Genomic DNA, 144,179 nt, shown 5'->3' on the forward strand with positions numbered 1-144,179 from the left:
AGAGGAAACAAATTATAGCCAAGATTTATTAAGCAAACTTGGACTTCTTTGTAACCCAAAAAGATCTCTCTGATTTTCTCTGTGGCTATCTTGGCCACACACCAAAAACAAGTTTGAGTGATGGAGCTCAGAGTCAAGATGCTGGGAAGATTTTAGCAGATGGGAAGGGTTTTCCAGTCTCTAGTAGCTCAGGATAACTTCATTCTTCAATCTTTGAATAAAATTTCCTACAATCCTACGAAGCCCAGTTTTGGATTGAAGGCTGAATGCCTTGATTTACTTTTACTATGCAGGAGCATATCATAATGAAATTCCCTATAAGCAACTGGATACTTGCCCCTAGCGTTTAGCAGACACCAACCATGAATGAAACAAATCCAGTAACTACATGAACGGGTGTCAAAGAAATATGTTTTAATTGTTATTGTTATTTGAGAGAGGAAAAGTGCTAAGTGAAAGGCATCAGAGAAGCTGTGGGGACATGAAAATTGTGGAGGAAACAAGAAGGGGTTTAGGAAATATTAAAGTGAGCTTTGAATTAGGGTGCATTTCATGTTCCTAAAGAGATACAAATGAAGATTGAATTCTTTACTAATGCTTTGGCTTGGACTAAATGTGGGACACATAATTTTGGAATTTGTGTCTAGGTTATAGAAGAGTTGTTGAGTCCCATCTACGTTGGGCGGGCGCTGGGTCAGGTACATACTTCACATAAATTACTCCATTTCCTTTTCAGAACAATTTTATGAAGCAGAGAGAGGTAACTTCCTCTAGTAAGTGGCATAATTAAAATTTCAAACTAGGCTGGACTGACTCTATAGCACATGTTATTTCCACTACACCAGGAAATCATGAATCATTCTCTGCTGATGTATGTTTTTTATTATGTCTAACTAGGAGCAGACTTTCAGAAGCAGCTGACAGTAGTTATTCACTGTCAGAAGCAGCAGCTTAGTAAAAATGATTACCATGTATATTCGGTAAACATTATTATTCAGGTAAACAATACTAAAAACCTCATTCAGCAGGTCAATTCATTCACATACTTTGGCTGCATTTTGCAGCCCACTCATCATGATTGGCCATCATGATAAACTACTTTTCAAATGAATTAAATATTTCATAGGGCACACAGGAACATTTCTGGTCAACTCGTTTCCATTATTAAAATGTGTCTTTAAATTTTTTTCTACCTTTTCCATGTTGTATAATGAAGCAATGGAACATTTTATATCAAGTACAGTTTTGTCAAGAGCTGGGTCAATTTCAAGGCTCCTTTTAAGGAAAAATTTAGTCCTTCCAAAAGGTACTCCCTTGGCCCACTTCCATGTGCAAGTGGGCTGGCTTACTGAAAGAAGATATATTTTGAGTTCTTAAACTTCTACACCATAATATTAATTCTGCATCACCTACATCTAGTTGGTAAAGCCTATGGATCTTTTTTCAGTTAATAATACAAAGAAATGACTCATGGTGGCTTTCATTCTATCTCACTTGAGATTAACTATTCGCCTCTCAAGATTCTCTAAGCTTCATCCTCTAATAAGCAGCATTACCAGAAATCCACATGCCTGGACTCTATTCTCACAGCTCTCTGAAGCATTGTTGAATGATACACGATGTCTGCACACACGTGGGTTCCTCTTCTAGATTCTCCACGTATTAAATATGTGACCTTCAGAAAATTACTTCATTTCCTTAAGTCCAGTTTCCTCACTGGTAAGATAATTTTGGAAATTCAATTCAATTCAGCAAATATATTTAGACTATCTGTTAGGCCCTATGCTTTGTGCTGGAGTCAGGTATAAAAAAATTCCTTCATTATTGACCCAGTATTTATTCTGAGCACATACTCTATGTCAGTCATTGTCCTAAGGGCTAAGGATAAATCTTTGAACCAGGCTGACAAATTTCCTGTCCTCATAGCTTATATTTTAGTAAAATATTCAGAAAATAAGCAAGGAAATCAAGAACTAATTCAATATGAATTCAAGTAAGTGATAGGAACTACGAAGAAAATAAAGCAGAAGGATCAGGTGACTTTGTGGGAATATGGCTGCTTTAGAAACAGTAGCCAGAAGATTCCATCTAGGAGGCGGACATTTGACAGAGATATGAATGGTAAGAAAAGTTGATCAAGAAATCAGAGAGGAACAAAAGTATAATTTCAGTAAGTGCTAGGATTGAAGTATACAGTAGAAATTTCTTGGGAGGATGTGTTTAAGCAATGTAAAATTGCCTCAGATGAAGTTGTGCCCAAACAGATACTCACCAAATGTTAGCCATCTTTTCTCCCTTTAAGACCTAACATGGCGTCCTTCTCCTTTAATCAGTGCAAGAGAAAACTACTCGAATCTTCATGATGACTCAGGATCAGAAAACACTTGCTCTAATTAGATGTCTAGGAGTGTATGCCTTCTTTTTTGAGACAATAAAATTATATAATGTCACAGACTTCCCTTTTCGCTTCTACTAGCTATGGTGCTTGGCTTCTGCCCCAAACCTCTATTTCCTGTTGTGTCTTTATTTGCAATTATCTGTATTGTTTTAATGTCCTAAGCTATCTTGGCCTTTTTTATATCTAGACAGGGAATACATTTTTTTTAAACACAAAAAACATGTTCACATACTCCAGTTATTTTTGTGTCAGTATTTAGAAGAAGTGCTTGTTGTTTGAAGCAGAAAAGCAGTCCTAGTATTGTCTTTTTCCACATAGGCCTCATTTCCAATATCTTGGATGTGATAGAGGAAAGAAGTTATTAGATAGATTTTCTTTTACCCACTCTGTTACTTTACCAAAAGATACTTGGCAGTTTTTTCTTGGCACATAATCTATAGTAAAACTTTATTAATGCAATCTTATTGGAGTAGAAGGCAATGTATGCCATTAATAAACTGAAATACAGTCTATCTTTAAACACATGTTAACTTAGTGGTTAAGAACATGCACTTTGTACCTAGACACACTGAAGATTGAATACTGTTTCCTACACTTACCGACTGTGACCCTGGTGTGTGTTTCAATCTCTCTGGGTCTCATCTGTACAATATGAGATATAATACCTACCTCATGGGATTCTATGGAGGCTGAGGATATTATATATGTCAAACAATGTGTATAAGAGTGCTTAGCAAAATATCCGGTAATAGCAAATATCCAAAATAGAAATTATTATCCAGATTTCATATCAGTTTCATCACGTGTTCTATGGAGAAAAATGAAGTCTTCCAAGATTAATAATTTTTGCCATGAATTATATCAACAACCAGAGTTCTCAGAATTCCTCTACCTCATCATAATTCAAGCGCAAGCAATAGGACGGGTGCGAACAGAGTCTAACCATAAAAAATCCAATTATATCCACATAGCTAGATAGAGGCTGGGGGGCTAGTCATGGGAGAGAGACCAAGGGTTAGTGTTCAATGTGACGAAATGGGAAAATTCAACTAACGGTAAGCCTAGAAACACAAGAGACAGGCAGGATGTGAGTATGTTAGTTAAAGTGATGGAACTAAGCCTAAGACTCAGATCATCTTAAATCTGCATGGGCACATGGGCACTCAGGGAAGTGGCAGCATTTGCTGGAGAGTGGGGCAGGTGGGTGGACTGGGATTGGCATGATCCAATGGGCACAGGGAAGCTCTAGTAGAGAAAAATGGACCCAGGGAAAATAATACCAGTCACTGCAGGGATTCAGGCATGAAAGTAAGATTCCAGGCTGCAAATCAGAGGACCTAAACAAGCCTTGATTCAGGGCTCATCCTGTAACCGCTTATCTTTTCCCTCCAGAGAAAAAGACATGTTCCAGAATCCAGCATGAGGTTAAATGGCCTCAGCAGTAAAATTTCTCAGTAAAGGGGTAGAAGCCCTGTAGCTTAACAAGTCAAACAAGATATAGAGACAAGTTTGAAAGCACTGAGAATGGCTGTTGTATAAGGTTTTCATCCATTCAGGATTTTACACAGGTGGTATACACAGCAAGGTGAGGTTGATTAATTTTCTGATGCCTGTTATTTTCTTCTTGTAATTTCCTACTCACAGATTCAATTTCTATTTCTCTAATTTTTAAAACTTGACGTATAAAGTCCTAAGGAACCAGATTAGCACCAAAAAGCAAAGGTAACACCTTGGATGGCTGGAATAGCAAGACATCTCAATCTTCTTTCTATTTATATATGTGCAAAATAAATAAATAAAACTCTTAACCACCTGAAAGATTATCTTCTGCCTGAGGAATTTTCTGTCTATAATATGACACTGATAAAATTTCCAAGAGAAATATGCTTACCGTACGTAGTGACTGGGCTAGAAAAGAATAGAAACCCTAGTCCTTTGGCGAAGATACAGCCATAGAGATGATGGATGTCTGGAACAGGAAGAAGCCTCCATTAAACCAGTCACAGTTGACACCCCGTTCCAGCACATAATGTTTGACACTTACTCACAGGTTACTAAAATGATTATGTGCTCAAGAGTAAACCCATGCCAGCAAACCAAACTTTCACTGATGAAAAGAGAGCCCGTTATTTTAAACGTTGATTCAAAGAGATTCAGCTTTAAAGTTAGTATAGTTTATATTAATAAAAGCAAGGGAACTTTTAGCACTGACACACAATAAATAAATTGATAGCCAACTTGTTTTGTTCTCTATGCTGTCGGCAGTGAAATCAAATTAGATTTAATAAAAGCTTATATAGTATTGATGCAGTGTGATTCAGACTAATCAAATTATGATTCACTAATTAAAAAAAAAAGTTGTAATCCTCTTTCACATAAGGTAAACAGGGATGCCAGGAAGGTTTGACATGTCAATCAAGCAATGAAAAATAAAAAATATTGTCATATTTCCTAAAGAAAAAATAATAATCAATTTTGCTTACATATTCTCTTGTAGTTGTATAAATTGGATGACAACTTTGACTGTAACTCAACTTTTAATCACTAGCGGAAACAACTGGAGATAGCATATGAGACCCTGTCCCTCCTCCTGGGCAGAGGGAGGTTAAGTTTCCCATGGGCAGAGTTGGGAGTGGCAGCACTAGAGCTTCTTGAATTTTTCTAGACAAGGATGGATTCTGAGTTTAGGAGCCAAGAGTCCAAGAAGATAGCAAGAAGCTCTGACAACAGGTCCGAGCACAGAGGGATGACAGGGAAGACGGTGTCTGCCATTTGCATGCTTTGTGTAGGGGCCACTCTTCAACACTGCCCTCCTGGGCTCTTCTAACACATAGAAAACGAAGGAGACTTGAGGATGGGTTAGTATCCTATAAGAATGTCCAAATCTCCTGTATCTTTGACTCACACTTTCTCAATCAACACAAATCAATAAACACTTACTGCACTCCCAAGGACCTTGGAGTACAAAGGAGGTCAAAATGTGGTTTATGCTATGGAAGAATTTTTGGCTGGTAGAAAAGGGAGAAATATAAATGCAAAACAATACAGTGACACACATGCTATGTGCTTTGTTGGAGTCTACGTTTAGGACCAGAACCCTTGGGTGAGGTATATGGCTGTTCTGTGCCATTTCCACCAGTGAGAAACTTTAGAGCAATTTGGAAAGTGGTAAATTGTTCTCACACTTTTTTTTTTAAGCATTTCTGTACCCTTTCTAGGGTTCCCAAGCCTGAAAAATCCTCATGGCCCCCAACCGCACTTTCTTTTAAAACTCTACCATAGTTTCCTTCACACTTACAAGAGAACTTAAGTTCCTTTCTCTGGTTGATAAAGTCTATAAGACCTAGCCCCAACTTCCTCTCCAAGCTCATCTCACTGATTCATTAGATTTCAGACACTCTGGTCCTCTAGCGCAGTCCCTCTCAAACTTTAATGAGCATACAAATCACCTGAGGTCTTGCTAAAACTGTAGACTTTTGCTCGTGAAGATTTTTATTCAGTCAGTCTGGAGAAGGGGACGAAATTCTTGCATCTGTAATAAGCTCCAAGGTGATGCAGATGGTGCTGGTCCCGGGACCACACTGTAAGTAGCAAGGTGCCAGTCATTCCTGACACTGACAGGCTACAGTATACCACTATGAGCAACGGTGCAATTCACCAAGCTCGTTCTCCCCTTGGAAACACGGTGCTTGTTGTTCCTTCTGCCAGGAACTTGCTTCCCCCATATCTTTGTCTAGCACCTTTTGTCACGTGGGTATCTGCTCAAATGTCAGCTCCAGAGAAAGATCTTTTTTAATAACCCTATCTAAAGTGGCCCATCCAATCACTGATCTGTAACAATCAATGCTTTTTCCTATTTTATTTTCTTAATTACACTGGTACCCTCTGAATTTTCTTTACTCATCTGTTCATTTCCTTGTAAGTTCCATGAAACAGTGGCATGGCCTGTGCTGTTCAGCACAGTATCTCAGCACATAAAACAATACCTGATCCACAGGGTTGGCTTTATGGGTACATAACCTGTGCAGTTGCACTTGGCCTTCTACTTAGTTTAATGCTCTGTCACCATCTAGACAATAATAATTTTATCTTTCAACTTGTGCTTTTCAAGTAAAGGGTAATGGGACAATGAGGCATGTTTGTGAGCAGAGGAAATGCACTCAACATATATGTCTTCTTTTCTTTGCTGCCCTATTCTCACATCATGTTTGTGATGCCTCACGAGCACAAAATTCTGATGGAACCACGTACATGGGCATTCAACAAGACTCAAAGTGATTACAAGGTGAGTTTCTTACCTACTTACTTACAAGGTAAATGGGGTGTTGACAGCCCCACGTGGCCATGCTTTCTATCTAAGCCAGAACTTGCTTCAAAAATACGAAGAGCAATGGTGTTCTAAGACACATGAATGGTCAAGGAAATTTATTAAACTTATTACTCTATTTGGTTCTTCCTCACTCAGTACAAAAGGCGACAGTGCTAGTAGAATGTGCACATATTAAAAAGTGAAATAAAAACAGTTGAGTTAGTTTTGTGTAGTATCTCTACTGTTCTATTACAAACTACATATATGCATGTATGTAGTAAATCTGGATATGGATTAAATGCTCTTACAATTTCATTTAAAACTGGCATTGCACAACATAAAGATGAATCATAAAATTCATGCTAATAATTTAAAATTTTAATTTTTTCTTAATTAGAATAAATTGCAAAAAAAAAAAAGCCATGACACATCAAAAGAGAGAACAGTGAAGAAAGAAAAGGCTTCATATTTTCATACTTTTAATGGCACTTTTCCTGCTTTTTGAACAAGGAACCAACATTTTCATTCCCTGCTGGATGCCAAAAATTGTGCAGCTTATCCTATTGATGCATAGAAGTACTTGGTGAATGAGTAGAAGTGTGCATTTACTGTGTGGCTGGCGCTATGCTGCATAGATGATCTTATTTTATCTGGACAATAACCTTTTAAAATAGATGTTACTGTTTTAACAGATGAGAAAACAAAGGCTTGGAAAGATTAAGTAATTTAGCTAATATCTGAAACGCTATTAGTAAAGAAGCTAGGGTTCAAACTAGGAGTCAGGTCTGTAGGATCCCAAAGCCCATCTCTTGGTGACTCTGCTGTAATTTCTCCCAGAAGCCAGTCTCATTCCAGTCTTCCCTTGGGCTACTGGAGTGCTCCAGAATGGGTCCAAGGTTCTATTCCAAACCAAAATGAAACAAGAACGCTGACCTCCTTTCTCCCTTGATCCTAAGGACTCTCAGAGTCTTTATTTCTGTGTCTATACCTAGATTGTCATATGGATCCATGCAAATAATTCACAGTTGAGTAGGTTCCAGACGCCAATTAAAGCGAATTTCCCGGAGTGTTTCGGTATTTGTGTCTCAGAGACTGGGGAAACTTGCAACCTTATTTTGACATTTTATTTAGCCCTCCAAGATGGAGACCATTTCATTAGGGTCTTTTAAGTATTTCTAGCTATATTCTAGAGCACCAAGAAACAATGTCTTTCAGCAGTTTTAATCTTTTTGCCCAAATCTCACTGGTAAATATATTTTACTGGTGTTGAATAAAAGTCTCTGCCTGGATAGCCATGCTGTTTAAAATATTTTAAATAGGGCTTCCCTGGTGGCGCAGTGGTTGAGAGTCCACCTGCCGATGCAGGGGACACGGGTTCGTGCCCTGGTCTGGGAGGATCCCACGTGCCGTGGAGCTGCTAGGCCCGTGAGCCATGGCCACTGAGCCTGCGTGTCCGGAGCCTGTGCTCCGCAGCGGGAGAGGCCACAGCAGGGAGAGGCCCGCGTGCCGCAAAAAAAAAAAAAAAAAAAAAAAAAAACATATATATATATATATATTTTAAATAATGTTCGCTATGGTAACAATATATTTGAACTTTTTGTCATTTGAACATTAAAATGTTCAATTAGACGGTGAAATACAGCACCAAACTCTCGAGCATTTAGTATTAATGAAAGGGAAAAAAAATCAGCATATGATCATATATCAAACATCTCATGTATTTTAGTATTTGTTAGAAGAATCTACTTATTTAACATGTTTGTGATTAAATGTATTTTACCATTATAGTTTTTAAATCAAATATTTACTTTTAGTATACATTTTTTGATAAGAGTATTTATTACTATAAACTAATTTTGAGATGAGACGTGTAGTAATAGGTTCAGTATGTATAATGGGGCCTAATCACAGGCACTTAGCTTCTCTCTATTTCAAGGTGCAGAGCTCCAGATAATTACATGGTAACACATTCACACATCATGGGTTGCAAGAGATTTTCAAATACTTCTAATTTTGTTGATATTAACATCTTCAAATACCTATATTCACTTTTTCCTTATTCGGTATAAAATCCATCATAGGTACAAAATTAAGTGACAGAGCCATTTGGATATCCTTTAATTTGGACTCACTCATAATAAAATAAATCACTTAATTGTAAACTTCTCTAACTTTTAAACTCTACTTTGGTCTGTTAGAGAAGCCAGTTGCTCTTGCTCTTAATATAAGCAAAGAAATGATAAGAGAAAAACTGGTAATTCTCAGCCTCCATTTCCTTATTTCTAAAATGAAGGCAAATGGACTTGACTTTCAAGGGACTTTCCTTCTCTATGAATCTAGAAGGTTCATTTTTCTCCTCCAATATGGACTACACATTATCTTACCCTTCATTTTGATTTTACTATTAGTATTACTTTTGGCCATTTAATTTGCTCAAAAATATATTAAATTACCCAAGTAATTCAAGTATAAAAAAGGTACTTATGTTCATTATAATCAGTAGGACTATTTAGGTGAATTTTTAAAATATTTATCACAATTCCTTGTTTCACTCTAGGTAGGTATATCAATATTATGTATGGTACCATTTTTTTTTTAACATCTTTATTGGAGTATAATTGCTTTACAATGTTGTGTTAGTTTCTGTATAACAAAGTGAATCAGCTATATGTATACATATATCTCCATATCCCCTCCCTCTTGTTTCTCCCTCCCACCCTCCCCATGCCATCCCTCTAGGTGGTCACAAAGCACCGAGCTGATCTCCCTGTGCTATGCAGCTGCTTCCCACTAGCTATCTGTTTTACATTTGGTAGTGTATATATGTCCATGCCACTCTCTCACTTTGTCCCAGCTTACCCTTCCCCCTCCCTGTGTCCTCAAGTCCATTTTCTACATCTGCCTCTTTATTCCTGTCCTGCCCCTAGGCTCTTCAGAAACTTTTTTTTTTTTTTAGATTCCATATATATGTGTTAGCATACGGTATTTGTTTTTCTCTTTCTGACTCACTCCACTCAGATGACAGTCTCTATGTCCCTCCATGTTTCTACAAATGACCCAATTTCATTTTTTTATGGCTGAGTAATATTCCATTGTACATATGTACCACATCTTCTTTATCCATTCATCTGTTGATGGACACTTAGGTTGCTTCCATGTGCTGGCTATTGTAAATAGAGCTGCAGTGAACATTGTGGTACATGACTCTTTTTGAATTATGGTTTTCTCAGGGTACCATTTTTTTAAGTGTCAATTATCATCTACTTTTGTCATGGGTTGGGAAATTTTTTTCCCCATCTCTTGATTAACTACATTATGCTTTACAAATATTTGCTTGGTGAAGGAAGGATGGCAGAAATAAGAGAAAGAATAAATATTTTTGGTTATCCTGAATGATGTATATATTATATACTCCCAATTAAGATTATATATTCCCAATTAAAAAACAAACAATTATAACACCAGAAGTGTTTGTGTGTGCCTGTTTGTGTGTGTGGGGATGTTGGGGGGTGTGTGTGTTGGAGGGACAGGAAAAAGAAAATAAAACACTGGCAAAGGGAGAGAATAAGAACAAAAAATACGAACAAGTCACTCTCTCAAAACTTCCTTAACTAAGATTCAGGATGTTGCAATATAATATATCAGTGAACGCCCTTCCTAGGTATCATAAACTAAAATGTGAAATATACTTACACAAATGATCAGAATAATTTCCATACTTATTGTAAGTATTTAGAGCTGTTGTTCTCAACCCTCGGCTGCACATTAGAATCATTGAGAAAGCTTTTAAAAAATGTCTGAGCCTCATGTCAGATCAATTAAAATCAGATACTGGGCGGGACTGGACATTCCTACTGTTTTAAAAGCTCCCTTAGGGATTCTAATGTGCGGCCAGGGTTGAGAGCATTGATTTAGAGTAAACCCTATTACACGGTGCAGTAAGAAATATGCATTTAAATTTTAAGCGAGAGAGCCATTGTTTTTAACAGTTTGAAGTCACCTTACCAAACTGACGATATATTCTATCTGTTCTTCAATTATGACACAAACCAGAAATCAAAAGTACCTGAGACCATGCTGAGCTGCTGGGATTATGAGTCAGTGATCACACAGCAGCCTTGAAAAGAGTGCCTTCCTTGATGTGCGCTGGCCCTCTTTCCACACTGGCCATCTCTCCAGGTAAGCTCCGGAGAACCAAACCACCCTGCCTGGCGTGGGTCTTCAAGCTCTTTTTTTTTTTTTTTTTTTTTTTCTGTTTGAAACGGTTAAATTGAGGTAAAAATGTAATATTCATAGGATACACTGAAGCTCCCTAGACTGGAAATTTTTATTCCTTTGCCAAGGGAAGGTAGAACAGTTTGCAGGCAAAAACGTTAAAATAAAAACTGCCTACATTAAAAAAAAATCTCTCTTTTATTTGGTTTCTTACCAGACCAAAGTGAAATGTGACCTGCAGCTTGGAGGTCGCTCCCAGGATTAATAATCTCCAGGTGTATTCAAAACCATTAATTGCCTCTGAAGGGAGCAAAAGGAGGCTTCCAGAATCCTGCTATTTGAAGGAGAGATATCGAGCTCAGTGTTTGCTTCTTCAGGGAGTTCCTATGGCCAAGGTATTCATGTTGTGCTTAAACTAGGAAGCTTGAAAGGAATAACTTTGGCAGAGAACTTTGTTGTACTAGCATGAACGCACTGAAGGCCTTGTAAAGAAGTTGTTTGAATTACATGTATGTTAAACAGTTGCAGAAGAACTGTTTCCACTTTAGGTTTTTGCACAATAAACCCCAAATTGCACTTTTGACTACTGAGCTGCGTCTTTTAACTTGCTTTATTTCCATAACAATAAATCCCCTTAATGATGACTGTGCAGCACTGTCACACAGTCTATCTCTTCAACCCCTATGTCATTAAAAGATGCAACTTACTTATTTATGATGATTAATAATAATGAAATATGTGTGAAGAAATAAATTATACAAATGCTGAACTGTACATAATAGGGAAAGATACAAATGGCCAGGCCCTGGCTACCTGTACCCCAATACACACATTGGACTGCAGAACAGTTCTCTCCAGCTGATTTTCCTCTGGGATGATAACTCAGGAAGCAGGATGTGAGAAAGTTTGAAAAGTGTTTTGACAGGTTCAAATTCTTTTTTAATGGTAGATTTGTAAAACTCGACTTCTCTCCCCCACCTAGCTTTTACTGTTGCCATCACATCACATTACTGAAGGCAGCCTAGAACACCTGAGTCAATGCCAGCTGACGGCCTGTGTCAAATCTTTTGTCTTAGCTGACACAGAAATACCACGTACCCTCCCAGGGCTCTTCCTGAATATCCATAAGTTCACACTTAGGATGCGTGTGCTGAGCAGAGTAAGCGAAGGAGCACATCTCATGGTATCAGCAGTGTCTGTGGACGTGCAACAGGGTCAGGACAGTCAGGAGGTGATTGGTTCAGAGATGGCTCATCACCCTAGCACGCTCATGAATTCTTAATCCCTCCTGGTGCAGCTGCTTCCTCTAGTTAGTACGTTTATTATGAGTCAATGATATTAAGACATAGGCAAGCCCAAGCCTCAAAATTTTCACATTTGATAAACAAGTGGAAGCAATTTTTAAAAATATAAATCATTGCTTCTACAAAATTTAAACGAGCTAACACCTCTGCTAAAGTTGAAATTCCATAAACTCGTGGCTGAAGTTCACAGGCACAAACAACAGCCTTTTCACCCCAAAAGAGGATCCTGTCATCTTGTTTTCAGAAGACCTAGTTTAAATTGACTGGTGAAATTCCCCATTTGGAAAAGTTCATTGAATCTTGGAATATCTGGAAAAAAATAAAACTACTGCTTTACTCTCCAACAGAATAACATTCTCAACCCATGAGACCCTTGAGGAATACTGATGACCCTTTCTAACCACATCACTGGGTGATCATGCCCTACAGGCTCATTGCTATTATTAGCTATTTACAAAGCCTTTTGTCAAATTAATCATTTCATAGATGTCTCACACACACACACACAACAGATGTTCTTATAGATAAATTATGTGACAGAGAGAGAAACATGACACTTTTAGGAGATAAATATTAAACTAAGTCAAAACAAAATACGGAGCTGACAATCCCTGTAGTAATTTTTGTTGTCATGGAAGGGCCTGATTATTCTGGATTCATTTCTGTCAGATGGAGTTCATAGAAAATTTAGACAATTCACTGTAGGAAAAAGTCAATTTATAACTGTAGGTTTATTTGTGATTTTATTGATGATGCTGTGTCCCTCCATTAGAATGTAAACTCTTTGAGAGTAGTCATGAGTCTGGCTTTATTCATCGGGGTTTACCCAGTACTTTGAACTAAGAAAACTGAATTTAGCAAAAAAATAAAATATCTCACCATAAAGACAAAAGACATTTGAATCCTCTGTTTTACATTATCGATGGCTTGTTTGAGAATTAGATCTACCATTAGGTACTTCGAACATTTACTCTTTCATCTCAAAATGAAACTTGAATATGTTACGAAAATATTCCATAATAGAATTAATAAGTATCTTACATTCATCAGAAGGCAGTAACATATAATTCCGTATTTTTATGACTGGGGGCCTCTCTGTCTAATTTATAGCTTTTAAAGCTATAGTAAGAAAGCTGAATGGCCCATTATTTTATAATTCATTTCAGTTTAAACTTCTGAATTTTTTTCTTTATTTACCTTAATCATTTCATTACTTAAATTTTATCTAGCCCATGTAAAATCTAAATCATAGAAAATAAATTTGAAAAATAGATACATTAAAATAAGAAAAGTCACCATTTGATAGTGTTTATTAAACTTACATTTGCATGTTTCATTTTGGATGACCATCAAAAATATAGATTCCTAGGTTCCATTCCCAGAGCCATTAGGTCTGGACTGGGACTAGAAATCTGTATTTTTAATTGATTCCGAGGTGTGAGGAAAATACTTTGGAAAATACTTCCCTTGTGGTTCAGGCTTGAATTCACCTTTTATTTCATGTAACTTTTGACTATACAAATGTTTTCTATTCTGTCATGGAGACGATTGTCTCTGTCAGTTAATGAATTTCTCTACATAAATGCTGGTCAGTCTGGTGGGCAGACTTTCTGCAAATTGTTTCCTCCTATGCAAATGGTTGGTTTATTTCCCTTTGTGTAGCTCTAAGAAGAATGGGAGCTTGGATTATGGAAAGGAAGACTTGTTGACTTGTTGACTTGAAGACTTGTTGGAGGTAAGTAAACTGTCCCTTCTAACAGCAGCAAATAAGACCTGAGGAGAAAGACACCTAGAGAGAGCTGACCTCTTCAGGTCAGTGAGGGAACCTGACCTAAAGACTCTGAGAGGGCTTTGTTTTCTTCTGGTGCTTTGTAAAAGTTTTCTGTTGCCTCTCTACATAAAGTTAATTCCCTTCTCTAGGCAAATCACCATAATACCCATCACAATACTGCTTTGATTTTCTCCAAAGCACTAATTATCATTTGAAATGTTCACAATATGTTTACTTGATTTTTGTCTGCTTCTCCAAATAAAATGCAAATGCTGTGAAAGCAGGATACTTACCTGTCTTTTATAGGCAAATACAAAGTAAGAGGAGATGGACATAAAGCAGTAACAAAAATTACAAATCCTAAAAATAAAATTACAATAATTGAAATAATAGTATTTTTTAAATCCCTTAATAGTCAAGATAAACTTTAGATGTGACCTTGTTAAAGAGAGAATTAGTGAATTAGACAGCAGTACTGGGGTATTTTATTTCTAGAATACGTAATTGCTTTTGTTGTTGTTGTCATTATTATTGTCTTTATGTCCATCTGTTTTTTTTTGTGTGTGTGTGTGGTATGAGGACCTCTCACTGTTGTGGCCTCTCTTGTTGTGGAGCACAGGCTCCGGACGCGCAGGCTCAGCGGCCAAGGCTCACGGGCCTAGCCGCTCCGTGGCATGTGGGATCTTCCTGGACCGGGGCACGAACCCGTGTCCCCTGCATCGGCAGGTGGACTCTCAACCACTGCGCCACCAGGGAAGCCCTGTCCATCTGTTCTTGATTCATATGTGCCTGAAGAAGATGGCATGTTTACTGATTTCATGGTATTTACATATTAACTGGGGACACACAAAATAATCAGGTTAATAAATGTATAAAAGTGAGGATTTCTAATGTTGGTTAGTGCTCTGAAGAAAATCAAACTGTATAGTGTGATAATTTGCCTGGAAAAGGGGATGCACTTTATACACAGTGGCAACAGAAGAGTTTTACGAAGTAGGAGAAAAGAGTCCTTAGTCCAGGTCCCTCCCCAGAACGCTCTCCCCCTTCTAATCCTTAGGCCAGGCCCCTCCCCAGAACCCTCTCCCACTTCTTCCAGACTTGAGACAATACTACAAAGCTATAGTAATCAAAACAGCCTGGTACTGGCAAAAAAAACCCAGATATAGGGATCAATGGAACAGAACAGAGAGCCCAGAAATAAAGTCACACCCCTACAGTCAATTAACCTTCAACAAAGAATACACAATGGAGAAAAGACAGCCTCTTCAGTAAGTTGTGTTGGGAAAGCTGGACAGATGCATGTAAATCAATGAAGTTAGAACACACCCTCATACCATACACAAAAATAAACTCAAAATAGCTTAAAGACTTCAGTATAAGACATGACACCATAAAACTCCTAGAAGAGAACATAGGCAAAACATTCTCTGACAAAAATTGTAGCAATATTTTCTTAGGTCAGTCTCCCAATGCAAAAGAAATAAAAGCAAAAATAAACAAATGGGACCTAATCAAACTTCTAAAATTTTGCACAGCAAAGGAAACCATAAACAAAACAAAAAGACAACCTATGGACAGGGAGAAAATATTTGCAAACAATGTGGCCAACAAGGGCTTAATTTTCCAGAATATACAAACAGCTCATACAGCTCAATATCAAAAAAACAAACAAGCCAATCAAAAAATGAGCAAAAGGCCTAAATAGACATTTCTCCAAAGAAGATATACAGATGGCCAACAGGCACATGAAAAGATGCTCCACATTGCTAACAGAGAAATACAAATCAAAACTACAATGAGGTCCCACCTCACACCAGTCAGAATGGCCATCACCAAAAAGTCTACAAATAATAAATGCAGTCATATCATTTTTAGTATGTTAAGATTTCTAATTTTTCTCATTTTTAGTCACGTTTCAGTGGACTACTTGGACAATTTAATGATTACCAAATCAACAATTTCAGTCTACTTTTCAAATCATATTTATTACACTTTATCAAGGTACTGTGAATCCGATCCAATTGTAATTAAGTAATCGAATGATATTCTAAAGAGCAGTAGATAGAGAAACTTACTCTGAGAACAATCTAGAATGTTTTGAAAATATTCTGAAAACATTATTAACTATCAATTTTGGGAAAAAATTGGAATGAAATCTTGTAATTTTTTGACTTACTGCCTTCCTAATAATTCAACATTACTGGCAAATTAAATTGATCTTATAATAGCCCCTATAATAATTAATGACCTTTAGGTCTGACATGTGTTATATATCCATTCTCTGAGAAAATATAATAACAAAAGGATTATGGATAGTATTCTACCTAGAAATTTTATTTTTAGCACACAAACTAGATACTCATAGATTTGATTGTGCATGGAAGCAAGCTGATCATCATATTTTAAGACCATGTATTCTGATTGTGATTTGTTAAAAACTATAGTAAATACATATATATATCTCAAAAGAAAATAAAGTATTATTTGCACCTGTACAAAACACAAAGTAATACTGGTTTCTAATATCCTCTGTCAGACATACAGTTCTACTTTCCTTGTTTAGGTGTGCCAATTAAAATTTCTGGAAGAACTGAGGTGATCTTGTGAGTGTAGGAAGAATTCTGCTAGCCTTGGAATGAAGCTCAAGAAAAATTAGAAATTTCACAATCACATAGAATATGGTAGATTATCACTTGATAAAGCAAACTTTAACTGTTCTAACCCTTAGCTATGTAGTTTACATCAGCTATAAGTAATACTGTTAAAATGCGATCATGTTGTTGGGTTCTGGTTCTCACAGTTTTTATAAAATTAATTCTAACTTTTATGCATTTGAATATCCAACCAGCCTAGTCAATATGCACCAATCAGGAAAACTGCTTTTGTATGATGCTTCCCCCAAATACATTTTTTTTTAATGGCTGAGATCTCTATCAGTCAGGTGAGATGCTGTTTTCATCATGCCATCTGTAAAAATGGCTATTTATTAATCACTTCACCAAAATTTTGACATCAATATTTCCAGCGTGAAAAAAATAAACACATCTTCTAAGCATGTAAAAATACATTTGGGTATTGAAGTTCACATAAATTGCTAACAGTAATACTAATTGTGGCCAGAGATGCAACCACTGACATCACTTTCCTTCCAATAACTCTGAGTTCTTCAGTATATCCTTACATACTTTCTATCTCTCAAATCTGGTTTTAAAGGCACATGGTATGAACTTTCTTCATTTTACACCATATATGTGATATACAAATTAAGTTTTTGGAAATCACAATTTCCCATTGACTTACATTATAACTTTACACATGATTGAACTCCAATTAGCAGTGACATCTAACATGTAAGGTTTAGATTTCTTGGCCCACTAAACTTTGTTGAGAAGATTGGTCTGCAACTAATGCTGACATGTAATAGTAGGACTACTATTTAAAGAAACCCTTTTGAAAATGAAAAATCACTTGGAACACAAGATGTCATCCTTTGGTTCATCTCTTTGGCAAATTTGAACTTTGATACATTAGGTTTTCTTACAAAAAGAGACAACTCTAGTTAGTTTTAAATATGAAACAAATGCTTAACTTTCTTTAATAACTGCTCTAATTGAACCAAAATAATTTTCTACTATGCAAATGTTTAGTGTTAGTTAAAAGTAATAAAGGGCTGTTCTACAAGAAAAGCATTATTATTGATCTTTCCTTTAATAAAAGTTAAATTAATAACCATAATTAATACACATCACATTTTGTCTGCTTTATTATAAAAAATAGACACCCACATCGTCTTACTGTTTTTGATGAGATAAACTAAGGAGTTCCCCAGAGGATTAGTTTGCCCAGTGTGCTTTTACATGATAAAAAAAAAAATTGAAAACTTCACAGTAGAAAGCACTTTTAAAATATGTATTAGCAGTATTCTCAAAATATTCTGAAAATCACTATGGGAGCATTTTCTTCAAGTTGCTGTGCATAAATCACTTTGAATGCTCTCCAAATATCAGAGGAAGATTTGTCAGCAAATAGCTTCTTAAATACAAGATATTTTTGTAGTTAAATATTTCATTTCTGCATGAGTGGCCATGAACATCTATGGATTTACTGGGCATTTGTAGTCTATGTGGCATGATAATAGGTATGTAAAATTGAACATTATCTCATTCAGATAAAATATATGAGAATTATATGAGAATTATCAACAAGTTTAAGACATTTATGTTCATTTTTATTACATTCAGAAGAACTATAGAGTAAATGTCTCTAATATAAGTTTTCTTTCTTTTCGTGAACTCAAAGGCGGCAGGGCTGTGGTTCACTACATGCATCAATAAATGTTGATATATTAATGTTTCTTTTTTCTTCAATCTGATTTTAGAACTATACTCCTTTGGGACTTTAGTTCACATTCAAAACTTTCTTCTCTTTTCCCATGGTTGTTATTTTTTCAATTATTATTATTTAACAACATTTATATTGTGTTCATTCCGTACTAAGTACTTTATATATGCTAACTCATTTGATCCTCATGGCAATTCTGCAAGGTAAGTACTCTCACTTTCAATTTATAGTGGATGAAACTGGGGCACAGAGAGGTTGGGTGACTTGCCAAGGTCACACAGCTAACAAATGGCATACCTAAGATCTGAATCTCAGCAGTCAGGCTCCAGAGCCTGTGGCTTAACCATTTATACTGTGCTTCACCTCCAATAATGACCTCAATTAAGTTGCATACCTGAGAATTGATCATTTCATTTTGTATTTGTTGTTAATCTTTGCCAATAATTGCATCCCCATATCTATTAAATCTCGAGACACATGACAGAACAGGTTGTCTGTGAAGTTATCAAAAGCTGAATTCTTAATTTCAAGATTTCAAGAGTAAGCATTCCCACTGCTGGGCAGCCAGAGAGCCTGCCTGGCAGGAATACACCTTCCTGCAAAGAAATAGAAAGTATCAAGCCTGCCTAGTATACAGGTATGATAGGCCATTGTAGCACAAACTAAAAGCAAAGGTCTATTTCCTTTTTTTTTTTTTTATCATAAGGAATGCTAGTTTCCCCTAGGAGAGAACCAAGGCTAAAAAATTATACTTTACTTCTACTCAAAGCTATTTTAACTTGGATTATCTTATAAATAGGAGCAGGGAATACTATTTTTATTTTATAGAAGGAAAAATTGGGACAAGGTGAGATTATATTATGATTAGAAGTTAAAAGCAGAGGTTACATGGTGTGTTTTCTGGGTACCAGGAATATTCCTCCAATCCCTGAAAGCTCCTCTGAAATTTGTTTGTTTCAGGTACGCGGGCCTCTCACTGTTGTTGCCTCTCCTGTTGCGGAGCACAGGCTCCAGACGCGCAGGCTCAGCGGCCATGGCTCACAGGCCCAGCCGCTCCGCGGCATGTGGGATCTTCCCGGACCGGGGCACGAACCCGAGTGCCCTGCATCGGCAGGCGGACTCTCAACCACTGCGCCACCAGGGAAGCCCTGAAATTTATAATTAGAGTTTCTATAACTAAAAAGTCATGCTTATGGCTAGGGTTGGAGCAGTGTGTGAAGGGAGATGTTATATGATAATACTAAGCACTATTAACAATTTACACTTGTGTAAACTCTTCTGAAAGTTGATTTCTGAAGGGAGAGAACTGAGTAAGCAGGGGTGTGGAGGTCACTAGGAGCCCAAAGGGAGGTTTGCTCAGAGAGGTAAAACTGAGAAAGAGCCCAGAAGGCGGCATTTAAGGCCCCAAAGAGAAACTGCTTCGCTTTTGTTCTATGTAAAAGAGAGTAAAGCAAGCCAAATCTAATTAATCTTTACCAATTGAGAAAAATACGGTCACAGTCATTTTAACTACATAAAACAACTTGTACAGTATTAGGATATTAAGTGCAAAACTGCAAGATCAGTTATTCAAAACTATAAATAAACTTAAGTAGTTGAACTCAGGTACAAATCAAACCCCAGGTCCGTTGCTTCTAAAATTGACTGAACAGATTATGCTGAGTACTATTAACAGACAAAGCAAGGCAGGTACTGCTGAAACAGAAAGTGGGCCCCAAAGTGCTTCCGTTGCTAAAATTTAAAGTACTACCTAGAGCCAGGCAGGAGTCCTGCTAAGGCTCTGCTTGGAGAGTCTAGATGCAGGGTGAAATTGTCAGCAAGGATTTTTCTTTTGCCTAATTCTTCAAGCCAAATAAAGAAATGATAGAATAAGTATGGTACAGACTTAAGAAAAAGAGCCTTGGGTTGGAATTCATTCTGCAAGAGTAGAGAGTGACTTTTCTGATGTAGCAGTCTCCTGGAAATGCTAGCAGTCTGGTAAAATCAGCAAATATGATAATTTCGTGGCTATCACATAGAAGTCTTAGTAGAGGGTATAAGGTTTACTTATCTATTGCAAGAAATCTTAAAGGTGGAATATTTGTCTGTTTCACATATTAACCGTATTTGACTGTTAAGAACTCTGAAGAGTCTGCAATTTGCCCTACTTGCAGGCTAACAAGTTACCTTGCCCCAGGTTCACAGATGCTGGTAGAAGACAGGAAACTCCCGGGTCAGAGACAGAGAACCATTTATTACTGACAGCAATGGAAGTAGCCAGAGTATCAGCATTTGCACCAGTTCCCCAAGCTCCAACTCCACAGAGCAATGAAAGCAGGCCAGGTGATGCCTAAACATGTAGTGGGCTTTTACAAGAGAGGGACCCCAAGCTCAGGGAACCTGAATCTTTTATAAAGGGCAGTAAGCATGCCTGACCATTGTGATCGAGGGAGATACTATCTCCATTTTTCAAGGATGTTTGCCATATAAACCTCCTTGAAAAGGTGACCTAGAACAAAGTCAGTCAATGCCTCTGTTCATGAGATATGCAGAAACACAAGAGATCCAAAGAGGATTGTCCCTAACAATTGGAGATAGCTTGCCATTTTTCCTATTTAGACTTCCTAATCTTTCAGAAATACTTATATTTTTCTTTGATCCAAAAATATGAGGCAGTAGACAAGAAAATTCCTCAGTAATAAACGTCCAATACTAAAAATGCAGATGTACTGGACATTATGGTTCTAGCCCCATTATCAAGTCTACTCCACATTCACTGTGGAATAGAATGCTTTGGGGGTAAAAGTGATGCTACTCCCAGCTCCTGAGGTGATCTAAAACTGGGATAAACCGATTAGCAAAATACATTTCCCTTGCATTGTGACTGGTCTTGTTAACCTACATTTAATCAGTACATGGCATTCTCCTGGGAATAGGGATCTAGCTGAGGAGAAAAAGGGGAGGATGACCCAATAATTATATTATGGTTTAAGCAAGTTTAAATTTAAGATGTAACTGAAAGCATCCTATTGGTACAGTGCAGTTCAAGAAACCATGCCCTCTGGCCATTTTACCCTACCTCTGGACAATCCCTCGCATCCAAAGCAATGGACACTCCATGTTGGAATTTAATATATGAATATTTTTTGTTTTTATATTCTAAAGGAATATCTTTACATAATTTATTCTTTTACATGTTGGAATTTCCAAGTTAAATTCTTGCTATTGAGAAGATCTTCAGACAGCTCAGAAGCAGTTTCCATGTTTTAAGAAGGATTAGGCAAATCACAGATACCGGGAGAGTATGTTCAGTTTAAATTCATGGGATATATGTGTCCTATAATTCGTTATGGGGAAGAAGATGCAGTCCAGGACCACAGAATCAAAGAGTCAGTAAAACTAGCATAAACAACATTCATCCTAGGGTGGATACTGCCACATTACTCTACAAGCCATGGAATTACTGAATTACAAGGATGTTCATTATTTACTTACAGGTGCTTAACCAGTTGAAATAGTCACATAAAAAATTGCTTCATCTCCAGAATAACAATGTTTTCAAGAGTTTCAGAGATAAATGTAAGCAACTAAAGATTTGCACCAGGATTCCTTTTCCTCAGCTTCAGTCTCTAAAGAAATTTATTAAGAAGAATGAGAGACCCAGGAGTTTCACAAACTGACCTTTTGCCCCTTGAACTCTAGCAATCAGGTTCCAATCTCAGAAACCATTAGAAAAACATACGCCACATTATTTTAAAGCCTCCCAGATCCAGTATCTTAGGATAATAACTATTTAATTTGCCATTTTGAAATAATACCTATAAAGTATATGACACAGTACCACATACATATTAACTAGTCAATAATATTAGCTATCATTATTATCATTACTGGAACAGTAACATATTGGAATAGATGCATGATTTTTAAGTTAATCATACTTTTAAAATAATCTTTAAATAAAATTAAACTCAAATGACACTATTTTAGTTCCATATTCATCTTGAACTTTCATTACTTTATATATTCTTTGTAGGTTCTTACCTTAAATGTGCATGAAATTTTAAAAGGTATTTTAAAATTGCTATCAAGTTTACAAATACGTTGCTAAATAAATGCTCAAAATGTTAGTTTGTTTATGGGTTATAAGGCAAGATGAGATTTTCTTTCTTCTCCCCATTTTCTTTCTTTGACCCTCCCACCTTTGATAAATCAGTAGAGATAGCCTAATGTACTAACCCAGACATTATGCTCTGAGAGATGGTCAAAATTAGAAGGAAAACTCTCTAAATGTTTTAGAGTTATTTCTCTTTCATCATTGAAATGACAAACTTTCTCTTGCAAGGAATCATTAGAATACACTGAAGCACTTTTATTAGGGCGCTATGAATAATGTCCACAACCTTCAGTTGGATAGAGTTAAAACTTACAAGTAAGGGCAGAGGACCAGAGACCAAGTGCAATGTTGGGGAAAGCAAGGAGAAGGAGACCAGAAAGCCAATGGGCTTCAAGATGCCTATCCAAGGTTCACACTATAAGAACCACGAAGTGACTTGATAGGGCAAAAACTGAAATGTTTTGTGATATTCCTTGGACTGTGTGTTCATACAAAGATTATTTTCTTTTCATTGAACTGTACTTACACAGTACAGTTATTACTAGACATTATGCACATAACTGAGGCTTAACAACTATAGACATTTGCTGTTTCAAAAGCTGAAATTAATTTTTTGTCAGTCATTTCTCTGATCCTAGAAATGAGAAAGCAGTAGCTTTCTCACGACAAGAGTTGTGTATTTTTCTTCATGACGGATACATTTTGTAAATGTTGTCTGTTAAGTATCATTTATTATATGTATCAAACAATTATTTGCAAAATAACAATATATGTCTGTTCTTGCAAATGATGCTCACAGTTCTTTCAGAACAGAATGATTTCCTTCTGCTTTTCATTGAGTAAAACAACTAACAGATTATCCTTAGACAGCTATTTCATGTACCGTATTTATTCCACAAAAGCAAAATTGTGAAGGATACAATTTACTAGAATCAAACACGGCTCTCTTCATCTTTCTTTTCTGGCTGTAGCATTCACAATGTAATGGTTACATTGTCAAGATTCCACTAGATTGCAATTCATTTTCCCCCTGTTACCCAAGAGCCTAAAAGCAAATTCCCAACAATACATTAAGAGGCATAAAACAATTCTTGAAGAAAGAATTAGATTAGATATGAAGCAATACAGGAAAAGCTGGAGATAGGGAATTATACTTATCAAGTTGCACGTAAAGAAATGTCATTTGTGAGATCTCTAAGGAACCTGTTGCGGCTGTTTGATACACTGTGCCTAGGATTTGGCAGGTTGCAGCATAGTTCTTGGATTCAAAGAAGCAAGTGTTCACTTATCTTGTAAAACTGGTCCCATGATGGACCAATTTGTCTGCCAGTGTTTATCCTTCTTTCAAGGTAGCTTCACTAAGTGGATTTTTCCCGAATAACAGCTGATGCCAAGCTGCTATTTTTTCTCTTTTTTGTGTATTCAGCCGCGTTCTTGGCTCATGAATATGCCTTGTCTTTTTCCTGGGCTTTTCCACAAACTGATGGTAAGCCATAATTAAATTTGCATTGCCTGGATAAGGGGCATCCAGATAATTCAGATAATTGAAACCTACTGATCATCCAAAACCCTCGTTCTCTACCTTTCTCTGATCCTGTTCCTACAGAGCGCTAAAAAAGTAGTAAAGTCAGTTTCATCTCATTGTTGTAAGCCTGTCTGATTTGTAATAAAACCTCCAACAAGCAGTGAAATTATCTAAGAGGCAAGAAGCAGAAGATGGGGGAAGAAATGCCAGAAGTGTCTAAGAAAGCAACCTTTAAAAAATTAAAAGTTTTCTGTAATTAACGTTTTTTCTACCAAGCAAGACGCTCATTTTTCCATTTGTGTATGTGCTTATTTTCTTTATAACGTTCATGTAGGATTTGGGGGAAAGGAACTATTCAAGTATTATTTTTCTACAAACACGTTGTCTTTCTATGTACTTTTTAAATACTTTTTGTTTACACACCTGTCACCTAAAGAAATACTAACCATCAAATACCATCAAAAGCAAAGCCCTCCTTTTAAATTTTTGCTTTTTCCTTTTGATATTCCTTTTTCTCTTTTTGACCTCATTGTACTTTAGTCTTTAAAGAAAAGGGGTGGGGCAATCAATCAGTAATCTCAGAATGATACACTGCTTGGAAACTAAAACATTTCCCAATACTTTCCACTCTAATAATGGAATCAGACAATTACAGTTTTAAGAGTTCTATAACTCTCATTGCTCTAGTGGTTTTCCAAATATTTTCATTATGTGATAGAAAATGGCTTTCTGCTCAGTATACCAGATAAATCTGACCATGAAGTTACTTACAGGGTAACTGAAAGGTGTTGGTCTGTGCTTTTATTGCTCTATTTATAGAATGAGAGCTAAACCTAACATTACCTTATAACTCATGAATAAATTACACAGTCAGTCTTATATTTTTTGAAAAATCTGAGTTCTTGACTGAGTGAGAAATGAAACTATCCAACAGTTTAGCGATTCGGTTTTACAATGACCTCACTTTAAAAAAAGAAAATGCTTTTGTGCAGTGACCCTCCTTCCCCCGACCATGGACAATTATCTCTTTGGCGAAAATCTGAGTGACAACCTTATAATTTAGAAAAGTCTGAGCTAGGGGTCCTCAGCTCTATACCTTTTCAAAATCAGTGTGAGACTTTGCCCACCTTCATGATGAAATTGCCCAGGGAGTGGTCCATGGCCACAGGTAGATGGTGGATACAAGACATCTTCTCTCTTCAAACCCCCCCCCCGCCAGAGTCCACTAATTACAGACACACTTAGGTTGAGCTCTTTGCTCTCCCTGTGAATTAAAAAGAAGACAAAGAATGGTTTGAAAAAAGTTTGAAAAAAAGTCAAACGAGAATTATTTGAATTGAATCACATTGCTTCTAGTTGACATGAGCCTAATACAGAATTAAGGAAAAAGGAGGAGATAGAATGAGTTCAAGTTTTCACTCAGCCATTTAAAATTTCTGTGATCTAGACAAATTACTCTCTCTCTCTGTACACTAAACATAACCCTCCCTTGCCAGGTTGTTCCGACAATGACACAAAATCACGTGTGCCAAATCCTTAGCAGACGGCAGTCATGCACTAAGTGGCTACTTTTTCTGGGGTCCACTAGTGGGGTTGGGCTGAAGTCTTGAGAGTCACCCCCCCTCACTTATTAATCTAGTGCTTATTAATCTAGTCTTCAAACCCCCGGGAGTACACAGAGAGCCTCTAAGGAGTGAGATGCATGAATCATTTTAAAAGAGTCAATTTCCAGGTCCATAATTGCTATATGTGTCCTTTTCCAAACCTGCCCTGTTTTAGAACGCTCCTATACGTGGCGAAGGCAGCACCCCAGCCAGGTTCCCTTCCCTACAACTCCTTTCAAATTAGCTCCTCCCAATTGATCAAAAGAAAAAAAAAAAAAAGGGTTCCTTTCACATGTCACTATTTGATGTGTTGCGTTATTTGATAGTTAAAATGCTCTGGAGTGTCAGAGAGACAAGTTGAAAAACTGTATGCACATATTCTCCTTTAATCAAGGTACCAAAAGAGCCCCATCCGTTCTACTAAAAAGGTATGTTTCTAATACAAATTTACTTGTTAAAGTTAATGGTAATTTTTCAAAATCTGTAATCTGTTTTTGTTGATTTTATCAGCTGACTGCTACCAATAAATATAATAACTCAATCAGAAGGAATCCTTAATACTCAGAGCTTTATAAGAAATTATTTAAAAGTCAATTTTAATTTATATTCATATTTTTGATAAAGTCTGAGAGGGTGATCAATAAAAGACTTTCAAGCATGAAAATTATATTATGATAACATTCTGGGGAAGTAATATAATAAAAGTACAATTTCAAGCAAAATAAAAAGAGAATTGTTCATGAACTTTTTAAATCAGTGGTTCTGGATACCGTATCACCATGGCATTTAGAGTCCCTTGGAAACATTTAAAAGACTGATCTAACAGTTACATTTTTAAATGATAATATTTACAATATGTGGGAAGTTACATCCTTTTCAGTCACTTAAACTTATTATTAAAAATGTATAAGATGGTACATAGCTAAAAATCATTTCCCTGTATATGTTAGCAACATAAGCTAGACTGCAGACTTCTGATGCAGAGGTTAAGAGCACGGACTTTCAAATCAGGGAGAACTGGCTTAGAAATCAGTCTCTGCCTCTTGTTTTTTTGTGTGTTTTTTTTTTGCGGTATGCGGGCCTTTCACTGTTGTGGCCTCTCCGTTGTGGAGCACAGGCTCTGGACGCACAGGCTCAGCGGCCATGGCTCACGGGCTTAGCCGCTCCGCAGCATGTGGGATTTTCCCGGACCGGCGCACGAACCCGTATCCCCTGCATCGGCAGGCGGACTCTCAACCACTGCGCCACCAGGGAAGCCCTGCCTGTTGGTTTTTAATGAACCATGTTCAACTTAACCTTCTCCGGGGCTCAGTTTTCTTATCTTTAAAATGGAGATAAAATCTGATAGAATTAAAGGGCATAATGTACTTAAAGTGCTTAGCACTGTGCCCGGCATTGGGCAGCTACTATAATTATCACCATTATTCCTGCATATGAGGAAGACAGGGAAAGAGAGGCCTAGGTGGAAAAAGAGACGAGGAGGATTGAAAAGTTAAATGTAGGATTTTAATCAACATTTCTCCAAAGGAGTTAAGATATACAAATGGCCAACAAGCACGTGAAAACATGCTCAACGTCGTTAGCTATTAGGTAAATGCAAATCAAAGCCACAAGATGCCACTTCATATCTACTAGACTGACTAGAATTTTTTTTTCTAACTTAAAAAGAAAGAACAAGTATTGGTGAAGACATAGAGAAAGTGTACCTCTCACACACTGCTGGTGGGAAAATAAAATGGAGGAGCCACTGTGGAGAACAATTTGGTGGTTCCTCAAAAAGTTAAACATAGAATTACCATATGATCCAGCAATTCTGCTCTTAGATTTATGCTCAAAAGAATTTTAAAAAGTGCTTAAACATATTCAGAGACATCAGGTTCATCTGTTTACCAAGCTAGAAACATAGTATGTAGTTTCACTTTTTTAAATGCAACAGCTGTGCTGAAATTTTTTTATCATTAACACTTGAAGTAATAAAATAGTCTTCATTTATTAAAAAAAAAAAAGAGTGCTCAAACAAATACTTGTACACAAATGTTTACAGCAGCACTATTCACAGCAGCCAAAGGTGGAAACAACCCAAATGTCCATCAACTGATGAATGGATAAACAAATTGTGGTAATATCCACACAATGAAATATTATTCACCCACAAGAAGGAATAAAGTATTGATACATGCTACAATGTGGATAAAACTAGAAAACTTTACGCTAAGTAAAAGAAATCAGACAGAAAAGTTCACATATTATATGACTCCCTTTATATGAAATATCCAGTACAGACAAAACCATAGAGGCAGAAAACAGATTTGTCGCTTCCAGGAACTTGGGGGAGGGTGAATGGAGTATGACTGCTTAATGGGTACAGGGTCTCCTTTCGGGGTGATGAATATGTTTTAGAACTAGATGGAGGTAATGATTGTACAATACTGTGAATGTACTGAACACTATACAGATTTGAAACACTGTATTTCCCATCTTGTATGTTTATGGCAACAATTCTTCAATTATGATAACAAAGAAGATCTCTTGCCCCAGTGTTTCTCTCACGTCTCCAGGTTTTACAGTAAAACTTCTGGGATGCCAGTGACAATGTGCGGCCTACGCCACAGGCATATCCTGCACCAAAGCCATCTTGAGGATTTCAAAGGGGCTCTGCTACCTTTTAAGAGGCAGCTGTTATTCTCCCCTCCAAAACCAGCTTTTGGGTCACAAAGTGAACTGAGGGAAAGGGAGGGGAAAAGACCAGAGGAGGGGGGGCGGGCAGGACTCTTCTCCAGGAAACTCGGCTTGGAAGTTTAAGAAAGGGAGACTGGGAAAGAGGATTTGAATCATTGGTTGGTTTCCTCACTGGACGCAGCCTATATGCTGGGAGTTGGCGTCTCAGCTGAGATTCCTGCACATGGATCCCTACCTCTCCACTCACTACCTAGGTGACTTGAGGCAGGTTGCTTAATCTATGTAAAGTTCAGTTCAGTTCCCTCACCTGTAAAATGGGGATGATGATAAAATATGCACCCCAGAGACTTTTTGTGAGGATAAAATGAGACAATGCAGTTTTATATATAACAACTGTTTCTATATAGTAAGTTCCTGGGCCCCATAACTGACATGAACTATAAGGGCCAGGGGAGGGGCCTTGGAACTGCATTTTGAATGCCTTCTTCCATGATTCTTACACTCTAGTTACAATGGGAATTAGCACAGCTTCTGGCTTGTAAGTACTCAAAAATGTTAGTTATTACGAATATTTTAGATGATTATTTTAGTGGTTAAGGATAACATTTAAATTATGTCTTCCTGAAGTCAAAATAATTAACCAAAAATATGATGAAGTCCATTCAAATGCTCTGTTTTCCATTTTATACCAAACAATTGACTATTTTTTCCCCATTCAATAGACTAAAGTTTAGTGGTAAAAATTAATAAAAATTTAAGCTTCTGAAAAGATGATTGTACTGTCAGCAATTAGGACAGTCATTTGAGGGACATTTCTATCTGAAAATAGGGGAGGAGGTAGAAATTACAACAGATGAAAAAATCTCGACCAGCTTCCTAATTAGATTTCACATGAGTCAGTGGTTATTTAACTGTCTTAACATAACTGTCTTAATATTACTTAAGAATAGTAATCCACTGGTCTGAGGGTGTGCCTATGACTTTACACCTCATTGAAAGAGAGCCAAATGTTCCAATCAGATCCAGTTAATTCTAACACATTGGCTTTTCTTTTTCTTTTTTTAAAATTTATTTATTTTTGGCTGCTTTGGGTCTTCGTTGCTGCGCACGGGCTTTCTCTAGATGCAGCAAGCGGGGGCTACTCTTTGTTGCAGTGTGCAGGCTGCTCATTGCGGTGGTTTCTCTTGCTGCGGAGCACGGGCTCTAGGTGCGTGGGCTTCAGTAGTTGTGGCATGCGGGCTCAGCAGTTGTGGCGCATGGGCTTAGTTGCTCCGCGGCATATGGGATCTTCCCAGACCAGGGCTCAAACCCATGGCCCATGCATTGGAAGGTGGATTCCCAACCACTGCGCCACCAGGGAAGTCCTACATTGGCTTTTCTGACTTTTTTTTTTTTTTTCTTCGGTACGCGGGCCTCTCACTGCCGCAGCCTCTCCCGTTGCAAAGCACAGGCTCCGGACGCGCAGGCTCAGCGGCCATGGCTCACGGGCCCAGCCGCTCCGCGGCACGTGGGATCTTCCCGGACCGGGGCACGAACCTGCGTCACCTGCATCGGCAGGCGGACTCTCAGCCACTGTGCCACCAGGGAAGTCCGGCTTTTCTGACTTTTGATCATGGTATACAGCAAGGAAAACATCTTACACTGAATTTCAGACATATATATATCTGAAATAATACTTGCATTTATGTACCCTTATGACATGTCAGGTACTATGATATTTATTCTATTCTATTTTCCTTTTATTTACTTTTTTAATGCTGGTCGCAATCCACTAATTGCTTTGACAACTACTAGTTTGTCCCAAACCACTAATGGGTAGCAACCTCAACTTTGAGAGGTACATACCTAACATAAGCATCAGAAGTTAGTATTTTCACTGTCTCCCAAATTGTGAATGAAAGAACAACTGATTCGGACTAAACCAGAGATTGATAATCCCACTTTCCAAGTCACCAAAGGGAAGAGATGAATGGGCCATTTGGACTCTAACAGAACTTGATGGTCTCATCTAGGTCTTCCTGACTTATTCCAGAAGCCCTGAAGCAGATACAACCCAGAACTCTATGTAGGAAGGTACGTTATGAATACTTGTAGTTTTGAAGTTTATTATTAATTACAAATTTAAAAACCACAAAAGCTTGTCCATGTATGTACGTATTCTTGAGTGTGAACTTAAGTACCAGAGACAGCTTATGAAAATATGATCTGTGCAACATATTTTTTGAGAGGAAATGGCAAAGGTGTGGCCAAGGTTGTTCCTTTACTATTGCCTTGATAAAGAGCTGTATTATTTGATCTCTTTTACTTTTTTCCCTTTCCTTTCATAAACTGTTTTTCCTAGGATTTGGCACTAAAAATTTCCAACATTATGTGATAAGTGGTAATGCTATATTTCGCTATAGCAGAGAATTTTACTGTTGCTAATGCAGTAATACTGGGAGAAAGCATTGTGGAGAGCATTGTGGACTTTCAAATCAGCCATACCAGGGCTTGAAATCCACCTCTCCAGTTCCCCATTATATAAGCACAGGCAATTTTTAAAACCTGTCTGATCTTCAGTTTTCTCATCTGCAAAATGATAATGCACAACTCAGAGGGTTTTCCAAATTCTTTAAGATAATGTGTTACTACAGCACTTATCACAGGAATACTAATAAATTACATGCCACATCAAAATTATTGGATAAAGATTTGTGACAAATCAGTTTTTCCATAAACTTAATGATGAAAGATTTATTTGGAGGGAAGCAAATTAACCACCATCTCCTACCTGATCAAGTGGTTCTCTTTGACTCAGGTACGTGTCTCACCTCCCACTGGGTCACCTGGATTTTATAGCCAGAATTTTTCCACTGTTAAATTTAAAAGCAGACAGTTATGTGTTAGTTTGATCAGGGTAGTTGCTATAGACAGAAGCACCCACTGTGGGAATATATTCTGTACAGAAGAGGAACACCAATGAAGATATCACTAATCAGCGGCAAATCATGTAGTAAGAATATTCACCAAACAGATTTGATTATTGGATCAAGGCTTTAATGGACAGGCATAGTAATTTTCATAGAGCAGAGGGTAGATCTCAGTTTTCAATTAAAATATCTTTGATGGATAGCATAAATACTGAAAAACATTAGGCAATCATTCATATATTCCTGGCACGAAAATATTATATAATGACTTGCCCTTTTATTCACTCACAGAAGCCAGCTTCTGAATTCCAAATTCAAAATATAGTAGAATACTTTCTAACACAGGTGCTAGGGCCAGAATTGTTACCCACTCTAGAGGTAAAGTGTGTAATATCACAGTGAAACAGGCGTTTACCATACATGCTTGTTTGGGTCTTACATTGGGCTTAGATACAAGGCAGAGACCTAATTTGGGAATGAAGGGGAGGAAACTACAAACCTTAAAGATTCACCAATATGGGCTAATCATTAAATCTGAAAAAAAATTAGAAATAATCTTTTTCTTAAATTATGAAATATATGGAGAATAAGATAATAAACATTCTTTTTACTACACCCACCTTTAACAAAGCTTAACATTTAGTCATATTTCTTCAGACATTTAAAAAAACATTACAGCTGCACTTGAAAAGGAAAGAAAGAGAGAAAGAAAAGGAGAAGGGAAGGCAGGCAGGCAGGGAGGGAGGGAGCTAGCTCAATTTTGTGTTCACAATTCCAGAAACATTTTAATACATTTCCTTCAAGGATATGTATCCATGAGCAGACCACAGAATTGCATGTTTCTAAACGTCATTAATGGTACCCTACCATACACGTGGTTCTACAGTGTTTTTATATTTGAACATTTTCAATATTTTACCATGTTCATGTATATAGCTCTAATTTACTTATTTAACCACTATATATTATTTCACACAAGAGTTACCACAATGTATTAACACCACTAAAGATATTTGTGCTGTTTCCAAATTTTTACTTTTAAGACAAATGTTATGATAGACAATCTAGTACAAAGATATGGAAATGCAGGGTCTGAGGATAAGTAAATCTTCCCATTTACTGCATATCACCAAATTCCTCTCCAAAATGGTTTGGGAGTTCTAATTTCTCCACATCTTGCACAATGTTCAGTATTGCCAGATTTTGTATTTATTGCCTACCTGTTGGGGGTGAAATTATATTTCACTGTATTTTCATAATGACATTTAGATTTCTACTAAGTTTTGCTTATTTTTATTGGGTAGTCTTTTGTTACATGTTTTTTAACTATTTTAAATGTTGTAGATACTTCATCTTTTTCATATGTATACATATATATGTATATTGTATATAAAATCAGTGGCGGCACTGATTGTAACCAAAATTAGTGGCAGAAGCATCAAGACTGCAGAATCCAAAATGTTCTAGAGCATCCAGGCTCGGAACAATCTGTTTACATACAACACAAGTTCATCCCTTCACGTTCATCTCACTCGTGTGGTGAAGAAAATAATGTGATCATCCTCCTTAACTTACCTGTTTCATCACCATGACTTGGTAACCTGTACATCATGCTGTGAAGTCACTGGCTTACTGCTATCCAGTTCTACTAACTAACCTCCATGCATTTTCCTCTTCTCATGTGGTACATCCCTCTCGTGATTGAGAAATCCTATCATTCTATGCAAGTTCTTGTAGATAAGAAAACTTGCAACAAATGTTTCCTAGTATTTCTGTAGGCATATATTCCTTAAAAAACTTGTGTGGATTTTTTTCAGACAAAAAGTTTTTGAAAAACTAATAGAAAATATAAATGGGGATAAACATGACATTTTTAACAAATGTACTATTGGATATATTTCATTTTTATTCCACCCGGGATATCAACACATTCACTTTATTTTCTATCATCTTTTTCAATAAGGTCAATAATTTATCTTTTTTTTTTAAAAAAGATTTGGTTTCCTGTTAAAATTAATAAACAACAGTTCAGGTAACTGATTTTTCTGAACAGGTCACTGTTCCCACTTATGGTAACTTAGTCTCCCAACTTACTGGCTACTGGAATCTTCTTTATAAAATGGATATAAATATCACTGTGCAACTAGAGAAACCACATTACTTTTACAGTATAGAAGAATTGCTAAGCTTTTGCCTCTTTTTTTTTTTTGATTAATTTCATGCCTGACTCAGTCAGAGATTAGGCCTTGACACAGGTTATAATTAAATATTGAAATCATGAAGTGCAAGAATGTTTAATTTTTAAAATATGAGTTTTAATTTACCTCATAGAGAGAATAGCTCTGGTCACCTGCAGAGATGCATTACACACTACATTGCCTAATGTAGGATGCCTGAATAAGGCTGAGCATACAGTTAAAGTAAACTAATGCAATTTACTGAACAGCAGTCAAATATTTATCTAGTTGATGAAGCAGACTTTATGTGAAATTCAGACAATAATTAAAGAGAAGCCTTGCTTAAAACATGCTTACTCCAGTTTTTACAAATATGTTATATCCTTTCTGCATCTTCCATTTTTCTAAATATTTCTGTATACTTGAAACAGTGAGCATCCTATAGTTTTACACTGAGCATACTTCCTGATATTTCACAGTACTGTAAAGCTAGGAAGGTAGATTGACGGCAAAAGCATACCCAATTTTCTTCCTGTAATGTACCTTTTGCCATGCAGCTTAGCGGAGCCTTCCATTGAAGGTGGGATCTATTTCCCCACCTTTTGAATCTCCCTGCCTTGTGACTTGCTTTGGCCAATAGAAGGTGGCAACTATATTGCTGTCAGCTCAGAATCTCTGCCTCAAAAGACTGCATGCTTCTAATTGCCTTCTTGGAGCTCTGCCATGGGCATGAGAACAAGCCCAGGCTGCCCCCCTGGGGGATGAGAAACCACATGAGGCCATCATGACTGGTCAGCTTCCAGCCACTCCCCGTCTTACCACAGTGAGTCCAGCAGAGACTGGTCAAACCCAACTGAGGTCAGCAGAACCACCTAGATTACTTGCCAACTCATGAGAAATAATGAATAGCTACTGTTTTAAGCCCCCGTGTTTATGATAGTCTCTTACACCACAAGAGCTAATTAAAGCACAATTTGGAGATCTTAATTCAACCTTTCCATTTTACAGAGGAGACAACTGAGGCCCCGAGATGTTTAGTGCCCTGTTCACATCTACAGGCTGTCCGTGGCAGAACCAGGTTTAGAGACTGCGTTCCCCAGCTCCTCAGCCGAAGCTCTTTCTATCCTGCAATTCTGCTTTTCTTTTTCTCCTTGTTGGCAACAGAGACCAGTGAAAGCTTGCCAAGAGAAATGGAGTCTCAGAATAATAAAATGGCATTTGTTAAATATAATTGTAAGGGCCTTATATATATTTATTACAGTCAGAATATAGATATTATCTGACAGTATTGCTCAGATCCTTTTTTCTAAGTTATGTGAAGTGAATTACAAATGACAGAAGGAAGATTCTTTTCAAGTTGAGAGAATTTTCAGTCATTGTGATATTACCACTAATCCTCACTTTTGGAATATTTCTCAAAAGCTAAAGTAAACAGGGATCTCCTTAGCTTTGTTTAGCAGAACTAAAATTTTCTCTGAATCTCATTGCATCCAAAACTAGCATCTGGAAACTTACTAGTAGAGAGCACGTCAGAGTCACCCTGTATTAAACAACCCATATGATGATCATTTAAGAAATTCTCAAATACTTAGATTACGCTGGATGAATGTGCGAATGTTAAATTTATCATGTCATGGGATGGCATGTTATGAAATCTTGTTCAGTCAAATTTGCCCCAGGATAAGAAATTTTTCCAAAAGATACTGGGCTTCTTTTTAGAGTAGTTCTACTCCCCTTACGCCTGCAACTTGTGTTCTATCGCATTGGCTCTCAGTGTTTAGCTCATCCAAATCACATGGACAGCTTGTAAAACCACAAATTGCTGGGATCCATCCCCAGGGTTCCTGATTTGATAAGCCTGGGCTAGGGACTGAGAATCTGCATTTCTAACCAGTTCCCAGGTGATGCTGAAGCTGCTGGTTGGGGGACCAAACCTTGAGAACCAAGGCTCCCTGTTTTTCAACAGTTGTAGAAATAATCCATGAAGATTCCATCTTAGAATACACCTTACTGCAATATTTTAGTGGGAGCCGACGGAAGTATAAACTATATTCACAATTTGCATTAGTAAGTGAATTACACAGTACAAAATCCTGTCAATCAAAACCAGTGAGACAGTCATTACACTTACAGTTTGAACAGCCTTGACTTTTGGTTGAGATATGTCCAGAGTTTGCCCACAGACCAGGGGGAAACCTGTCAAAAAAAAAGAGAAAACAATCGCATACTGTCACAAGACCCATAATATTTAGGATGCAGGCAAATTAGCTCAAATGATCATCCTCCAAAGGGAAATAATTTGCCAGTTTTTAAAACGTAAAGAAATGCCTACTTCCAATCCATATTCATTTTTTTTAAAATGAGAGTATTCACATAACCCTTTCCATGACAGCTTCTGCTTTCCATCACTCAACTCTTTGTGAAAATAGTCCATTTTCTGGCTTACTGACCGTATGTTTGAGCTTAGTCCAAAAATGAATTTCTTGAAAGGTTTATAAAACAAAAATAACAATTTCAGTTGTTTTTAATTCCCGACCGCTTCAAATAAAGAAAACAAACTATGAAAAGGGCAGTGGGATCTTAATTGCCTTTTTTGCATTTAAATATCAGATAACTTCCTAATGGATCTTTACATATCTATGTCCTCTATGGAAATCCCATACGTTCCTCAATTTAAAAACATGCCTGTGATTAGAAAAGACTGGAGTCTGAAAATGTCCTCTGAGAAAACACACACAAAAGCACATGTGTGTCCCCAACTCCTGAGAATGCTCATTCAGGAGGCACCAGCCAACCCTATCTTTCTTCTTCTGGTAAACATGCCTCACAGGGTATTCAGAGCCCTCTTAGTGAGGGGCCCCTGCAGTATTGTTTATAACTTTTATCGGTGTGATTTTTCTTCTACCACCTACTTAAAAGCTCATTTTCCCCTGTTTCTGCACTTCTTTGAATCTACTTCTTTCACAAGAAAAAAAAAAATGCAAGTGAGCTAACCCGAGGCACTGGGCAGAGAAGACTTTGTTAACCTTTCCATTTTTAATTCTGAACTTTGTCTTGTAGTCTACATTTTCCTCATCTTTTAAGTTGACCCTATGAATAGGGTGAAAGTTACTGGGTACAGAACAACACACAAAGGGTTATCCTGACAGGTCCCAGCCCAGGAAAGACTTCTCAGAGTCAGTCTGATTCTAAACATCGCTTTCCTCTTCCCAAATTAAATGGGTTCTTTAATAGCTGATTGTATTCACATAATTTTTTTATGTTTAAGGATATCTTTTAATAACTTATAAGCACTGTCTCTGTGTCATTATTAGATATGGTTAAACATCTTTTTACTACTAAGCAGATTTTTCCATGGAATTTCTAGCTCCAAATGTTTTCAATTCCTTCATGAATATTTCCCAATTAACTCCAGCTTCCAATGAACCTGCTATTTTTGCTAATATTCCCTTCATACTTACCTTATATGATCTTGTGAGGTTGCTGGCTAATTTTTATGGACATGGTGCCCTAAGGACAGAGACTGCATAGAGATATGGTGTGTCACCCTGCCTTGCAGATGGAGGACACCCCATGAGGATGTGCTAGTGATGTATGGATGGGGATGACTGAGTTAAGCCTTCCATCTGAGGGTGGGGATGAAGTCAAGACACGTAGAAAATGGTTTCCCAGCCTAGCTAAGTGTTTCTTTGGCCAAAATAAAACCCAGGACAGGGACTAGTTCTTACAGGGAAGAGCAACTAGGCCATGACCTACAATAATTATTTGCAGCTGAAGAAACGACATGTTGAAAGAAATGGAAGACACCAAGGGAGAAATAACTACTGTGTACCAGGGAAAGTCACATCCTAACTAGTCATTTGAGTGCCCTTTAGTGAGTTATATTCGTCTATAAGGTAGGAAAAGGGTGTACCCGAGAAGGAAAGGCTGACTCTGAAACCAAGAATGCACAAATACATGCTGCATTTGTACAAGAAGGAAGCTACAAATAGTCCAGGGAATTTCATGTATGCCAAGCCATCATTCCACAAGGCACTCGTCCCCACAAGGCACCCATTATACTACATCTCTGGAACAGTTCCCGTCCTTATCTGGTTAGAGGTCCAGCTGGCTCCTCCAACTTGCTAGCTGTAGATTCAAAGAAATTTCCCCTTTAAAACCAAGGAATTATGGTTTCACAATTAGGCGGAAGCTGTAGGCAAATGCCTAGTCATTTCTCCACCAAAGGTCAAGCTCTCCTATGCAGAAACACTCATCAAGGAATAAATTAATGCATTACTACAATGTGCATTAATAACTAGACTTAAAAAATAATCTTTTAAGGATTTATCTTGATTTTCCAGCTTACTCTTTTCCAACTTCTCACACCCCCACCTGCCACATACAGCTATTTGTCTATGACTATGGCTTAGTGCTTATACCATCACATGTGTGTGTTAGGCGACAATGCAGGTATTATACCTTGGAATTTGATAATGCACGTCCAAGTTTCAGTCCCATTATTTACCACTCAGAAATAAATACATGTGTGTATGTGTGCATACATGTATTTACCCTATATTTTGTATCCATCTCTTAGTTATTAATTCACCTTTCTATGTGTACTTTTAGAATTATTATATAGTCAACGGTTATATGAAATATACATAAGAGTTCATATCTCTGAAAATGGTATATGCTGAAATAGAAATCTACACTGATGCATGCCAACTGTTTAACTATGTGTATAAACGCCCAAAACAACTTAGAACCCTAAATGAAGAATGTTATATCCAAGTGAAACAAATGCAGGAACAGAGGTCAACAGAAAATAATTACACTCAGGAGAATCTGGACAGGACATCAACAAGAGCACAGACCATGAAATCTCCAGTGACCCAAACAGTTAAGAAATTGCAACCAAGAGCTGTAAATTTCATCCAGTGAGAGATGCTTTCCTCAAGTCTGATCATTTTTAATCCCCACATTCTGGCATGACTTAACCCAGGTGGCTGGAATGGGCAATGCTGACTGACCCACATACTAGTTAGATGGAAGGGAATGTGGAATTATCAACTATTCTTTCCATAAGAATGAGTATTTCAAGATTCATACAGCAGGTGTGGAGACAGAGTAGTAGACATGGGATCAAAAATCCCAGTCAAGGCCACCATGCTGCAAAACTCCAGGGAGCGCCTTTTCTACTGCTATATACAAGTATCCCCTTCACTTATAATGTTGATCACGAAGAGCAACAAGGCTATACAACATGACCTGACTTGGGTTCTAGTTCTACAACCGCCATTTACCAGCTATACTAACTGGACAAATAAATCACTTGGGTTCTAGTTCTACAACCGCCATTTACCAGCTATACTAACTGGACAAATAAATCACCTCCCTTCCCAAGCTTCTATACCAGGGTTCTTAGTTTATTCTGTGTGCTATGGGTCCCTTTGAACATCTGGTGAAAACTACGGATGCTTTCTCGAATGAGGTTTTATAATTGTATAAAATAACACAGGATTTTGAAGAATCCGATTATTCATTTTTCTGATGTAGTAATAAATGTGCTTCTTTATTATTATATTAAATGTCACTATCGAGAGACAGGTCTCCTAAATACTGCAATTTGGAAGTAGCAATGAATGTGAACTATATTTTGAGATAGCTGCAACTACTGTAATGTGATATAAAAATATATGTCATATCGATTGATGACAAAATGATAGGTACCTCTAATACGATTGTTCTTTGTTGCTTACATTCACTAAGGAATAAATGCTAAATTTCAGTTAGGGGTTAGTGAAAGGAGATGTAATTTTTTTCCCCATTCAAGTTCAAGGACATGCTGAATTTTATCCACCGACTCCAGGTTAAGAACCATTGCTCTTTACATTGTTATGTAAAAAGGGGAAACAACACTTGTCTTCCAGAAGTCACTAAGCTTTGCCAGGATATTAAAGTTAATTAAACAAATATTTGGTGGGCAATTTCTGTAAGCCAGGCACTGTTTTAGGGTCTGGGGATACATCAGTGAACAGAAGAGACACTATCTGGTGGAAGAAAAGTTTTAGTCGTGGATGACAGACTTTAAATATTTGTCTAACAGATCACATATATTAAACACATGTAATGTCAGGGGATGTGCAGAAAACGAAAAGGGAAATAAACCAGAGAATAAGGTGTACAGGAGAGAAAGAGGAGAAGACCTTGTGCTAAGCAGTCAATGGAACAGAGACCCAAAGGAAGTGAGCTCCAGGGAGCCATGGGGACACCTGGGCAAAGGTACCTACAAACAATAAAGTTTTTAGTACCACTTTTCACCTGGTCACACAATCCATTAGCAGGAGTAAACTGAAATACAAGTCAGCATTACTAAGTTGGAAAATAACATGTAGACTTCCTGCTAGAATTACACATTTATATCAGGATACATATTGCTTTATAGCCCTATTTATTTCTATCAGTTTATACAATTTTTTTATCACATCTTATTTCATGCCAGACATTATATTTAACCAAATTAACTACAGCTGACCCTTGAACAATGGGGAGTTAGGAGCGCTGACTTCCTTGCAGACAAAAATCTGTAATAATTTACATGCAGTTATATATGCAGTTCCCCCTGCATACTCGGTTCTGAGTCCACGGCTTCAACCAACCGTGCACCGTGTAGTACTGCAGCATTTACTGTTGGAAAAGATCTGCATATAAGTGACCCTGCACAGTTCAAACCAGTGTTGTTCAAGGGTCCATTGTAATTTATTCCTAACAAGAATCCTAAAGAATAGAACCTATCATTACCCTACTTCACAGACCAGAAAACAGAGGCTCAGAGGGATTAAATTAATTGCCCATATTTGCCAAGTAAATCTAAGTAAGTAGCAGGAACAGGATTTGAATACAGCAAATATCATACAGAAATCTACTTACCACATCACACTGCTCCTTGAAAACAGTACTGTTCTTTAACAAGAGAGCAATCCATCTCAGATACCAGATTTTAAAAGTTGCTAAAGTACTGAGAATTTTACACTAAATGAGAAAAATTTGCATTGCACGCATTAGGGAAAATATTCACAGAACAGAACACTGAGCCACAAAGGGGTCAGAGAAAGAAAAAGAAATTCCTGACTAGGGGAAAGACAGACAGTCATTTGGGAATCCCATTGGAAAATTCTAGTCTCCATAATCTTTCTCTTTAATTTTTTTTTTTTTTTTTTTTGCGGTACACGGGCCTCTCACTGTTGTGGCCTCTCCCGTTGCGGAGCACAGGCTCTGGACGCGCAGGCTCAGCGGCCATGGCCCACGGGCCCAGCCGCTCCGCGGTATGTGGGATCTTCCCGGACCGGGGCACGAACCCGTGTCCCCTGCATTGGCAGGTGGACTCTCAACCACTGCGCCACCAGGGAAGCCCATCTTTCTCTTTTAGTATCTATTTGTGATTAGCAGAAAAACTAAATTATAAACAATTCAGGAAGCTAATCAGAGGTCCAGAAAAGACAATCTAAAACTTTTCAATTCAATTCAAGGAAAGCTATGCTGGACCCCTGGATTAAAGGGCTGTGTGTTGACCCACAGGTTAAACTCTGAAAAGGTCAGAGGTTTCATAAAGCAGATAAGAGTAAGTGAAGGAGATGAGCACAGTGACATCTTTTAAATCAAAACTGGCAAATTTGGGGGAGAGTGAGACTAACAATAAAAAAAGTAGATTCAACTTAGATTCTATCCTAAATTACTTTTCTTTCTGAATTTGTTTCCTTGCTCCTTGTTCTCAGGCGTATACTGCCATGGCTCCAATGAGAGGTGACAAAAGCCCGAAGGCAAGCAGGAATAGTGGAGGTGGCTGGTGAAGAAGAGAAAGAACATGTGCGATATTTATTCACGGGAGGGGAGATGGGGAGAGGACGGGTGACAAAGGGAATAGTTCAAATTGGCTTTGGTTTCTGTCAAGGATGCCAATTGGGCGGTGTTATAAACAGGATAATAAGGGTAAGAGACAACCAGAAGGAAGGTAGTGAGCACAGATGTGGATGTGTTGATCATTAACTTGCAATTGTATTTTTTAACGCTGTCATTTTCAGAGATCCAGATGGGAATGACTAGAGGCAGTTGGACGTGCAGGTCTGGAACTCCAGAGGGAAACTTGGAAGTCGGGGGAAAAATCTCATTGGAAATAGAGCTTCAGGAATCATGAGCCTATGGACAAAGACAATTCCAGCAAACTTTTAAGGTATGCGCGGAGGATGCAAGAGGCCAAGGAGACGGCAATGGGATAAGTTAGAGAGGGCTGAGGAGCCAGGAGGGCATCAGAAGCCATAAAGACGTCAAGTAAGAGAGTCAGGTCAAGGGTTGGGGGTGAAGGACTGGGGGATGGAGGGGTCAGTGTATTGCAGCCTTTGATAGAGCAGCTGTGCCGATGTGGTGGCAGAAAGTCTGAAGGGCACGGGGTGGGAGGTGAACGGGAAGCTAAAATGAGAATATACCTCATTCTATTCATGCACTTGATTGTTAAATAATAACAAAGAGAGAGATAGACAGTAGTTGGATGCCAAAGCGGAGTCCACAAATGAGAGGCTGAAATTTTCCGAAAAAGAATAATCGATGGGTAAGTAACTAAAAGAAACAAGGGACAAGGCCAAGGGCACAGATAAAGGGATGAGCATTAAATAGAAAGAACAGGTGCTTCATCTCTGAGGCTAAGTAAGCAGTGGGTCTCAGAGTGGGGAACATGTTATAAATTTGTAGCAGCGGTGGTTTTGCCTGGAAAATGACTGGAGGCCCAAATGGCATTGTGCAAGTGGGACCAAGGAGGAAAGAAACCTTACAATTCATGAGATACAATGAAAGAATTTTTCCATGTCCCATACAACTATCAAATTTCCCAAGGGACATTCATGCAGTTGAGTAATCTGTTTGTGATGAAAACTCTATTGTACAATAAGCACCAAATGCCTCCTAATGGCTTTCATACATACAGATTTCCAGGGATACAATTAGTGTGTAACTCAAGGGAAAATTGATTTAGGTTTGTTCAGATCTTTACCAAGAATTGGTCATAATTTCAAAAATTCACATGATCAACGAGAGAGACAGTTCAACAAGAAATACAGTTAACATCAGACACAAAACATCACACATTTTATGATTCCCTTTATATGAAATATCCAGAATTGGTAAATCCATAAAGAGCAGCTTCTTGAGTTGATGTTTTAGTTTGGGTCTAGGCAACATTCCTAGTCAAGGGCTAAAGCTAAGCTGGGCTTACTTACTAGCTGGAGTCTGGAGACAGGCCATCCAACTCAGTGGAAGTTGTTTTCTAAAAGTCTAATTGAGGTCTTCCCTGCTGGCGGCGCAGTGGTTGAGAGTCCGCCTGCCGATGCAGGGGACACGGGTTCATGCCCCGGTCCGGGAAGATCCCACATGCCGCAGAGCGGCTGGGCCCGTGAGCCATGGCCGCTGAGCCTGCGCGTCCGGAGACTGTGCTCCGCAACGGGAGAGGCCACAACAGTGAGAGGCCCGCGTACCGCAGGAAAAAAAAAAAAGTCAAATTGAATCAGAAATTGACCAAGGGGGGAAAGCGAGGGTGGTGGTGGTGGTATGAATCAGGAGATTGGGATTGACATATATACACTAATACATATAAAATAGAAAACTAATTAAGAACTTGCTACTAAAGAAAGAAAGAAAGAAATTGGCTTTGAAAGGGAAAAGGATATGCTGAAGACCGGGTGTATCATATCCAAAGACAAGGCAGTATCATCTACTAGGTCTTCCTAGAGGAGGAAAGGGGTGATTTACTGGCTGCAGGTTCTGTAAGAAGACACAGGTTGAAGTGCTTTCTGTCTTTCAGTCAATAAAATTATACTGAGCTGCTACCATATGCCAGGCACAGAGCCATGCCAGGTGCGGTGCTAAGGCCTGGGGACAGAAAGATGAATGAAATACTTTAAGGCCTCAGAGGAGTGCTTGGCGCGGGAGGGAAAGCAAACAATTAAAAGCAGGAAGTGAATACCCAGACTGGATCTGAAATACTCTAAGGCTTTTGCCGCTTAGAGTGTGGCCTGGGGACCAGTGGCATTGGCATTCCTGGGAGCTTATTAAAACACAGTCTCAGGCTGCACCCAGACTATGAACCAGAACCTGCATTTTAACAAGCTCTCCCGGTCATTCACACATACATGAAGTTTGAGATGTGCTACTCTAGGGGGGTTCAGCTTTGGGCTGGGCTGTAAGGAAAGGCCCAGATTTTGACTATTGTATTTCTGTTGTTCAGAGCCTCTGTTTTTTGTAAAAGAACATGTATTTCCTAAACAACCACCTACATGACTGTATTAAACATTGTTTTCCACTCTGGGAGGTGGGAGCTGTTTATTAGCATTATTAGGTCTTCTGATCGCTGGGTGATGACTTTGGTATCAGGTGGATTAGTTAATTACAAGCTGATCCAAATCTCTTGACTGGGCTCTGAACCCTATTTCTCATATATAAGCTGAACACTAGAGACACAAAGATGAATTAAATGGCCCCTGGCCTCAAGCGTTAATTTTCTGGAAAGGGTTTGTTTTGAGTTACCATTTGGTCTAGGCAAAAACGCCCAGTCACATCCATGATGAATAAATAATTACAAATTCCTCACCACACCTGGAAAGTATGGGCAGGGTGACTATATATCCTGGCTTTCCAGGACAGTCCCAATTTATTCTTATCGTCCCCAAGTAGTTATTAATAGCATCCCTTTTCATTCTCAAAAGCATTCCAGATGAATGATAAATTTTAGGGTCATCCTATCTATAGCTAAGTCATGGTCATTGAGGAATGCAATGTTACTGTTAGAGGATGCTTTGAAACTGACCAAGGGGAGGAAAAGGAATGTGGCTATTCAGCAGTGAGGTTGTCACCAACACAATGGGGACTAAGGAATAGACCAAGGCAAGTAGCTATGGTTGATGTAAATAGGCTGAGAGGAACCCATGTGTTTTACACGCACACACCGTAGAATATGCAATATAGTTGGGAAAAGAATGAAGAACCAAATTCATCAACATTTTAAGGGTACATTATAGGGCTGTTAGAACACTAGAGCTTACCAAAAATCATTCAGCTCCCCACCAAAACCATATTAAGAAAAACCTTGATTGAAGTTCAGGAGTCTACACACAGAGCACCATTTACCTTTCCAGGCTACTGATAAATCTGAACTGGCCTTCTCTTTCTTTCTTCTAGTTCAGTGAATTGAAACCCTATCAGAATCATACCCCTTTTCATAATCCATCTTTTTGCAACACTTCCATTACTATACTGATATAGAATTCATAGATAATATAACTCACCTACAAACATAATTTTTTTTTTTTTTTGTGGTACGTGGGACTCCCACTGTTGTGGCCTCTCCCGTTGCGGAGCACAGGCTCCGGACACGCAGGCTCAGTGGCCATGGCTCACGGGCCCAGCCGCTCCGCGGCATGTGGGATCTTCCCGGACCGGGGCATGAACCCGCATCCCCTGAATTGGCAGGCGGACTCTCAACCACTGCACCACCAGGGAAGCCCCACAAACATAATTTTAAAAATCAAAATAGTGCCCTGATTCTCATATTGATATAAAAAAGTAATCTATGATGAAACATGTATTTCAATATGTAAATTCTCAAATGTGATCTCATGAGTCAAATGCTTTCCAATCTTTGAAAACTCAGTGTGAATGGGATAGCAACAAACACAGAATGATAGATGTGTGCTCTGGGTAAGTTATCATCCACTGCCTCTGCCCTCCCCCTTCATCCCCAGGAACAAACTTTTTATCTTCTTCCTTGGAAATATCCCTTTGGAGGTCTCTATTTTGCCAAGACTATTGCCCCTGCTTTAATTCAGCCTTTTGATCTTTCTCCTAATTTAATGAAATCAATTATTAACTAGTTTCTTTAAAACTAGTATGGCCCACATCCCATCTCCTTTCTCTTCCCTCATCACACAGCTTCCAGAGTCACCCCACTAATCATTCCACTCCACTTCTTAAAAAACCTTCAAAGACTATCTGATCCCAAACTCTGTGTCTACCCTCCTCTCTTGTTGCAATCATACTACTAGACATTCTGGAATATTCCTATGCTTTCTCTTCTCTGTTGCCCATACTATTTTTTTCCCTCAGTTCCTACATCCCATTTACCCATCATCTGAAACCTTCCCCTACGAAGAATTAATCATTCAGTTCCTTCTACCCACATAATGATTTACACACACTTTGGGCACCCATCACATTGCATTATGGTTTCTTTCTTATCAATCTGGCTCCTTCCCATCATGCAGCAGTCAAACTCCCTGAAGACAGGATTTAACTTGAATCATTCATTTGTATAATCTGAAGAACAAATCAGTTGAGGCTGATTACTTGTTTGTCAAACGAATGAGAAAACTAACAAACAAGTGAATGAATTATAAAAGATTGTCTCTTCAGTCCTGTATTGTTAAATAAATCAAGTCTGCCTATGGGGGATTTACATTCAGCACCTTTTACCAGTCTTTGCTTTGGCTGCTTTCAAAGTCCAAACACTAATAAATGAGGCCCAGAAAAAGTTAAGGAACTTGCCCAAGGTAGCCCAGCTATTAAGCAGAAAAAAAGAAAAACAAACAAACAACAACAACAAATGTAAATCATACCTTCTTGCTTTTTCTGATGCAACACTTTTGCTTCCGGTAAGTGGCAAGTGAGAATAAATATCTAAAAAATATACTTTATAGAAGAGAAACTTTTCTATAAAATCCTTGTGCACTTCTTTTCTTAACGCTATACTGGAACATAAAAGATTCAGTGTGGGCTGGGGAGATGCTGTAGGACGCAGGTAGTTTAGAAGAGCAGAGGAAAAAAATCTAACAAGAGGAGGTTTACGCTCCACTTCATTTTTGGTCCGGAGAGCAAAAGAAATGTTTTTGAGAGTCACATTAAGCAAGCATCATGTTAATAATCCAATCCATGGATCAATAAATGCTGAGGACATCTTTGCCCAGGAGCATTAATAATATCCTTTTGGCCCTGGGCCGGGGGGAACGGTGGGCACAGTCTTCTTAGCTATCTTTTAGCTGAACTCATTGTAAATAGAGACAAGAAGCTGTGGTTCAATAGGTGGTCAGCGCTTAGCAGCTTTGCATGATGATAAATAGGAGGGGAAAATGTGAAATGGAGTAGCAGTATTCTTGAGGGGAGGCTCAACAACTTCATATTTTCAAAATTGACTGATTCCTCGTTTGATAAACCTGTTCAACGTGATATACGCTTCCGTGGTCACCAGGCATTTCTTTACGGAACTTGTTACTTAACATAATTACAATCTAGTTGACCATTTAGAAACATCTGCATTTGCATGTTCTCTCTGTGCTCTGCCCTACCCGTTTCGCTTCCTGCACTGTGTATTTGTTCAGCACCTATGGTTCTGGGCACTGAGTACTGTGTGTGTGTGTGTGTGTGTGTGTGTGTGTGTGTGTGTGTGTGTGTGTGTGTGTGTGTGTGTGTGTGTGTGTGTGTGTGTGTGTGTGTGTGTGTGTGTGTGTGTGTGTGTATCCTTAAAGAGGATAAAATGGAAACCCTGGAAATGAAGTATCTTCCTAAGATCACACAGATAAGTGGCAGGATGGGGATTGGACCCCAGCTCTAAAGTAAAGCAGGGACCTGGTCCATATTTTTTCACAATCCTGTCCCTAGCACACAGTAGATGCTCAACATACCTTTGCTGGGTGAATGTATGTGCCAAACAGTCTCACAGTTTTCTGCCCTGTCCCTGCCCACTCCTTCCCCATCAGTTCAGAAAACCTCCGCTCTCCTGAGGCTAAGATGATCTTTATCGACTGAAAGCAGTACCTAAAGACAGTAGGGAGAGGAGAGTGGCTATTGCTAAGGGCACTTGGAATAAAGGAAGCACCTAAGAAGGAGCAAAGGTTTCCCTCTAAATTCCTTGAAGGCTTAGAGGGGCCCTGATTTCTAGTCTTCTCACTGGGAGAGTTGTCAAGCTGCTGGGAGCATCACTGTGGATACCAAGTAAAGGCAAAGCCCAGAAGTGTAGAAGGATGACATAGCGTCCCCATTTCTTACCCAATACAAAAACACTCTCTTGATTCACTTATCTCTTTTCGAAATCTCTTTGCTAACATCTGTGAAATGATGGCTAATAGATGAAGCCCTATATAAAGGCTGAGGTTAAGCTATGTTTTTTCTTGTCATATTCACTGGTATAATTTAGTGAGCTTGGAAGCCAAGCTGATTCCAATTTAAACTCCAGATTCACTTAAAAAATGATACAAATGAATTTATTTACAAAATAGAAACAGACTCACAGTCTTCGAAAACAAACTTATGATTACCAAAGGGGAAAGGTGGGGAGAGGGATAAATTAGGAGCTTGAGATTAATATATACACACAGCTATATATAAAAAAGATAATCAGCAAGGACCTGCTGTATAGCTCAGGGAACTCTACTCAATATTCTGTAATAACCTGTAATGGAAAAGAGTCTGAAAAGAATGGATATGTGTATAACTGAATCACTTTGATGTACACCTGAAATGAATACAACATTGTAAATCAACTATACTTAAATATACAATAAAAATTAAATTAAATTAAAAAAAATAAACTCCAGAATCAAAGAAAACAAGCTGTGTGGCAAGGCATTTAACCTCTCTGAGCTTCAATCCCTTTAAATCTAAAATCACCTGCTGTTGCTTGCCCCTTGTGGTCATTGCAAAGGTGATCATACAATATAATTCAGAGATTTGGTAGAAATTTGCAAGTTCTTGGAGTCAGGCCAATTGCCAGCTCTGTGACTTTGAGCAAGCTTCTTTACTTTTCTCATCTGTAACAACTATAATAATAATACCTAGCTAATAGAATTGCTACAGATTTCATTAGATGATGTACTTAAAGAACATAGTAGAGTGTCTAATGTATGCGCTCAACACATATTTGTCCCACTCCTTTCCCATACCGTCCCCTCAACTTCTGAAATCTGAGTTTATCTCGTCACTGTCCTTCACTCTGCATGTAACAATCTGAGCCATCATCATGTCTCTATGGTCCATTCCATATCTTCCATTTTCCCATGCACTACCCACTAACAACTTGACATGTTATGTCTTACACTTTCCAGGTGTCCCGCCTTTAGCTCAATCACACACCTCAGTCAAACTCCCCTTTTCCACTCATGACCTTTCCTTGACATTATACTCACCAATTCATTCCATTATGAATTAGGATGGATTCCTTACATCTCCAAAGCTCTCCCCCCATCCAAACTGAAGGTCAAATGTGTCTCTATCATTGTAAATGGGTTACAATGATCAATCTTTGAGGTCCACCATTTCCTCAAATCAAACATTATCTCAATCTCTTTTTTTTTTTCCAACTTGACCTTGGGAGTAGGTACCCATGGTACCTACCCCTTGGTACCCTTGCCCCATCCTAGAGTTCACCGATGAGTATTCAGAGGCTTGGGGCAAAAAGAATGAAAACTATGTTCTGATTTGCTCTGGAAGTCCTACATTTCCCCAAGGATTGATCAGGTCTTCTGCCTGCCCTCCCCAGTGCAAAACAAAGGGGAGAAGAAAGTTCTCAAAGAGCTCACTGGCCCAGATTGGCAGAATGGCCCTGCTTCCCAAGTGTCCAATGTCAACATCAAGCGTCTACATTTAGTAGTGTTGGGGTTCAGGGCAGGCTGGCCCCAAATATGCCCAAGTGACATATTGATTATTTTGAATTACCTTTACTTAAGCAACAGCCAGGGCAAGAAGGACACTTAGACCCTCCTCTCTCTCTCCATGAAAGCAGGAAATAAACTGCCCCTGAGAAAAATACCCTCCCTTCACCAAGAGGTAGAGAAACAGCCTTATCACCAGAGATAAGGAATTCAGGGCTAACAGCCTATATAAACAAACTCTGTTACTTCTTTACTAATGTACTACCCCAAGCACAAACTCTATTTAGATTCTTCACTAACTAAGCACCCAAGCCGAAGCTTTTTTATCTTGTCAGCTCTTCACAAACTTATTTTTCTTTTGTCTACAAGAAGTATAAAAGCTGCCTGCTTTGGCCACTTCTTAAGTCCTATTTCTATGAGACCTCCGCATATACAAATTAAATTTGTTTTTTCCTCCAGTTAATCTGTCTTGTGTCAATTTAAGAACCCCAGGCCACCGCACAGCACAGGGAGACACAGCACAGGGAGATCAGCTCGGTGCTTTGTGTCCACCTAGAGGGGTGGGATAGGGAGGGTGGGAGGGAGATGCAAGAGGGAGGGGATATGGGGACATATGTATAGGTATAGCTGATTCACTTTGTTATACAGCAGCAACTAACACACCATTGTAAAGCAATTATACTCCAATAAAGATGTTTAAAAAAAAAAAAGAAGAACCCCAGGCGGTAGGGGGAAACCCCACCTCCCAGTAGCTTTTACACTGTTGCAAAACAGAGAGGCGGTCAAGTTTGCAGAGCATGTGGGAAGAGACATGTTGTAGGAATTCTCACTTTTTAAATTTTGTCTGGCAGGAGATTTCACATGAAATTGAAGAAGCAAATCTGATGAAAATGTTGCAGAAGGTTTAGGTGTTAAATGACAGGAACCTGAACTAGATACTTGTTTTTGGCGGGGGGAGGGGGGGGCTGAAAATTAGAGAAGCTATGTAGGAAGTGGCAGTCTTTAACGAACTCATGGCTGTGAAGGGAGAGATTGAAAGAGCAGCTTCTAAAACAGCCTCAGACTCAGGCCTGTGTGATTGGCACTGGAGTAATATTCCCCATGGGGACTGCAGAGTTGAAAAGAGAAGAGTGTGTTCCAGTAAAAAATTAAAATCTTGATCTTTGCCATGTTAAACATGAGGTGGTAATGAGACAGCAGGAAGCTACTTTGGTGAGCCAGCAGGAAAACAAGACTAAACGGCTGGAAAAGTGTGACATGCAGAGGTTAAAATTGACTGGTTCATTAGATAATCATACCCTTCAATTACACAGTCCTGAGCTTTACAGTTTACAAAACAGTTTCATATACATTTCTGAATCCTCGAATCAACCCTGTGAGGCTGGTACTATAGATAAGGGGACTTTTTACAGATAAGGGGACTGACATTCAGAGAGCCTCTTGCTTTAGCCAATGAACCCATGGGTAAGTGCTAGAAAAATGATTCAAGCTAAGGTGACTTTATTGCCAAGGTCAACCTGCCTTCCACAATCCCATGCTGGCAGTTACGACAGCTCCCTTGCTACGGTCCCCTTTGGAGACGGAATGGCCCAAGCTTTGTGCAACCATACTCCCCAGAAAACAATTTTTCAAGGATAACGTTTGCCCAGATGAAGGTCTCATGGCAGATGACCAAGAGCCTTGGTTTGCAAGCCCAGAATTCCCTCAAGGTCCTCTGGGATAACAGGTGTAAGAATCACTGGGGTTTTTCCCCAATGTCAATTCCCCTCCCCTTGTTCGCAAACCCAGACTTCACTCAGGAAAGGGTGACCCTTATTAAATTCTGATTGTTCTAGACTAATTGAGGGGATCCAGTTGCTTTTACCTGTGATTGGAATTTGGGCAAGGGAGGGAGGTGGTAAGGGGTCTGACCCACGTCCTAGGAGGCACATGTGGAATCTTCAGAATGGGTTTCTTTTTTTAAAAAAGGAGGTAAGGAAGGGATGCTCCCCTTTCACTCTGAGGGAGATGCTATGTCTGAATGTGTTGCTAGAACTGCTTTAATCATCTTATGTCCATAACTGTAACGCCATCACAATAAACATGTCAGAACCAAGGAGAGATGGAAAACAACTTGAGGACTTGATGGTATTTTGAAACTTCTGCCTTGAAAAGTCCTGAAGACTTTCCTACCTCTTGACTTACCAGCAGGTGAAATAATACATTCCCATTATTTAAGATCATTTGAGTTGGGGTTCTGTTTCTTGCAGATGATAACTTCCTAACTGATAACATCAGCTTGAGTCTTTATTTTTGCAAATTAATTCCCATATTTTTGGCAAAGTGAATGACCCAGATGAGGAGTTTCCCTCACAAACTTTTCCTAGGAACCATAATTTCAACTGCTCCTTCAGTAAAATCAAATGTAGATATTTTTGTCAGCAAATGACCACACAGATATGGAAGTAACTGGGTTACTGCCTCTTTTTTTAAGCAAAGTACAACTCTGAAAGCAGGTTCCTATTTCTCATGATTTCATTACCTTCATGAACATACATGCCAAGCTAAGAATATACGCACATACTCATGGATTTGTGGAAACAGCAGAATTTTATAACCTCCTCTGTGAATGACTGTGATGTAAAATATTGTCCTAGGAGAACCCAATTTTTCTTTATTTCTTCATTCCTAACTCTTCGTCACTTTCTCCGTTAGCAAATGTTAACAAATCTAGAACTCTGAGTACATATAGTGCTGTCGTGGGAAAAACCAATGGGCTATGGATTGCTGAGAAACATGCCTAAAATAAATGGTTGCACTTCTCCCAGGGGGCCTTAGGAAAAGAATTTCACCCCAAGAAAGTGCTTATACATTATAAGTGCCCTTACAGAGTCCAAAGGTTCCAAATTCTTCATTTTATTTAATAAACAGCAGATTGTCTCTATTCAGACCTGCTAAGATAATGGTAAACTGCATAAAGGGAAAAAAAAAATAGAAAGAAAATCTTATTCTATGCATTGTCCAAGTGACTTCTGGTGAAGTTTAAATAATAGCTGATGGCTATTTATACTAATTCCATTGTTAAATCTAATAATGTGCCAATTTTATATTGTATAGATTCACTTGTATTAAATGTAAACAGTGCCTGGTGAGTGATGTGAATGCATTAGCGTGGTGTAAATGATATTCATTATATAGGAACCGCCAGCTCTGCTCTAGGACCCTTATGATAATGAGATGTTGCTTTCCCTGAAGCTTTCCCAGTGAGTAACCATTTTTAATAAATAAAATAAAATATGGATCCCTAGAAGACTTCATAGTTCTTTCATTGAGAGGAATGTTTTTTAAAAGTAATGCATGTATCTCAAAAGTAGAGTCCTTCCTATTGCTTCATCTAGAAGCTATTTCTGACCTGTTCTTTGGAGATTTTTTTTCATTACACCTGCCCATCATGGTCCTTTTAATGGATAAAGTTGGAGGCTGAATAGCTAGATTATATTGTTACGATTTCTCAGCTGCTGGATTTCCCTTGTTGGTTTGAAAGAAAAAAAAACGTTATTTCATTTGAAATGTATAAATGATGCCAAATTCCTATTTGAAGTTGTTAGACTGTGACCAGTAGAACTATAACCTTAACTTATGCAAATCACCGGAGTTCATGGTAAGTCTGACATTTACAGAATTAATGAACTAAATAATTAAGTGACCTAGTAAGTGAATTGGTAAACCAGAACTATTAATCTTTTAATGAATTCTTTACTATCACTTAAATAATAAATTTTTGCATAATTTTAAAGGATTACAGTAAAGAAACATTAGAATAGGAAACCCATTATGTGAAGGAACGTGACTTTTATAAATCCGTCATTATGTCTCTTTTTATTGAATTCATTTCTATTCAGGTTTAGAAAAGTGGCGTTTCCTATATTGGTGACTAACAGTCCCCGACTTCGAAGTTTTTTTTTTTCTCCCTCACTGAGACAGAGGGTTTAGGATCATTTACTGCTTCAAAAAACCACAGCTTAAAATGAGTAATTAGCATACAACTATAATTTCAGAACCCCTATTTGATGGTGTGCATCACATGTGTTTCAGAACTTCTAAGCTCTTGTAGGTTAACTAGCACATAAGACTAGGCCTTTGCACTGGTTATCTTCAAAAAGCATTCCTCTATTCTTCAAAAATGACTAACTTTACCTTTCTCTTCAAACGCCCTTTTTGAAAAATCAGATCACAGCTATTAAAAGAACTGAACTGGACTAAACATAACCAAAATTTAGAACACTGAAATGTCCAGGGTTATATCAGTCAATAATGAGAGAGAAGTAAAAAGATTAGATTGGGTCTTCAGTTTCCATACTAATTGCTTGTAAAAGACCGCCTTCAGTAGGATGAGGGATTATTGAATAATAAGTATTCAATACCTTTCACGGGAAGGAAAAAAATTCAAATGCTTAAATAAAAAGAAATGATAGAAAAAGTGATGGCAACAGTGGTTTTCTCAACTCACAAGACAGAAGGTGATGATTGCTTCAATCAAGCAATGAATGTCTATTAAACAACTATCATGTACTTGACACTGTCCTAGGCACATGGGACATACAGAAGCAAAAGAAGATGCAGTCCACAAACTTCAAGAGATTAAGTAAACAGACTCAATAGTACATACCACCTAACATCAAGCTACATAGAATACTTCATAATAGCCTCAACTATTACACACAAAAGCTATAGTGACATGTATTCTGCATCCTGAGGCTTTTTAAAGCTGGAGAGATCAACTTGAGTAGTTTTAGTCTGAACATTTTCTAAGCATCTGTGAACCTCTATTTCTGGCAATATAACCAGCTACATAGCCTAAAAATCTTCCTAAGAGAACACCTAGAAATGCTGCGCAAAATACAGTAATATTTTTTTAAATGCAGAGCTGAGCTTGGAAACTCCCAGGGTCCCAAGATGAGGGAGAATTTCTAACCAGAGTGACAAATGGAAGTTGACTCAAGGGATACTTTTGAGGACCTGCCATTTCTGATCACCAAGTGCCTCATAAGGATAGGACAATGCCTTAGGTCTTCACACAGCGTAGGGAGTTAGAACTGAGATCCCCATGCAAAGTTGGGCCCTTCAAGGGGCTAGAAAGTCAGTGAAACTGGGGACTAAGAAAAAAATCCTTCCATTGGCAAATGGAGATGAGGCCTGAGTCCTGGGTAAAGTCTTCTGAGAATTTGTAAATTTAGGCCTGCTTTTACTTGGATTTGGGGATCAAATTGAAAAAAGATGTTATGCCATCAAACTCAGGCCAACAGCCATGTCTAAAAATGACCTTACTTCACTTAACCAATTGAAATGTTTATTTCAAAGAAACAACTGGTAATTTGGCATGTAGATTTAAAAAAAAAACAACTCAAACATTTAAAAAAAAATATTTTCCTCTGGCTGCATTTATAACTTTTTTTTTTTCTTTGCTAGAATCAAATGAGATATTCCTGTGCAGTTTGTGGCCTGGTGCCTCATCTGTAATGAGTAATCAACGGATATTAACTTATTAGCTAGTCTTATTGTTTCCTTATTCTTCCGCTTTTTTTTTTTTTTTTTTGGCCTCATCCCGTGGCATGTGGGATCTTAGTTCCTCGACCAAGGATCAAACCCACACCCCCTACACTGGAAGTGCAGAGTCTTCGCCACTGGACCGCCAGGGAGGTCCCCCATCTAGCTGCATTTAAAACAGCCCACATGACTTAAATATTTGCCTTACTTCTTGGGTTTGTTACTTACTGAGTTAGTGGTAGGTTGCGCCGGAAGGCAAATGACAGGACAACCCTTTGGAAAGGGAATTAAGGGCCAGGTAAAGGTACCTTCCTGAGGCTACACTTCATCTTCAGATTTTTGCCCTTCAGCACCCAACTTCGTCAGGTCCAAGGCCTGTGACCATTAAATGTGTTCTTGCCCTTCAGATTGCTCTTACTGTTTCTGCGAACATGTGAGAGAAAGAAAAAAATGACAACACCTAAGCTTAGTGCTATGCACAGAAAAAACACACAACGCACACTAATTAACTGTTGTCATAAACTACTCTCTCTCCTGGTCTAAAGAAAAGTCAGGCCCGCTAATACGTGGATCCCGAAGAAGAAGGTACACAAAGTATGATCAGGCAAAGCAGCTGACAGCCTTCCAGGAATAGTGCTCCTGAGTGGATCTTGTCCTGCTGTGGCCAGTATGAACTAGACACTCCATAAAGCTTTGTGAATTCAAAGGGTTTTTCTAGAATATGGCAAACTACTTATTCCACAGAATATAATCTACTAAACACCGTACCGAAAAGTCAATGCACGCCCCACTGTTAAACTCAGGGTAGGTGAAGAAACCTCTGTAAAACACAGCTTCAGGCTAGGTAGATGTCAGAGTGGGTTTCAGCTTTCTCCAGAGGAATTTCACCTTCTCACATGGTGTTCAGTGGAGCTAAAACTTGAAAAACACCCTGTGGTGTCATGTTTTTCCATAGAGTCCTTTCTTCTCACATATTTTACTCACATTAGGAAACTTCTCAAATAGACTCTCAGTTTCACTTAATTTAGTCATTTACTTCACGTTCACTGAGGAACGAGTATTTGTAAGTCACAGTATCATAGTAGCTATAGATTTCTTCAGACTTCCTAACCCTTTGTCCAGGCACAAACTTTACAGGGAGTACAATCCAGTTGCTTTTAATGATTGTTGTGCCATGGGCATGAAGGTCACCTGACAGAGTCCACATAGCCATGCAAAACTTCGGGCCACGCTTATCCTCGCAGAATTTGCAGGAAGAGCCGTACAAAAAAGTATTAACACCAGGAAGACCACAAATTTGAGAAAAAATACCCTTAGAAAATCCCAATCCCATATTTAAAATATAGTGTTTGCCAGAAACACGTGGAAGTGATCAAACAGATCAAGTATGTTAGCACAAGTGTGTGTGCATGCTTAGCAAATGTTTACTTTCAACGATTTTGACAGGCCAGGAGAGGAAAAAAAAAATCTGTCAAGTCATTTTTAAGATTTAATTTTTAAACTACCTTTGGATGGCTTTTTAAAAAAACCGACGTACCTATCCTAAAGTTCAAATCGGTTGTCATCTAAGTGTGATGTCATCAACACAATGTTGCTTCTGATGTTTTAGGACTTCAACTGGAGCTGTAGTTACACCAACGAAAGGAAGATCAAAAAGGAGGAAGCTGAGGAACAGTCCTGTGAAAAGAATCCTCGGCATAGACCACATCTATTCGTGGGCAGAGCATTTGACCACAGTCTAGGAACTGTCTTTATGATTAATTCCCATCTCTACTGCTGAATCGATGATGCAGTGATCTGCATTGATTATTAAGGTGACTGAAATAACTGGATCAGACATGGCTTACCAGTGCAAATTGGCTAATTCATCAACACATAAAGATATCAGGAGAAATGTTCGTGATTGTCACATATCACCAGGAAAGGAATTACCCCGTACTTATTAAATCTGCTAGGCCTATTTTTACTGACACCTATTGTATTTTTTTTTTTTTTTTTTTTTTTTTTGCGGTACGTGGGCCTCTCACTGTGTGGCCTCTCCCATTGCAGAGCGCAGGCTCTGGATGCGCAGGTTCAGCGGCCATGGCTCACGGGCCCAGCCACTCCGCGGCATGTGGGATCCTCCCGGACCGGGGCACGAACCCGTGTCCCCTGCATCGGCAGGCGGACTCTCAACCACTGCGCCACCAGGGAAGCCCACCTATTGTATTTTTAAAATAAACATTTTACCTTAGAACAATAGACATGATATCCTCCACAATAGTAAAAACCTGGATTTAATCCTGACTCTTTTAGGTGAAAATCAAAAAGCTGGCCTTTGGGTGGCTGAACTATCTCTCAGAAAACTCACTGGGGTGATCTACTCTTTAAGTATGACCTGCTAGTCAGTTACTAGAAGGTTGCAACTTTTGGTCACTCTAAAACAAAGCAAACTCTAATTGAAACGGACATCCATGATCAAATTCTTGAGATCATGAGCCTAATGTAAAGCAAAATTAACTTGGAAAGACCTGCTTGTACTTCTATCCATTTCTAATAAAAACTTCCAGTGCTTAATATTATTCTTCACCCAGGTAAATGAGAAATGTTAATTTAGACATTAAAATAAGATTGGGTCCCAACATGATTATCAGAAAGCTAAGTTCTGAGCCTAAAGAAAAATTACTGAGAAAAAGAGATTGCAGCAATGAGGATTTAGGCATTTCATCCCATTCTGTGCTAGTTTAAGGTACATGTGTGTCTGTAAAGTGTATATCTCTTTTATTCTGATATGTAATTTAAAAAGAAGAAAAAAAATGCTGGGGAACTATGATAAGTTAACAAATTCAAAATTAACAAAAAAAGCCACAAAAGCTTTCTAGTTGGTGGCTGGGTAAATGCAGAGATTTGGGTTTAGAAGACACAAGTCCCCTGGGAATTAGCATGATCTGAGGTGATGAATGCATGGGAATTCTTCTCCAAAGCATTCAGCACCTAATCATGTGCTTCCACTTTGTAACGCATCTCTCATTCTCCAATTTTCCACATCACACAAGTCCCAAGGTTTACTGTAAGGAAATACTTACATAGATAAATGAAAAAAATTGACACAGTGATAAATTAAGAGATTCCAATGAGCACTGTTTGGGGAAGAGCTACTAATACATGTTTCACTTGTTTTTGAAAAGCAAATATAGTATGATTCAAAGTTACTTCCGACAGGGCTTCCCTGGTGGTGCAGTGCTTGAGAGTCCGCCTGCCGATGCAGGAGATGCGGGTTCGTGCCCCGGTCCGGGAAGATCCCACATGCCGCGGAGCGGCTAGGCCCGTGAGCCATGGCTGCTGAGCCTGCGCGTCCGGAGCCTGTGCTCCACAACGGGAGATGCCACAACAGTGAGAGGCCCACGTACCGCAAAAAAAAAAAAAAAATTACTCCAGACAGCAGCCAACTGCCAACTATTTAGATTGGCTCAGTTGAGCACATGCTGGTACTCCTCACCCTGCTCATGTCTTCAACAAGCAGCTCTTCAGATTGGCAGCAAGGGAGTATTTCTTTTGAACGTTTAAGTAATGTGTAAAGATAGAAAAAAGATTATAAATACTAATAATTAAAAAGTAAATGAATAATACCCAAAGCAGAATATTTGAAAAGGCATGGTAGATTTTTACATTCTCAGAAAGTGGCAGCCAGATGTGTTAAGCTCCTTTCAATATTCGCAGCTGTTGCTAGTATTAACAGTGGGAAGTACACAGTTGAGGGGAAATATCAGGAAAATTCTAGTTCAAAAAAATTGCCACAACTAACAGAAAAAACAAATTGCTTGATTATTACAGAATGTATTCTTCACTTCTCCATTTCAGGGTTTAGTTCTAGACAGAAACTTAAACAAAGGAAACCATGAGGAAAATGGACAGGAAGGGGCGTGGAGGGAGGAAATCAACACTACTTCAAAAAAAAAAAGGTATATTACAATTTAGAAACACTTTGTCAATTATTATAATTTAACACTTGAGCTGTGAGTGGGGACAGCAGTATAAATACATATTCTAAAGATAGTAGCAAAGAAACAGTCTTTAACTGCCCATTTATTTATTTGTTCGTTTTGTTTGTTTATTTATGGCTGCATTGGGTCTTCGTTGCTGCGCGCGGGCTTTCTCTAGTTGCGGCGAGCGGGGACTACTCTTAGTTGTGGTGTGTGGACTTCTCATTGCGGTGGCTTCTCTTGTTGTGGAGCACGGGCTCTAGGTGTGCGGGCTTCAGTAGTTGTGGCTCGCGGGCCCTAGAGCACAAGCTCAGTAGTTGTGGCGCGCAGGCTTAGTTGCTCCACGGCACGTGGGATCTTCCCGGACCAGGGCTCGGACCCATGTCTCTTGCATTGGCAGGTAGATTCTTAACCACTGCACCACCAGGGAAGCCCAATCACTATCTCTTAAGACCAATAAATTATGAAATCCTACAGGTTCTGCTGATTACTTTACCAATAACGACGATAAAAATAAATATCTCCTCTAAGTGTTTCTATACACTGAATATTTTTTATTTTTATCTCATAGTTGAAAATGCTCTGTTGATTTAGCGACATATCTAATCCTCTAACCAAAATCTATATGTAATCTGATTTAAAATAATAAGACCAAATTAGGAACTGAAACGTTTAACCTTCAAAACTCCGCTGAGCGTGATGACTGTGTGAGGTAAGTTTGATTTATGAGCTTCCTTCCTAGGGATGTCACAGATTCTTGCTTGGGAGGTTCTGGGACAGTTGCTTCTCTAACTAGTCAGCTTCTAGAGTGTTTCTGAACAACAACCATTCCTACCAACGAAGAACCTTCACTGTTAGCTGACTTACAACTTTAATTACCTTTAAAAGTCAGGAAAACAACATATGAATGTTCACATCTTATTAAATGACTCCCCAGATGTAAGGCTTTTAATCTCTTTAGAAGGAGGCTGACTTCATTGCCATGAAGAATTTTTATTCAGGTGAAGGCATGACCTGCATAAAAATTTCCCTTTGCCCTTTTGGCTACCCAATAAATATCCTAAGGATGGGAGTAAGGATAAATTAAGCAAATCAAATCTAGAATGACTGAAAAGACTTGCTGCCGTAAATAATTAGAAAAAGAGACACATGGGGGGGACCAACAAGTGAAGCTATGAAGGTCAGACAGAAGAAACACCTTGGATTTCATAGAAAACAATCTTAAACGGGAGTCTGATTTCTCAGTATGTGTTCTGGCTAAAGTCAAGAGGCATCCATTCGTCTTTTTTTTTTTTTTTTTAACATCTTTATTGGAGCATAATTGCTTTACAGTGTTGTGTTAGTTTCTGCTGTATAACAAAGTGAATCAGCTATATGTATACATATATCCCCATATCCCCTCCCTCTTGAGTTTCCTCCCACCCTCCCTATACCACCCCTCTAGTTATTCTAGAAAAATATTTCCTTCACTTACCAAGTACCAGGTACTGTCTATATAAAATAAATAAGACCCTTGAGGCACACACAAACTCATGAGTGATAAGGACAGATAAAGAGATAATGAGACCTGGGAAGGTTGGTGATAAGAGAGGGGCACAGGGGATTACGTAGGCAGAGGAGCAGCATCTAACCTAGTTTATGGATGAGGGGAAAGGGGTCTGAAAGATTGCTGGTGGAATTACTGAAAGGTGAGTGAAATTAACCAGGTAGGAGAAGAACAGAGGAAAAGACTGCTTATGTGTATTAGGGAAAGGTGGAGAGAGGAGAAGCAATATGTAAACATTTCCATGTTGCTGGGATGTGATGTTAGTGGCCAGTGAAAACTGTACCCTGAAAGCGTTGGAAAGCCAAGGATTAGCATTTTAACAAGGAAATAAGACTTTTAGAAAATACTCTGTCTTTTAGTCTTTTAGAAAAGTCTTTTAGAAAATACTCTTTTAGAAAATACTCTGGCTGCTGTGGGGAGGATGAGTTGGAAACAGAGACCAGAATCCTGATACAGAATGGAATGAAAAGCATGCATTCCAGAGCCAGCAGAGTACTGAACTGAGTAGCTGGGGGCTGAGATGTTAAAGGGGTAGACCAGATGGTCAGGGAGCTAATGGCAGGTTTGAAGGGGGCCTCAGAAAGCCTTGATGATGATAATGTGGAAGGATGGTCTTTCTTGCCAAACTCAAGTGGAATGAGTATTCCACTGCATTCACTCACAGGTGCCCTGTGGTTTGAATCACATTCATTCTTCTTCTAGTATCTCCCCCCACATCTTAGAACTGGAGCACTTTCCTTTTAACCCAGGAAGCCACGGTCTGTCCTGAACACACTTCCATCTTGACAGGAAAGGGTCCCCATTTCTCCCCAGAATGAATCCAAATCTCATCCTCAGAGATAATTTCCTCACATCTCCCTTCTCCTCCCCACTGGGGTTCCCTATAAAAGACTTTTTGACCTGGACAATTCTCTCCAAACTCCCCAGTGTCATTGTAATTTCTCATTAAGCATCTCCATTCCTATGAGAGTTGTAGCTGGAGTTACCTAGGTCAGCCTGGCTTCAGGGTTGAAGTTCTCCCTGCACTACTCTTTTGAGGAAGGTCCAGAACCAGATCTATACTTGAAAGAGCAGCCCCCCAAATCACAAGACTTACTGATATCACTACATTCCTCAACTTGACCCTTGGCCCGGAATTTCTTCGAGTGCCCAGAGGAGTCAAAACAAATTTGTAACATCTGAGGTTGAGATACAAGTTACAGAGTGCCAGGTATTGTGCTCAATGCTTTAAATATACTTTTTTCTTTTTTTACCTTTCTAGTATTTCCATGAGTTACGTACTGTCTGAGGTTTAGAAATGTTATGTAACTTGCCCAGAGTCATGGAGGAGGACTTATAGTGCTTCTCCTTCATCTCCTGTAATTATCCTCTTTATTGAAAAAACATCTAATCCTACATATGCATTTCTCCTACTATCCCATTCAGATTTTAGTTGTGTTAACCTAGCAGTTAGTTAAATCAAATACAATTCAAAAGTTTACTCCCCTTTTCACTCATCTATTTATTCAACCAACTTTCAGGGGACACTTTCTATTTTGTGCTAGGTGTGAGAATTCAGAGATGAATATCAACCCCTGCTATAAAGGAGCTCCCAGTTTTCCCACTGTGAATGAAGATGCCCCCAGGAGCATAATGAACTATAACTTCCAAACCCCAGCATTACATGTGGAGACTCTATACATGGGTTTGATTGGAATTTGGATAATAGCACCTCTGAGTCCCCTTTCTCCACCTTTTCAAGCATCTACCTTCTAATACTTTAATCTCTTCTTTTACCTCTGGCTTAGCCAAAATATCCAGTAATCTGGTTGTACTGATGGCTTAATATTCAGTTAGGGGATGACACCCAAGAGGTTTGACTAAATATTTGACTTAACTGATCATACCTAACCCTTAGGAAAATATCCAAGAGTCCAGAGGAAATTCCAGAAGAATCTAATTTCATTGGTTATATGCAACCAGTACATGAAATTTCTATAAAGAAATTATTATTTCCCTCCTAGGATGTTGAAGCCTCCTCTGTACACATTTATTTTTGAGTAGAAGCCCACCATCGGAGTGCCAGCTATGTTCTTTACAGAGCTATGATATATTGAAGGTTTTCAACAAATGCTACTGTTGTTAAATATTAATGATATGAGCAATAATGACAAACAGTTATGACTATCCATGCTGCCTGAGGAGAAGAAACTATGCTGAATAGCCAAGAAAGTAATTATAAGTGTGTAGTTTACTTTAAATGAATTTATTCATGTTGTCATGTATTTGCTTTGCTTGTGTTTGCACACTGCAGCAGGCTATAGTCCCAAAGTTCAATACTAATAATAATAAAAAAAATACAATTCAGCCTTTCACTGATCTGCAGAGAAGGTGAGAGAAATGTCTGGGAGAATCAGAGATGGGCAATTAGTACAGAGAAAATAAAAACTGTTCCTAGGCGGGGAAATGTACCTGCTAGACAACAACATTTACACAGCTTCACTCCACTTCCATCTGTACAGACACTGCCACGAGGCTCAGAGAACGGCCAGATCCCCAAGTGTTTCAGATTTAGCTGTTAGACCTACCACATTGTTGTATGCACCCCAAATCCTCTTTTCAAATACCTCCACAGAGTACCGACTCTCCTCTTTCAAAGGAGGCATTACGTAGTAGGAAATTAAGAGTGAAGGAAAATGGGAAAATAAATAATTTCCAAAATAAGCTTATATGTTTTTCTGAAATTAATAAGAATTGGCAGACACTGCTAATTGCATGTCCATTACCCTCTTATTCCTTCTTTATTCACATAACACTGGTGGGTGGTGGGAGAGAGGAGGGCAGAAGTGCACTCACTTAAAATACTCTACCAGATTTCCTTTCCTCTAGGGATGGCTACTCTGACATAGTTATGGCCAGCGACATGTAAGAAAACTTCTGTTAGGGATTTCTGGGAGAGTTTTTGCTTTACCAATACAAGCACTGACACTTTCTTCTCCTTGTTTTTTCTTTCTGCCCGAATGCAGAGATAAGGCTGAAGATGTAGCAGCCTTCTTGTGCCCATGAGGCAACAAACTTGAGAATGAAAGCTGCATGCTAAATCTAGGGGAGCAGAAAGACAGGGCACTGGGTATTTGATGACATCAGGCTTCTTGCTAAGGGAGAAAAATAAATTCCTATTTGGTTAAACTGATGTTATTGAGTTTCTATAACATATAGCTGAATCCCAGATAACGCAGAGGATAAAACAAAAATAAAACAGAAACAAAACATCTGTGTGTCCACAGTGAAACTGCCTCCAACAACTCTGCCATGTGTGGTTCAAATAACCTTCAGGAATATTTTAACTGTGCTCACTGAAGATTTTTTTTGGGGGGGGGGTGCGTGGTCATTATTGTCCTGATCTCTGTCTTCTAATCAGGGTAGAGAAGCCATATGTGGCCACATAAATAGCACAATGTGCTTTAGTTGAGAAACTGAGCCTACATGGAGATCTCGACCTGCTCACACCCAGGAATGGCAGGTCAAATTCTGGGCAGGTGGGTAGAGAGGGCTGAAGAAGTGAGCATCCTTCTTCACATGTGAGGTGCCTGGGGCGCCTTCACTGTCCCTCAGGGAGTAATTAGTCCCTCCCTGGTAGCTGAGCAGGAGTGGAGTGAGCGCAACTGCTCTTCTGAATCCTCTGGCAGAGGACGGGGTAGGGGTGTTGGTTGTTGCTGCAGGTGCCTTTCTGGAAGCATTCAGCTGAAGAACATCCTACAAAAATAATTCCTGACTCCTGTCACCCAAAGCATCCAGGGCTAGGAAACCTGAAAAGAGGTGGACATAAAGCCTCCAATGATGGCATCTGAAATGGATGAGGCCGCTTCCCTGGTGGTGCAGTGGTTAAGAATCCGCCTGCCAATGCAGGGGACACGGTTTGAGCCCTAGTCCGGGAAGATCCCACATGCCGCGGAGCAACTAAGCCCGTGCGCCACGCCTACTGAGCCTGCGCCCTAGAGTCCACGAGCCACAACTACTGAGCCTGCGGACCACAGTTACTGAAGCCTGCGTGCCTAGAGCCCGTGCTCCCCAGCAAGAGAAGCCACCGCAATGAGAACCCCGTGCACCTCAACAAAGAGTAGCCCCTGCTCGCCGCAACTAGAGAAAGCCCACGCATAGCAACAAAGAGCCAACACAGCCAAAAATAAATTAATTAAAAAAAAAAAAACAGCACGTGGAAAACCTCTCTCTGTAATCCAAAGGTGGTCTCCTTTGATAGGTCAGCTACAATGGATCAAGGGAAAATGTGGTTCATTTGATGCAAAGTGTCACTGCAATTTAAACACAACTTCGTGCACATGGTTTCCTCATAGCAGCAAGGTGCAGCACAAGTATTCTAAGGAAAGGCCATGCAAGCTATCGGATGCTGAAGTAATGTTAGGAACACTCAGACACACAGACTGTCAGAGGGCTCGAATGATGCTGCAGATGGTAGCGCTGTTGAGTCCCAGGACTGCACACTCACATGCCCACAGGGTAGATGCCCACCATGAAGCTGCGAGTCATTTTCTTAAAATATGGTCCTTTTAATCTGTCTTTTCTGTCCAACTTTTATTAGACTCTTAAGTACACACAAAAATATTTCCCCACTACATGAATAACAGTGCAAGTAAGATGACAAGTGGTAACTACTATGTGACCTCCGTAGTGGGTGTGGGGGGTGGGGGGTGGGGCATAAAGGTAACTACTATGAGGCATAAAGGTAACTACTATGGGGCATAAAGGTAACTACTATGTGACCTCCGTAGTGGGGGGTGGGGGGTGGGGCATAAAGGTAACTACTATGTGACCTCCGTAGTGGGGGGTGGGGGGTGGGGCATAAAGGACTAGCGGAGACTGTAGCGAACTGGATGGTTCTCACCCCAACTAAAGGTCACTGGCCCTATACAGCTCTGGTTCATTGCTACCATGCTGGCCCAGTATGGTGAGATATTCAAGTACTTTCAAGGAAAGCCAGCGATTTTTAAAGAAATCTTCACATTTTTAAAACATATTTTTGGTTAGACAAAGCATGTCTGTGGGTTGGATCCAACACGTGGACTGCCAACTGGAGATTTCATATTTAAAAAATCTAAATATGTTAATAATTACAATGAATGCTTATGACAGAAAAAGTTCATCTTTCCATCTCAATCTTTGTTTCCTCCTTTCCTGGTTCCTTGCCCATCTCTAAGGTTCTTATCATTTCTTTTGTCCTTTTTCTCCTCCTCAACTAGGCTTTATTTATCAGTAGGATTGAAGTATTACCTGCCCTCATATTACTTATATCTAAAAAGGCTCATACAATTAAAAAACAAACAAACAAACAAACAGTTCTGCAAGAACCAAGGAAGGACTCTATAGGCAGAATTTTAGAGGAGAGATTTGGATGGCGTGGCTTAGTACAGCACATCTCATATCACACAATAGATCTTTAGCAAATCCTGCTGGTGTTTTATCATGTGAGAGTCACACATTCCTGTTTTCATATCCAAACACAGCCACACATATTTATACACACCTGTAATAACTGTGATTGCACAAAAAAGCAACATAAAAGATAAACTGACACCCCTAAAAGTGGCAGATAAGACTCAGAGAATATCAACTAGCTGACATATTTTATGTTTGTTTCCTGGGTTGGGTTTCAGTTCGGTTTGAATCCGCAGGAAATGTTATGATGGAAAATTCCACAACTGGCCCACAACTTACATTCCAACTTGGATCCAAGAAACAATTTCAGCAAATCAAATAGGAAATCTAATATGAAATTTTTTGGCTATATCTTCACACAAAAATAATAATAATAAAATTTTACAGTAGTGTGTTTCTTTAGAGTTTGCAAAGCACTTTCATATCCATAATCTCATTTGATCCACCAGGCTAGTAGAAGTACATAAAATAGTTTGTGAATATAAACAAGTCCCTTAACACAAAACACGGACAGAGGCATGATTTTTTAAATTACCTTGTAAAAATCTGTCAGAAGCAATGCACATTAATTCTAGAAATTAGCCCAGTACCCATGGGAATTAAGTATATGATAAAGGAGGCATACTAAATAAGCAGAGTACGGTAGTTTTAAAGATAGGTCCACAAATTCTTTGATACTCTTCCTTTCAGGAGATGGAGCTTAACTCTCCTGCCCTTGAGTTAGGATTGGACTTAGTCACTTCTAATAAATAGAATATTGCAGAAGTGATCATATGTCACTTCTAAGACTACAAAACGAACAACCTCCCTTTGTCTTGGGTGCTCTCTTTCTGTCTTGGATCGCTCACTCTGGGGAAGCCAGATGCCATATCATGAGGACACTCATGTACCCTATGGAGAGGATCACATGACGAGGAACAGGGACCTCCAGACAATAGCCAATGAGAAACTAAAGCCCGCCAACAACCTAGGGAATGATCTTGGAAGCAAATCTTTGAGCCTCCAAATGACTGCACTCCTAGCCAATAGGTGAACTATAACTTTAACACCAACCCTAAGTCAGAGCCACCCAGAAAAGTCACTCTCATATTCCTGACCATCAGAAACTATATATCACAATAAATGTTGATGTTTCAATCTGATAAGATTTGGGCATATTGTTACGTAACAACAGATAATATGGAGTAATAACTGATGGGAACTCATCTGGAAAAGATAAACTTGTACACATACTTTATACTGTTGAGCAGGATAAATTCTAAATGGATCAAAGATTTAAATGTAAAATATGAAATGTTCTAAATTATTACCAAAAAACATGAGCTGATTCCTTTAAACAAATTTTCTCCACCTCACCACTAGTAACATTTCAGGCTGAATAATTCCTTACTGTAGGATTCTTTCCTGTGCGTTGTAGGATATATAACAGCATCCCTGGCCTCTACCCTCCAGATACCTGGAAACCCTATCTTCCCATTTGTGACAATCAAAAATGTCTTTAGACATTAGAGTCAGAGGAGGGTAGGGGCTTTCTGATCATGGTAACACACACACACAGAATCCTATGCAAAGTCAGTGGACAAGTGACAAGCTGCAGGAAAAATAATACTTGCAACTCGTATCACAGGCAAATGACTAACAATCCAAAAGAAAAATAGGCAAGAGATCAGAACAGGTAATTCTTAGAAAAAGAAATACAAATGGCCCTTAAACATATGAAGTGATTCTCAACCTCATGCAGAATAAGAGAAATTCAATCAAAACTAAACTATTTTTTTTTAAACGTGTAAATTGGCCAAAAAAAACACACCCAAGTTTGACCACACACTGTCTGATCATTGCTGGGAAGATGAGAGCCAGACTCTCCTACAGCGCTGGTGGGAGTACTAAATGGTTCAACTCCTAGGGAGTACAATTTAGTACCATCTTCCAAAATTACAAATATATTTATCCTTTGATCCAGTCGTTCTGTTTCTAGTTTAGCTCACAGACATGCCTATTCTCACCTTCTATCCTGAAGACAGAACTGCGTCTGGCACACGGCTGCCCAGCTTGACGCTGCATTTCCCATCCTCCTTTGCAGCTAGTGGTAGCTATGTCACTAAGTCTTGGCCAGTGGAACATGATGGGATGAGATGTTTGCCACTTTTTGGTCTGGGTCCTCACATGCTGGGCATGTGCTTCTCCGTGATCTCTCTTTTCCTTCCTGTGACCTGAAAGATGGATGTGTGTCCATGATCCAATTTCAATCATGCAGACTAAGACCTTGAGAAAAGCAGGAGGAATGAGATGGAAGGAACCTGGCCCCCTGTAATAGACTGTTTGTGTCCCCTCAAAATCCATATGTTGAAATCCTAACCTGCAATGTGATGGTAGTATAAGGTAGGACCTTTGAGAGGTGATTAGGTCATAAGGGTGGAAACTTCCTTAGTGGGATTAGTACCCATATAAAAGATGCCCCAGGGCTTCCCTGGTGGCGCAGTGGTTGAGAGTCCGCCTGCCGATGCAGGGGACACAGGTTCATGCCCCGGTCTGGGAAGATCCCACATGCCGCAGAGCGGCTGGGCCCATGAGCCATGGCTGCTGAGCCTGCGCGTCCGGAGCCTGTGCTCCGCAACGGGAGAGGCCACAACAGTGAGAGGCCCGCGTACCGCAAAAAAAAAAAAAAAAAAGATGCCCCAGAGAGCACTCTTGCCCTCTCTGCCATGTGAGAACACACAAGGCAACAGCTGTCTGTAAACCAGGAAGCAAGCTCCCAACAGACACTGAATCTGCCTGTGCCTAATTTTGAACTCAGCCTTCAGACTGTGAGAAGTAAGTCTCTGTTTTTCAATCCACCCTGTCTATGGTAGCTTATTATAGCCACCCAAAGGGACTTAGATACCCATGAATGATCACAAGAAACAAGTCCACCATCACTGGACTCACCATACCCCACACCTCGGGACAATTACCTGAAGGAAATAACCTTAAGCCATTATACATCTGGATCTTTTTCTTAGGGTACCTTAGCCTTTATCCTACTATACACCTGTGCACATATGAAATGACATATGGACAAGATTATTCATTTTGGCATTGTTTTGACACTGTAAAAGATTGGAAAGAGCCCAAATTTCCATCAATAGAGGGGTGGTTAAATAAGCTACAGCATATCCACAAGATGAAGTACCATGTAGGTATTTAAGAAATGAAGAAGCCCTTTCTATATTCACATGAGTATATCCCTAGGCCATATTCTTAAGATGAAAAACACACAGTACAAAGCATTGCTCTCCAGTAAGACAATACATCCCTGATGTTGGCTTGGCCATGTGACAGGCTGCAGCGAGTGGAGCAATGTGATGTATGTCATGTCTGAGTTTCCTGAGGCATCATGAATTTCTGCCAGTTCTCTTGTTCCTGCCCTCTACCATAGGAAGAGCATGTCTCAGATAGCAGCTGCTCCTTTGGCCTGGATCCCAGAAAAAGGAGACCTAGGAAGTCTACGTACAGCCAGGAGCAGAGCTGCAGCTGGAGCAGAGCAGCCCATATAAAAGTGACTGAGAGGGCTTTTCTGGTGGCGCAGAGGATGAGAGTCCGCCTGCCGATGCAGGGGACACGGGTTCGTGCCCCGGTCCGGGAGGATCCCACAGGCCGCGGAGCGGCTGGGCCTGTGAGCCATGGCCGCTGAGCCTGTGCGTCTGGAGCCTGTGCTCCGCAACGGGAGAGGCCACGACAGTGAGAGGCCCATGTACTGCAAAAAAAAAAAAAAGTGACTGAGAAAGAAAAGTGTGCTTTGAAAAGTGTGCCCCTGAGGTTTAGAGCTTGTTTGTATTCACACAAAATAATCTAGTAAAAATATGTTATCCTTTGTATAAGAAAGAGGATTAAGAAGAGTATCTATCACATTTTGCACAGCAAAGGAAACCATAACAAAAGAATAGACAAGACACAGAATGGAAGAAAATATTTGCAAACAATGCGAGTAACAAGAGATTAGTCCCCAAAATTTACAGACAGCTCATGTGGCTCCATGTTGAAAAAACAAACGACCCAATCAAAAGATGGGCAGAAGCTCTTAACAGACACTTCTCCACAGAAGACATACAGGTGGCCAAGAAGCACATGAAAAGATGCTCACCATCACTAATTATTAGAGAAATGCAAATCAAAACTACAATAAGATATCACCTCACGCCAGTCAGAATGACCATTATCAAGAAATGTACAAACAATAAATGCTAGAGAGGGTGTGGAGGAAAGGGAACCCTCCTACACTGCTGGTGGGAATGTAAATTGGCACCACCAACATGGAGAACAGTACAGAGGTTCCTCAAAAAACTAAAAATAAAACTGTCATATGATCCAGCAATCCCACTCCTGGCCATATATCTGGAGAAAACCATAATTCTACAGGATACATGCACTCCAATCTTTATTGCTGCACTATTTACATTAGCCAAGACATGGAAGCAACCTACATGTCCATCAACAGAGGAATGGATAAAGAAGATGTGGTACATATATACAATGGATATTACTCAGCCATTAAAAAGAACGAAATGATGCCATTTGCAGCAACATGGATGGACCTGGAGATTATCATACTAAGTGAAGTAAGTCAGACAGAGAAAGACAAATATCATATGATATTGCTTATATGTGGAATCTTTTAAAAAAGATACAAATGAACTTATTTACCAAACAGAAACAGACTCACAGACCTAGAGAACGAAGTTACAGTTTCCGGCAGAGGGGTGGAGTGGGGGAAGGCATAGATTGGGAGGTTGGGATTGACATGTACACACTGCTATATTTAAAATAGATAACCAGCAAAGACCTACTGTGTAGCACAGGGCACTCTGTTCAATACTCTGTAATAACCTGAATGGGAAAAGAATTTGAAAACGAATAGATACACGTATATATAAAACTAAATCAGTTTGCTGTACACCTGAAACTAATACATCATTAAACAACTATACTTCGATTTTAAAAAAAAGAATATGTATCACATTTGCATTTATTTTTGTAAAAAAACACTGGAAGGATAAAAAAGAAACTGACAATTTTCATATCATTGTAATGACACCAGTCAGGGCTGTTATGAACATTTTGTTGTATTTACTTCTAGTCTTTTATTCTGTGAATATTTTTAAATAAAAATGGAATACTACGACGCATAATCTTTTGCAAACTTTCTTTCCCACTTAGCATTATACGAAGGCAACTTCTCAAATGCTTAGTTACCATTTTAATATGTAATTCCCAGTTGACTTATTTTGTTTTGTCCTGATACATTGTAGAAAGTTCTAGCAGAGGTCTGTGCAGAGTCACTGGTGCACACCAGTGACAGGGCCCGTCTTCCGACGTCTACAGGTAGGTAATCCCACCTGACTGAGCCAGCTCTGCTAGGGTGGTGTGTGAGCTCTTGCTCACACAGTAGACCAGCCCCAGAGGCCCACGTGTGGCTCCGGCAGCGGGAAAGGCATGAGGGATTCCGGTCATGTTTTACACTTGGGTCGCGTCCTTCTTCAAAGTTTTGATAGAGCCACAGACATGTGTATTCTTCCTGAAGAAGTTTTCTTTGTTTCTATAAGATCAGAAATTTTCATCTCAAGCCAAACTGGAAGTCACACACACACACACGCACACGCGCGCACACACACACACACACGCACACGCGCACACACACACACACGCACACGCGCGCGCACACACACACACGCGCACACGCGCGCACACACACACACACACACAGAGTAATCTGACCAGAAAACTCAGAAAACGTCTGCTTTCTCAGAGAAGAATATCTTAAGAGGGTATTCTAAGAATAGGAGGAATTTGCTCTTCATATTGAAGTTTTTGTATCATCCAGCAAGGCCCGACATCACACGCTAAAGGGCAGGGCTTCTGGCAGCCATGCCGGCACAGTGACACCACACTGCCAGGCCTCGGTCCCAACAACATTGTACTGAACTGTATTTGTTCATTTGTTTCATTGCTATAGCACAGGTTGCTTTTCACTTAACATAGTTCACCTTTGCAACTACAGTAGGAAGAGGGACATTCTGATCGTATGCATGTGTAGGTTTGAAATAAAATAAACCAAAATCCGCATGTAACATTCAATTGCCGGCATGCAGCACCCGTGTACCAATGGAGGGAATTACTGTCAGGGTGCGTTTCTTATTCCTCTGAAGATCTAGGGAGTCGACTCAACTGGCCTGGAGGAGAGGGTTCCCTGCAGACTTTCCAGGGCTTTAGAAGCCCCAAGGCAGAATCTTCAATGCCAGAAGGTGACTTCGAGGGCTGTATTAGCCCATAAGCATGCCCGTGAGGACTAATGGGAACAATGTAAGATGAAAAAAAATATATTAAAACAGACAAGGTGAAGATGAAACAGATTCAGACTTCTCTGGCAGGTCTAAATAATTTAAAAGCACAAAGCACAGGCTTCTAGGACGGGTTAAGCACATCCAGCTGTGAATCAGAAGACCTATGTTTTACGAGTTTAACATTTTGGAAAGTAACAAAGAAGGAGGGGTTGAAATCTATTCAAGAATCCAACAAGCAGTATGTTGGATTGTTGCTCTTTACTGACACAGGAGGCTATGATTAGAAGGATGGCTGATAAAGCTAGAAATAGCTACTCAACTAAGCAATGAAGGGAAAGAGTAAAACAGGTCTTTTCCAAAGAGCTCTATGCCCCATCGTAAGAGATGGTGCGGTGAATTTAGCCTAACCCGCATGCCTTAAATGTGCTGTTACAGCAATACATGATGTTCACTATGGGGACACACTAGTTTACCTATGAACGCGACACTAGTGAGAATTGTCTAAGTGGATTTTGTGGGACTAACATTTCCAGACTTAGCTTTTGTCTTCATATCTTAAGAGTATTCTAGGAGATATGAAACCTAAGTGGGAGTAAAGTTATGGGGTAGGAGTAATAGCAATAGGAGGAGCCGGGTTGCCACCATTGTTGCCATCACTTAAGTGAGGCCAGATGCCCTGGGTTGAGGAAAGGGAGTTAGGAAGCCGTAAAGGAGGAGAAGTATGAACAGCATGAACCCAAGCTGAGAGTCCTGCCTTATATGAGGGTGATGGTGAGGGGAAAGAGGGGCAAGTGGTGGAGGATGAAGGGAAGATGCTAATGACAAGCACGAGGAAGATACACACGTAAGGCTTTCCTGTCCCCATCAAGTCCAGGACCACTTGTACAGGACTGCAGGCAGTCAAGGTTCCCTTTTGGCACCTTCAGAACTGTACCATGGAAAGGGGGGAAGCTGTGAAATGTGCTCCCAATTTGGACCAAATTCATGATGTCAATCTTTGAATACTCCATGTCTAACATCATCATGTCTGAATGATTCTCTGAACGCCTTGGCCAGCGCTGTCAGTTTTATATCAACATATTTTATAGCTGGCAGCCTTAAGTATAGTACTTGGGCAAGTTGGCACTCGTAGTATGGAATTTTTCTGTCAAGCGATTCTGTCCTTGACAACCTTCTAAAGCTTATTTAGGGAGACAATGTTGCCCTGTTGTCCCTGCAAAACTTCTGTATTTATAAGTCCAGCACAGCCTCTGGCTAAGAGTAGAACTGACCTCATGATAAAGCCACAGAGGAAAACTTCTCATTTTCCTCCAAGACATGTCTCCTTAAGCTGTTCGGAGTTATTGGCTGGTGTGAGGGTTGTTAATAGTAAACACCCTATTTGAGGAAAAGGGTACAATTTCTTTGCCATATATTTTAATTATCTCAGTGGATATTTTTTTGCCAGGTAATCTAGTGATTTCTCCTTCTTTTGTGTGTTCACATCACATTATTTTTTGTTTGTTTGTTTGTCTTTGTTTTTTACCAATGGAGCCATGTTGGATATATGCATTGCCAATTATACTTTGGGGATAGAAATCTAATGATTGGACAGTTGTATAGAAGCACCACCTTCCGAATTATTGGCAAACCAAGCTGAATTTATTCATGCTCCAACATGGGACAGGAGCTCTAAGTGCTAACAATGCATAGTGTGTGAGCTCTGGGCCAAACACCAAAGGAACTCATGGGTTCCTTGCCTCCTAGTCCTGAAACCAACCAAGTTGTGTTACAAAAGTACTCTTGGTGTAGAGACAGCTGGTATTGATGTTACGGACAGTTTCAATGTGCTCATTTTAAAATAAGGTTTGTACACTGAGGTGTTACAGGTACCACCTATTGCCAAGTTCATGCATTTTTCTCAGGCTTTATTCATTCAATCAATTGCAAATTACTGCTGTAAATATTTCTGATGGGAGGGGCGTTCCTCTAGTCATTTTACCTTGGACTGGCCCAGGGGCCGCTTGTTCTCTGGTAGCTCCTCTCTATCACTTGTTGTGAGCATCTGCCGCATCATTTCCTCCGGTGACATTTCCTCTTTGCAATTTCCATTCCTTTCACATGAGCAGCTGTCAAGCTTTTGCCCACTTAGCACCTGCGATCCATGAATCTCAACTACTATTTTTAAACTTTTATTTTCATAGAATTTCATACGTGTGTGTGTATATATACATACACACACATATATATGAAATATATGTATATATATAATTTTTATTGTGGTAAAATATACATAACATAAAGTTTACCATCTTACCAATTTTTAAGTGTACAGTCCAGCGGCATTAAGTACATTTAGTGTTGTGTGACTACCACCACTCTTCCCATTTTCCATTTCCAGAACTTTTTCATCCTCCCAGACAGAAACTCCATACCCATTAACCAGTAACTCCTCTTCCCCACGTCCCTCCCTGCAGCCCCTGGAAGTACTCTACTTTCTGTTCAAACCATATTTTATGTATTTACTCGATAGAAAGAAAGGGGATCTGCCCCTCACTCACAGGTGAATTGGCAGCGAGGACCAGACACCGGCCTGGGAAAGAACACATGACACAGGGTTACTTGACCCAGACCCTGTCTTCCTCCTCGTGTTCCTCTTTCCAGCCCCTCTGCTCAGAAAGCTGGGACCCTGGTACTGCCCTGGACCAGGACTAGAATGTTCTACTCAAACCCACATTCCCTCTCCCCTGGGCCACTCTCCAAGGCCACTCAAATTCCCATTTCCATCGACAGAAGATAAGGATGAAATAACCCATTCCACAGCGTGGAGAGCTTACTGAGCGAAGCACGTGAAACATCCAGGGTGTTTGCGTTTTGAGGAGAACATTTATGAGCATAAAGCAAAGTGCTGCACCCTCAGGACACACACTAGGGCCTGAGAAAGTGTTTGGAGCTGTCCAAATCACACAAAAACAAATCACTTCCGTGTCGATAGCTTTGGATTGCTATTTCCACGAGCAATACTATAGATGGGGGAGGTTGAGGGGTACGCGGAGTGAAAGATCAGAATTCCTGTCATGGGTGGGGTGAGGGAGGGGATCACAGGTATAAACGGAAACTTTTTTGTGTTGACAGCCGTGATAGTCACTTACATCTCCTTCCTGCCAAGCAGTCCCGCTTCCCTCCTCCAGTCACACTACATCCTAAAGAGAAAAATGCAGATTTCAAAAATCTCATTAGGTAAAATGTAGAATAATACCTATGTAATGACAGTATTTTTCCTGAAATACTGTAGGATATCACATACATGTATTTTATATGTATAGTAGATGGTTTCCCATAAAGAAAAGCAAAGGACAGGATTTGGGTGCTTCAGAGGTACGGCAAACACCAGCTAGAAGACCTGAGCTACTGCAAAGCTTTGACTGTCAAAGACAATAAACCTTTAAAGCCAGGCTTCACGGGAAGGAAAGGGAAAGAGAATTTTCTGCATTCTTTTGGCATAATAAAGACCAGGCCAAAAAATTAAATCACAGTATTTTCCATAAATTTAGGGAAGATAATTCTTTTGCCCAGAAAAGCCTCTGGCCATGCTACCCTAAGGGGAGGAAGAAGGAAGGAGAGCCCAAAGCTGGCCCTAGCCTGTCCTGAGTTGAACTGTCCCCTGAGAAAGGGGAGAGAAGGAGAACGCACAGAGGTCAGGGCCAAGGTGCTGCTTCCCCCCCGACCCCCGCCCAGGGGCAGGTGGAGGGAGCTTTAGAACAGTGTCAGCAAGAGAAACATCATGTGAGGCACAAATGCCAGCTACCTCTGTGCTTTCAAATTTTCTAGTTGCCACACGAGAAAGCGAAAAGAAACAAGTGAAATTAATGTAAATAATACATTTCATTTAACCCAACCTAGCCAAAATATTATTACTTCAACATATAATCAACATAAAATTACTAACAAGATAGTTGCCATTTTTTTTATATTGTCATTGAAATCTGATGTGTATCCTTCATATGCAGGACATCTCAATTCACACCGGCCGTGTTTCAACTATTCAGTGGGTGCAGGTGGCCCGTGACTGTCATGTTGGATAGCACAGCTTAGAAGATCGTAAGATACACATGCAAAGTACCAATCCTCAGTTTGTTTCCGTGACCTAAATGACACAGCATTGGGAGTGGGAAGCTGGCCAAGGGAGGAGAAGAAAACGAGTCCTAGGCAATGCTACAGCCTCTCCTGCCATCTCCACCAAGGCTTGCCAGTAGCTTCTAGAGGATCCTGAAGTTGCCCTGCCCAGGGACCAGATATAGACTTACTGGTGTTAGAAGTAGACTCAAAGAGTTTGGGCCTGGAACAAGAGGGTATTAAGGGTTGTGGTTCCAAGATCAGGACAAATGTTTAAGGTCACAGGCGGACAAGAGCAGTCCCACTTCAGCAAGAAAGACCACAGAGGATCCAGAAGCTAAGCCCCACCATGGCTCTGCATTCATTCATTTATTCAGCAAATATGGATTCAGGGTCTGCTCTGTAAAAGCCACTGATCCTGGTATTGGGCAGACAGTTGAAAAAAAGAACCTAAAAATCTGTTCCCTTATGGAAATTACATTCTAGTTGGGGAAGAAAAAACTGAAAAGAAAAAATAAGCAAAATATATAGCGTGTTAGATAATGATGAGGACTATGGGAAAAGATAAAAAATAAAGCAGGATGGGGAAAGGGGAGTGGGGAAATAAATACGTAGTTTTAAATTAAGATGTCAGGAAGTAGCTGGACAAGAGAATGAGAAATCTTAGAGACCGAACGTTTTTCTTATTTTTCTTTTTTTCTTTTCTTGCCACCCATGGTGGAGGCGAGGTAGAGAGCTGAGGTCTCAAAACAGGGATCAGAACAGTTAGGAGAAATAAATTGCCTTATATTTGGTATATCTGTATACAATGTGATTAAATTGGCTTCTTAAATTCATATGTATTTATGTGGAAAAGACTGATAGCATATATTACAAACTATTAACTGTGCTTCTCTTTGGGGATTATGGTGAACTTATTTTCATTGTACTTTTCCCCATTTTCCTGATTTTCTACAATCAGCACAGCCTACTTTAATCAGGAGAGGTAAAAAAAGCCCTCAAAAACATTGTTTATGAAGAAAAGGAACAAAAATAAAGCCAGCTTCTTTTGCTGTCTAATAATACTGGTATAATTGAGGTATTTAACCATAGTGTGAACTTCTGAGTTCCGTGTATCAAGTTCCGTTTCTGTGTTCTCTCAGTAACAGACACTGTAGCTCTCCTTTCTTTAGATTTTTAGCCAGTTTTGTTTTGTTTAGTCCACATGTCTACATTTGTTGAACTTGAATCTTCCCATTGTGTTTTTCTGATATTCAGCATCTAGCATCTTATTACGCTGACAGCATCTTCTGAGAAATGCTGGCAGGTGTGGGTTGTGATGCTCACTCACCGCCCCATGCACCATAGATCATCAGTTGTGACACCTATCCCAGTCTGCTCCACCACAGACTTGGTGTGCTTTCTTCTGGAAACTCCTTGTGTGGATAAAATCCCCAAAGACATTCTGAGAAACTGCCATGTGGAATGTTGAATGTTGTCAGCATGCCGCTTTATACTGATTTATCTGCAAGTTCCATCACTGGCACCAAACAGATCCCACTGAGAGCCAGCCCAGGGAGTTCTTTTAACTCTTTGAGAGAGAAGAGGTATGCAAACTGAAATAACCAGAAAGGCCATTCCTTTAAAGTGATACCACTTGATGTTAAGAGAACATCTTGATCTCCATTAAACCTCTGAGAACAACACAAATATTCTGATGAAGGTATAAGCTTGGACTGACATCCTATTAACCTGTTGATCTTTACATTAACCTTGTACACATGATTTTCAAAGGCTCATTTCATTATCCATGTTGAAAATATGGAAGATGCATATAGCTAGAGTGTAGCTAATATTTTAATAAGAACTTTAATATTATAAGATACTGATAATCTACACTTTCGAAAACAACAATGAATATTTTGCAAAAGTGTTTGTCTTTTTTTAAAGTTTCTTTTAATGAGAACACTAATGTACGACCAAGAATAACATATTTTGAAAAACTGAGAAATACAATGTGAGTGGCTCAGGGGGGTTTAAAACCCTGAAGTGTTTCACTATCCTTTTTGCCTTTCAGGGCTTTATACCAAGGGAGCTCAGACACAGGAAACATTTGTCAAATGGGAAACAAATTACCACTTTAATAAATAAGGACAGAATGCAAGGCTCTGAAAATTTATCCTAAGATTCAATTAGGAGACCTAATTGAAGCTTCCTAGTTTGTTTTTCTATTCCTAAGCTACATTTGCCAGAAAACTTTCAGCAGATTGTGAGCCCACTTACCACGAGACAGAACAGGTAGGCAGTAAAAAATTAAGTGATAAGTGTATACAAACTTTGTATAACACAATTAACAAACTAAGCAGTACACTGATATAATGGGTGTATATAGGACACTGCATTCAACAATGACAGAACAACCTTTTCAAGTGTAAATACAGCACGTGACAAAATTTACAATATACTTTATAATTAAAACTTTTCAAAATTTTCAGATTGATTTAAAACACTCAGAGTACCTTCTCTGAACACAGTGGACTTACACCAGAAACTTACAACAGAAATATAACTAGAAAAATCTCCAATTATAGAAAATTAAGCTTTTCACAAAACTGAATATCCATTCATGATTAAAAACAAAACTAAACTTTAAAAACTTTAAAATCTGGAAATAGGAAGAAATTTTCTTCAACTGATTAAACAGTATGTTTAAAAACACCTATTGCAAGCATCCTAAGTTATTATTTAAAGCTTTCCTTCTGAGGTTGGGAATGAGATAAGAATATCTATTGTCAATACTGTCCCAGCATTCCTAGTCAATTCATAAATAAAAAACCTTTTCCCAAGAACTGAAACCATTAATATACAGAAACAAATTCTATTTCTATATGCCAGGATAACAGACACATTATAATTTTAAAACAATACCATTTATTTCTGGGCTTTCTATCCTGTTCCACTGATCTGTATTTCTATTTTTGTGCCAGTACCATACTGTTTTGATTACTGTAGCTTTGTAGTATAGTCTGAACCCTGGGAGCCTGATTCCTCCAGCTCTATTTTAATTTTGCAAGTTTGCTTAAGAATGACACTAGAACATTCTCTAACACCATACACAAAAATAAACGCAAAATGGATTAAAGACCTAAATGTGGGCTTTCCTGGTGGTGCAGTGGTTGAGAGTCCGCCTGCCGATGCAGGGGACACGGGTTCATGCCCCGGTCCAGGAAGATTTTGGATGGAAGGACATTCCATCCAAAAACAACAGAATGCACTTCCCAAGTGCTCATAGAACATTCCCCAGGATAGATCATATCCTGGGTCACAAAGCAAGCCTTGGTAAACTTAAGAAAACTGAAATCGTATCAAGTATCTTCTCTGACCACAACGCTATGAGACTAAGTATCAATTACAGGAAAAAATCTGTAAGAAGTACATACACATGGAGGCTGAACAATACACTACTAAATAACTAAGAGATCACTGAAGAAATCAAAGAGGAAATCAAAAAATACCTAGAAACAAATGACAATGAAAAAAAGACGACCTGGGCTTCCCTGGTGGCGCAGTGGTTGAGAGTCCGCCTGCCAATGCAGGGGACATGGGTTCGTGCCCCGGTCTGGGAAGATCCCACATGCCGTGGAGTGGCTAGGCCCGTGAGGCATGGCTGCTGAGCCTGTACGTCCGACGCCTGTGCTCCGCAACGGGAGAGGCCACAACAGTGACAGGCCCATGTATGGAAAAAAAAACAAAAAACAAAACGATGACCCCAAACCTATGGGATGCAGCAAAAGCACTTCTAAGAGGGAAGTTTATAGCAATACAATCCTACCTCAAGAAACAAGAAACATCTCAAATAACTAACCTAACCTTACACCTAAAGCAATTAGAAAAAGAAGAACAAAAACCCCCAAAGTTAGCAGAAGGAAAGAAATCATAAAGATCAGATCAGAAATAAATGAAAAACAAATGAAGGAAATGATAGCAAAGATCTAAAACTAAAAGCTGGTTCTTTGAGAAGATAAAAGAAATTGATAAACCACTAGCCAGACTCAAGAAAAAAAGGGAGAAGACTCAAATCAATAGAATTAGAAATGAAAAAGGAGAAGTAACAACTGACACTGCAGAAATACAAAGGATTGCGAGAAATTACTACAAGCAACTATATACCAATAAAATGGACAACCTGGGAGAAATGGACAAATTCTTAGAAAAGCACAACCTTCCAAGACTGAACCAGAAGAAATAGAAAATATAAACAGACCAATCACAAGCACTGAAACTGAAACTGTGATTTTAAATCTTCCAACAAACAAAAGCCCAGGACCAGATGGCTTCACAGGTGAATTCTATCAAACATTTAGAGAAGAGCTAACACCTATCCTTCTCAAACTCTTACAAAATGTAGCAGAGGGTGGAATGCTCCCAAACTCATTCTATGAGGCCATCACCACCCTGATACCAAAACCAGACAAAGACGTCACAAAAAAATAAAACTACAAACCAGTATCACTGATGAACATAGATGCGAAAATCCTCAACAGAATACTAGCAAACATAATCCAACAGCACATTAAAAGGGTAATACACCATGACCAAGTGGGGTTTATCCGAGGAATGCAAGGATTCCTCAACATATGCAAATGAATCAATGTGATAAACCATATTAACAAACTGAAGGAGAAAAACCATATGATCAATTCAATAGATGCAGAAAAGGCTGTTGACAAAATTCAACACCCATTTATGGTAAAAAGCCTCCAGAAAGTAGGCATAGAGAGAACTTACCTCAAAATAATAAAGGCCAAATATGACAAACCCACAGGCAATACCACTCTAAATGGTGAAAAACTGAAACCATTTCCACTAAGATCAGGAACAAGACAAGGTTCCCCACTCTCACCACTATTGTTCAACATAGTTTTGGAAGATTTAGCCATAGCAATCAGAGAAGAAAAAGAAATAAAAGGAACCCAGATCAGAAAAGAAGAAGTAAAGCGGTCACTATTTGCAGATAACATGATACTATACACAGAGAATCCCAAAGATGCTATCAGAAAACTACTAGAGCTGATCAGTGAATTTGGTAAAGTAGCAGGATACAAAACTAATGCACAGATATCTCTTGCATTCCTATACACTAATGATGAAAAATCTGAAAGAGAAATTAAGGAAACACTCCCATTTACCACTGCAATAAAAAGAATAAAATACCTAGGAATAAACCTACCTAAGGAGACAAAAGACCTGTATGAAGAAAACTATAAGACACTGATGAAAGATATTAAAGATGATACAAACAGATGGAGAGATATACCATGTTCTTGGATTGGAAGAATCAACATTGTGAAAATGACTATACTACCCAAGCAATCTACAGATTCAATGCAATGCCTATCAAACTACCATTGGCATTTTTCACAGAACTAGAACAAAAAATTTCACAATTTGTATGGAAACACAAAAGACCCCGAATAACCAAAGCAAACTTGAGAAAGAAAAATGGAGCTGGAGGAATCAGGCTCCTGGACTTCAGACTATACTACAAAGCTACAGTAATCAAGACAGTATGTTACTGGCACAAAAACAGAAATATAGATCAATGGAACAGGATAGAAAGCCCAGAGATAAACCCACACATATATGGTCACCTTAGCTTTGATAAAGGAGCCAAGAATATAAAATGGAGAAAAGACAGCCTCTCAATAATGGTGCTAGGAAAACTGGACTGGTACATGGCAAAGAATGAAATTAGAACACTGCCTAACACCACACACACACACACACAAAAAACTCAAAATGGATTAAAGACCTAAACATAAGGCCAGACACTATCAAACTCTTAGAGGAAAACATATGCAGAACACTTTTTGACATAAATCACAGCAGTATCTTTTTGGATCCACCACCTAGAGTAATGAAAATAAAAACAAAAATAAACAAATGGGACCTAATTAAACTCGAAAGCTTTTGCACAGCAAAGGAAACAATAAACAAAACTAAACAGTCCACAGAATGGGAGAAAATACTGTGAATAAATGATGCTACCTACATGGGATTAATCTCCAAAATATACAAACAGCTCATGCAGCTCAATATTACCAAAAAAAAAACCCAACCCAATCAAAAAATGGGCATAAGATCTAAATAGACTTCTCCAAAGAAGATATAAATATGGCCAAAAAGCACATGAAAAGATGTTCAACATCGCTAATTATTAGAGAAATGAAAATCAAAACCACAATGAGATATCACCTCACACCTTTCAGAATGGCCATCATCAAAAAGTCTACAAACAATAAATGCTTGAGAGGGTGTGGAGAAAAGGAAATCCTCCTACACTGCTGGTGGGAATGTAAATTTGTACAACCATTATGGAGAAAGGTAGGGAGGTTCCCTAGAAAACTAAAAATAAAACTTTCATATCATCCAGCAATCCCACTCCTGGGCATATATCCAGAGAAAACCATAATTCGAAAAGATGCATGCACCGCAAAGTTCATAGGAGCATATTTACAATAGCCAAGACATGCAAGCATATGTCCATCGACAGAGGAATCGATAAAGAAGATGTGGTACATGTATGCAATGGAAGGTTACTCAGCCATAAAAAAGAATGAAATAATGCCATTTGCAGCAACATGGATCCAACTAGAGATTATCATACTAAGTGAAGTAAGTCAGACAGAGAAAGACAAATATCATATGATATCACTTATATGTAGAATCTTAAAATATGATACAAATAAACTTATTTACAAAACAGAAACAGACTCACAGACTTTGAAAACAAATTTATGGTTACCAAAGGGGAAAGATGTTGGGGGGAGGGATAAATTAGGAGTTTGGGATTAACATATATTTACTACTATATATAAAATAGATAATCAATAAGGACCTACTGTATAGCACAGGGAAGTCTACTCAATATTCTATAATAACCTATATGGAAAAAGAATCAGAAAAAGAATGGATACATGTATGTGTATAACTGAATCACTGTGCTGTACACCTGAAAGTAACACAACATTGTAAATCAACTATACTCCAATATAAAATAAAAAAGTAAAAAGTAAAATAATGCCATTTTAAATAGTAACAAAAAAACCCACCAAATTTCCAGGAATATGTCTAAGAAAAATCACAACATCTACAAAGACAACCACAGAACATTACTAAATAAAATTAAAGGAGATCTAATTAATGGAATTGTATGAATTTTCATGTTAGAAGACGTATTATCAAAATTTTAATTTCTCCCATGCTGAAATATAGATTCAACTTAGTCCTAATAGAAAAAGTCCTAGCAACATTTTGTGTGTGTCAATGAGGTGACTTTTACATTTATATGGGAATGAGTGGGACCAGGACAACCAACACAATTATGAACAAAAAATAATAAAGTTAGAGACCTTGTAATACCAAAAATCAAGACTTATGTCGCTGCAATAGGGGAGCAGTATGAAAAAGGCAGAAGCTTAGACAAATTTACCATGGAACAGAATGCAGGCTCTAACAGTGTATCTGTCCAAATTTAGTCACTGATTCATATGCTGCAGTGAGAGAAAGAAGGGTCTTTTTAAATAAGTGGTACTGGGTCACTGGATATCCATATGGAAAAGAAACAAATCTGGATTCCTCCCTAGCTCACATCATGGTCAAGAATAAATTACAGACAAAACTACACATTTTGAGGCTCTGAATGTAAAAGGTAAGACAATGAAATTTCTCGAAGACGATATAAGAGTTTATCTTTCTGAACTTGGAGAGGCAGAGATTTCTTAAAGTGCACACAAAAAAATCACTAACTATAAAGCAAAAAACCTGATAAGCTAGACAATATTAAAATTCACATTTTCTAGTTATTGAAAGGAGAAAAATGCAAGCCATAAAGTGAAAGAAGTTACATGTGATAACAATGTTCAATGAAAGACAATATAGTTTTCAAATAGCAATAATTGTGCCTCGGATAAACCTCACTGGCTACGATACTGCCATTGGGCAAAACTTGAAAGAAAGTATAAAGAACAAATGGAACAGGATAGAAGGCCCAGAGATAAACCCACACACATATGGCCACCTAATCTATGACAAAGGAGGCAAGGATATACAATGGAGAAAAGACAGTCTCTTCAGTAAGTGGTGCTGGGAAACCTGGACAGCTACATGTAAAAGAATGAAATTAGAACACTCCCTAACACCATACACAAAAATAAACTCAAAATGAATTAAAGACCTAAATGTAAGACCGGACACTGTAAAACTCTTAGAGGAAAACATAGGAAGAACACTCTGACAAAAATCACAGCAAGATCTTTTTTGACCCACCTCCTAGAGTAATGAAAATAAAAACAAAAATAAACAAATGGGACCTAATGAAACTTCAAAGCTTTTGCACAGCAAAGAAAACCATAAATGAACTGAAAAGACAACCCTCAGAATGGGACAAAATATTGTGAACAAATCATGCAACCCACAAGGGATTAATCTCCAAAATATACAAGCAGCTCATGCAGCTCAATATCAAAAACAGAACAACCCAATCCAACAATGGGCAGAAGACCTAAATAGACATTTCTCCAAAGAAGACATAGAGGTGGCCAAGAAACACATGAAAAGATGCTCAATGTCACTAATTATTAGAGAAATGCAAATCAAAACTACAATGAGGTATCACCTCACACCAGTCAGAATGGCCATCATCAAAAAATCTATAAACAATAAATGCTGGAGAGGGTGTAGAAAAAAGGGAACCCTCTTGCACTGTTGGTGGGAATGTAAATTGATACAGCCACTATGGAGAACAGTATGGAGGTTCCTTAAAAAACTAAAAATAGAACTATCATACGACCCAGCAATCCCACTACTGGGTATATACCCTGAGAAAACCATAATTCAAAAACAGTCATGTACCAAAATTTTCACTGCAGCTCTATTTACAATATCCAGGACATGGAAGCAACCTAAGTGTCCATCAACATGAATGGATAAAGAAGATGTGGCACATATATTCAATGAAATATTATTCAGCCACAAAAAGAAACAAAATTGAGTTATTTGTAGCGAGGTGGATGGACCTAGAGTCTGTCATACAGAGTGAAGTAAGTCAGAAAGAGAAAAACAAATACCGGATGCTAACACATATATATGGAATCTAAGAAAAAATTAAAAAAAAAAATGGTTCTGAAGAACCTAGGGGCAGGACAGGAATAAAGACACAGATATAGAGAATGGACTTGAGGACACGGTGGGGGGAAGGGCAAGCTGGGACAAAGTGAGAGAGTGGCATGGATATATATACACTACCAAATGTAAAATAGATAGCTAGTGGGAAGCAGCCGCATAGCAAAGAGAGATCAACTCGGTGCTTTGTGACCACCTAGAGGGGTGGGATAGGGAGGGTGGGACGGAGAGGCAAGAGGGAGGGTATATGGGGATACAGGTATATTTATAGCTGATTCAGTTTGTTATACAGCAGAAACTAACACAACATTGTAAAGCAATTATACTCCAATAAAGATGTTAAAAGAAAAAAATATATCAGTAACCAAAACACAAACTGATAACAATGCATTTTGGGGGTGTACTAACTAGAATTTATTTACCTGGTTCCTCTTAATGGCTATGTTTTTGTAATGCTCTGTTTTTCTATGAAGTAATGCTGACATCAATATTCTTATTACACATGTAATTTGCACAAATGTTCCCCACACACCCATTTGTTATTTGACTTTGCTTGTGGAATATGTAAAGATCAATTGGTGGTCAAGTTTACCATTCATTTCTTTGATGGTTTCTGGACTTTTTAAAGAAATGCTTCACAAGGACTCCACTCTGAAATCAAATAAAAATTTTTCATACATGTTTTTACCGAGTAAAAACAAGAGTAAACCAAAATAAGAATACTGCCTTTAACAGTCAATGGCTTTTTAGATTTTATTAAATATGATGTATATGACAGCAACAAAGTGATCTTCGTAATGCTTTGTATGTTTAATAATAACTTAGCTTTCATATATTTTCAGTAGTAGCTCATGCACTTAAGAGTTTATCTCCTATCATAAAACACTGTCTACTTCATATGTCTTCAGGCACATGGATCACTGGAGTCAAAGAGTTGCTGTTGAATGAACAGTCACAAAATTCTGAAGCAGTTTCGTTCCATCTTGGTGGTATTCGACTTTAAATAATGCTATTTTTCTATGTGATCTGGCTTTTCTATAAGGTGCATTTTTAACTTTGAGATTCCAAAAACTTTTACAAATACCATATTCTTTTTACTTCTATGGGAAGTCAGTTTCTCTCTTTTACATGGCAACCAGATCAATACCTCTCCCACCATGAAGTAAAAAAGAGAAAATGCATAAGCTCACAGTAATCATTTTTAAAAGACCACGTTAAGATAAAATTAAGCACGGTGATTCTCATGCACAACTCCCTTAACTTTACCATAGGTGTAGACTCCTGTCTTGTAGACAAGACTCCTTTAAGCCTCCTGGCTTTCCCTACTCTTCGTCTGAAGAAAGAAGTCTGAAGATTCACAGGTGACTCAGGGCAAGTAGGAAGCCCAAGAATCCTACATGGCACCACCGCCCTGCAGGGAGAGGTGATCAGGTGAGCAACTGTGAATTCTCCTCATTTAACAAAACTTTTCCTCCTATGGTTCCAGACTTAGTGGTTTCAAAACTGCTCAATTAATAAGCCAGCTCCAGTCCACTTTTTTTTTTTCTTATTTATGCTCTTACCATGTCTTGAAATGCTCTTGCTTCTTCACTGTTTTGTTGTTTGTGCAAATCCATCCTTCCTCCTAGGTCCAGGTTAAGTCACATTTCTGCTCTGCCATCTTTAACTTCTTGGCCTCCTGGATGCAAGATGCTTGAAGCGGAGATCATATGCTGAGGTCAATATCCAGAGGGAGTAAAAGCAGTAAAGGAACTTTCTCTTCAGGAAATCCTTTCCCCAAAACACCAGAACCACCCCCATCCCACTCCATCCTCAAGCCAACTTGGACTTGTACTTCTTCAACCCAAGTTGTTTTGCATTCCCAGGCCTCAGTGAACCAAAGGAACAAGGCAGGCTCAAGGGGCTAGGGATCCTTCATACCTCCCCTAAAAAGCGTGGCCACAAGGAGTATGGATACTTGAACAAACGAGAGTCCTCTTAGGAAGGAGGGGGGCCATGACTGTGCACAATCAACCTGGTAGGCTGCACTTCCCAACCAATCTGTAGGTGTGTCAGTGTCCGGAGCACCCCTCTCTTCGGGCTACTTTGGTGCTCCTACCCCCGCCCCAGCTTGGCACCTCTCCCTGGCTGCTAGGGCCTTGCTACACCTACTACACACCGCTAGAATCAGCATTTACACCTTGTTGCTGAATTGAAGGGCAAATGACAGTTTTTCATCACACTTCTCAAGAACAGTAACTGAGTCTTTCCAGAGTTAATTAACCTACACAAGCCCATAAAGGGCCAGCAATAGACTTAATAGCAAGAATGTACAACTCCCCAGGAAAAGGGAAGATGGCGGAAGAGTAAGAAGCGGAGATCACCTTCCTCCCCACAGATACATCAGAAACACATCTACACGTGGAACAACTCCTACAGAACACCTACTGAACGCTGTCAGAAGACCTCAGACTTCCCAAAAGGCAAGAAACTCGCCAAGTACCTGGGTAGGGCAAAAGAAAAAAGAATAAACAGAGACAAAAGGATAGGGACGGGCCCTGCACCAGTGGGAGAGAGCTGTGAAGGAGGGAAGGTTTCTACACACTAGGAAGCCCCTTGGTGGGCAGAGACTGCGAGGGGCGGAGGGGGGGAAACTTCGGGGCCACCGAGGAAAGCGCAGGAACAGGGGTGCGGAGGGTAAAGCGGAGAGATACCCGCACAGATGATTGGTGCCAACCAGCACTCACCAGCCCGAGAGGCTTTTCTGCTCACCCGCCGTGGCGGGCGGGGGCTGGGAGCTGAGGCTCGGACTTCGGTTGGATCACAGGGAGAGAACTGGGGTTGGCGGCGTGAATACAGCCTGAAAGGGTTAGTGCACCACGGCTAGCCGGGAGGGAGTCCGGAAAAAAGTCTGGACCTGCCTAAGAGGCAAAAGACTTTTTCTTCCCTCTGTTTCCTGGTGCGCGAGGAGAGGGGATTAAGAACGCTGCTTAAAGGAGCTCCAGAGACAGGCGCGAGCCGCGGCTAACAGCGCGGACCCCAGAGGCAGGCATGAGACACTAAGGCTGCTGCTGCCGCCACCAAGAAGCCTGTGTGCAAGCGCAGATCACTATCCACACCTCCCCTCCCGGGAGCCTGTGCGGCCCGCCACTGCCAGGGTCCCGTGATCCAGGGACAACTTCCCCGGGAGAACACAGGGTGCGCCTCAGGCTGGTGCAACGTCACGCCAGCCTCTGCCGCCAGAGGCTCGCCCCGCATCCATACTGCTCCCTTCCCCCCGGCCTGAGTGAGCCAGAGCCTCCGAATCAGCGGCTCCTTTAACCCCATCCTGTCTGAGTGAAGAAAAGATGCCCTCAGGTGACCTACATGCAGAGGTGGGTCCAAATCAAAAGCTGAACCCCAGGAGCTGTGCGAACAAAGAAGAGAAAGGGAAATCTCTCCCAGCAGCCTCAGGAGCAGTGGATTAAATCTCCACAATCAACCGGATGTACCCTGCATCTGTGGAACACCTGAAATGATAACGAATCATCCCAAATTGAGGAGGTGGACTTTGAGAGCAAGATTTATTATTTTTCCCCTTTTCCTCTTTTTGTGAGTGTGTATGTGTATGCGTCTGTGTGAGATTCTGTCTGTATAGCTTTGCTTTCACCATTTGTCCTAGGGTTCTGTCCAGCCGTGTTTTTTTGGTTTGTTTTTTTTACTTAAAAAAATTTTTTTTCTTAATTTTCATTTTTTATTTTAATAACTTTATTTTCTTTTAACTTACTTTATTTTATTTTATTTTATCCTCTTTCTTTCTTTCTTTCTACTTTTTCTCCCTTTTATTCCAAGCCGTGTGGATGAAAGGCTCTTGGTGCTCCAGCCAGGAGTCAGTGCTGTGCCTCTGAGGTGGGAGCGCCAACTTCAGGACACTGGTCCACAAGAGACCTCCCAGCTCCACGTATTATCAAACAGTGAAAATCTCCCAGAGATCTCCATCTCAACACCAACACCCAGCTTCACTCAATGACCAGCAAGCTACAGTGCTGGACACCCTATGCCAAACAACTAGCAAGACAGGAACACAACCCCACCCATTAGCAGAGAGGCTGCCTAAAATCATAATAAGGCCACAGACACCCCAAAACACATCACCAGACGTGGACCTGCCCACCAGAAAGACAAGATCCAGCCTCATCCACCAGAACACAGGCACTAGTCCCCTCCACCAGGAAGCCTACACAACCCACTGAACCAACTTTAGCCACTGGGGACAGACACCAAAAGCAATGGGAACTATGAATCTGCAGCCTGCAACAAGGAGACCCGAAACACAGTAAGATAGGAAAAATGAGAAGAGAGAAAAACACACAGCAGATGAAGGAGCAAAGTAAAAACCCACCAGACCTAACAAATGAAGAGGAAATAGGCAGTCTACCTGAAAAAGAATTCAGAATAATGATAGTAAAGATGATCCAAAATCTTGGAAACTGAATACAGAGAATGCAAGAAACATTTAACAAGGACCTAGAAGAACTATAGATGAAACAAGCAACGATGAACAACACAATAAATGAAATTAAAAATACTCTACAAGGTATCAATAGCAGAATAACTGCGACAGAAGAACAGATAAGTGACCTGGAAGATAAAATAGTGGAAATAACCACTGCAGAGCAGAATAAAGAAAAGAGAATGAAAAGAACTGAGGACAGTCTCAGAGACCTCTGGGACATTAAATGCACCAACATTCGAATTATAGGGGTTCCAGAAGAAGAAGAGAAAAAGAAAGGGACTGAGAAAATATTTGAAGAGGTTATAGTTGAAAACTTCCCTAATATGGGAAAGGAAATAGTTAATCAAGTCCAGGAAGCACAGAGAGTCCCATACAGGATAAATCCAAGGAGAAACACGCCAAGACACATATTAATCAAACTATCAAAAATTAAATACAAAGAAAACATTAAAAGCTGCAAGGGAAAAACAACAAATAACACACAAGGGAATCCCCACAAAGTTAACAGCTGATCTTTCAGCAGAAACTCTGCAAGCCAGAAGGGACTGGCAGGACATATTTAAAGTGTGAAGGAGAAAAACCTACAACCAAGATTACTCTACTCAGCAAGGATCTCATTCAGATTTGATGGAGAAATTAAAACCTTTACAGACAAGCAAAAGCTGAGAGAGTTCAGCACCACCAAACCAGCTTTACAACAAATGCTAAAGGAACTTCTCTAGGCAAGAAACACAAGAGAAGGAAAAGACCTACAATAACAAACCCAAAACAATTAAGAAAATGGGAATAGGAACATACATATCGATAATTACCTTAAATGTAAATGGACTAAACGCTCCCACCAAAAGACACAGATTGGCTGAATGGATACAAAAACAAGACCCATATATGTGCTGTCTACAAGAGACCCACTTCAGACCTAGGGACACATACAGACTACAGTGAGGGGATGGAAAAAGATATTCCATGCAAATGGAAATCAGAAGAAAGCTGGAGTAGCAATTCTCATATCAGACAAAATAGACTTTAAAACTAAGACTATTACAAGAGACAAAGAAGGACACTACATAATGATCAAGGGATAGATCCAAAAAGAAGATATAACAATTGTAAATATTTATGCACCCAACATAGGAGCACCTCAATACATAAGGCAAATACTAACAGCCAGAAAAGGGGAAATCGACAGTAACACACTCATAGTAGGGGACTTTAACACCCCACTTTCACCAATGGACAGATCATCCAAAATGAAAATAAAGAAGGAAACATAAGCTTTAAATGATCCATTAAACAAGATGGACTTAATTGATATTTATAGGACATTCCATCCAAAAAACAACAGAATACACATTTTTCTCAAGTGCTCATGGAACATTCTCCAGGATAGATCATATCTTAGGTCACAAATCAAGCCTTGGTAAACTTAATTGAAATTCTATCAAGTATCTTTTCTGACCACACCGCTATGAGACTAGATATCAATTACAGGAAAAGTTGTGTAAAAAATACAAACACACGGAGGCTAAACAATACACTACTTAATAACAAAGTGATCACTGAAGAAATCAAAGAGGAAAAAAAAGTAACTAGAAACAAATGACAATGGAGACACGATGACCCAAAACCTATGGAATGCAGCAAAAGCAGTTCTAAGAGGGAAGTTTATAGCAATACAATCCTACCTCAAGAAACAAGAAACAACTCAAATAAACAACCTAACCTTACACCTAAAGCAATTAGAAAAAGAAGAACAAAAAAACCCTCAAAGTTAGCATAAGGAAAGAAATCATAAAGATCAGAAATAAGTGAAAAACAAATGAAGGAAATGATAGCAAAGATCAAAAAAACTAAAAGTTGGTTCTTTGAGAAGATAAACAAAATTGAGAAACCTTCAGCCAGACTCATCAAGAACAAAAGGGAGAAGACTCAAATCAATAGAATTAGAAATGAAAAAGCAGAAGTAACAACTGACACTGCAGAAATACAAAAGATCATGAGAGATTACTACAAGCAACTTTGTGCCAATAAAATGGACAACCTGGAAGAAATGGACAAATTCTTAGAAATATTAAAAATCTTCCAAAAAACAAAAGCCCAGGACCAGATGGATTCACAGGAGAATTCTATCAAACATTTAGAGAAGAGCTAACACCTACCTTTCTCAAACTCTTCCAAAATATAGCAGAGTGAGGAACACTCCCAACTCATACTCTGAGGCCACCATCACCCTGATACCAAAACCAGACAAAGACGTCACAAAGAAAGAAAACTACAGGGCAGTATCACTGATGAACACAGATGCAAAAATCCTCAACAAAATACTAGCAAACAGAATCCAACAGCACATTAAAAGGATCATACACCATGATCAAGTGGGGTTTATTCCAGGAACGCAAGGATTCTTCAATATACACAAATCAACCAACGTGATACACCATATTAACAAACTGAAGGAGAAAAACCATATGATCATCTCAATAGAGAAAGCTTTCAACAAAAATTAACACCTATTTATGATCAAAACCCTGCAGAAAGTAGGCATAGAGGGAACTTTCCTCAACATAATAAAGGCCATATATGACAAACCCATAGCCAACATCGTCCTCAATGGTGAAAACTGAAATGATTTCCACTAAGATCAGGAACAAGACAAGGTTGCCCACTCTCACCACTATTATTCAACATAGTTTTGGAGGTTTTAGCCACAGCAATCAGAGAAGAAAAAGAAATAAAAGGAATCCAAATCAGAAAAGAAGAAGTAAAGTTGTCACTGTTTGCAGATGACATGATACTATACATAGAGAATCCCCAAGATGCTACCAGAAAACTACTAGAGCTAATCAATGAATTTGGTAAAGTAGCAGGATACATAATTAATGCACACAAATCTCTGACATTCCTAAACACTAATGATGAAAAATCTGAAAATGAAATTAAGAAAAGACTCCTATTTACCACTGCAACAAAAAGAATAAAATATCTAGGAATAAACCTACCTAAGGAGACAAAAGACCTGTATGAAGAAAACTATAAGACACTGATGAAAGAAATTAAAGATGATACAAACAGATGGAGAGATATACCATGTTCTTGTATTGGAACAATCAGCATTGTGAAAATGACTCTACTACCCAAAGCAAGCTACAGATTCAATGCAATGCCTATCAAACTACCTCTGGCATTTTTCACAGAACCAGAACCAAAAATTTCACAATTTGTATGGAAACACAAAAGACCCCGAATAACCAAAGCAATCTTCAGAACGAAAAATGGAGCTGGAGGAATCAGGTTCCCTGACTTCAGACTATACCACAAAGCTACAGTAATCAAGACAGTATGCTACTGGCACAAAAACAGATATATAGATCAATGGAACAGGATAGAAAGCCCAGAGATAAACCCACGCACATATGATTACCTTATCTTTGATAAAGGAGGCAAGAATACACAGTGGAGAAAAGACAGCCTCTTCTATAAGTGGTGCTGGGAAAACTGGACAGGTACATGTAAAAGTATGAGATGAGAACACTCTCTAACACCATACACAAAAATAAGCTCAAAATGGATTAAAGACCTAAATGTAAGGCCAGAAACTATCAAACTCTTAGAGGAAAACATAGGCAGAACACTCTATAACATATATCACAGCAAGATCCTTTTTGACCCACCTCCTAGAGAAATGGAAATAAAAACAAAATAAACAAATGGGACCTAATGAAACTTAAAAGCTTTTTCACAGCAAAGGAAACCAGAAACAAGACGAAAAGACAACCTTCAGAATGGGAGAAAATATTTGCAAATGAAGCAACTGACAAAGGATTCATCTCCAAAATTTACAAGCAGCTCATGCAGCTCAATAACAAGAAAACAACCCAATCCAAAAATCTAGAAACAATAAATGCTGGAGAGGGTGTGGAGAAAAGGGGACACTCCTGCACTGCTGGTGGGAATGTAAATTGATATAGCCACTATGGAGAACAGTATGGAGGTTCCTTAAAAACTACAAATAGAACTACCATACGACCCAGCAATACCACTACTGGGCATATACCCTGAGAAAACCATAATTCAAAAAGAGTCATGTACCAAAATGTTCATTGCAGCTCTATTTACAATAGCCAGGAGACAGAAGCAACCTAAGTGTCCATCATTGGATGAATGGGTAAAGAAAATGTGGCACATATATACAATGGAATATTACTCAGCCATTAAAAGAAATGAAATTGAGTTATTTGTAGTGAGGTTGATGGACCTAGAGTCTGTCATGCAAAGTGAAGTAAGTCAGAAATAGAAAAACAAATACCATGTGCTAACACATATATATGGAATCTAGGAAGAAAAAAAAAAGGTCATGAAGAACCTAGGGGTAAGATGAGAATAAAGACACAGACCTACTAGAGAATGGACTTGAGGAAATGGGGAGGGGGAAGGGTAAGCTGTGACAAAGTGAGAGAGTGGCATGGATATATATACACTACCAAACATAAAATAGATAGCTAGTGGGAAGCAGCCGCATAGCACAGGGAGATCAGCTCGGTGCTTTGTGACCACCTAGAGGGGTGGGATAGGGAGGGTGGGAGGGAGGGAGACACAAGAGGGAAGAGATATGGGAACATATGTATATGTATAACTGATTTACTTTGTTATAAAGCAAAAACTAACACACCATTGTAAAGCAATTATACTCCAATAAAGATGTTAAAAAAAAAAAAAGAATGTACCACTCCTAACCCCTATTCTTCTGATCTATGCTTTGACTATTAACCTGGGCTCCTGAAAAGGACACATAGGGCTTCTCTTATCACACCAATTCTGTGAAAATGAACAGGCTTTTAGTTTAAGTAGCTAAAGCATACCATGAAAAAATTTTCTCATTTTTTATAACACTAAACTCAGCTCAATTGTTCTAGTTACAGTACTCCTAATTTTTATCCAGCTGATTAACTAGAGAATACTCCAAATACATTTCAAATTATATATCTTTCATGATTTGGGAGATTTTATACAAATGTACGTTTGAGAGTGCTAATTTAAAGCAAATATCAAAAATGATTAAACATTCTCAAGATAAGAGGATAAACCATTGGATTATTTTATAGATTTAACCACCAATCACAAACTTCTCTAAACAGAAATATTTTGATGTTCATCTTTTTTTTAAATAATTCTTGGGGAAATGTCCAAGAAGGACTATGGAAGTGGGTCAAGAATGTGTGCACACAAAATTTGTATTCTTTACAGTATAAACACTAATTTATTTATTGAAATAATATGCTATTAAATATTTATCAAATAAATTAACATTTTGCTGAGCTTCTCTCCAAAATCATTAATATGGTCCATGGCTATTGATATAGCCAGGGCTCTGATTGTTTCCCATGTCTGTCTTCCAATTGTTTGCTAAGTATTTATTCACCAAGTGACATTCCCCCAGAGTTTAATCTCTCTGTGAGGCTATTCTTTGGAAAGCTCATGAAGTAGAAGGTTTCTGGAAATCATTGAACTTTCACTGAACTATAAGACTCTTGTTATCCAATTCTCTCATTTTACAGATGAGTCTAAAAAGAGGTTTAATGACTTGCGCAAGACCTTGGAATTCACACTATCTTTTACGTAAGTAAAAAGAGGAGTTGGTTTTAAATGTGGAGGACAGAATTACTCATTAGAATTGAACTTCTTTGGAAGAATTTGGGGGTCTAAGGGCAGGTTTCATAAATTTGATTTAAAAAACCCATATCCTTCACATTTTGTTTAAATATGCATGACCCTTTAGAAAATTTCATCAAGTTAAAGAAAAGGAGTAAGGAGACATGAATACCCCACGCAGATCCAATATAAAAAACTGGAGAGAGAGATTTATTTGTAAAGCTTATGGCCTGCACAGGTATTGTCCAGTCACACTACAATCCTCAGAACCACTTGCAGGACAAGCTAAATGCAAACAATAAATAAGCAAGAAGACAGGTAAACAGAAACAGCAGAAGTGAAAAAGTACACACTGCCAAGAAAGCATTAAACCCGTCCTCCTCACTGGAAAATGAGCAGAACACATTCAACAGCTGAGAATATGCGGCTGCACGATGCTCTCCCAGGTAATGTGTAAATGAGAGGCACATCCGGGGATGACATTATCTGAAAATCTCCGTTGGTCTCTCTCTGTCTCAGATTTCGAGAATAAAGCATACATTTTTCTCTCTCGTTTCTCTACTTTGGTTAATACTGGATAACATAATTCCTTCTCTAGTAATCTCACACAATACATAAATAAGAGCATTTCCCCTAGGTATTTTAATATTATTTTAATATTTATCATATTTTTGCTGAAAAGAATCATGTCTTTCTCTGGTCCCACTAGCCAATGTACCTCAAATTTTTGGAACTTCATTACAGGATCTGTTTGTGAGACACATTTGTATTCTGTGGCACACAATAAACAAATTAAATAATTGTGGATAGAGATATCCCATTTTTCACAAAATTTCTAAAAATTGAGGGTACTGATTTCTAAAAATGTAACACTTACACTGAAAGCACAAATAACAACTAAAATTATCAGCTTGACATTATTATGTCATAAATTGATGCCCAAATCAATTTGAGGAGTCATAAATACTTTTCTTTCTTAAGATTTGTTAGTGTATGTTTTTCAAGGTAAATATGACCAACAGAATCTATTCTGCCCATTTTTATATTCCATATTAAGTGCTGAATTGTCAACTAAGAGCATTCTTATTTTGTCATGATTGGATTTCATGATAGTAGGTATGCAATGGACATTTTGATAAGACTTTTTTCTTTTTTCTTTTTTAAAATACTATAAAAAATAGATTTTAACTATTAGGGAAAATACTTTTTCCCCCAGTTTTCTCCTCTCATGTTGGGTGTCTGCATAGGTGATTTTTACATAGTTTAAATCAGGAACACATACACTCTTTTTCATTGTCTGCTTTTTTCACTTAGTGTAATTTCATAAATTTTGCCCCATATATTTATAATCACCAGATGACTCAATTGTAGCAAAAAAACTGAGTATCAGATGTTTCAGCCAGATTGTCTTCATACCCTCATAATTATTGTCTTAATGGCTGCAGAATATTCTAACACATTTTTATACCATAACTTAATTAGCCATTTTGTGATTGGTGAACATTTGCACTGATTCCCATTTTCTATCATAAGTAACCCTGCGGTAAACATATGTACATAATGAGTCATTTTCATCTTTGGATTATTTCTTTAGGATAAATTTCCAAAAATAGGATATTACTGGATTAAAGAACATTTTGTCTCTAAAAATATATTGCCAAAGTGTTTTCCATTTTAAATTGTCAGCAGCAATTTGTGAGTTTGCTAGTTTTCCCACATCTCCATCAACTTTGGGTATTATCATTTTAAATTTTTGCTAACGTATTTAAAATGATACCTCATTGTTCCTCTCTATTTTGTGTTATTTTATTTATTTAATTAATGAGAGTAAAAAATTTTCATATCTTAAGTAGTAGTCCAGGTTATTTTAATGGATGTTTGTTGAACACTTACTATATACCAAGTACTGTGCTGGGGGCTAAGAGGTACAATGGTGAGTAAAGCATGATTTTGATCTTGAGGAGCTCATCAAATAGAATATGTTTCAATGTCCTTTATTAATTTAAAATGGAAAGTTATTTCTTTCCCTTCTTGACAATCCACTGACATTTGTATAGTACCTACCTCTTCTGGGAAGAGTATCTTTTTAAAAATTAGTCTAGATACACATTTTGAGAAAATTTTAAAGCACAGAAACACTCAGAGACATGTACAATAAAGGCCTGTGTACTTGCCACCAAGCAATATCAAATAATAACTTTATTTATATAGTTATATGTCAAGCCTTTTTATTTTAATAAAGGAAATAAATTTAAGTCCTCTTTTTTGCCTTTTTCCTTCCCATTTCCAATTCTCCCTTTTCCTAAACAACACTACCATGAATTTGGTGTGTATCATTCCAGTTCATTGAATAAGTAAACTTTCAAAATGATTTGTGATTAATATATAGTATAGTTTTGTGTGGCTTTTTATTTACGTAAATAATTATTATACTGTGTATATCATTTTTCAATTTGCCTTTTCCTTCTGTTTTTGAGACAGATCCATGCTGCAATATAAATAGTTCATTTTTAACTGCTATGTAGTAGTCCATGACATATATATATATATTTATTTATATATTCCCTTATTAATGGACATATAGATTATTTCCTCTTTTTAAAAAAATGTGCTACCATAAATATCCTTACACATAATTCTTTAGGCTTATGTGCGAGTTTTCTCTAGTAGATATATATCTTGAAGGGGAAATGCTGGATTGTAAATTATGAGTACTTTCAATTTTGTTTGACACTGAAAAGTGATTGCACCAATTTACACTCCTACCCACAATATGAGAGAATTCCTGTTTTCTGAAATCCTCTGACATTGTCAGACTTTCAAATTATCACCAATTGGATACATGATAACTGGTACTGTTATTTATGTCCCTGATTATTAGAGTGGGGATTAACATCTTTTCAAATGTCTACTCTTGAGTTCCCCAGTCTATAAATTGTCTGGTCATATAACTGGACCAGTTTTTCTATTGCCTTCTTAAACAATGTTGATGATGATGACAACATGATAATGTTTACTGACTTTTATTTATGTAGAATAACTGTTCTTAGAGAATTATCTGTATTAACCTAAATGAATCCTCAGAGCAGCCATATGAGACAGCATCCTTCTTTTTACAGATGAGGAAACTAAGGCCCAAAGAGATTAAATAACCAATTCCAAATTACAGCTGGTTAGGGGTGGAACTAGAATTTAATGCTAAATGGTCTTGTTCCAGACTATTAAACCTACTGTTAGTACTGCCAGTCACACTACTTGAAATAATTAGTGTCATAAAACAGGAGGATAGAACTGACTCCAAGCTCATATAATTTACATACATCGGTTAATCACTCTCAGTGTATTTTCTTGTTTTGGAAACAAAAATATTAACAGGTGGAATAGATGTAAAAATAATTACAAATATAAAATGTATTTTATACACATGAAATGCAGTATCTTCTTTTTGTAGAAATTGGGATACACACAAAAGTAATTTAAAAGTATAAAAACCTAAACCATATCCCAATGCCTAGATTGTTAAACTTCAGTACACCTTTTAAAATAATAATTATTTCATTTTTAGTGGTTGTATGTTTTTCTTCCTTTTTAAGCTATATCTAGAATTATAGTATGTGGAATAAGAAATTATTTCAACTCTAAATTAAGGGGATAATAATTATATCCATTTAAAATATATATCAACAAGGGATTAGCATATCTAATTCAACCAAACTGGGAAAAAACCCAGCTCAGCTCCACTGGTACTAGTAGAAAGAACCATTGCACCCTTGAGGGGAGGACAAGTCATTAAAAAACAAAAGAGTGATATGTTTTTGAAGAAATGAACATGACTCCAAATCTCCAACTATAGGCAGAATAAAGAGTGATTTTTCATGGCTGATAAAAATAAACCCAACTATTTACAGATGAATTTTATCAGCCAAACGACCCTGACTGAAAGCCTAGAAAAAAGTTTTCTTCACAGATCAGGGTAGAAAGCAGTTTTCCCTGCTGGGTATAGAGCTTGAAGATGCTGGTGGTTAAAGTCAAGGTAGATGAAAAGGTAATATTATGTGCTGCTCCTTAGGATGACATAACAGCATCAAGTTCACATTTCTCACTGTGTGTTTCTTGTGTGCTCATTGTCCACACTGAGCACACTCATTAGGCTCTAGAAAGAACCCAAGCCAGACCCCAGGGTCTCTGTTCTTCGACAGCTTAGGCTCTCGCTTAAGCTTCTTCCCCCAACCCCACTACATATTTCTCCTCTGTCAGCACAGTGCCTGAGCTTACATTTTCAGTTCAGTCCTGATAACTCCTGTCAAGGTTCTAATCTTCTATCTAGAAGGGGGTGTAACACACGAGGTCCTTACCATCCGTAAGTATCATTTGTTGGTAGAATTTCTAGGCAGTCACTTAACAAAGCTTTGAGGAAATAGCATAGTTGAAAGTGAAGCCTTCAAGAGATAACCAAGAAAACAAAAGTGTAGAAAGGAGTTTCCCCCAATTGTTCTCTAGAAATTTCTAAATGCTATTAATGGGATTCCATTAGGAAGTATAGCACATTCTAGCTGGCTCTATATAAAGTCATCAGGTACACTGCCATTTTAAAAGCTCTGAGAAGTCTTCTAGTAAGAAACAAATGATTGTGGTTTTTTGCTCAGCTGAATTTCCCATGAATGAAAACAATAATAACAGAATGTTTATTGACAAACAAGAACAAACTTCTTTCTTGGTGGAATGGAAAGTGTGTGTGAACAGGGTACAAGCTCTTTGATAGGGTGATTGGCAAGGCATGAGCTAGGAAAGGTTGGGACCCAATGACAAGGGTCGATCAGAATGCATATGCAACTAATTATTGCTAATTAGAAAAACCCTCCAAAGTGTAAGACCCGGCTTTAAAAATGTTAAAAATTAAATACACTTTGTCATAAGTAATCATGTTGAGAGTTGCTTCTTCTGATGAGGTGTAATCAGGATCTCATGGGGAAATACACTAAAGTTAGCATCAGAAGTCCTGCATTTGAGCTCCTGCTCTGCCACTTATTAGCTATGTGATGTGTGTGAAATTTGTAATTTTAAAGTTCTAGATAAATGTAGGGCATTATTAGAATCTAGGACAGTCATGGAATTGTTGGTACACACTCAGGATAGCAGAATCCTTACTTGTTCCCCCACATAAATGAAATTGTGCAGAATCTTTTAAAGACTTGTTATTTTTTCCACTTTGGGGCTATAATGAATAAAGCTGCTGTGAACACTTTTGTATACATTTTTTGTGGACACATTTTTGTTAGGTACATTACCATATGTAATGAGTTTCCCGTTTCATTAGATTTTCATTTGTTTCTATCTCTGACAGGGTGCTAACTTCTGGCCCAGTTGTCAATTAGGATTCTCATTTATTTCTTCAGTAACATCTAATGCTATTTTGATTTCTTTTTGGTTTTTAAGAATTGAAAAGATATTTCTGAACATCAATAGAGCATATGGGGATTCAATTTTTTCTTCTAACACTGGGGAAAAAAAGCAGAGCTCTTACAACGTCATATATCCATAGAAAGACCTGTACAAGAGTGTTCACTGCATCTTTTTTCATTCAAGCTCTAAAGTGAGAAAAAACAATTATCAATAAGAAAATGAATTACGACACAGAGTATAGAACAGAACACAATAAAAGGGTACATATAACATGGACGAATCTCATAGATATTATGCTGAATAGAGGAAACCATCACAAAAGAGTACATACTGAGTAATTTTTACTTACATGGAATTTAAGAACAGGCAAAAACTAACTGATAGTACTAGAAGTTAGAACAGTATTTACCTCTGGGAGTGGATGGAAGGGAGTGGGTATGACTAGGAGTGGACACGAGGAAAGTTATGAGGTGCTAAAAGTGTTTTACAGGTCATCTGGACGCAGCTTAACCAAATATGGAAATTTGCATCTAGTTATACAGATAAAATTAGTACATTTGTATGTTTCACTGTTTGTATGTCACTTTCAATCTAATCAGCTTTTCTGTAACAATCAGAAAATTTTTCATTTCTGTTTTTTAATCAATATTACATCTAAATTCAAATTTATTTATACATGTAACACCATTCCTTCAAAAATAATTGATTATGTCCATGGAGCCTGCACTGTGCCAGGAACTGAAGACTCAGCAGTGAATTGGACATCCATGGTTGCTGCCCTCAGACAGCTCTCAGCCTAGCAGGAAAGACAGCTGTAGAGGAAATAATTATAAAATGACGAGGGTAGCAAAGGAAGTGTGAAAACCAGCAGTGAGGTCAGGGAAGAAAGTACCATTTAACTAGGACATTAAGAATGAGCTGAATCTAGGTAGATGAGGAACACTTGCTAGAGGCACCAACATGTACAAAAGCCCTGAGGCAAGAAAGGTGTTCCTAGCATTGAAACAGATGCTTCTGGAGTGGGGAGAGCCAGGGAAAAGTGGCTGGAGAGGTAGGCAGGGCCTAGGGAGATATTAAGTCAGTTGCAGAAAATAATGCAGCTGTTCTGATACACACAACAATTTCAAATTAGAGATTATTGCAAATCTGCTTGCACCTGCTGCAGTCTTAGATCACTGTCAACATTCAATTGATTACCTTATAGTGGTTGTTGAGTATTGAAAAAATCCAGATTAACATGAACAAATGGTTACAAATAGTTTTTAATAGACTACCTAGCAATCCCAGGAGACTTCATGATTAAAGAGAGATGGCAGGAGGAGCTTTGCTCCAAGTTTGAAAAATTGCAACAAAAACCAAGTTAACTGACAGCACAGGCTAACATGGTTTGTATAGTAGGGATTCCATTGTGTCAACTTTTGATATATGAGAAAATTACACATGCTTTGTATTTTTAATTGCACTTTAAAAAAACATACTTAAAAGAGTTTTAAAAATGACATTCTAGGGCTTCCCTGGTGGTGCAGTGGTTGAGAGTCCACCTGCCGATGCAGGGGACACGGGTTCGTGCCCCTGTCCGGGAAGATCCCACATGCTGCTGGGCCCGTGAGCCATGGCCGCTGAGCCTGCGTGTCCAGAGCCTGTGCTCCGCAACGGGAGAGGCCACAACAATGAGAGGCCTGCATACCGCAAAAAAAAAAAAAAAAAATGACATTCTAGTGAAACTTTTGTAGAAACCCTGAGGTGCTCAGTTTGAAAACCACTAGAGTAGTCAAAAGATTCTGAGTTGAACTTTCATCTTGAACCTGTATGTACAAATTTGGGCAAGTCATAACTTCCCTTTCAATCATTTCTAAAATAGTGTCTCTCTGCTTTTCTACTTTATTGGTCTCACATAGGGCAGACTTTGGTCACCTGTCGTGCGCAGGGTACACGAAGTTTCCTTCACGTGGCACTGTGCACAACTCTAGGGCCTGAATCTTGTTTGCTCAAAGTCTATCAAGCTAATCCCATTACCTTTGGCCAAGTACTCAACGTGGTTATATGACATTGTTCTAGGCAATGAGTAATAAAGGAGAAATATGCTAGGGTGCTTCTGGGGAATATTTTCCTCTCTCATAGAAAGAGTCCTTTCTATGAGAAGGACTCATAACTGAGAAGTAACCCCTCTTCTTCCTTCTTTAATTGCTGTCATGTGAGGATATTTTGTCGGTGCCACTGCAGCCATTATGTGAGCACGGGGAGAAAGAGAATTACCCACCCCCAACCCAGCACTCTGGAATCCTGGAGTGGCCGAACCATTACTGTTACCACCCTCTACAAGAATTCTTGTTATGTGACCAAAAAATAAAAAGAGAAATGCTCCTATAGTCTAAGTTACTGTTGGGCATTCTGTTAATTGCAGCCAAAGCCATCTCAAATGATATACTGTGACATGAAGCCTTTCCAAAGTGAGTGGCTGAGTGCTGCCTAATTAGCCAATCTCAAAGGATCTAACTACATTCTTGTTCTCTGGATCCACGTGGTAATATCCTCCTCTAGATGACATTGCCTTATAATAAGGAATTTAAGCCACTAAACTTCTTTGGGAATGACTGTGATATAATAGAAAGCACGTGGACCTTGGCACCTGACAAACCTGGACTTGAATCTGAATTCAACCACTTAGTAACTGTATGATCTTGGACAAGTACCTTAGTCTTTCCAAGCCTCACATTCTTCATCCAAAAACTGGGGATGATAATAGACCCTACCTCAGAGGATTGTTAGTGTTATGCAATCATTTGAGATATGTGAACTGCTTAGAACAATGTCTTCAATGTTGAAAATATTTTCAGGTGTTTGCTGTCCTCCCGCTCCTGCTCATTATCATCATCATTTCTTTCTCTTCCATTCAGAGAACTTCAAGACAGACATATACTATGCCATACGCCATTCTATATCAGTGTACATATACTATGCCATATGCCATTCTATATCAGTGTACATATACTATGCCATATGCCATTCTGTATCAGTGTACATATACTATGCCATATGCCATTCTATATCAGTGTACATATACTATGCCATATGCCATTCTGTATCACTGTACATATACTATGCCATATGCCATTCTATATCAGTGTACATATACTATGCCATATGCCATTCTATATCAGTGTACATATACTATGCCATATGCCATTCTGTATCAGTGTACATATACTATGCCATATGCCATTCTATATCAGTGTACATATACTATGCCATATGCCATTCTGTATCACTGTACATATACTATGCCATATGCCATTCTATATCAGTGTACATATACTATGCCATATGCCATTCTATATCAGTGTACATATACTATGCCATACGCCATTCTATATCAGTGTACATATACTATGCCATACGCCATTCTATATCAGTGTACATATACTATGCCATATGCCATTCTGTATCAGTGTACATATACTATGCCATACGCCATTCTGTATCACTGTACATATACTATGCCATACGCCATTCTATATCAGTGTACATATACTATGCCATACGCCATTCTGTATCACTGTACATATACTATGCCATATGCCATTCTATATCAGTGTACATATACTATGCCATACGCCATTCTATATCAGTGTACATATACTATGCCATATGCCATTCTATATCAGTGTACATATACTATGCCATACGCCATTCTATATCAGTGTACATATACTACGCCATACGCCATTCTATATCAGTGTACATATACTATGCCATATTCCATTCTATATCAGTGTGCCTGATCCATTATAAAAACAGAGGATATGGAAGTTAAAATCATTCAATATATACTGTCTAATAACTAGAACTATTACCAGATAATGCTTTTAAAGGGTTTCAAAGTCATTAAAAGAATTGAATATAAAAATACAATTTCTAACATGTTAACTCAGATTTCCTATGAGATTTTGCTTTTGAAAGTATTGGCAGGATCTTTGGAGGTATTTTCATTTTTTGAGAAATTGTTTTTCAAAATACTTCAAAGTAAATTTTTATCACTGCATTTCTTTTTGCATGATTAAGAAGCCAGGGTGACTGGAATTACTTCCAGATTCATCTTACAATAATGGTTTATAAAGTATCAAATACAAGAACTATTACAACTACCTGCTATAACACAAAATGTATAGCTTTATAAACAAATTCCTATGTGTCTAATTTCAACCCTGCCACCAGGAAGTTATTAACACTTATAACTTTGGTAGTTAAATGGTCACCGTGGAGAGTTCCTTTATATCCAAAAAATTAAAATTAAACAAATAATGAATTAATTCTTAGCACTCAATTAACTAAAAATGGCTTGACCCATGTGAACAAGGTCAGTTGACTATAGCAACGTTTGTTGGATTTAATGACTTAGTCCAAGGTTTGCACTAGGATATTATATAAAAGAATAATCTTTTGCTATCTGAAATTAGCTGATAATAATAATCAGATACATTTTCCTCTTACTACAGCAGAAGCCTAACACAGGCAAACTCCTTCATTCATTCACTTATTTGACAAGTTTTTGAGAGTGGGCTATGTCTATGAGACAGGCATTGTACTAAGCCCAAGGGACAGAAAGGTGAATTACAGAGACAGGGTCATTGCTCTCACAGAGCTTACCTCAGGCCCCAGGGAGACAGAAAAGAAACAGAGTTTCTACCTAGTCGAGTGTGATATGGCCCAGTGGGGCAGCGTGGTGTACTTTGGAGAGCTGGGCAGCAACACTTACACACATCCTGAGGAGCAAGGGATATAGAAGCTGAGGTCTGTAAAGTGTACAGCCAGGAATTTAGTCAAAGGAGGATGGAGATGGAGACAGTATGCCAAGCAAATGAAGCATAAATTTTGGGGAGTGCACAGTAAGAGCTGCGTACAAAATTTACAAGGAGTTTACAGCCTAGAGTTTCTTACTGATTTTACATGAACTAGAAAACACTGTGTTGGACTTCAGACCCAGTATGACACGTAAGAGTCTCTCCCTTTTAAAGCAATTTCCCCAAGATAAGTAAACTGCATAATGCAACAGAGAAAAAGAGGGGTTTGGTACTACTGACTGAACAGAGTAAGTAACAATAATAAACATTTTCTTGGCACTCCCAGGACCCCATTCGTTTGGTAAACATAAATTTAAGTAAGCATTTATGCTCGAATAAGGGAAAAGATAGCATACTTGTGATAAACTACCAAGTGTATATATATTAAGGGAGAAGGAAGTGGCACATATAGGGTGACTATACATCCCAGGTTTCCCAGGACCATCCCAGTGTATGCCTGCTGCCCCTGGCTAGATAATAAATTATATACAATGGTTCATAAAAGGGGATGATGTCTATAGACTAGACTTGGGAAAGGCTTCACAGAAACAGTGGGACTTGTAAGGTGACTTGATGGCAGGGTGGGAACCAGTAAGGAGAGACAAGCTATAGCTGAAGCTCAAACACCAGCCAAGAGAGACCTGCTGAGAACGTGAAAGCTCTTCATTCATTCACTTACTCACTCATTCAACCAGTATCTATAGCCCATATACTCCACGGCAGGCACTGCTCAGATGCTGGGTCACACCAGGGAACATGCTAGCCAAAAGCCTGTCCTCATAAAGCTCACATTCTAGTGGGGGTGGGGGAGAAGCAGAATTCCTTTAAAAACCAACAAATAAGTAAACTGGTTATTTTCAGATAGCGATAAATGCTCTAAAGGAAAGCTGAAAGGGTGACACATTAGTGAGAACTGGAGGATGGCTGCTCTCGACAAGACTCTCGGAAGAGCTAGACCGTGAGTTGTGACCTGAATGCAAAGAAGCAGGCATCCATGAAGGGAAATGATGTGAGGAAGCAGGTGCGGCCCTGGTGTAGGGACCAGCTTGGTCTGTGGCTGGCAGCCGTGATGAGGAGGGAGAGAGACGCTCAGTCGTGGGCTTAGGCCAGGCAGTTAAGGCAGGGTACTGCAGCTCAGGGGAAGAACCTGCATTTGCTTGCAAGTGCAAAGGGAAGGCATTTGGAAAATAAACCTGAATCGTGTTTAAAGAGATCACTCTTAAAAAAAAAAAAAAAAAAAAAGAGATCACTCTTGCTGTCTGGGGGCAAACAGAATGCAGGGAAACAGGAGCCCAGCAGGGACAAAGAGAGAGCAGCTGCTTAGATCAAGTGACTGCAGGGGAAACAGAGGTAATTAGATGGATTTCAAACATGTTTCGGAGGTAAGTTGCCAGTGTTGCTAAAGGTTTTTTGAGGTTGAGAAGGTGGGGAGTGATAGAGAGAATTGAGGAGTAATTCCTGGATTTGGTCTAAAATTGGGTGCATAGTAATATAAATACAGTTATTGAAATGGAAGCACAGTTTCACTTTCAAGCGTCCATTCATGATTTGATCAAAGAGCAAATGACCTGGACAAAGGGAAACACTGATTCTTATCATGAACTCTTAGAAAAAAGCCCATATCAAATCCATCTTTTTTTTTTTTTTTTTTTTTCGGTACACGGGCCTCTCACTGTTGTGGCCTCTCCCGTTGCGGAGCACAGGCTCTGGACGCGCAGGCTCAGCGGCCATGGCTCACGGGCCCAGCCGCTCCGCGGCATGCGTGATCCTCCCGGACCGGGGCACGAACCCACGTCCCCTGCATCAGCAGGCGGACTCTCAACCACTGCGCCACCAGGGAAGCCCCAAATCCATCTTTTCATCCCCTACAGTACACAAATGTGCCACTGCATCTAAATACTCAAGAAGATAATAACAAATGAATGACTGAACGGAAATTTTCTATGTGAATTATTCTAGATATTTCAGGAAAACTTCAAGAGGTATATAGGGTAACTTTGTTAAGGAATTAGTTCATTTGTTCTCTCCCTTATGGTTCCTTTACTCCTTGGACACATTTAGCGCTTATTTTGTGCCAAGCATTGTGCTAATAAGCAGATACGTGAGTTACACAGTGCCAGTGCTAGGGCAGAAAAAAATTTGATGACAGCAAATGACAAAGGACCCTAATGTGAACTAAAAGTCAGGGAGGGCTTCCTTTGAGGAAGAAATTCTTGAGCAAAGGGCTAAAGGCATGAACTTGGCAGGAGTAAGTTCTTGTAATGAGAGGACCCAAAAGAAGTCCCTGTGGCTGGAGTTGAGGGGCCGGGGTGGCCGATGAGGAGAGGAGGCTGAGAGGGCTGGAAGCAGGCTCTGCGGGGCCTTGTAGACAGAGACTCCTGAAGGGTTTAAAGCAGGTTAGACATGATCAGACTGTATCTTAAAGAGATCAGCCTGACTGCTTGTGACAAATGACTAGGTTGAAGGAGGTCAGCCAAGGGCTGACACTGGTCACTTTCTGCTTGCAGTTCATTAACATTTCTTACGCCATCTAGAAACATAACATAGTCTGAATAATTGTCTTTGGAGAGGTTTGGATGAAGAATAAGGAGAAGGAGAAGAGAGGGGGAAGGCAAGGGAGGAGAGGGGGAGAAAGAAGCAGCAGCAGCAATATAGGCAAGAAGCTCAAATATTTGGCATGTAATTTCAAACATCTAGGTAACCTATTCCAGGCTTCCCAAGATATTTAACTATCAAATAATTTCACTATCAAAGAAACAGCTAAGAAAATGCCATTCTTTTTTATTAACTACAATTTTAAACTAATGCCTTTTCCCCCCAATTTAAGTATAATGCATGTTCATTGTAAAAAAAGATTTAGGAAATGAAGAAAACGAGTAGAAAAAAATACCTTTAGTAGCTCCCCAAAATAGCCTCTATTAATATTTTACTATATTTCTTCGTATATTTCTTTTTTTTTTTGCGGTATGTGGGCCTCTCACTGTTGTGGCCTCTCCCATTGCGGAGCACAGGCTCCGGATGCGCAGGCTCAGCGGCCATGGCTCACGGGCCCAGCCGCTCCGCGGCATGTGGGATCTTCCTGGACCGGGGCACGAACCCGTGTCTCCTGCATCGGCACGCGGACCCTCAACCACTGCGCCACCAGGGAAGCCCTCTCGGTATACTTTTGACTAAGCTTTCTTCTTAGCAGGTTTCTTGTTGCACTGTTTATACAATTTCATTTACTTCTCTTTTCACTTAGTAAGTTAACACAATCATGAGAAATAAAAACTGTCTCTTTATGACTTTACCCAAGATCTCGAGGAACCCTGTTTCTCCTCTCTAATCAAATATGCAGCTTACAGGTCACAAATGATGAAGTGCTGGCCTCCTGTGAGTCCTGGCATTGTCAAACTTTTTGAATATTTACTTATCTTCATCATTGACAGAAATGTCTGATTCCCCCTTATATTCATAAGGAATTGCTCCTTCATTGAGGAAGGGATGTCAAAACTATTAAAATTTCAAATAGGCCAACTTCTTTTCCACAATGAGCTGGCCGTATATGTCATCCAAACAGCTACACTGTGATGTTCCAAAGACAGCATCTAAGTTGTGTTACTATTTTTAAATGTTAGAACTTTAACAAATCCATAAAGTTTCATATACTTCATTGTATTTACTAAAGTGGTTCCAGTTTTAAAAAATTGTCGTCAGCCAAATAACAGACATCCTAGAAGTACTTTCCCTTGTTCAGGTTTGGGAAGTAGGGTGGATTGAATAACAACATCATTCCCTTTGCCTGAGAAATAAATGAAATCGTAGTATGCTAAGTTGCACATATTTTTCATTAGTACTTAGCCACCGTGTCTATACTGAGATCCATTTATCTCATACAGTTTTTTCCTTCTTTTCAGATAAAACTTTCAAATGCTTACATTTCACTGCATACTGGTTGATTGGATAATTTGAACATCAAAGGAAACTTTCATTTAATTTAAGGCGTAAAGTTGTCCTTTGCTTTATTAACTCTCCATCAATAAACAAGCAATTTGGAAATGTAATCAGGAAATGCTTCCGATTGGCTGACAATGTATCAAAGGCAGGCTTCAAGGCAACAGCAGGCTGTAACAAGCAGTTTATTACCAGTAGCTGTTACTGACATTAGTCAAAACCAAGAAAGATAAAATGGAATAAGAAATGTAATGCTGGAGGAGCCTTGGGCACTGTGTTCTCTTCTTCCTTTTGAAAACTGCAAGCCTGTCTTTGATATGATAACAAATATAAACTGTTTAAAAACACCAAATGCAGAAAAACTGAGCCTAGCCTGTCATGGAGTTAATCCATTCCGGAGTGACACACAAATAGTGTAACATCCAGCAGATATATGTTATGGAAATATTTTGAATTGGATTTTACATGTAGTGAGCAAATTGGAACTTTTGATTTTTACTAGATATTGTAATATGCATGTTCTCATATTAACAGAATGTAATCCTATTTGAAGATAATGAGTTTTCAACAGGCTCTGCAATTGGAAGCTACATGAAAAAAAATTGTTTGGTTTTTAACTAGAGACGGGCGAAGAGAATTGGACCCTAAATTTGCAAGGTAGCTTCGCTTTATGTCAGTCTGCTGCATGTTATTTTGCCCTCGGTTACTGCTTACCAAAAGATTTCTGGGATTGATGCGCTTTAGGTTTTCCCCCTACCCCTTATCTCTGGACTGTCCATCCCTGGGCAAATAGCAAAGTGCAGAGCACTTGACCAGGATTTTTCTTTGCACACATCCCTTCTTACAGTCATTCTAAACAGCCTATGCATATCTTTCAGACAATTAAAACAGGAGAGCGAGGGAAATAGCCTTTACCCTTGTTGGTTTGAAACCTCCTTTAGATATTGAGCAGATTCACAGAATTATTTTTCATTGCACTCAGAACATGATAAGCCACACTGATAGCAAAATCAAATAGACTTAACACAAAGGAGAGATAAAAAGAACCAAGAAGGGATTCTCTTTTTTATTGCTTTTGGGGGCATCTCTGCCTTGGCACGTTGGGTATGCTGAGCCTGGGTGTCTTTCCATCACCATGTGAGGAGTTTCCCCTCGTAGAGCAGCTAGAGATCTCCACATTTCAAAATAAATAATATATATATTGTTTGAAGAAGCTTTGCCTTAGGGGCCGATATATATCGAAATGAGTGTATGAGATCTGGCTGGTGGATTGCACCAGGGTTACTGACCATCTTTCTGTCCACTTTTTCTCCAGTGTCCGGGCACATTAGTCATTTTCTTTGAATTATCTGCTGACCATCTGCCCAATTTGTCCTCAACACATAAACACACTCAAGTGTCATAAAAACTCCTTTAAAGTAAATGCTCCTTAATTTTGCATACGGGTATTTAAGACTTTGATTACCTCACTATTGAGCCACATGATACGCTTCTTAAAACATTCTTTTAGGGCTTCCCTGGTGGCGCAGTGGTTGCGAGTCCACCTGCTGATGCAGGGGACACGGGTTCGTGCCCCGGTCCAGAAAGATCCCACATGCCGCCGAGTGGCTGGGCCCGTGAGCCATGGCCGCTGAGCCTGCGCGTCCGGAGCCTGTGCTCCGCAACGGGAGAGGTCACAATAGTGAGAGGTCAGCGTACCGCAAAAAAACCCAAAAAACAACATTCTTTTAGTTTATTTTCTGCTTATAGGTACAGATATATCATGTAATTGAAAACCTATGCATGCGCAGAGTTGCCAATTTTTCTACTGTGACCTACTCCTATAATGATGGAAGCAAACCTCTGAGCTGATTTGGCTACTTGATTTTAACTGACAGCTGCTTTCAAACTGATTTCAATTAGCTAAAAATTTTGACTCATTGGGCATACTACAAATAGGAAAAAATAGTTTAACTTATGACTGCAATTCAAGAATCTCATGAAGTTCAACGAAGCAATTTCGAAGTACCTTTAGTTACATTAGCCTTATTGTTATTTTTTTCAAGTTACTTTGTAGGCTTTTGAAAATCACCTTCTGAAAAACAAACAAGATGTTGTATTTGGTACTGAGGTCAGGAAATGCCACATATCTGTTAGACATCACTATAGGATAGTATCCATATTCTCTAATTCTAATGATAATTGGAGTTTTAAGTTTTTTTTTAAACAGAGGAATTGTTGATTTATAATATTTATGTTTCAATTGTACAACAGAGTGATTCACAATTTTTAAAGGTTATACCCCATTTATAAGTATTATAAAATATTGGCTATATCCCTTGTGCTGTACAACATATCCTTGTAGCTTATTTATTTTATACATAGTAGTTTGTACCTCTTAATCCCCTACCGCTATCTTACCCCTCTCCCCTTCCCTTGCCCCACTGGTAACCTCTAGTTTGTTTTCTACATCCGTGAGTCTGCTTATTTTTTGTTATAGTCACTAGTTTTTTATTTTTTAGATTCCACACATAAGTGATATCAGACAGTATTTGTCTATTGCTGTCTGACTTATTTCACTAAGCATTATACCCTCAAGTCCACCCATGTTGTTTTAATTATAATTGGATTTTTTAAAGTCAGCTTCTGATTCACAGAGAGGGAAACATTTTTTATTAGTATTCTTATGACTGCACCAAAATTTAAAATGTTTGTTCTTTCAGAAGTAGCAATAATAAAAGTCTCCTCAGCTTTGTAGTGAAAGACTGAAAAAGCAGTTCAAACTCACAGAGCAAAAGACACTGTGAGAAGAAAGTAAGTACCACCAATGATGAACATACAGAGAAATAAACAACATGCCAACACATATTTTGCCCTCCCTTGTTTTCTGTGCTCATTGTGCATAATTAAACATCTATTAATATCAATGGGAATATGTGGAAGCCAAAGAATTACTTTTAAATAGATTTGTCATTCGTCTATTAGCACCCAAAGACCAAATAAAAGAAGTCAGTGGTTTAAGAGTTTTAGAAGATTTTTTTTTGAGATTGATCCAAAAAATCTATGTGAGGTTATTTATATCATCTGCAGCTTTGTGCTTCTCAGACAAAATGTGGAAATATCAATGTTGAAACAAAACTTAAGAGGAGAAACATTAGATATTGTGAAAAGAACAAAGAGTGTCAATTTTTTAAAGACCAAGGGCAGTGTGGTGCTGGAGAGAGAGAAGAGGCACAAATGGTGTCGTTTATTAGTTCTAGAAGATTACGTGACATTTCACTGCTTTCACGATGCTTAATAGAGAGTGAAGCAATTTGTGATGAAAGTGGTTTGTCTGAGATAAGTAGGAGTGTTGAGGGAGTGGCTATGAATATTACTTTGTAATAGTCTCACTTGTGTATGTAAGAATTAAAAAACATCAGGAATATTGAAAAAGTATCATAGTTTTCCATTTTGTTTCTTATTTATTAAAAAAACGCATAATGGCACAATCAGTTCATTTGAGGGAGGAGAACTCTGGGAGGGGGCTTCTTCATAAAACAAGACTTTCACCTACATCACGGGCTCTGTAAGTTATGATCTAAAGGTGCCAAGAGGCAAGTGGGCTGCATTTTTTCAATCACATATAAAGTCCCAAGGATCTAGTAGATAAACACAGAGAACATGTGAAGATAATTTACACTACAGGATATATATAGTACGGAACTTGACATTCTGAACCTAGGTATTAAGTGAATACACAAAATTTTAAAATATTGAAGGTATGGGTCTGAGGAAAAGGGAAGAATGTAGGATGATGCCTAAGGGTCTGGTTGGAAGAATGTGTAGAAGACAGTGCCATTCATTTGTAATGCAGAAGATGGGGGGATAGTTTGGGAGGAGAACAAGTTAAATTTTACATTTTGGACATGTTATTCTGAGACATCTAAAAGTCATTGAGGTCCAAATGGCAATGTCATGAAGCCTGTTGAAAACATGAGAATGGTGGTCAGAGGAAAAGCTGGGATGGATATCTACATATGGGAATCATCAGCACAGAGTTGGGGTAGGTCATCAAAGGAGAGAGGTGAGAGAAAGGAAAGAGCTCAGAACCAGGTGTGAAGAACCCCATATACAGATTCTGATAGGGAAGAAGAGCCAGCAAAGGAGACTGGACAGGAACCACCAGTGAATGAAGAAGAAAACCATTAGAGAGTGAGGCTGCTGAATTCGAAAGAAGAACCATAGAGAAGATATTTTACACTGTATTGAGTGATTCTTAGAACTCAGGAAGAATGAGGACAGAAAGATGGTCATTGGCTTTGACAACATGGAAGTTTCTGGTGGCCTTGATAGGAGTGATTTCAAGACAAGAGTGGGAGCATTCCAGGGTGGGTACCATATTAGAATAAATTGAATAGAGCCTCAAGGATGAGGAATTTGAATTGCAGAGAAGATGGTGAGAAGGTAGAGTTTTCTTTGTTGCTATTGTTTTTCTTTTAAGACAGGAGATAGGAAAGAATGTTTATATGTTGATAGGAACGACCCAGTGTACGGAGCTTGACACTACAAGAATAAGACAACTACAGAAAAAGAAATAACTGAGAATTAGGGAAATGATGGAATTTGGGTTTGCTACTGGTAGGAGTAGTAGTTGCTTCAGACTTGATATTGACTGCTTCATTGTCACAAGAAGGAAGAAGGTGATGACTGATGCAAGGAACGCTGATAAATGCCTATTGTTATTGGGGTGTGTGTGTGCACGTATGTTATAGTAATAATTGTATTTTGAAAAACTCTTGACTTATCAAAAATGACATTATATAGAAATAATTTCAAAGAAGAAAAAAGTTTAAAAACTAAATGTTTCAATTGTAAAGGGAACTTTTGCATAGCTCTGAATTAAACACGATTGAGCAAATGCAGGTTTTGATTACTTTTGGCTTTTACCTTTGAGTAATGACCTTTATTTTCAGATGACCACTACCATTTTATTAAAACAGGACTTATCACTCTCTCACCTTTAGCACCTATCATTATGGTTAACCAGTGATTCTCAAAGTGCAGCCTTAGATTCCTTCCTAAGACTCTTTCCAGGGTTTCCAGAGGTCGAAACTATTGTTATAATTATACTAAGATTTTTTTGGTCTGTATACTGTGCTGACATTTGCACTGATGGTGCAAAAGCACTGATAAAGAATAAAACTTCTGTCACCTTAGCACAAATCAAGGTAGTGGCACTAAATCGTACCACTAGCCACTGATGAAACAGTAACATTAATTTAATCTCTATTATATTAAGTTACTAATTTTGTAAAATTAACACCTTGAACACATGCTTCTTTAATATTCTGTACAAAATCTGAAAATGGCAGTCCTTTGGAAAATCCAGGCTCTCTAAATCTTGGTGCTTTGACTAACGTTTCACTGAGCTATCAGGAGGACAGTGGTAATGGTACAAAGGCAGGTACAAAGGTTTGGTTCCTACTCCCAGGTCTGTGCTTTGATCAAATCTCTTAAACCCTTTGGGCCTGAAGTTTCTCATATTTACAAAAAGGAAATTTATCTCAATTTTTTTTTCTTACCATTCTTTAGCAATGAATTCTATGTAACTCTGATAAAGATGTCAACATATGGCCCAGTCTAAAGGAGTTATGCCAATAAAAGAGAGCTGAGCAAACAAAAGCAATTTCAAGATAACCTAAGTTCTTAACCTTCATTTTTCAATACCACAAAGACCACAGCAATAATTCTTACAACGGCCTTTTCCCCCCTCTCACCTGCTTCTAGCTTGTGAGCTCCCCACCCTCACTCTCATACACTCCACTTTCCTTACAAGACTGCATCCGAGAAGGAAAAGAATAGATCTAGCAAGGCAGGACTCTCCTCTACTCTGTTGCCCCACTTTACAGAAGCTACTACGCAGAGTTTTGTGTATCCTGTATAATATTCTACTTTACAGGAATTCCATAATATTTTAATCATTTCCCCTTAAAGGACATAGAGAATGTCTCCAGATTTTGTATCAATATAACATAGCCTTCAAATAGCATCTTTACACATGTAACTATAAATATTTTTGCAATTATGTCTTTAGAATAAGTTCTTGAAATCGAATTGTTTTTTGAAGTTGTCCTACCATAAGGTTGGATAAATTTTTACTCCCACCAACATGTAGATCAATGCCTGCTTTCCCAAACCTTCCTCAATACCAGGTCTGATTGAACTTTAAAATTTTTTCTGCCAGACTCATAGATTAAAAAAATGTCATTACCATACTAATTTGATTTTCTTTAATTATTACTTTTTATTAATTAAAAAGCATACTTTTTATATTTATTTCCCATTTGAATCTTTTTCTGTAAATTACCTATGCATGACTACTTTCCATTGGGTTGCTAGTCCTTTGCTAAATGACTTATACAAATTATTTTCTTTACCCTCCAACTTACAAATATCTTCCCAGTCTTTTGTTCCTCATTTACTGTATTCAAAGTGTTTTGTCTAGGTGGATACTTTTTATTTTTCAGTTAGTCTAATCTATCAGTACATTTACCTACAGCTTTTCAGTCTTATGCTTACGTGTCCTAAACTTATTTTTTTTTTAATTACCAAGCTCTTTCAAGGCCTTTAATGATTTCATTTTTACTCTCAAATTCTTGAGCCAACTAAAATTCATTCTGAGGAAGGAGTGAGGTAAAGCTCTAGTTTCACTTTTTTCCAGATGCCTAGCCAGTTGTCCCAATACCCTTTATTGAATAATCCATCTTTTCCACAATGTGTTGAAAGGCCACCTTTATCATATCCTAAATTTGTACATTCTCCTCTATCTCTGACCTCTCAGAATAGGGAGTTATAGGTGAAAGATAAGAAAGGAACAAAGGAAGAAAAAAAATTGAAACAAAATATAGTGGTTAAACTAGATCAAGAAAAAAATGAAATAATTTCTAGAGGAATACTAAAAACTAAGCATCATGTTTTTCTATTCTCCCTGGTTCCAAGAGAATATTCTGCATTTGTTAACTAAATCACAGAAAATTGGAAGTATCACTATCCTCCTCAAAAGAGCTGGATTCTTATTACAAATCTTGTAGGATAAAGAGATGAGCACAATCTGTTATCACTTTTCTTAATCTTGGATCATTAGTAACTTTGTGGCATTGGGAAAATAAAGCATCATTAAAAGATATTGTACATTGTAGGTATTCAATACAAAAAAAAAAAACTCTGTTAAACAGTACTAGAGCTGGGCTTCCCTGGTGGCACAGTGGTTGAGAGTCCGCCTGCCGATGCAGGGGACACGGGTTCGTGCCCTGGTCTGGGAAGATCCCACATGCCGCAGAGTGGCTGGGCCCGTGAGCCATGGCCGCTGAGCCTGCATGTCCGGAGCCTGTGCTCCACAACGGGAGAGGTCACAACAGTGAGAGGCCAGAGTACCACAAAAAAAAAGAAGAAGAAGAAAAAAAAGTACTAGAGCTAATCAATGGATTTGGTAAAGTACCAGGATACAAAATTAATGCACAGAAATCTCTTGCATTCCTATACACTAATGATGAAAAATCTGAAAGAGAAATTAAGGAAACACTCCCAGTTACCACTGCAACAAAAAGAATAAAATACCTAGGAATAAACTCACCTAAGGAGACAAAAGACCTGTATGCAGAAAACTATAAGACACTGATGAAAGAAATTAAAGATGATACAAACAGATGGGGAGATATACCATGTTCTTGGATTGGAAGAATCAATATTGTGAAAATGACTATACTACCCAAAGCAATCTACAGATTCAATGCAATCCCTATCAAACTACCAATGGCATTTTTCACAGAACTAGAACAAAAAATTGCACAATTTATATGGAAACACAAAAGACCCCGAACGGCCAAAGCAATCTTGAGAAAGAAAAACGGAGCGGGAGGAATCAGACTACCTGACTTCAGACTATACTACAAAGCTACAGTAATCAGGACAGTATGCTACTGGCACAAAAACAGAAATATAGATCAATGGAATAGGATAGAAAGCGCAGCGATAAACCCACGCACATATGGTCACCTTATCTTTGATAAAGGAGGCAAGAATATACAATGGAGAAAAGACAGCCTCTTCAATAAGTGGTGCTGGGAAAACTGGACAGCTACATGTAAAAGAATGAAATTAGAACACTCCCTAACACCATACACAAAAGTAAACTCAAAATGGATTAAAGACCTAAATGTAAGGCCAGACACTGTCAAACTCTTAGAGGAAAACATAGGCAGAACACTGTATGATATACATCACAGCAAGATCCTTTTTGACCCACCTCCTAGAGAAATGCAAATAAAAACAAAAATAAACAAATGGGACCTAATGAAACTTAAAAGCTTTTGCACAGCAAAGCAAACCATAAATTAGACAAAAAGACAACCCTCAGAATGGAAGAAAATATTTGCAAATGAAGCAATGGGCAAAGGATTAATCTCCAAAATATACAAGCAGCTCATTCAGCTCAGTATCAACAAAACAAACAATCCAATCCAAAAATGGGCAAAAGACCTAAATAGATATTTCTCCAAAGAAGATATACAGATTGCCAACAAACACATGAAAGAATGCTCAACATCACTAATCATTAGAGAAATTCAAATCAAAACTACAATGAGGTGTCACCTCACACTGGTCAGAATAGCCATCATCAAAAAATCTACAAACAATAAATGCTGGAGAGGGTGTGGAGAAAAGAGAACCCTCTTGCGCTGTGGTGGGAATGTGAATTGGCAGAGCCACTATGGAGAACAGTATGGAGGTTCCTTAAAAAACTAAAAATAGAACTACCATATGACTCAGCAATCCCTCTACTGGGCATATACCCTGAGAAAGCCATAATTCAAAAAGAGTCATGTAACACAGTGTTCACTGCAGCTCTACTTACAATAGCCAGGACATGGAAGCAACCTAAGTGTCCATCGACAGATGAAAGTATAAAGAAGATGTGGCACATATATACAATGGAATATTACTCAGCCATAAAAAGAAACGAAACTGAGTTATTTGTAGTGAGGTGGGTGGACCTAGAGACTGTCATACACAGTGAAGTAAGTCAGAAAGAGAAAAACAAATACCGTATGCTAACACATATATATGGAATCTAAAAAAAAAAAAAAAATGGTTCTGAAGAACCTAGGAGCAGGACAGGAATAAAGACACAGAAGTAGAGAATGGACTTGAGGACACGGCGAGGGGGAAGAGTAAGCTGGGATGAAGTGAGAGAGTGGCATGGATATATATACTACCAAATGTAAAATGGTTAGCTAGTGGGAAGCAGCCGCATAGCACAGGGAGATCAGCTCAGTGCTTTTTGACCACCTAGAGCGGTGGGATAGGGAGGGTGGGAGGGAGATGCAAGAGGGAGGAGATATGGGGATATACGTATATGTATAGCTGATTCACTTTGTTATAAAGCAGAAACTAACACACCATTGTAAAGCAATTATACTCCAATAAAGATGTTTAAAAAAAAATCTGTTATTGTATACAACACTGCACCACCACCATCACCCCTCCCATTCTGACTATTTTGTTTCCACTTTCATGAAAAGAGACTACTTTTAATTGTAGGGGGAAAGAATAAAAATTTTTGTGGTAGACGTGAAGAGAAGTAGAAGTAGAGGGAGATGCAAAGGCATTACACATTTCCAAGCACCTATGGACTAATTTTCACCCTCCTTGAGAAAAGTTTTCAGATTCAGAAGCAAATGGGCCTCAGGAAGACCTAGGAAGAGCCTGGGAGTAAAGATTGCTGCTTCTGGGACCCTGAGACCACGTGTGGTCCAGAGTTGGGAGGACACCGTTTTCCTCTGATCTGCACACAGCTCAGCACCTCACTGGAGCTGCAATGACAGAAACCCAAGGAGCATCAGTTGAAGACATCCTCGACAAAGCATTCATTTCTCATGGTGCTAGCAAGGATTCTTCAAGAATCTATTTTTGGCAGCATTTGTAGAAAAGGGAGAAATGGAGTGGGAGAAAGAACACAACAAAGGAAATTCGATAAATGCAACTGAACTTTGTCTTTTGGTCACATGTAAGGTACTCTTTTTAGGACTTTGTTTGGGGAAAGGCTAAAGTGGGTGCCCCATGTCTATTGCTCCTTATGTGGAAGCTCTCAAGGGAAGAGATATTTGGAATCACAAATATTTGCAGAATGAATGAATGAACCAACCAGTGAATGGCCTTTCTGTAAAATTAATGCTTTTTAGCACTTTAAGTGGTTGATCTTGGACTGAACATTAAAAATTTGCCAATTTAGCACAAAATGCAAGTAATATAGTCTTTGAAATATAGAAATTAGAAATTGGTAGAGAATAATTGGCTATTTTAAAATCCTTCTGGTGGTGTATGATTATTTTTGATGTTTTTTTTTTCCTCCACCACTGGGTTTGATCACTTCCTACCATTATCATCTCTGAACGCATATTTTCTAGTAATTATAAAACAAGTGACTCAGGTGAAAATCCTCAGTTCAGAGGCTCTGGGTGAAGTTCAGGGCAAACAGGACACGTATGTTAGGAACTCAGAGTCAATATTGTTTGATGTAAGCACGAAGGAACTTATGGGCAAAATGGGCTTACATCTATGCCTAATTTTTGTCTTGGATTCCCTGATGACTTCATATCTAAGTTAATTCTCATAAGGGAGAGAAGTAAACGGATGAGGCAATCACTCCTCCTTCCCCCCAGTTTGGCTAGTCAAGAAGGTTCCCTTGATAAACAACTACACTACCTTGCTGATTCTGACAAACACAGTGTGGAGGAATAAAATTCAGGGCTCCTCTTCCCACAGAAAGTACAATTTAAACAACTCTTCAAAGTGCATTATTATCTTGAGAACACCAGGCAGATTTATGTAATCTGAAGAGTTATTTAGGACTATAAAGTTATTTAGGACCCTAAAGTTATTTAGGATCCTAGAGAAAATATTCTTAATACGGTTTTATCAGAATATTGATAAAATAATGAGGTCTTAGTAACATGTCTCTGAACTTTTCAATGTTTTACAAAACACCGAGTTAAGTAATACATAATTGACATATATGCTAAAGTATTTGAACAAAATGCCCCCCAAAGAGGGTGGTCTTTGATTAAAAAACCAGGTAAATACTGCATTCTGCCAGGGATGGGTGGTCCAGGCACAACTGGCTACAAGGTAAGTTTCTTTGTTCTTTATGTGAATTAACATGAATTATCTTCTGCACAAAAGATGACTAGAGGAACAGAGACAATCTAACTCAGAAAGTATGTTGGTACATTTCCCCCAGCACAATATTTTGAAGAATTCACAGACAAACTTTGATACAACCAAATAGAAAGTCTTAGCAATTTTTAAAGATTTTAAGGAAAAAGCTGGAAAACTACAAATGTGACAAGTAGTTACTGTTTTCATGGCTTCAAGAATTTTGAGGCTTTCCTCATTCTAAGCAACTGGCAAAGCCACAGTGCAGGTGATGAAGCCGTAGCTTCTTCCCTATAATAAAACAATTGATTTACAAAGAAGTTCAAACCCTGAATCAGATTTTAATGAAAATAGTCTCACTTAAAAGCAAATGTCCTCCAAAACAAGCTTCCTGGCGAGAAAGCAAAAGCTTAACATTTTAAGAGTATAAATAACTGATTGGCTATGAGGCTTGGTGTAAATGCTAAGAGAGATTCAACTATGCCAGAATTTTTATTAGGATTTTGTCATTTTGGTTTTGCTATTGGTGCTCTGCTTATTAAGCCTGTGATTTGAGGGTCTGCCCTAATCCTATTTTTCCCATAATCCCCTTTACCTTTATGGCAAGATTCTGCAGACCCCAAGGTTTTTCAGAACACATATGGCCTTCTAGCATAGACACCTATACTTCCACTTGAAATAGCTGCCCATAATTCCCTGCAGTGAGTTCATCCAGGGCTGCCCACAGTTGGGCTATGGAACTTCCCTCACCGGGAAGTAGAGGTTTATTTTTCTTCACAATAGGCCATCTGGTTGCCGGCAGTCATGTCCAGCTGCGCCTTCTGGGAGTGGAGACACATTCTGCTAACCTACCTAAAGTGTGCAGTAGAAGGTATGGAGCAGCCTTGATCGTGATAGTCGTTCAAATATTTTGGGAATCTCAGAAATTAATTCTCCCACTTCTTTCTGATTGTTTTGGGAGTACCGTAAATAGAAATGAGTGGATAAGTCTGTACACTAAGAGGATTCCACTGTTGGTGAGAAAGGTTTATCTTGCAAATGCTGACTCTTAGCAGGCACTGTATCCTCTGGCCCCATCTGGTAACGCTTATGATAAAAGTGCTGCATTGATGATACTCTACTCACTGCTCCTTTTCATTTCTGCCTCAACAATGTAGCCAAGGATGGCTCGATAACGTGGGCCAATGTTACCTGTTCAATATTCTGACAAAAACCCTCTAGATAAATACAACTCAATTTATATCTTGTATATTGCCACAGAAGTATATGACTTAGTCTACATTTTAATGTATACCAAAGGATTTTAATTTTTGAAAGGTGATAACAACAACAAAAGAAATGCCTCTCCTTTTAATTTCCATTAGAGATGTTGAACTAAGCCAAGATGAGCATGGGAGTGAATATATATCAACAATATACATATTTCTTGGGCGAGGTGGTGGTCCACTTTTCCAATAAGGTTCATGTTTGCTCCCAAATATAAATGTAGGATGAGCATAGAAGGGTTGGCTGTCTTTCTTCTTTGATGTTTATTTCACCGCTGTTAAGTTTTATGTCCTTTACAGAGTTGCTAGAATCGCCATCAACCTACCCTCTTAAACTCTAGGCCATTTATAGAGAATCAGCATAAAATAATTCATTCTTTATAAATAATACCAAAGTTGTTTCTTGGTCTTCTTTTCCTATTGCTTTTCTGAGCCACGTCCGAGTGACTGATGAAAATAATTTAAACTACACTGAGGATGTCTGTAAGTTAAAAGGATAATATAGAAATGGTTATTGAATCAGCGTATTAGCTGTTAGCCTTTCTATTTGCTTATCATACAGTGGGAGCTGCTGTTTACTTTTTATTCTACAAAGGACAGGCCCACTTTCTGTCTCCAAACAGTTAAAGGAATTAGACGAGAAATTCTTCCAAATGAACTGTACACAGTTTGATTAGCCTAGCTGTGGAATATAGTTTCTGAAAAAAAGAGTCATCAACACATGAGGGCAAATGAATTCTTATTGAATAATGAACTGGAGCCTCAAAAGCTGCATGCAGTAGCATATTCGTGTGTGTGTGCACGTGTGTGTATATGTGTATATGTATTTCTTGTTAGCAACGTAGTACTTTAATCGGCTGGGTATTTAGGATGGATTGCTTTAAAGCTGTCCCGTTTAACATCACAACATGGTAAAGATGCTCTGTTTAAATGGGTCACAAATGATAAAGGAGAACATCTTTTTATTATGCAGATCACAATATTACTTGTTAAGAACTTTACACCTTAAAAGTTTCCTTTTCGCATATAATGTCACTTCATCCTCACCACAGATCTGCTGGGCAGGTGGGACAATGTATGTTCAGATGCAATTTTTGCACCAAAAATTGACCTAATGAAAGCACCTATTATCTAACCAAAAAGAGGAACATAAAAATGTGCAATGAATATGTAGTGTTTGTGATTATATAAAAAGGTATTTGAAAATCATAAGCATGTCGGATATGTCTTTTATTACTGTGTAACAGAGTAAAAGTAGTCCAGTATTAGAAATGAAAAAAAAAACACACACACATACAAGGGCAACAATGCCAGGTTTCAAGGGAATTGAGTATATTTCTAAACTCTAGGGTAGTCTAGCACCAAATGTTCAACTTCTTTCCAAGTTGTAGATCAATTGTTGGGGTGTGTATGGTGTGCGTGTATACATGGGTGTGTGTGTGTGTGTGTGTGTGTGTGTGTGTGTGTGTGTGTGTGTGTGTGTGTGTGTGTGTGTGTGTGTGTGTGTGTGTGTAAAGCAATCTGGAGATTCCCATTTGCAAAACATGCCAAGAAAAATATTTTGAAATGAAGTGGAAAATCAAGGTACTGTCCACATGCTTTTGAATTTTTATCCGTAAGATCAAAAGGGGGTTTTCAAACTGATGCTTCCAAGTGCCATGAGGAGTAAAAACATGCTTTGAGCCAATCTGTAACCATTTTATTTCACTTTCAAGGTATCATTCTATAATCCTTTTCACGAATGTAAGAGTCACCATGCTGTGTACTGGTGTATTATTTGTGTTTTACTGAATTTTTGTAAGGAATGAAATCTTAAGAAGAGACAGGTAGATAATGTAAGGAGATAAAACACTCCCATTGGACAGCAAAGATGTCCTTAGGCCTTGATCTTTGAGTACCACTCGACCTCAGGAAATACTTCCTCGCCTTGTCTTTAGATGATACTCGGACAAAGAAGGCAAGATGAGCTAATAAACTAGAAGCAGGTAGTGTCTGACAGTATAAATGATTGGCACCAGGGGATGCCAAGTATCATGGATGCTTGTCTGAGTCCTTTACTTATAAAAAATAAACAAGTCAGTAGAAGTTAGCAAAACAATAAAGCAGCTGACATGCAAACCCGAATTTAAGACCAAAGTCTTCTTTTTCCCGTGCCTTTCCCATGCCTGACTCCAAGCACACCTTTCAGCTCATTACTGCAAAGCATTTGAATTCCAGCACACAATGTCACCTGGTCTGTAATCTGATTACTTTATGGAGGAATTAGTATGTATATTTAATGTAGAAGGGTTTTAATCTTGATGAAAATAATCCTAAGGAACTGTGATAGGGCCGCTCACATGTCTGGCAGATATGCCAGTAACATGCTAATAAATGACAGCTGATTTATGTATCTGGATTCTTTTATTTATAAAAATAGCAAGTGGACTGATTTTTGATATTAATAATACAAGTGAATCCACTTTGATTAGACTTCCGTGGAGAGCTGTGCATATCCGGCATTACAATTAAATCTTGTGATGTGGAATGGGAATGACATGCTAATGAAGCAAGCCAGTGAGCCTGAGCCCAGAGTGTCCAACATCATTATGGGATATCTTAGATGAAGAGTAATTATAAGAGGAACACTGAAATGTCATTAAAAATCTTCACTAAGAGATTTAACCTACTATTTTGTACTAACGCTGTGATTTTTTTTTTTTTAAGCAACATAACTGAACACAAAGTTCCTTTTCAGAATTTACAGGAAAAGGTTTTTAAATAGGTCTGGATTTAAGAAAAGATACAATCTAGTGCCCTAATTTAATTTGGTACATCAAAATTCAATGGTGGTATGTAATTGAAATCTCTTTTTAATAATTTCAGATGAATTAGCAATTAGGGCTTGTTCCGATTTCCATGAAATGTATTAAAATTGAGGGTTGAAGCCCTTGAAAATTTTTATTCTTTTCACTCCATTAGCACAATACATCTAGTTTAAATGACTCTGTCAGTTAGTATGGTACATTCCTTGTTTATTTATGAGAATTTGTTCCGAGGAAGTTCAAAAGAGGTAATGTAATGCATATTCATAAACTACAGCTTATAATATATGATTCAAGAAAGCTCACAAGCTTAAATTCCCTCCCTTTTTGGAAAAAAAAAAGCACTACCCTCATCTTCAGAAGCGTATTTGCTTCTGAGCGATTCTCACTCGGGCTCTCCCGTGTGACTCCATTGCATCCCTGACCTTCGCCGGAGGATGACTTCTTTGTGACAAATTGCACCCGGGCACTGTTGGAACGGGACACGAGGGCACAGGAAACAGTGCCAACTCCCAACAACATAAAATGTGGACTTAGAACACTGACTCCAACGTTGTCAATCCATGAGCCTGAGTACAAAAAAACGCGACCAAAATCGTAGTACCTATCACACTGCCTTGGTGCCCAGCAGGAAAAACACAGCGCTTCTCAGTGGCAAACAAATAAATTACTCACACACTGAAAGACCAAAGGAAATATGCCAAGCATTTGTTCCCCTTCTCCAGGCTTTTTGTGAAGAACTGCAATTACGCTTAACAAAAAAACACCATAGAACTAGCTGGCATCACTCTGAGACATAAATGTGTTTCTGTTCTAAATATGTAGCATTTTCAGAATGTTTGTATGTATTATGTGCAATTTGTTCAGTGTATCCTTCTGGGAAAACCAGGTCCTGGCTGGGTGATTATGACAAGTGTAAACAGTATTTTCTGACTGTGAGCTTCCATTTCTAAAGTTGGAGCAGAAAACTCTTATTATTTACCGTTTTGAGGAAACATTACCAACACAAGCCTTGCCTATTTGCCTTCACCACATCTGATTTTTACAAAGGAGATCTCCTCATTGTTTAACTAAATGGGCCCCCTGAAGAAAGCTACGTTGAAAACGGATGTCTTTCTAGGAGAATGTGAATGAGTAAAGGATACCTTAGTTCCTGGGAATTCTATAAAGGAAATAACACTGACTCTTGAAAACCTTATTAGAAAATCCTGCAGTTTTCTACTCAGTGAAACTGTATTCAACGAGTCTTTTTTCTTCACCTGCACAGTTTAGTGTAGAAGATGGGCACGTAGTGATACTACATGATAATATTTTAGGGGCCAAGAGAGATGCCCCTGGTGCTTAGGGGAGCATCAGGAATAGATTATTTGAATCATGAGTGTCTTGGAGGATGAAATACTGAGCTAGGGATGGCCAAGATGGGTGGTGACAGAGTAAGTTGAAAAGGGCACTGCAGGCGGAGGAAAAATTATGACCAGAGGTTCAGAGTCCTGAATCTGAATGGTGTGTGTTGGAGAGACATTGGGGATGGCAACTGGCAGGGGTGAGAAATAAATGCAAGTTCTCCGTGGCCTTAGTATCACACACGACAAGGTGGGAATGGCAACAGATGAAGCAAGAAGTAGGTATAAGGGTCAGATCCTGGAGGGCCTTATGTGTCATGCTAAGCAAATTAGATTTTATTCTGTAAGTGATGGGCAACCACTGAAGTTTTTTAAGCCCCAGAAAAGCATGGGCAGGCGTGCGTTTTAGATCGATCACTCACTTTCCTGACTCACCTTTGCTTGATCAGCTATGCCTCTTAAACTCCCTTTCTCAGATTCGACAGATTCAGTTTCAGGTATTTTTCTGACTCTGATGGAAATTTAGCAGTGTTTCTACCGATAATACTGAAATAGCATTTTGCGGATTCTGAGCTATCACAGGTTCTCACGATGGCAGTTTCACTCATCTTGCAACACTGCTCTAGCTTCTTTAATATGATTTGCACTCACAACCGTGTTAAGCATTTTGTATATTCAAAAAAGCAAGACAAACCCGAGCTAGTCCAGATTTCAAGATAGTGAATTGGGACACAGCCAAAGCCTTGCCATTGAAGCCAATTCTACAGATGAGCTTTTGCTTCATGCCTTTCAGGTACACATTTTTGCCCAAAAACTACTCCAGGAGGAAGGAACATAATAGACCCTGCAGGGAAATGGCTATATGTTTACAGAGCAGAATTGCTAATATCCTTTTACATGGCCATCATCTAATTTTATCAGGATCACTTCTGAATGTTTACCAGTTTGGGATTTGAATAAGAAGGCAGACAGGAGTGAATGGAAAACAAAGAAAAGAAGAAAATGAAGAAGTCAATGCTGAGAAAAATAGAAGTCAGCCACTGATACAGTTTAAAGAAAAAACTCTTCAACCATTTGTCGTCTTGCCAATAATCTTCAAAAAGTCATTTTCGAGGTCATTAAATACCCAGGCTTTTTAATATGAAACATTTTCTACCTGCCTCCAATTTCATTTTATTTATATTTAACAAGCTAAGTATAAGGAAATGTATTGCACTTAATTTTGAAAGGAAACAGGGCCTAGACTGGCCTGTTGGGTATAATTTGAATCTTTTTTGCCACTGGAGGGCTTTATTCAATTCTGCTTTTTAAATTTTTCCACCTGGCCTGCTTGCCTGGAGGGTCCAAGATAAATGTTTCCAAGGACTTTCTAGACGGTCGGGGAGAGAGGTGGAATGGGGAGGAAGTAGAAAAAGGTTTGACAACATTATCCAACTACTAAAAATCAAGAATAGAAGGATGAAGAGGAGACCCTCACAAGTGGCACAAGAATCCAAAAAACAAACAACCCAATCAAAAGATTGGCTGATCGATCACTCACATTTCTCCAAAGAAGACATACAGATGGCCAAAGGCACATGAAAAGATGCTCAGCAAATCGAAACTAAAATGAGGTAGAACTTCACACCAGTCAGAATGGCCATCATCAAAAAGTCTACAAACTATAAATGCTGGAGAGGGTGTGGAGAAAAGGGGACCCTCCTACGCTGTTGGGAGGAACGTAAATTGGTGCAGCCACTGTGGAGAACAGTACGGAGGTTCCTTAAAAAACTAAAAATAAAACTATCATATGACCCAGCAACCCCATTCCTGGGCATATATGCAGAGAAAACCATAATTCAAAAAGACACATGCACCCCAATGTTCACTGCAGCACTATTTACAACAGCCAAGACATGGAAGCAACCTTCTATGAACAGATGAAGGGATAAAGAAGATGTGGTATATTTATACAATGGAATATTACTCAGCCATAAAGAAAGAATGAAATAATGCCATTTGCAGGAACATGGATGGACCTAGGGATTATCATACTAAGTGAAGTAAGCCTGACAGAAGGACAAATATCGTATATATCACTTATATGTGGAATCTAAAAAACATGATACAAATTAACTTATATACAAAACAGAAGTAGACCCACAGACACAGAAAACATACTTGTGGGTACCAAAGGCAGGAGATGGATAAATTAAAAGTTTGGGATTAACATATACACAGAACTATATATAAAACAGATAACCAACAAGGACCTACTGTATAGCACAGGGAACTATACTCAATATTTTGTAATAAGCTATAAGGGAAAAGAATCTGAAATATATATTCAGATTATATAATTAAATGTTTATGTTAAATATATATATAAATAAATAACTGAATCACTTTGCTGTACACCTCGAACTAACACAACATTGTAAATCAACTCTACTTCAATAAAAAAGACAAGTGACGAAAGAGCCAGAGTAATTTGGCTCAACAAGGACCCCTCAACAACAGCTCCAGATGAAGCAGCCATCTTTCCCCACCTCCCACCTCCTTATTTCCTCACCTCCCTTCTCCCACCTCAATGAACTTTTGACTCAAGCTGAGCCAATCGTATTTAGTTTCTTGAGTATTTGAACTCAGGAATTATAGTCAGAGGATACTTGATCTGGGAACTATAAAATCCAAGACAGGAAATTTAAGTTCAAGGTATATTTGGAACTGTATAAACAATTGACATTCAGATACATAAGGAAAAAATCAAGTGTAATACATGTGGATTGATAGGAGAAAAGTGTACTTTCAAAACTAATTATTGCTTCTATTTCATGATAAAATGCCATTTCCTACTCATTTAGTAAGTGTAAAATATGAATTTATAATTTGAGCAATAATCATTTTGTTAGTAATGAGAGCAAGTAACATTTCACACCAAACTAATATTAGTAAAAAAAAAAAATTCACCTATAAGGAAAGAGGCCAAGTAGGGATAGCATATATACAGTAGCCAACCTTTTTTTTTTGGTTGCCTTTGATTTAAAAAAAAAAAAAAAAAAAAAGGTTCTAAACTGATTTCCTCTTACCTTAATGGAAATTATGTTTTTATTCTAAGAAAATGACATCAAACTGAAGCAGCATTAAATCCTTAGATATTAATTAACAGGAAAAAAATCATTTAACCACATCTTTCCAACACTGATAGGACATTGCCAAATGGTATCCACAAAAAAACTTATTTTTTAAAAAGTCCTTTCCTCATAGACATGTATTGAGTACCCACTATGTGTCAAATACAATCTTAGAAACTAGAGAGGAGGATGAAAACATAAAAGGACCTTGTGTCACAAAAAATGCTATATATTCACTATACCATTTCCCCTTGCTGGACCCACAGAAAGATGACATTTCTCAGGCTCTCTCATGGTTATACGTGGCAATGGGAATGACTTTTGGTCAACAGAATGTGGGTAGAGTGATGTAGGCAGCTTCTAGTCCTGGCCCTTAAAGACCTCCCTCAAGGCCTTTCAGATCTCTCTTCTCCCTTGTGAGCTACAGACAATAGAGCTACCACATGGAGGAAGATCACCCCACGTCTATCAGACTGTGAGGCAAAAAAAACCTAAAAACCTTTCGTTGTGTTATACCAGCGAGATTTAGGGGGTTATTTGCTACCATTGAATAGCCTCTCCTAACCTTACAATCTGGAGAACAAAATGATAACAACGAAAACATATAAGGTAATATGGGAATGCAGAAAAATAATACTCTACATGGCAGAAAAATAGAGAGTACAGATTGCCTGTAGGCTCTGTCAGGGATGGCATTAAACAGGAGGCGATAGTTCACATTGCTCTTGAATTACGGTAGGAGTTTGCAAGTTAGACCAAAACAAAATGGAAGATGGAAGGAAATGCCCTTCATCATCAAGGAATGCCTTGATGTTTTCTCAAAGGCAACTAAGACAGGGAAGGAAATAAAAAACACTTTTCAGAGCGAAATTCAACATTGTGCCGAAGCAATACTAGATTACCATTTAGCTTAATTGACTAGAAAATTGATTTGGCCAAATAATACACGAACTATGTAATGTGATGGCACTTTTATTACAAATGAGTTCACAAAAGAAAAGCACGGAGCAGGTTATTCAGAAATGTCAAAACTCTCTCCAAAACAGAATGTATTGATTTGTAAGGGATCCTTAGTACCCAATGTCTAACAGGTGCTATCTTCAGATGCAAGCTATTTCCTGATAGCTAGGTAGGTTTCAAGGTTAATGTAGTGACAGTACAATCTATAGCTGCCAGGGAGCCATTTACACCGAATATCTTAAGTGGATGTACAAAGTTTCCCTCAAGATGAAACAAAAACTAGCAGCAGAAAATCCGAACTCGTTTACTATTCAGAGAAAGTGGTGCGTTCTGTACTGGTCTCTTCTCAGAAGGTATGAGGTGAAGGCTTTGCTGTGATTTGTCAAATCTTTTCCAGGAAGGATGTTTGAATTATAATAGAAAGAACAACCTTTGAATTTGGGAAAATGAAGAAAACTGTATTAGGAACAAATGAATAATGTGTCAAGGGTCTGATCTCTGGAGGGCAAATGATAACCGTCCTCAAAGTGCAACACGTGAGCATTCTGAGTTAAAGGAAGATAAAGATTGTTATGAAAAGATTCAGAGCGTTGAGAGATCTTTGAGGAGCTTGATCTGTGGACACCACATTATAGCTCTATAAATTCAAGGCAGAAATAAACGGAGGTTCTGCACGTTTCAGGCATAAATCATTGCTAAGTTGGACTTGTAGCAATGCAGTTAGTTCTGAGCAGTGGAGATGAAGACACTGGTGTTTTCCTGAATGAAGTGGACCAGGCAGAAGTGCTATTCTTAGTAAAAATTTTAAAAGCACTAGGTACACCTCAAAGTTAAATTTGAATTCAGGATTTTCAACATAATGACCAACCTGTGCACTTATGTATATTCCTACTTGAATAGAAGTGTGTCAAGGTATTTCCAAGAAGAAATGAGGATAAAATCTAGCCCAGGGAGAGTTTTCCCCTGAAAAATAGCAATGTGGCCCCAGCAAGGTAGGGCATAAGAAATAGAAAGCTAGCAATACGATTAGAATGGTTTGTTTGACGGTATGACTTTTGTGAGCCTCTATTTTATAATGATCTTCAATTTTTTTCTCTTCCCCTCACTATCATCTTATTAACTGTAATATTTCTGCTAATATTGTTGCTGAGTCCCTTTAGGTTTCTTGAATACCAGACATACACAATCCACTGTCAGTTTGGAAATTAGGAAAAAGACAACATGAGGGCTGATATTCACCAGCTTTATAAAAAATGTAAAATTCAAACATTAAAATACATTATTCCATTTTTCTTTTTCGTGCACATAGATTCTCAGGTTTACTTGAGCAGTCTGTCCTCATCCTGCACATGGACCAGTTCTGACATACAGAAATAATCCCACCAATAATATTTCTCCTGTTTAAGCTTTCAGTACTTGCCCTTTATTACCTCCATCATAGCAGAATGCCTTGAAACCTCTGAATGCCCTGGGAAAAGTGTACCTAAACAGCTTTTATAATTTAGAGTAACTGGCAATCTGACTACGTTTATCATTAATTCGGGACTATAACTGAGACACCTATTTTTTCCTGTATCATGCTGTAGCTTACTGAATTTAACACAAAAGCACAAAGACTCTTGTGAAAATACTTGATGTGTGCTTGTTTAAAATGACTCTGCTGTTTCAGGATCAGTTTCCTCTGGCTTTTTTTAAAAAGTCATTTCCTCACTGACTGTCCCGAACTCACTCTCTTTGGGACACCAACACTTTTCCCATGAGGGTCAGCCACCCTGTTTTGGGAGAGGCTTCTAAGTGTCCAGGGCCATTAGTAAAGGGTATGTTAATACTTGACAGGGGCATGTTAACACCTGTGAAGAGAGGCTCAGGGCATGGAAGGTGTCCTGCTGGATGAAGTCAGCCATGGCCATGATCCTTTGAAGGCCTTTGCTCAACAGCAGTGAGATGATCTGTTTATATGGTTTGGCTCCAAGGGCAAGGAAGTCTACGGACTCTGTTTCGGCTTCTCCCTCCTTATTATGTTAGAAAGTCAAAGCTCTTGATTTCCAAGAGCATAGTTTGGGAGTCAAAAGGAATCTAGACACTGTCTTCCTGCTCTAACAATTCTAGAATTTTCTGACTAGGGAAGGTTATTGGAGGGGGAGAGGTACATAGAAATCAATATTTCCAAATTTTATCTATGTCTTTATGAAATAATACAAAGTACCGTTAGCCACTTCCCTTGGGGTAACAGCATCTAATTGGTGCCTTTGGAATGTTCTGAACAACTATCGCCTTTGGGTCAATGCTATTTATTTGAGTAGGATCATTTCTTATGATTATAAACTATACTCCATCAGGCCCAGGACTATGATTGTACCCCTCACCCTCACACCCCAAATACTGTCCATAGCTGGCAAAGTGGCTTTTCCTTTCTCTTGTATCAGTGGTTCCTAAACCTTGCTGCACTTTAGAATCGCCTGAGGAACTTTAAAAAACTCTCCCTATACCAGTTAAAACAAACTGTCTGTGGATGGAATGGCACAAGTTTTAAAGATCCATGGGAGACTGCAGTGTACAGCAATGGTCTAGCAGTTAGTGGAAGGCTTAGGTATGATAGTCAGGCGGAGTAGCTTTCTGATAAAGGAATTAGTGGCAGAAAAGCCTAGAGTGATTGGGACTGAAGTGGGCAGAGGAAGAATGAGATGAAGAGACAGGGCTTTAGTGACAGGTGGTCCTGGAGAGGAGGGGGTGGGGGTGACACCCGTTGGTAGTCTTGATCATGGGAGAAAATGCTATTCTTTTTCTCCAGTTGTAAACATGTGATTGGTAATCAATGATAAAAAGTGTCATTGATTGAACTGTGCCCCCCAAAATTCATATGTTGAAGCCCCAAATCCCAGTACCTCAGAATGCGACTGTATTTGAAGACAGGGCCTTAAAGAGGTGATTAAGTTAAAATTAGGCCTTAGGGTAGCCCCCAATCCAATTTAACTGATGTCCTTATAAGAGGAAATTTGAACACACAGAGACACTGGTGGTGTGCATGCACAAGAGACAACCACGTGAAGACACAGCAGGAATGCAGCCATCCGCAAGCCAAGCAGAGATGCCTCCGAAGAAACCACATCTGCTGGCACCGTGATCTGATCTTGAACTTCTAGCCTCCAGAACGGTGAGAAAATAAATTTCTCTTCTTAAAGCCCCCTAGTCTGCATATTTTGTATGACCGCCCTAGGAAAACAACACAAATAATATAAAAGGTAATGGAATGATGTACACTACCAAATGTAAAACAGATAGCTAGTGGGAAGCAGCCGCATAGCACAGGGCGATCAGCTCGGTGCTTTGCGACCACCTAGAGGGGTGGGATAGGGAGGGTGGGAGGGAGACGCAAGAGGGAGGAGATATGGGGATATATGTATGTGTAGAGCTGATTCACCTCATTATAAAGCAGAAACTAACACACTATTGTAAAGCAATTATACTCCAATAAAGATGTCTAAAAAAAAGTAATGGAATGATAAACATTTGAAATGATAAGTATAGATTGTATTACATTACTAGTGCAACTTGTCTTAACCTAAATAATTTTCCTATGCTTTTCAGGCAGTCATAAAACTCTTTTATAGAGTAAGCACAAGCCATTTTTCAACTGCATTATTTGTTGCCTACTCCTTACCTAGTAAATCCTACTCAACTTTCAAGTTTCAGTGTCAGTTCTTCTCTTCCAGGATGTCTTCCCATGTCATCCAAATGCTCAGTGCCCCTTCCTTTATCTGAACCCACAGGCCTAGTGATCTACGTCCTAAAATTTGTTCCTAATCGTAAACTGACCTTTGACATTTCAAGGATTGTGGCCGCATTCCAATTTAACTTTCTATGTATTTTGATCTTGCTTCCCTCACCAAATTATAAACTCCTTTGGCATAGGGAACACAACTATTAATTTTCTATGTCTCCTATAATGTCTGACAAAGTTCTTCCAGAAATATTAATTAGTAATTAGAAGTGTTTCTATAGACACTATCAGACTTTGTACCTGAGCTTAAATAAACCTCAAAAGATCAAAGACAGGATAGAAAGATATTCTTTCTACAATGCCTGTGTCACAATCAGCTGTCAGCATTTTAACATTGATGAGCAGTCACAAGTGACTTTGAGACCTGTACATGCTTATTTTCTAATTCCAAGTGATGTTAAAAGATGGATAAAGAATATAACTTAACGGTTATAGTTAATGATCATTTTTTTACCTGGACACACTCCAGTGGGCAGAAAGCATCTCCTACAAACAATATGGTGACTGGTGCTAATGACGACATTTAAAACTTCAAAATCTTCTTAATTAGACCCTATTCTAGTACCACTTAATAAAGATGTGTTGGAGAAACACTGTCATTGCACATTTTCAGATGACATAATCCATCACAGCTCAGAGAGTCATAACATTAGCTAAAAAAATCCTAGGATTAAGTCACCATATTTTATTGAACAATAAGGTTAAGATGAATTATTCTTACCCTGATTTTTAATGATTTTCCCACTTGTCTCTGTCTGTTTTTGTGGTGTGATTAAATACATAGAATGATGGCCAAGACAAAACAATATAGTTTAACAGGGGTCAAAGTAGAAGATGAGATAGAAGATAATGAGTCAAATTTTGAAGATCTGCCTATAGAGTATTCTTCGTCTATTTTTAAAGAGAGGTGCATCATATGTGAAGCATGAATGATGTCAAGAGTTGGCCCTCAATTTAAAAATTAGCAGTCAGAAGTTGTCTTCCATGCAACATATGAGCTGTTGTTCACACTTTGTAATTTCCTTTTTAAGTCTGCCTTAATAGAGTTTTGGGGAAGAAAAGAGGGTACTGAAAAAATGTCAATCTTGGCTAATTTTTATCTTTTTCTCCTTTGTAGCAGTTAGCTATTGCTGTGTAACAATAAAACGTAAAAACACAAATCTCTCTCCATCTCATAGAACCATAAATATTTATTCACATCCAGGTCAGCTGAGGGACAACTGATCTGACCTGAATGGCTTTGCCCTTGACTGGATTGCCCATGTATCTCACTTCCTCTTGGGTGACCAATTATGTTCTCATGGCAATGGCAAAAGACACCAGAGTGCAAACCTAGTCACATATGTTTCTCTCACACCTCTGCTTCTATCACATCTGCTAATATCCTTGAAAGAACAAGTCATGTGGCTGCATCCCAAATCTATGGTTAGGGACTTATGCTGTAGTAGGAGGAGCTTCAAAGTTCCACGTCAAGGGAGTAGATATGGGAGAGATAAAGAACTGGGGACATTACTCCAGTCTACCACACTTTTATTGTTTTTAATTCTTTATCAATCCATTTATTAAAAATTTGCTGATCTAGTGAACACCTGTCAGATTCAAGGTGACTCCCCTTTATATTTGTCCATTATTTTGTAAATAGCTTTCTTATATTGTAAGGGAAATGTCCATGATATGAGAGTATTTTAAAAAAATGAAAAAATCAGGGTAAGAATAATTCAGTTCTACCTTATTGTTCAATGAAATATACACTCTCATATCATGTATAAATTAGTACTCAAATCCCCATTGGACAAACAGATAAAGTAGTTGCTGCCTGAGGTGTGAGCCTCCATCTTGCTAGTCCTGGCGGGTAAAGAAGATTTGGATGGCAGCAGCTGCCACAGGAGCTTTCTAGGGGTTGCCACGTTGAAGTCCTCATGCAGAAGTTGCATTGGGACTGTGGCAGTAGCAAGTGCAATAAAGATAAATTTCTGGCATCTAGTTTTATTTTTTATTGTGGTAAGAACACTTAACATGAGATCTACCCTTTAAACAAACATTTAAGTGCACACTACAGCATTGTTAACTACTGGTGCTGCTGTAAAACAGTCTCTAGAAGTTATTCATCTCGTATAACTGAAGTTTTATACCCACTGAACAACTTCCCATTTCCCCTTTTCCCAGCCCCTGGTACCACCACTCTATTTCTATGAGTTTAACTATTTTAGTGTAAGGGGAATCATGCAGTATTTGTCCTTCTGTGATGGGCTTATTTCACTTAGCATAATGTCCTTCAGGTACATCTATGTTGTCCTATATGGCAGTGATTCTTTCTTTTGTGGGTGAATATTATTCCATTGTACATATATGCCACACTTGCATTATCCGTTCATCTGTTAGTGGACATTTATGTTGTTTCCATATCTTGGCTATTATGAATAATGCTGCAATGAGCATGGGAGTGTGTTTATCTCTTCCAGATCCTAATTTCAATTCTTTGGGATATGTACTCAGAAGTGGTATTGCTGGATCATATGGTAATTCTATTTTTAATTTTTTGAGGAACTGCCATACTATTTCCCATAGCAGCTGCACTGTTCTACATTCCCACCAAAAGTGTATATGTGTTCCAATTTCTCTACACCCTTGCCACTTGTTATCTTTTGTTGTTTTTTCGTTTCTTTATAATAGCTATCTTAACAGATGTAAGGTGATAACTCATGTGGTTTGATTTGCATTTCCCTGATGATTAGTGGTGTTGAACATCTTTTCTCTACCTGTTGGCCATCTGTATGTCTTCCTTGGAGAAATAGCTATTCACGTCCTTTGCCCATTTTTTATAGGGTTATTTGGCTTTTTTGCTATTGAGTTGTAGGAATTCATTATATATTGTGGATATTAATCCCTTATCAGATATATGGTTCAGTCTTTTCAAAAAATGGTGTTGAGAAAATTGGATAGCTATAAGTAAAAGAATGAAATTGGATCTCATCTTATACCATACACAAAAATCAACTCAAAATGGATTAAAGATTTAAACATAAGACTTTGAACTGTAAACCCCTAAAAGAAGACATGGGGGGAAACTTCCTGGATTGGGTTTGGCAATGATTTCTTGGATATAACACTAAAAGCTCAAGCAACAAAAGCAAAGTTAGACGAATGGGACTACATCAAACAAAAAGCTTCCACACAGCAAAGGAAATAATCCACAGAGTGAAAAGGCAACCTAAGGAATGGGAAAAATATTTGCAAACCATATATCTGGCATTCACCATTTGGCCTTAGTGGTAGTAACTTCCTCCTCAGGCCAGTTCTGCATTAGGAACTTGGGCATGCTTTTCCCGCCTCCTCAAAGTTTCCATGAGCCCTCAAGAATTCTTTGTTTGAACTAGCCAGAGTGGATTCTGCAAACACCAGCTGCTACCCTGAGTAGCTACTTGAGGCAGAGCAGTTAACTAGACTTTTTGAGATATCAGTTAGGATTCTTCGGGTGCAAGCAACAGGAATCTGAATTTACTCGAAGGCTCTGGGGTAGCTGAGAGAATGACGAAATGTCAGCTAAAGAACTAGGCCTACAGAGGGAATAAATGAGGGAATTTCTGAGTGTTCAGAGAGTAGAAACTCAGGGCACCAACACTTGGATAAATTATCTCTAACCTTCTCTGTATTTACATCATTCTGCTGAAGATTCAGTTTCGGGATATAGAATCCAACTAGCTTAGCTTGGATCTCATGCCCATTCCTTGACTAGAGGGAAGAAGGAAGCCTTATTGATATTTCATCTAAGATGTCACCTATTGGGATAGTGGTCAGTCCTCAAAAGGAAAAAGTGCTGTATTGAAAGACAAGGAAATGACTGCCATGTGGCAAAAACAAAAGCAAAACAACAACAGCCAAAAAACAAACAAACAAGCAAACAAAAAAATACCCCAAAGCAAAACAAAACTGGAAGTAGGAATAAGAAATCAAAACCACCACAGATCAAAAATGAATAAGACTTTCTATCTGTTCTTGGGAAGCTTTGATTTTTGTAGAAAAGATTTTACACTCTATCTTCATTTATTATTCAATAATAAAAGCACCAGTCATTGCATTAGAGTCTACCCTAAATCAGTATAACTCCATCTAACTTACCTGATTATATCTGTAGAGACCCTATTTCCAAATAAGGTCACATTCTGAAGTTCTGGGTGTGCATGACTTTTAAGAGGACACTATTCAAGTCACTACAATAGCCTCAGACCTTAGAATGAGTTTGGACTTTCACCTCAGGTGAAATCATTTTCTCATGCAGATGCAATATAAATGTATTGTTTTTAGGTGATCTAAAATTATCTTGCAATAAGAAAATGCATGTGATAATTAATAAGAAAGTATGGGTATGACTGGCATATCTTAATTCAGATATGAGAAAAATATCTACTTTAGATATCTTTTCTCAGACCCGATTCTTTGTTATGCCCACACTCAGGGGATATATAGCTGAAAACTTCTTTCTATGTGGGCACTGTATGGTTAAATAAAGAATATATTCTCTGTATTAGCTTGTTGGTCACATTACTCTTTGGACCACACAGAAATTAAGTAAAACTAGGGAGTGATTCTTCGTAGGCTTAGAAATTCTACCATGCTTAAACATATTATTAAGCTGTTTTCCACTGATTTATGTAAAGTGTAATTAACAAATTAATACATATGAAGGTAATAGAAAGCACCAAGCAACAATGTTGTTTTGTTGTGTTTTTGAAAATTCCTGAAAGTAATGGTAAAGCTTATCTGCTATAAATTTCTTTTAATTAAATAGTGTTTGGAATAATTTTTTTCTCAATTTAATCTAGCTCATATCATTCTTGCAAGTTTTTCATTTTTACGTACTCAGGAAGTATTCTAATATTGCTTCTATTTTCTATATAGCATCATATTTACCCATTATAGGGTAATTGGACTATGGAGTTACACTAATGTTTTTGTAAGACCTGTTGCTTTAAAACTAAAGATATTTCCAAATGCTATATTGCTCCTTTAAAATGTTAAACATTCCCATTGTATTAACCAGTCAGATATGTTTAGGGTGGTAAAAACTCATTGTTATAAGGCAAATCCTAAAATACCACTAAACCTAGACAGCATAACTTAGGATACTGTTTATATGAAGAAGTGATACTCTTATTAATTCATTATAATCTGTATTAATATATGTAAGACTAGAGCATAAATACGAATAATTAATCCATAGGTAATAAAATAAAATGCTTTCTTAACAACTGTTATTCAAATGTATCAAAAGATAAATGTGACAAAATAAGTCTTATCACACATTGACATTTCACTTCCTGGGAGATCCTGAGAACTTGAGAACCCAGACCTCTCAGGTGGCACAACTTCTGAAATCTAATATTTAACAAATGTCATATATTTAGCCACAAACGTACATTGTCTTTTTCTGTCTTATCCTGAGGCTCCGTCACTTGTGCTCCTATTGGAAGGGTAGGGAGGTCTGAGATTAAATTGGACCTTCCCATGATTTACAATGACCATAAACAACTTTGGGTGGTCTCAGGCCCACTTAGACTTCCAGGCCTGTCCCCAAATTAACCTGGCCTCCGCAGGGGTACTCCTCCTTCCGGGAGGAGACCCAGGACCAGCGTAGCCTGCCTGGAACTGCTCTGAAGGAGAGCAGACTCCTCCAGCTCCGTCCAGCTTGCTGGCCTGCACTTTTTCCATCACACCCTGCTCCTTGAGCTGTGAACTACATGGCTCGTGGTATTTTGTAGAACACTCCCTTCAGACCCTACACTGTCTTGTCAAATGCCAGAGAGATTTCCACCCCCCCATACAGATAGCTACATCATCCTTCCTGGATAATAGTGGTTAGAGACTGAGATGGTAAGGTGACCAAGCAGAGAGTTAAACGGGGACTTGGAACATTAGTGAGCACATTTCTGATTAAATATATCTATCATGAAATGCCTTTGACTTTGACCCACACCAATAAATCCTGGCTTCTTTATAGCAAATGAAATCCCCGCACAGGTTGCTGAGTTTGTCCTAACAGCTCTGTTTCTTCCTCCGACTACAGAAGGGAATACCTTGCTCTAGATACTAGTCAGAATATTCCTCACTAACTTGAGGGTTAACAGCAGGCACAGAAACAATGGAAAAAGTAGAAAGCTGTTTGTTTTCTTTCCTGATTTCTCCTTTACCATCTTAATATGAATTACAGAGATTCTTAGGCTCCTGTCCTGGAAGATTTACAATTCAAATCAAGGAAAGCCGTCTTCCCTTCCCTGTTTAAAGGAACAAACAAAAAAACAGTTCTAGGGTTTCCCTGGTGGCGCAGTGGTTGAGAGTCTGCCTGCCAATGCAGGGGACACGGGTTCGTGCCCTGGTTTGGGAAGGTCCCACATGCTGCGGAGCGGCTGGGCGTGTGAGCCGTGGCTGCTAAGCCTGCATGTCCCGAGCCTGTGCTCCGCAACGGGAAAGGCCACAGCCGTGAGAGCCCTGTGTACTGCAAAAAAAAAAACACACCAAAAAACAGTTCTAAACTATTCTCTCAGTATTTTAATATACAAGTAATTACACATAAACAAATATTTTATCTATTATTTCTTGGATTACCGTCTATGCCCTTGATTTTCTTTCACATTTTATATCTCTTTCTGTCTCTTCCTCTCTTGCCTTCTATTCTGTATGATTCAATCAACTTTTTCTTTTAACCTTTTTGCTGTTTTTGCAATTTGTGTTTTAAAGTTTCATCAACTCTCTTATTCTGATTGATCCTTTTTCTTAGCAGACTGTTCTTGTTATATGGATACTATATTTTCTTCAATCTCTATGACATAATAATAATTATTTTTTTTTAAACACACTATATTTTCTTCCTTATGTTATTCATTTTCTAGTGTCTGTTATTTTGGCTTATTCAACTCTGTCTTTCTTTTATGCTGCACGCTGTCCTCAAGTGATTGCTAACGCATGGTTTTGCCTTCATGCACCTGATTGATGGAATGAATGTCCAGTCTATGCCATTCTCAATGGGTTTCTATATGTGACTCATGCTGTTCTCTGAAAGAGAGAAATAACAGCCAGTTCTGGGTCTACAGGCAAGGTGTGAGGCTGGGCAGACTTCACCTGAAGGTGTGTGGATGCCTTCGAAGCCAACCGGTACTAATGAGGAAGGCCCTGACCTAAGATGGCAACTCCTACACTAGCCTCCCTGGTAGACCACCTCATGTCTTTAGGAAGTGGTAGCCTCCAAAGGGCTTGGCTTCACCTCCGCAAACACAAGTTGCTCTGTTGAAGTAATGAAAGAAAATAGAGGCATAGTCTCCCTGCAGAAAGTCTCACTGATCTGTATTTTCCAGCAAAATGCCTCTTAACACTCAATCTTCACGGAACATTCATCTCTCTCAATATGACCTTTTCTTGGCCAATATTTTATAGAAAAAAATATTTAAATCCCCCAAAGTCAATACATTTTAAACCAAATGATAGAAACGTCTTGAGATACGTTTGAATACAACTGGTAAGATCTTAGAATCATACATAGATGCTTTTAAAAAACTTTCAAGTGTCCAAGAGGATCTGTATCTGTGGTGAAGTTCAGAGTACATGTTACTGTACTAAAAGCAGCAATTTGTTAGTAACTATATCTTTCAGATATTAGAAAGTGCTGTTTTCAGCCTTCTACATTTTAACAGTTTTACTTATATGTAGTTAGTTTACTATGTTTTAGTTACATTTTAGGAAATTGGCTGGGAGTTTTGAGTTGACACATTATAATTATTCTCAGTTAAAGGAGAATATGCTCATGATTAATATTTTCACATGGAATGCCTCATTTTTCAGAAATGGATTGTAACATTAATTGAAAGAGGCCTGTATTAGAATTTCTACTTGGAAATTTTTCTCATCCTTCTTAAGAATTTCTATTTTGTGTTTTATACCATAGTTGACACATCAATATAGCCTACCAATATGTAATTCAGAAAAATAAACAGTATATCTGTGAGCTGGACTGAGAAAATGTTTTTTCTAAAAGTCGTGTGATAGAAATGGGTGGTAGATTATTATACTGGAGGGTATCTTTCTGATCACGAGCTGGAGACCAACAGCGCTATGGTAGAAGCAGGCTTAGAGATGAGTGTGGGCAATACAGGCTATTGTAGACATTCTGTACTTAGGGCTTCATTCCATCGTAATGGTTTCTGTCCCTTCTCCCAGTCCTGTTCTCCTTATCTGCCAACTTTGGCAAACTGTTGTGAAAAATTGCTTTTGCTTCCTCTGCCCCATATCGCTATGGTTCTCTCCATTCTGATTTATCCATCATTATAAACCTTCCTAGATACTCATTTTTTGTCAGCTATTTCCATCCCACTCCCCTACTTCAACCTGAATTTTAATGTGCTTATGAATTTATTATTCTCTGGGCTCCCTTAATATCATCCAAGGTATTTGGGGGACAGAGGAGAAGTAGTCACTTGTCTCTGTCCCCTCCCCAAGGCAGACACCCTTGACTCCAGAAAGTTCAACATGGAGACAGCCTGTTTCAGAGACCCCGAACCTGGGGTGCCAACAGGCGTGCATATCCAAAGGGCCAGAAAGACTCCTCCTCCCGCTGCACTCCTGTCCTAATTTGGATGCACTATTACTATCAGAGCTACGTTCACCACAACCTTCCTTTAAGTTGAGGCAAAATTTCTACTCTGACGATAGACTGCTGAATGTAAGTAGTAATTATATCTATTCAAATAACTTTTTTTAAGTCAGTCCACTGCCAAGAGCAGCACATTTGTGGTAATAAGCGTGATTTGTAGGTAACTTCTATGCATGCCAAATTTAGCAGTACACTTCAACCTAAAGATTTCACCCCAGTACTTAGGGAATCATCACAAGGAACTAGAGGAAAAAAAGTCAAGGATGCCAAAATGGAGCAGGTAGATCTGAATTAGATACAGTGAAAAACAATCAGGAATCATGCCATTTTTGCCCCCCCACCAAGACCCCGGGAGAAAGAGATGGTATCAAATTAAAATCTATTGCTCAAAACTTCTTCCTGTAGTTGAATTCCTACCCCAGTGTTTATTTGTGTAGACACAACCTGAATGACCTGATTCATTTCATTTGAACAACTGCATAATCATACTACAAGAATAGAGCCTTGAGGGGTTAAAAGGTGCATGGAGAATGTGGGGAAGTTGCGGCTAATTTCAATGTCAGATGGGCAATTAAATCATGTATGACTTGGTCAGCAGAACCGCATGGAGAGACAAGTGACTCATATAATAGAATTTCAAGGTGGGGAGAGCTAAGGACAATAATCTCTCTTCTTGTGCCTGCATTCTCAATGATAATTTGACAAAAGTGCAAGCAAGGGTCCCAAAATGATGGAGGAGAAAATGTCTAACCTTTAGCCCAATGTCTAATTACAATAAGAGAATGCCATCAAATATTCCAGAATACGAAAAATACACGTAGAGAATAAAAATCAGGGAAAATGATTCCAGTTCTGAACCAGATATTAATGAGACCACAGTAGAAATACCACCCAGTTGTTAGAACCTTGTTAAAGCAAAGGAAGCTAAAAGAAATGAGAGAGGAAAACTTTGAGCTGCAACACGATTCAAATAACAGGGGGATCTAGTCGTATAAAAAAGGTTAAAAATAAAGACTACCGTTCCTTTTAATGGAGAGCATCACCTGAAGGTATGGTAGAACTTGTCAAAGCAGAAAATACAGACTGTGGGTTAATGGAACATGTTTTAAACCATGGTTCTGGATTCATCATGACCCTAGAACATCCCTTGGACACTGAAATAAGTCTCTCTACATGAGATACAGAAGCAGATTACATAAAGCAGTGAAAGTTGAAAGCAATATATCCAAATGAGTGCTGGGGACTGACTTTAGTTGCCAGGACAATGCCAACAGTTATACAACACTCTTCCTGTGTGTCTTGGACACACAATATGAACATATTCTAAAAAAAAAAAAAAAATTGTTGGCCACCATTGAAAGTCCATGTTTGCTAATTAACAGGAAAAGAAATAAGTCCTGAAGGGTGATTTAGAGAAGTTTTGCACATGCTTTGTAGCATGTCAGTTCAGCCACGTGGGACCTGATGAACCCCAGTTGGGATCAGGCACAGGGTAAGCACCTGGCAGGGGCCCAGAGTGAGCAGAGTAATGGGAGAGGGTCAGGGTATCATGGGTGGACTGCACTGGGACTGGTGAGTTAGCCTGTTCTACAAAACAAAGCAATCAACAGGTGTGTTACTTAAACGAGGGAATCCTTTCACAATATACACATGTATTAAATCATCATGGTGTACACTTTAAATATCTTACAATTTTACTTGCCAATTATGTCTCAAAGCTGGAAAGAAACCCTACAAAGTAATCATTGACTGTTTAG

The 144,179-nt window shown here is 38.6% G+C and overlaps 1 pseudogene; it reads right to left on the reverse strand.

Moving 5' to 3' along the window:
• Nucleotides 1-83,708: 83,708 nt before the first annotated feature.
• On the reverse strand, nucleotides 83,709-83,866 carry LOC132524986 (U4 spliceosomal RNA; annotated as a pseudogene).
• Between the last annotated feature and the right edge of the window lie 60,313 nt (nucleotides 83,867-144,179).

The sequence above is a fragment of the Lagenorhynchus albirostris genome, chromosome 8 (genome assembly GCF_949774975.1).
Source record: "Lagenorhynchus albirostris chromosome 8, mLagAlb1.1, whole genome shotgun sequence".
In the NCBI taxonomy this organism is placed as follows: domain Eukaryota; kingdom Metazoa; phylum Chordata; class Mammalia; order Artiodactyla; family Delphinidae; genus Lagenorhynchus; species Lagenorhynchus albirostris.